At 36.1% G+C, this 144,179-nt stretch overlaps 1 protein-coding gene across 1 annotated transcript; it reads left to right on the top strand.

Annotated features, from left to right (window-relative positions):
* The first annotated feature begins 57,565 nt into the window (after positions 1-57,565).
* On the top strand, positions 57,566-137,630 carry SLC16A7 (solute carrier family 16 member 7). The gene is made up of 5 exons (XM_062016988.1): positions 57,566-57,786; positions 106,878-107,120; positions 127,627-127,770; positions 129,332-130,144; positions 132,700-137,630. Exons 2-5 carry the CDS (start codon positions 106,907-106,909, stop codon positions 132,969-132,971), a joined length of 1,443 nt encoding a protein of 480 aa, XP_061872972.1. The 5' UTR covers positions 57,566-57,786; positions 106,878-106,906; the 3' UTR covers positions 132,972-137,630.
* Positions 137,631-144,179: the final 6,549 nt, after the last annotated feature.

Here is a 144,179-nt window from a genome sequence, read left to right as displayed (position 1 = left end):
TTAAGTCCTTTTGTTGCCTCAGTCTCTGTCATGACTTCTGAGATTATGGCCAAAAGTTCAGAGCCTTCAGGCTGCTTTACTGTGTTTTAGTGCCAGAAAAGGGCAGTCTGATTCAGCAAAGGGCATAAGGGGAAAGAAGCAGCAAAAATTAATGCCAGGAGAAGAAAAGAGTGAAAGGAGGGAGTAAATCAGTGCCAAAATGTTGACAGTGTCAGCATACTATGAGGACAGGAATGGTAAAGGCTGCCCTTGGGCCAGGCAGGGTGGACTTCTAGAGCCAGGCCCAGTTGTATGAACTCTGGGCCTTCAGCCAGAGAGTTCCTGCTCTGCCTGCCCCCAGCCAGGAACATTGATCCTGAGATTATTTTGTAACATAGATATGACAAATTTTATTTAAAAAAAAAAAAAAAGAGAAAATCAGAAACACTCAGAAAGGACTTACTTGTGCATATTTAAAGAGATTGACAGTAAAAATAAGACTCATCTCAAAATTTCAGACTCTTAAAAAAGATTTAGAGTCAAATTTAAGGTCAGGTGTTTTCCCAGTGTAGTCCCTCATATGTGACAAGCACTTTGTAAAGTTACTTTACTGTTCCGCTTCATTATCCTATAACTAGAATTTCTCTTGACTATGAGAGGAAATTAAACAGCTCAGGTAGGCTCAGTTAGCTAAAGAGGTGTAAGATAATTTTCTTTTCTCAGAATAGGACTTGGCAGAAATGGGTCCATTCTTTTTGCAGTGGCTGGACTGTCTTGGCTCTGCTCTTCTCTCTTCTCTTCTAATCTGAAATATCTAGTTTATCAAAGAGATAAGTTAATGCTCTGTCACCCCAAGTGTTTTGCCTCTTTGCTTCACTGGTTAAAAGGATATCCTACCTGGAACATATTCTTCAATTAAATAACAAAAAAGTGTCAGAAACATAGGAATAAAGAGAAGTATGAGACCCTAAATCCCTTTCTGACATATGGAATTCTAATCAAGCCAAATTTTCAAAACAATTCTTTGAAACTATTAGGCATAATTTCACCACTTTAGCATGGCATAATTTATCGAGGGGACAAACAAAAAGAGGAAAAAAGTATAAATCATATTCAAAGGTAGAATTCCTAGAATTTAGAAATAAGCATAGCTCTTCAGTTATCATTTCTGCAATGAAATATCAAGTTTCATAACTATGTCTGCAACAAATAAGTCTTCTCTGTATACGCATAACCTTTAGACAGTTTATGAGAAATCTTAATTTAAAAGTCATAAGAATAGTTAAGAAGCATGAACATTTAAAAAATTATAAAATTTATAAGTCTTACTTACACAAGGTGGTAAATTTTGTTTTGCTCTAGAAAATAATCCAGAGATTATTTAAGTATGTGTGTACTTCCAGTGAATTCAATGGTATTCTTCAGGTTCCCAATGACATTATGAATGTGCAAATTTAAGAATATGCTTAAGTGTTCGGAGATGCCACAGTGCTCAGTATATTCCAGAAATGTAATTTGAAATGCAGTGAAGAGTATCTTTGTCTTCAAAATGTACAAAAGAGAAGCTTACTGTAGCTGAATTAATTAGATCATGCTTTCAGACAAACAAAACCTCATTGTTAGGCTAAGACAAGTTTAAATCACTTCCTGACCTCTTCCTATGTCTCTCACCACCTTATTCACTACATTCTTTAGAACATCAGTCCCACTATGAGATGTCTGAAGCATCACACAGGATGCATTCATGTGATTTCTTTCTATAGAGAAAAAATACATATGTGTTTAAATTATTTTGAGATGCAATAATGTCTCCAAGTGTGATCATAGGCACTTATGTTGATTTTACCTTCAGTACAAATTAGGAATATTAGTATAAGCAGCCCCATCTCACTTTGTCCAAAATGATGAAGCTGACATTTGCTGTTAAATAATTTATCAGTCAATAGGTGGCAGTGAAAGTATTTAACATTTATCTACATCTTCTCTTTTCTTTTAGGGGAATTCACATTTCTTTCAAGTAAATGGTGCATTATGCTCACAAATTAAAAGCCATGGCACATATTTAATTATGTCATTAAAAATATTACATACTTCTAAATAGAGAACTATTGAGCATGTAAACAATTTCCTGAAAATATGAATAGGTGCATCATACTACTTGTATTTTTGTTGAAACCAATTCTAAGGAAGAGTATCCTTTAGAGATTCTGGAATCAATGACATTCCAGGCAGTATCTTACTATGAGGATTAAACTGTAAATATCTGGGGAAAATAGAATTCCAGGAACTGGCTTATATTGCAGCTTTTGCATGCTTCATGTCAATTTGTAATTTTTTATTTCCAGCTGCTTTCATTTTCACAATCTTAAGAGGAAAGAAAGAAAATTTTGTAGCAAATATAATGTAATTTTTCATCACTAGTGTTCACCTGAATTTTATTAGGACAAACTTTACAAGCAACCTCTTCATTCTTTGTGGTAAACAAGCTCATAAACTATTTTACAGATAGAGTTAATGAGACATTTCAGATCAGATTTCCAAAGAAAGATACTGTAATGTACTCGTAAAGAGGTAAACATTCCATGTCAAGTTTTTGCTAATTTTAAATGTTCTTTGAGCAAAGGTGATTCAAAAGATATTAAGTATCAGTGTTTTGATTAACATTGAGTGTAACACAGATGTTCTCTGTGCACCGTGTTTCATGCCTGCACATACGCTTCCTCCAGGCTTTTTATTGAAAGATATGCCAAAATGCTGAATTTAGGAGTAACTTGTTCTGAAAAATACATCACTGTGATATGACACAGAACCTAACTATTCCATTTTCAGGCTGGAAAACATCATTTTTACCTTTATACAACAATCTGGTTTAAGGACAAATGCAGGCCACACAAGCCTCAGCTATATCAAATAAAAATGTGAGAGGGTTTACTGTACTATCATTGATTACAAAGTTACAGAGAACAAGAATTGAATAGCATTGAAACAAAAGTGTGTCCAAAAACCAGATGGTATGCAGAGATAAATAGTAATTTCTGTGGTGTTGTTTAGTCTTATCTTACTTGGTATCTGTAAATTTTGAAAAATGAATAAAAGGAGAGAAACCCATCACATCATGCGTCAAAACAGAAACTATATTTTGCTTACAGTCAGAGTCGTATTTGCAAGAGATTTTCATTTACTCCGCTGTACCAATGCACCTTAATTACAAGCAACTAGAAGATTTTCATACATTCCTACCTTTATCGTTCCCTACTAGCAGGAAAATTAAAGTGCCTTCAAACCACAGAGCAGTAGAACATGATAATTTAATGTTACAGCAGCAGACCTGGGCAAGGTATAAGGCTTTCCAGCTATACTTGAATTGCTTCTGAAGGCTTATGACACTGCTGTTGGTCATGAGAATGAATGCATTTTATCAGAGAGTATTTCAAGTTAAAACTCAAACCACCAATTTAAAGTTAGGCATTGTTTTCTCTGTTCCCAAAGCAAAGCAAGGAACTAAACTCAAACCAAAGAAGATTAAGCAAGGATATACTCTCCATTAATATCACCACTGAAAGTTTAATTCTTCTGAAGTTATTTGGAATATGAGTGGATACGAAAAAAAAGTATTCTAGCTATGAATGTTTGCCCAGGTTACTCATACAACTTCCACAACCTAATATTAAGGTTTACGGAAAAAAATAATTATGAGTGAACAAATTCATAAGTATCCTAGGAAAGAAACATATGGAATTTTACTGACATCTGTGTTTATGAGTATCTGCAAAACCACAACCTGATAACAAAAAATAAAATAAAGTTTAAAAATTGCATGTTTTGAAAATATCCTTTTTTCTTTGTTAAGAATTTGTGAGTAAATACGTTGTTAATTCTTTCCAGATACACATCCAAAGACTCTACAAACTCAATTACAGATGCTGAGCACCCTTCAGATAAATGATCTGCTATTGATTATTTTTATTATTTACAACAAGTTTGGGGATCAGATAATATAAGAACCTTATATGTTACTTTAACACCTGAGTACCCGTAAATAGATATTTGAATAGATCATTAAAAAATTAGAAAAAGCTAATCACACAATACTCCTCTCAACATTACAAAATAAGTGAGATGAAGTACTTCACAGGAGTATATTCGTGAGAATATCCAAAATATTGAGTCCTCCATGAAAATCCACATATCATGCTCTGTAATCTACACAAAATCATTTTCAGGAGACTATCATACTATCAGGAGATATCGGCTGTGACTGATACATCCACAGACAGTCACGAACACAAACCCAAGCATATCAATAAAAAGAAAGGAATGAGTTATTTTCCTTTATTTTTTTGTTAACACATATAGTGATATACAAGACAAGAGGACCACTGTTTTATTCCTAAATTTACCGTGTAACTTTATAATGTAGACTTAGTCACTGGAGTTATTTTGACTATTTTCAACAAAATAAATTTTAATTCCTTTATGCTGCTTCAACTCTCCCTATCCATCAATATTTCTGAAAGAATTTACTAATTTTTCTAGTTTTCTTGTGACATAAATGCATTTGCTGAAATGGTACTCACTGGAGCTTCTCCTAAAGTACAGTAGTGTGTCAGTTTTCCATAAGTAAATCTCAGTGGTAACAATCAGCAGTGTAATGCAGCTCAGGGTATTCCCTCTGACTATAAAACTTGCAACAACCTCCTAAACTGTCTTTGATCCTCTTTATGAACATCACAATAAGATCTCATAAAGTGTGGGTGATTCTTAGGAAATTGATGTGCAAAATTTCCCAGTTCCATATAAGCAATACTTACCAAATTCATTGCACTGTTTATTCTTTCCAGACATCCTCCTTTCCAGCTATCTGTAAGCACTTGAGCAACAAAGGAGCAGTATTCTGAACACATACTGAGATGTACTTGGAATGGTGGTCAGACACTGAGTGTATTTGTACAGCTGGTTGCACCAAAAGACATTCATCTTAGGCTATATAATTCATTCTGATGGGCCTTGTGGGTGCTTTCGACAGTAATTTTTTGTTTTCGTGGATTCTGTTGTTGAGGCAGTATGTCTGAGGCAGGTTGCAAACAGTGATTTCCTGAGGATGATAATGCATTCTTGAATTTATTTTATGTTTTTTAAATGTCAAATTAAAGTTTTTATGTCTCTATATTTGTTTATTTCTCCATAAAGAAGTTCTAAGCCCAGAGCTGATGCCCTATGCTTAACTTCAGCATCCTGGTCCAAAACCAATTTTTAGATTGTCCTCTAAAAATCATCTCCTATTGAGCATGTTATTTCCAGCTTATTCCATGCTCATATTTGTATAAAGCAGCAGTATATGAAACTATAAACCAGGGATCAGAACTCAGGATTTATAGGGCTTGTCTCATCATACCTTCAAAAAGCACAACAAGAAAACCTAAGGTGGGACAGCAACCATATTGTCATTTGTAAGGAGAAAGATGATGGTATTTTTTTCCACTTACAAGTAAGTTTTTTGTATGAAGTTCTTGTCAACATAAAAGGACTCTCAGTGTGTGCTTTCTTCACGTTTGCTACCCCAAGTAAATGATGTAACAACAGTAATTGGGCTTGGATGCTAGTTTAGAAAGTCTGAAGTCATTACCAGTTCTCAGATATTTGTACCACGAGTAGAAGTCTTTTAACTAATGAAGGAAATCAGATCTTGCTATAATGAGGAAACCAACAAGATGCTGTCTAATGGGGAGACTTGTTAAAACTCTCATTGAAAAGTTGCCTGCTGCTAAGTGAACAGGCTTAGCAGGCATGAATTAGAAACAGTAGCTATTGTAACCTGCCAGGGCTCTTTATGATGAGATGATCATGCTAATACAGAGAACGACTAGGAAGAACTATTGAGAGTCTCCAAGTAACTGGCAAAGATGAGATTTCCCCTTATACTGCAATGCATCCACTTTCTAATTAGTGATGGGAAAAATTCAAAGCAATTTAGGAATCAGCTGAAATGCAGATAAGTAACAAGCAACAAATCAGTCGTTTACACGAAGAAAGACAAGGTCAGCAAGTAGCAAGACCTATGCACCTTAAGTTAAGTCTTTGTTTTTACACACAGTCAACAATCATTAGGGAGATGAAGGTACTGACTAAGACTGCAGTATTTCATTGAGCCCAACACATCTGCCTTGGCTCTGTTCCAGTAGCTGCAGCCATACAGAGAAGGACAGTCTTTGGTCTACAACCTCATTTTCCTGTCTCTTCTCCCGCTTACCTTCTCTTCACTAGTCATCTCAATATTTTTCTGCAATGACACTGCTTAACATTGCAGAGCAGCAGCTGTGCCATTTCAATCAGAAGTGACTACTGCAAATGTTTTGAGGTAGAAAGTGTGAGAACAACCAATTCTGAATGAGACAAAAAAAATGGGAAAAAAGAGATCCCACATGATATCTAAAGCTAAATAGAAACAAAGTCAAAAGAAAAGAAAATCGGTATTTCTCTGCTTTTGAAAAAAAAAAACGGCAAAGAAAGGGGAAAAAAATCTGCTGCATAAAATGCAAATTATTATAAAAGTCTTCACTTAAGTATGTTTTACCGTTTCATTATAAACTTCCAAATTATTTCTCAGTTTCACAATGGTAATAGAATGCAACAGTTGCACAATTAAGCCCTGACAAGTTGGAAAATGCCAGTCAGTCTCCTACTGGGAGGCACATTATGATACAGACTCTTTCATGTAATGTCCCCACTCAAGACAAGAGCCCTCCGAAGGTGCAGTGCTCCATTCTTCAATGGATTGTTTTCTACTCTTGATTCAAAACAGACAATCAACTGGGCAGCCAGATAATGAGTCAGTCAAGACTTGATCTCAAGTTTATTTTCAGCAGTTCTGTCTGTGAAACTTCCAGGAAGCAACAGCAGTGCTTTGAAGATGTTGTAGATCTCTCTTGTTTGACCCTGGCTGGATGCCAGGTACCCACCACACCTCTCTATCATCCCCATCCTCAGCAAGTCAGGGAGGGGAGAAAATAAGATGGAAGCCTCGTTGGTTGAGATAAAAGCAGTTTAATAAAGAAACAGTAAAGCCACTTGGGTGAGAAGCAAAGCAAAACAAATAAAGATGTTACTCTCTACTTCCCATCAGCAGCAATGTGCGGCCATTTCCCAAGAAACAGGGCTTTGATACGCACAACAGCTGCCTTGGAAGGTAAAAACGAATTACACCTCCCACTTCCTACTCCTCTCCCTGAGTTGATATTGCTGAGCTGACGTCATATGGTATGGAATATCTCCTGGGTCAGCTGTCCTGGCATAGCTCCTCCCAGGACCCTGCCCACCCACAGCTACTGTTGAAGGTGGGGGTAGAAATGTTGGTGGGATGCTTGATGCTGCTTGAGCAGTAGCTGAAACATTTATGTGCTATCAATACATGTTTTTAGCTACCAACAGAAGACACAGCACTACAAGGGCTGATGTGGAAAATCACCACCATCCCAGACCTAATACACTGGGATTCAATGCAGTCTCAGAATTCTTCTTCATAAAGAGTTTGGATACTCCCAGTGATCACAACTAAAAAACTTGCATTCATTACTTACCAAAAATCGCATTAGAGCCAGCAGCACTAAATATTTTTCCTGTGTATTCACTACACATCTTCTAAGTTCACTATTAAATAAGACAAGATCAGTCTCCTATATGTTCTAGTTCTGAATCATCTTAATCATTCACATAGCTTACTAGGAACACCAAATGAAACTTTGCTGTCATGATGAAGAACGTGTTTTCTGTTTTAAAAACAAAACAAAAATCAAGGAAGCATTAGGCACACTCCTGATGTTCAAGGGCATGGAAGGAAGGACTGCCACGCATGGCGTAGTCTACTGCTGTTGAACATAAGAGTACACCTTGTATAAGGTATCACTGATTTTTCATCTATTATGTTGATCTATCCTACAGATTCAAGTTATGCCAGTAGGTTTCACAGATACTTGCTGGAAAATGACACTTTTAATGGGATGCCTGCTCTGGTGTACAATGTCAAGTCACCTGTTCCATATTGAGTTACTAAAGCCTCACAGTAAAACCACTGCAATGTTTTCACTTGATTTAACCTCAAAATATAAGGTCATTTTTTTCAGTCTTATTCTACAAAATGGCCATACAGTGTTTACTGGTAATTTCCGGAGAAATTCAGGATAAAGTAAATCTCTCAAATGAAAAATTTCACCCCAAATATTTAGAACTTGCCAAAGTTGTGAGAAATTGAAGGCAAGCAGTTGAAATACTCGTGAAACTGAACCTCATAAAATGTTTCCAGACTATTTTGTGTCCTAATAAAAACTTTTAGGCGCAAAAGTCACTCAGAACTAGCAGCTTCTCTTTTTGATTTGTTTTTTTTTTTTTCAGCAGGGGAATGTATTTTTCATGCACATCTGTAACAGACTTCAAAATTTCCACACTACCGTTGGTTAAGAGAAACATATAATCCACCTTCTAGCCAGTCTAAAAAGAAACTGGCACACAGTAACATCCATCATAAATAATGAATGAATCAATTTCAAAGTGTAATATTACATCAGTATTCACACTTTTTGAATATTGATGTAAATTGGTTTAAATTGACCAGATGCTCTGAAGATGGTATAGACAGGTGCAAATTATTTCTCTCCTGTCAACGAATCCCATTAGTCTTTAGAAGAGATGAACTATAAGGGAAAGCATCTGCTTGTTCCCTATGGAGACTGCATGGAAAGGCACCTCTAATGTCCCCTAGGAATTTCATCAGAGTGCTGAAAATGCAAAATAAACTTGGGATTAGATCTTTAACCAGCACCTTACCTTGACTGACTTTTTACTACTCATTTTTCAGTACAATGATCTTGTTGTAGGACTATCTATGCTCTGTCCCATTTCTGTGGCCTGTGATTATTATGTCTACAAAAGCAAGTGAAAGAGCTTGGGGCCATTTTCTAACCCTGAGGCCAGGTAATGCCCTAGTTCATATTCATCTGCTTCAACATTCTCCTTCTAAAAGGAGAGAAAAGCAAAACTGCCATTTTTCTGAAATAATTCTGTTTGATTAAAAATCTTCTCAAGTAGTCATTGGAGTTACAAATTATCTAAACATTCAGACCCTAGTGCTTGATTCCATTAGATAATTCTGGTTTATTTACTGATATGGGCAAAGCTTCTAAGCACAATGAAGACTTCCTCTTGAAGTCTGATTATTATCTTTTCTGCTTTGCATCTGCATATTCATCCCAAAGTCTCTTCATCCATTCTTTGTGAATCAATGACCGGCTTTCCAAAGCAGGCTTCTCTTCTTTCCTTGATTTTACAGGATCAGAGATGGCCTTACTTAGAAAGTAGTCTTCTTTCTAGGTGTACTTAAGTTTTAACCATAAACCCAGCATAAAATTAAGCTGTGCTATGAATAGACCTGTGGCTATGCTTTCAGGCTAACTGTGCAGTATTCTTATGCCATAGCAGGGATTGCTCTGTGCATATAAACAAATGGCCTTTAAAACAATTATATGTTAGATAATACAAGGGAAAGAACACAGTGGGGGGATTGCTGAAGCGATAAAAGGGTCAAATATAGTAACTAAACAAGATCAGAAAGGTATAGGAAAGGAGTGAAGCCATGTTTATAGGAAGAGACTATTCTACCCAGTACTGAAGGTCTGGTGCTAACAGGGAAAAATAAAGCTCTTCCTCCCCATTTTTTATTAATATTTTAATTTTTTGTACTATTTTACACCCTCCTCTCCACCTCAACGTGCACATAACAATTGTTTTACACTTAACGGATTATACAGATACCATTAATATAAATTGCTCCATTCTGAATCTGTAATTGAATACAGAACAACAAAATCCTTTTGGTTGGAAAAGACCTGTCAGATGATTGAGTCCAACCACTAAGCTAACACTGCCAAGCGCACCACTAAACCATATCCCTAAGTACCACGGTTGCACATCTTTTAAATACGTCCAGGGATGGTGATTCCCCTGAAGGGGTTGTGAAACACTTTTAACAGGCTGCCGAGGGAGATGGTGAAGATTTTTTTTCTTAATATCCAATCTAAACCTCTCTGTCACAGCTTGAAGCCTTTTCCCCCTAACAATTGTTATTTGGGAAAACAGACTGACACCCACCTTGCTACAATCTTCTTTCAGGTAGTTGTAGAGAGCAATAAGATCTCCACAGAGCCATCTTTTCTCCAGACTAAATGAACCCAGTTCCTATAGCTGCATAGTACACATTTTGAATATTAGTTTCTAGGTCAGTTTTAATCTTATTTTGTATGCAGGGTTTGTTCTTTTGATTCCCTTCTGAAAATCCATGAATACATCATACAGTAAATGATCAATTCATCTTTTCTTCTTTTTACCCCCAGTCGTGCCTGTTTGTAACAAAATTATTTCTTTACTTTCCCTCTGAAAACAAGTTGTCTTTAATCATTAAATGAATGCATAGTACTTGCTTTTGCTAATGGGTATATAGTCTGAAGGCACATATATAACATATACACATGGAAATCAGCTTTCAACAATGATCATACTATTTGCATCAGATTGCTAAGGCTTTTGAAGCTTTCCAATTTGCATAACTTAGTAAAAATAGGGCATAAATCAATTCTTCAAGTTTGTGTTGCTGATACTGTGTGTTATAAGAACAGCAGCTTCACTTCTGCATTCCATAGCAAAAATCAGCTCAGTAAATGAACCAGAATATACAGCTGTATTTGCAAATCATTGTAAATACACAGGGTAGATTCACCCTCACACCTTACTGAGCGTGACTCTTCTGTGTGACTGTCTGATATTCAGACAAAACCAAATGCAAACTACTATTGCCACAGTAGCCATTCATCTTCATAAACACTTTATTTACATGGCAGCATTGGCAAAGACATGATCCAGGCTTACAGGAGTTTTACAAAGCAACAGAACTGGCAGGGTAAATAGAAATAGCAGGACGGGCTAATGCTATGAGTATAAATGTTGGAAATGCTACTAGGGAACTGCATGGGAGCAACTAATTTTAAATTTTTTCTCCTCTGTAAGCATAAAAGCTTGGAGTCACCTGTCTCTAATGCACATAGCTTCAGGCTTACCATTCACTTGATACAGCTGCCACTGAAAAGGCATTGTGGAAGAAAACAGCTGATTTGAGAGCAGTTGTGTGAAACCAAAGTAAACAGTTTGAGATTTACATTTTTGGGAAGGTCAGATGTCAATGTAAGAATGTTAGTAACTGTCCTTCCCTCGGTAATCCAGTGAAGTTTGAAGTTCCAAATCTCTCTGAAACCTACTTTTACTATGATCCTCTGAGATTCTTCAGGGGAAGGGCTATTATCACATCCTTTCCTAGACTGTGTCATCTGTTGTACTAGGGCGATAAAACCATATGGAATTAACAGGGAGGGAGGAAGAATAATATGCTGTACGACATACTACCTGCCATGCTACAATACTGCAATAGCTTAAAGGGATGAAAGCACATTTGAGTTTCATACCCAACAGATTGCAAAGAACTGATGTAGCTATCATTGTATTGAAACACATTCAACTTTCCTGTCCCAAAAATCAAGTACTCTTTTGCAGCTGAATTTATCAATAGAATAAATGTGAAGTAGGGCTTAAACTCACAGTGGGAAGAAATCTTTGGAATCACTGGGATTTCGAAACATAATGGCTTATTGGGTTTCATATCATTGTAATAAGTAAAACTGATTTTAAAGAAAATATGTGTAAAGTAAGCAAAACAAAGATGTCCAACAATATTTGTAGCTTTCTTTCCCCTTCTCACACTTATAATGCTTTCACTCCCACAGAACCCAATGTAATTGTTCATAAGATGTCATTAGCTAAGGCACATCTTATTGCCTGAAAGTATTTCACTGAGATCTGCTAATACCACTTGCTCCTAACACACATAAGTTAGGCTTTGTACTGGGAGAGATCTCTATTGATGTTGCCTCCCACTCAAGACCCTTTCATACCAAGATGGAACTAGAGAGTGAAATTCACATATAAATACTGCAGGCTCAAACCAAGTTTAATTATAGAGAGAAAAAATCTGGAATGAGAAGTTATTCTTCAACAGCTGTTGCTATTTTTAAGTTTGAAAGGTTGGGAGAGAAAACCCCTTATTTTTAAAACTGTGAAAGAAGAATATCTCAAGCCAAAGGTGTTTTTAAGTAAGGGCCTTACTCACTAGATGACAACTAGAAGTTGAACACTGTCCTTGTATTTAAGGAGAAACTGATGACAAGTTCATAAGAAACTAATCCAACTAAATGATCAGACATGCAGTACAGTCATACTGTTGAAAAGAATAACTGATATAATTAGCAAACATAATAAACTGATGCCTAAATTAGAAGGATGCAAAAAAATCCTCTCTTTGAAAACTCATCATTTATAAACAATACAGTAATAGCCTCTTACCCAAAATACACAGGTAAAACACTGATCAAGTAGTAGAGCAAGATCACAAAAAACAGAAAGAGAGAGAAGCATGAAGAAATAATATTCTGTAACCAGAAGAAAAGCATCTTTAGATATTAACTTATCCAGCCTCTCAGACAATCCATAGTTGCTCAGTGTAATAGCTTTTGTACAAAACTATACTGTGCACATTCTTAAGCAAAGAGAGGTTCCTGTATCAGTATGCCATAAGTGCTCAGTTACAGGAACAGCATGAATGGAAGCACTTCAGCAATGACACTCAGGGACTGTGTTCGTATGCCAAGAAAAGCTACAGCTGAAGGCAAATTACAATTTGAAGGCATGCCCACCTACTCCCTCGGCTTCAGCTCCATGATCCAAGATGTGAGGGAGGAATAAAATTAAATAAAAGGCTCACAAGCCAAAGGTCCAAATGCTTCACTACTTTTTCAGACAATCCCAAAAGTAATGTATTAATCTCAAATGTATTATTCAAGAAAGGATCTTGAACTGGCTGTGGAATTAAGAACTGCAACCATAGGGATTTACTTTCAAAGCTTGCAATTATTATCCATACAAAGGAGTATATAAGCAAGACAGGACCCAAATATAACACTGGAATAATCATTGCACTAGGGGAAATAGTACAATATTATACAGAAATCTGTCATAAAGAGAAACACCTACCAGAGACATCTAGCACAAGGAGGAACTGATAAGCAGCCAACTCTTCCAAGGGATGGCATTTTCCCCACCTACAGTGTCTTCCATAAATAGCTTCCTCGTGATGTTAAAGCTGCCATGGAGCTTCACACTGTGAAATTCTGTGGAGAAAAGAACAACTGAAGAAAATTTCATACTCTGTTGGTATTATTGCTCTGTTTTAACTATGACATTTGATATAGGGGTTTTTTTTTTTAGTTTTTCTTTATCATTCAGATGGGTCAAAATGGCGTCAGGCCACAGAAAGGGATGGCTGCTTCCCCAGGGTTCAGGAGCTAGGAGTGATATTGGTTCTAATGGTAGCTACCCCATGGAGCCTGATCACATTGTACAGGGTTTCTAATGGGTGCTGTAGAAAGAGTGAGTGATGAATCACCACTGGGGTCTATAAAAGGGATCCAGCCAGGAGATGGGGCCAGAAGCAGATCTTAGCATAGGTATAATCACATCATAGCTAAACACAGGCCTGAGTTTAAATTAAGATCCTGGAGTAATGGCAGAGGCTGACAGGCCCCTCATGGCACTAACAGGCTTCAGCTGCCCTGGCCAGCCTTGCCTGGAGCCCTTCAGGTAGCTGAAACCCGTTAGTGCCATGAGGGGCCTGTCAGCTAACATCAGTATGAGCTTAATGAAAACGAGCCACAGGAACAAAGGTTCCTAGCACATGTGAGGTTCTCACAGCACCACCACCAGATCTGCAGGGTAGCTTACTGTGCTCAGTCCCCTCATACAGTCAGAGTACTTCTAGACCATATGTTCTTTCATAGCTTCTGCAGTAAATCATGGGCTAGCTAGTAGGGTTGTATAATCACAATGGAAACCAAAGCTATGGATTCACTATATGAAAAGTCAGACTCTTTGTTTAACAGTTTAGACAGTCAGGAAAGTAGGAGTGGGACTGCACAGATGCTAGAACTGGAGGGAAAAATGGAAAAAAAAAAAAGAAAAAGGAAAGGGAATCTGTCTATTTTTGGCTGTCTGTGGTACACCTTGCTTCTCCAGGCTGCAAGAAATAGGGAGGCAGAAGCCTAAGCACTGACCTAAAGAGGAGATAAGAACTAAATCTAAGACTCAGGAAAAAAAAAAGATGCGGGACCTTACAGAGAAGAAAACAGGATTGAAGAATATCCCAGGTGGGAAAGAACAAAATGAGAAAAGGACTGGCAGTTAGCAGGGCTTTAGGAGAACCAGACATCTCAGCAGAGCAGGAGCTGCGGTGGACACGGTAGCTTCCCATGGCTTCACAATTCAGGAACCAGCCCTGCAGTTGCAGTTATCCCACAGGTAATGAAATTTCTGTCGCTGGACTCATTCCTAAGGCAAACCTTTGCTATTTATCAAGCAAGCTGCAAATATTTTTCTAAGATCTGGAAAGGAGGTCTGTACCTGTCCTGTTATCCAAACTGGTTTTCCCTGTGTACAGATATCAAACCAGTTTTATGAGAACATTCCAGCCTTGTAACACAAAGTTACACATTACTTCTCCTTCAACAATCCTTTCCAAAGATACAATACACACTACTATATTTTTGCTCTGTGTTTTGTTGCTCAGTGCTTCCTCTGATCCTTTTGCACTCTACAGTTTGTTCTTTTTTTATAAGTTTTTTTACAATTGCTTTTGTTTAGCTACTACCTCTCCAGAATAAGGTAGAAGTTTTCAAAGACTTCTGTTTTCTTTGTCTATGTTCTTATATTTTATTTGGAAATTATAAAATAAACCCAGTCCCACGGTGATAACAACTTTGACTTATTGTGCCTATCTGTCTCTGTCCATCTAATTGCCCCTCCATATATACACTTATATACATACACACTCACATGTGCTTACCCCTAATCTCTTAAAGTTTTTACAACAGTATAAAATATGATTATTTTTTGCTAAATAGTTTAATGTTCTGATTTCACTGAAACAACACTGGAATAAGTGAAAGGATCAGATGCAGGTCCACCTAGATCAGGTCACACAGGAACATGTGCAGGTGGGTCTTGAAGACCTCCAAGGAAGGAGACTCCACACCGTCCTTGGGCAACCTGTGCCACTGCTCTGACACCCTCAAAGTAAAACAGTTTTTCCTGTGTTGAAAGGGAACTCTTTGTGTTCCAGCTTCATCTCATTACCCTTTGTGCTGTTGCTAGGTACAACAGAAAAAAAGGGATGCCCCAACCTCCTGACACCCACCCTTTAGGTATTTGTAAATATTAATAAGATCTCCCCTCAGTCTCCTCTTCTCTAGACTAAACATCCTCAGTTCCCACAGCCTTTCCTCATAAAGAAGATGTTCCATGCCCCTGATCATCCTGGTGGCCTTGCGCTGGCCTCTCTCCAGAAGATCCCTGTCCCTCTTGAGCTGAGGAGCCCAGAACTGGACACAGGACTCCAGATGAGGCCTCACCACGGCACAGTAGAGGGGGAGCAGAACCTCCCTTGACCTGCTGGCCACGCTGTTCTTGATGAATCCCAGGATGCCATTGGCCGCCTTGGCCATGAGGGCACATTGCTGGCTCAGGTTTAGTTTATTGTCAACCATGACTCCCAGATCTCTCTCTGCAGAGCTGCCCTCCAGCAGGTCAACCCCCAGCCTGTACTGATGCATGGGATTGTTCCTTCCCAGGTGCAGACCTCTGCCCTTGTCCTTGTTGAACCTCATGATGTTCTCTGTCCAACTCTCAATCTGGTGTCATATTTTGTGAAGCAATTTTTCTGAGCAGGCTCACCTTGTTCCAGTACCAGCCTTCTATGTTTTCCTACCTCACTTTTATCCCAAGCTGAAAACAAGTTTTCTGTTACCACATTGTCTTCTTCTCTTTCACCTGTGCTTATAAATCATACAACTGAAACAAAAAAAAGTTTCAGAAATCCAGAAGCTTTTCTAACTTCTTTCTTTTTAATCATCTTTCAAGAGTAATGACCTTTCTCTACCAAACCTGGTCTCCCTTGGGAAAAAAAAAAAAACAATAATATATTTCCTTCCTTGCATACAGCACAGCTAGAGTTCCTTTTTCTGCTTCTGCACATTGACACTCAGATGCAGTCCAAGCCTTGGAAGCATATGCTCTGAATCTCAAGAAGTCACCTTGGCTTTGTACAAATGTGCCCCCGAGGCCCTTTTTACACAAATCAGATGACAGATTTGTCTGGCACTTATTGTACTCAGTGTCAGGACTGGTGTCTTCTGTTTGAATTGTAAGAATTTCAAACTCCATGTTTTGATTGGTATCTCTTACCTGTTCTTCACTTTTACTAATTAAGAAAGGGCCTTAAGAAAGCAGCTGGACTAAGTAAAAACTTTCCCCAGATTTTTTGCACATAATTTTCTTTCTATAGGTCGAGTCACCTCTCAGTTCAGTTGTGATTTATTCATACCCCATAACAAGTTACTTCTAGCTCCATATTTTCTTTAGCCTTAGAGTTGTTATTGTGTTTTAAATTTGCAACATGAAGCATTTTAAAAGCTTATCCAAATATCTGGTTATGGTCTGCCACTGTTCATCTTATGTAAGACTGTTCTGGGGCCAGTCTTGTTCACCATCTTCATCAATGATCTGGATGAGGGGACAGAGTGTACCCACAGCTAGTTCGCCGATGACCACAAACTGGGAGGACTGGCTGATTCCTCAGAAGGCTGTGCTGCCATTCAGTGGGATCTCAACCAGCCTGAGAGTTGGGTAGAGAGGAAACTCATGAGGTTCAACAAGCACAAGTGCAGAGTCCTGAATGTGGGAAGGATCAACCCCAAGAAGGCCAATGGCATCCTGGCATACAGCAAGAAGAGTATAGCCAGGAGGTCGAGGGAGATTCTACTGCTCCTCTACTCATCTGGAGTGCTGTGTCCAGTTCTGAACAACCCAGGTCAAGAGGGACAGAGAACTTCTGGAGAGAGGCCAGAGCAGGGCTGTCAAGATAATCAAGGAACTGGGACATCTTCCTTATGAGAAAAGGTTGTGGGAATTGGGGCTGTTTAAGTCTAGAGAAGAGGAGACTGAGGGGGGATCTTTGTAATATTTACAAATATCTAAAGGGTGGGTGTCAGGAAGTTGAGGCATACTTTTTTTTCTGTTATATCTAGCAACAGCACAAAGGGTAATGGGATGAAGCTGGAACACAAAAAGTTCCCTTTAAATACAGAAAAAAACTGTTTTACTTTGAGGGTATCAGAGTAGTGGAACAGGCTGCCCAAGGAGGGTGTGGAGTCTCCTTCCTTGGAGATCTTCAAGACCCACCTGCACGAGTTCCTGTGTGACCTGATCTAGGTGGACCTGCATCTGCCAGGGGGATTGGACTAGATGATCTCTAAAGATCCCTTCCAACTCCTACCATTCTATGATTCTATGATGACCTCTTCCACTGAGGATATCATGGGAAGATATTTTATATCTTGAAGAATTTCTGCCTTGCAGTACACAGTCTCTTATTTTTTTTATTTAAAAAAAAAAAGCACATCTAATCTGTTGGCCTTGGTATTTTTTCCCCCTTAAACATTTATGATATCTGTCTTATTAAGATTTGATTTATTTTTGCATCTAGCTAAAATGCCCCGAAGTACAAAGAATTCCTTATGATTCCAGTCTGAATATTTGCATTTCACACAAGACTTGGCATGTTCCTTACAGTTTCTCCAGACCGAGCAATAGGTTCCTTTACATTGTCCATGTATGCTCAATGTAACAATTGGTTTTGGAGATGTAGTTCTCTTGAACAGTCTCCATCAATATATTTGCTACATTTTCTCCTGCTGCTACTCTTTCTGTCCAGAAAAGTTATGTTTCATTACCTTGCAGACACACAATGTGTTCCACTAAAACTTAGATACCTCTCAGCTGTCACTCCAGTTTCCTATTATGCCTGCGAGGCAGAACTAGAACCACCTCTCTCACTCACAGATGAGAGCCTTGATAATCCAGTACAGTCAGACTTCCTCTTCTTTTTTCTTTTTTCATGTCTACAGGTATAACAAGAATTGCTCAATTTGAAGAGAAGGGATGAAGAGTCTATTCACCCAGGAGATCTTAGAATTTGCTATGAAAGTGATACATCCTGCTTTCAGTCCATATGACTATCAGTAATTATTTCCTTGGGTAGATGAAATCTCAAGGGAATAAAAGCACTTGATATTCCTTAGTATTTCCTGATATCATTTCCTATTTTTTCACTACTCCTTAAAAGAGGAGGGAGACATCTAGCTTAAAACTGGACTGTCCTCTGAAAAGGTTAAATTTTCTGTATTTGGTAGAGAAAAAAAGAAAGTAAAATGTGAGGTGTGAATAAACTGATCTCATAGCTTAAAGTACGAAACTCCTAATTTTGCTGCATACCTTCTGCCAACTCTGCACTTTTTGGGGCCCTATAATGTGCCTATTTGATACAAAAATAGCAGGAATACGATGTTCTAGGCCACAAAAAAAAAACGATGAAAAGTTTTCGCACACTTTAATTCCATTAATTATTTGGGTTAAAAAACCAAGCAAGCAAACAGACAAAAAAGCAAATAAGGTAGCACCATATGGAGATGGCATACAAGTCAAGAAGCAGGAGACTGATCACCAGACCTTCAATATTAGACCCAAACTTCCATAAACTAGACCATTTTTGAAAATGTGGTTCTCTCTCACTTTATTTCAGATGAGATTTAAATTACTACTTTATCACTTTATCAGTTTTTACACAACCTGCTGTTTTTACTGGGAAGAAAGAAAATTGAATAGAAACATTATCATTAAAGACTATCTCAAAATCCACATACAATCTAAATTAGGTTATACAGACTGACATTCACCAGTCTTTGAGCAACCAGCTTTACAGGGTCTTTTCAGTAATTGTCAATCAGTACTAAATGCATAAACAATACATGTCTGAAATCTCTCAAGGTATTTGTAGGAAGATGACTCAATAAAATATAAAATTGATAAAATGCTTGTGAGTTGTCTTAAATAAATAGTGAATGTTTAGAATATCTGTCACTTTTTTCATTTAGTTAGAAATAATAATATCTTGAAGAGCAATGCAGAAAAAGAAGCCTCTTTTGATATATTCCTTGGAGTAGAGAGAGATTCTAAATCTAAAAGTTTTAAATTTTTTTCATGGTTTCATAAAGCCATTTCTGATAATGGGGAAGGGGCTGTAAAGATGGTTCCTGTAAGAAGTTGCTTGAAACTCTCCCCAGCTCTGAGTCAGTCCCATTTCTGTAGGAAATTCTGTAGGTACCTCTACTATCACTTTTTAAGAAGAATAAGCCAGAGGAGGAGGGTTCTTCCTATTACTTCTTGTTCTATACTTCTTTCTTTTCTGGCTAGTGGTGGTGCAAGGAGTTGGGAGAGAGAGAGAAGCAACCATGCAGACCCCAAGGTCAGTGAGGGAAGAGAGATGTGCTGGAGCAGAGACTTCCCTGTATCCTGTGGAGGGGATTGGTGTAGCAGAGATTTGTTTGCACTTTGTTAAAGAGTCTGTGCCTTTGGCACAGGAAGAGTTTCGAGCAGCTTCTTACAAGAGCCGTCTTTACAGCTCTTTCCCCATCATCAGAAATGGCTTCATACCAAACCATGACAGTCCAACCCTCACCTTCACAAATCACTTTTTAAGGAGTGTTGAAATCCACCCCTCATCCCTTCACCACAGCTAGAACCACAGAAATACCCATCGCTCAGCAGCACAGTTCATGTTTTGCCCATTACCTCTCCCAATTAGTATGTTTATCTCAATCCAGTGCTCCAAGTCCCACAGACTTGAGCCCCACGTTGGGCACCAATTAATGGCATTTTGTCCAGCCAGCAGTGAAGCACCACGACAATCGCTTGCTCACTGTCTCCCATCCACCCCTGCCCTTGTTAGGACGGTGGAGGCCCCAGTGAGATTGGAGGAAAAAAGATAACCAAGGACATTGTGGTTCAAGACAAGGGCAGGGAGGGCTCACTGTCAATTACAGTTCCAGGCAAAACAGACTCCACTACTTAACTTAGATAGGAAAGTAGGAAAGTTTATTCTACTACCTACAATTAACAGAATAGAACAAAAAGCAAAAAAGAAAGCAGGATGATGAGAAAAATACACCAGCACTTTAAGATTTCCTTCCCCCATCCCTCCTTTCTTCCCAGGCCTAGCTCAATAGCTCAGCGGGGTAGGGAATGGGGGATGTGGTCAGTCTCTCACAGATGGTCTCTGCCACTTCTCTCTTCTCAGAGATGATGGCTCTTTGCATTCTTCCACTGCTCCAATATGGGGTCTCTTCCATGGGACACAGTCCATAGCTAACTTCTCTGGCATGGGTTCTTCCCAGCAGCTACTGCTTCTGTGAATATGGAGTCCCTCACACAGGACATCACCTCCTCTGGGCATAGTCACTGCCTCTGACAAGGTGCACCCCATACTCACAGAAACTGTAGCTTTTGGGAAGAACCCATGCCAAAGAAGTTTATTAAGACTGTGACCAGATGAGGCTGTGTCCCGTGGGCTGGGCTACAGTCTGTGTATGCAGGCTTGGTTTCAGAGTAGTGTAGCATGTTTTGCTTAAGTGTTTGAACTAATGTAGACAAGTATTATACACAGATCTCTAACACTGTCAAATCCTTCAATTTCCTGAAAGGGATTTTCAGTATAAAGCCTTCATTGTTCAAAATAGGTGAACGAGATTTGCCAGATGGGCTGGGCCAAGGATTTCTTTCTGTCCAGCTCTTTAATGCACTCTTGGTTACATTTTGATTACTTGAACCATATCACACATATACAATCAGGGCAAATGGATCACCTGAAGTTTGATTACTGATACAAGTAACTCCTACACTATACATGCAAAAGCTAATTCAAAGAAACAACTCTAAAGATCCAAAATCTTTACAGTCTTGCACTTTCTCTCAGCATTCACTCTTTCGCTGGATGTGCCAGCAATGAGTTTCAGTTAGGTAAGATTAACACTTTTCAAAGTACTCCTGGTTATTTACAAACCTCTATACAGCCATTATCCATTTTATTTTAGCAACTATTATCAAGCTAATGTCTATGATGATTTCTAGTCTCTGGGTCATTGTGAAAAGTAATCTGAGCTCAGTGAGTGGCTGGATTTTAGTTTCTGTTTTTTCTTCCATGATTTTGGATCTTTAGAGTTGTTTCTTTCTTTGTCATGAACCATAAACAGAACTTATCATTAAAGGATTTTTCAACACCAACCAATAAACATTATTTTTGCTAGACAATGTAGTAAAGTGTGTTATTTCAGAGTTTAAGAATAATCACTAGTTTTATTACTGAGTTCTTATTCCTTAGATGTCATTATATATATATGAAATGTAAAAAAAAAACAAAAAACACACTGAAAGGAAATAACTGCATGTTTTTAATCTGCTAGTTACATAATTTAGAATCTAAGAAATGTGGGAAGTCAAAATCACTTCCTTCTCATACTTGTTAATGGTTAGGAAAATTAAATATGCTCTTATTTATTGTTGACTTTGGTAAGTCATATCTGCTATATACTTTAATGAAACTTAAGAACTGGATAAAATTTCTTAATGGAACAATAACCAAATATAGTATAAGCGATATGGACTCAAAGACTCTTTATTTCTATATGAAACTTCGAATTTGTTCGTGTTATGTAAAAATTGATAAAACACATTTTTCTTTCTTAACACTGAAAAGTACCATTAAGGAGTTATCTCAGATTGAAAGAATGTAAAGAACAATTAAAACTATGATTTCAACATATAACAAACAGTACCACACAACGTATCTACATTAGTAAATGATAGTAAATCCACAGTTAGTCAATTGTAAACTCAGAGGTTCATAATTTTAGGTTATGCGTGTTTTGTCTTTGCTTCACTCAGAATTTATGAGAGATGTTAGAAATTAAAAAAAAAATTTAAAAAATTCACTTTTTGGGTGAGCTGCCTGATTGTTGGTCAATAGCTGGCTGAATATGAGTCAGCAGTGTGTCCAGATGGCCAAGAAGGCCAATGGCATCCTGGCTTGTATCAGAAATAATGTGGTCAACAGAACCAAGAAAGTGATTGTCCTCCTGTACTCAGCTCTGGTGAGGCCACACCTTGTATACTGTGTTCAGTTTTGGGCCTCTCACTACAAGAAAGAAGACATTAAGATGCTGGAGCATGTCCAGAGATGGACAATGAAGCTGTTGAAAAGTCTGGAGCACAGGTCTTATGAGGAGCAGCTGAGGGAACTGGAGTTGTTTAGCCTGAAGAAGAAGAGGCTGAGATGAACATGGTCACTCTGTACAAGAACCTGAAAATAGATTTTAGGGAGGTGAGAGTCAGTCTCTTCTCCCAAGTAACAAGTGACGAGACAAAAGGAAACAGCCTCCAATTGTGCCAGGGACATTTAGATTGGACATTGGGGAAAAAAATCTTCACTGAAAGGGTTGTCAAACAGTGGAAAAGGCTACCCAGAAAAATGGTTGTCATCAACCCTGAAGGTAATTAAAAGGTGTGTAGATGTGTACTTACAGACATAGTTTAAATGTTGGACTTGGCAGTGCTAGTTTAATGGCTAGACATAATGATCTTAAAGGTCTTTTCCAACCAATACTATGCAATGATTCTGTGATGAGTAGCTACTCTTGAAGATGAAGAATGTTTCAATATTAGGGTTAATTTCCTCTTTTTATTGCAAAGTAGGAAGATATTTAAATATTGATATTGATAATGTCCTACTAAGTAAGGAAAATATAATGGAAATTATATTTTAAGTGAGAAAAAATAAATATATAGACCATGTTATGAAAATTGCATTCCAAAGACATAAGATGCTGAGGATCCAAACTTTGTGAGCTCATCTAGGACAGTGGACTACACATTATGGTGCACTGTTATCCGGATCTGAAAAAACAGCATTATTTGGAAATCCTAGATATTCCCAGAAGCTTAGAACTGGTAATATTTTTTCTGTGTAGCACTGCCATTCTAATCACAGAGTTTTCTGTTGATAACACCAACATAGCTCTACATTCAGGTCCTTAACAATAGCTTCTACAAGTATTGCATTCTCATGCAACCTCTGTGTTACAGTAATAAACGCAATACTGAAAAATCCTATACTGGAACATTTTTATTACTTTTTCAGATTCACACTATTATCCACCTTGCACTTATAAAACTGTATTGGCATTAAATATTATTTAAAGGGTTGTTGGGTAGAACTAGAAATTCAAGGCCTATGTACACAGACAAGTTAATGTCTAAATTTTTTGGTTGCTCTTTTGCTTTCTCTCATTTTTTCTTCTCCTCATAGCCAAAATTTTTGGCAGAGTTATTATCTTAATTACTGTTGTGCAATTGTAGTTCCTGCAGGTAGGGACTGCAGATGTATTTGTAATTATCTTGCAGCATGTAAATACCTACCTTGTATGTTATTATAGAGACTGTATGGAAATCTGGCATTTCATTTTCATAATGTTATAAACTTTTACAACTTCAATAAAGTCTTTTGTTGTTGTTTTCACTATGTAGTCTCTTTCCAATGTGAAAATTGGAGAATTAATTTTGTTAACAGATGAGAATTAAGTACTTCTTTGATTCCATACTCAGTGCTTTTCCTAAAGGAAGCCATGAACAACAGTTTGAAAACTAAAATGTTTCTAAGGATTCTCATTTTTTGATGAATTATGTGTTTGTGACCTTCTTTAGGTATCTTTATTCATGGCTCACTACTGTCTTTTATCACCTCATCAGTAATTATCTCTTGTACAAAGTCATTGCATCAACACAGCCACACCAGAGATGAATGATGTATTTTCTCTAACATTTATTCTATTTTTGCTTCCACAGGCCCTATCAAATCTTTGATCAGTTATCACAATCTCTTTTCATGTTTTACTGGGTGACTGGTGATTTGGCAACGTCTCCCTCTTGAGTCTCAAGCTTCTCTCTCAGGAAAACCAGTGAGCAAAATTGTTCCCTTTCCCCATTGAAAACAATGTCACAGACATTCCAAAGTTCAAAAGAAGTCCATAAAACTGTATTGTACTTTTTGCTCTAAACTATGCTGAAATTCTTGCAGATTCTCTTCTTGATCTCATCCCCTCTGGTATTCACAGTGTTTCTGTTTTTTACTACTTAGTCTCAGAACAATTCTGCCAGTAGCATTACAGAGAAACCCTTTGTGTCTGATATATACTTCAGGTCCCAATCCCACAGCTTTAAATTATGAAAACATCTTCTGACTTTACCTTTTTTTTACTGTATCCCATACATTATTATCACTCTTCTCTATTCCACAAACTTTTTGCATGTTTCAAGGTATGTACAGAAGCTTCAAGCAGTCACATAATCCCTCTTCCTGTTTCCCAACACTGAGTAAAATGCTTCTTGGCAACTTACCTTGGCACGTAGCAAAATCGTGTTTGGATGGGAAAAGTGTTGTACATAATAAATGCCTGACAAATATGTCTTTTATCTTAAAATATCAGTGCAGTCATATTCCTTTGCAGAATGTTTAATCCAGTGACTTTCAGATATCTGAAAACCAGGAAGCAAGGACTTGTGGATAGAACTTAAACTTGTATCAAGAAAAATATCAGTGAAGTATCAAGTCTACTCTTCCTCCTCAGCTGACAGAAATCCACATGCATTTCAGTTGTTCACTAAGTGCAGTGATACTGAATGAAGAGATTAGTTGGAGCAGTTTGGCATTATGAGGAGATCTGGCCCTGAGCCAATACTGGGTGTATTCAAGAAGAGAGAAATGTGTGTGTGTCTTAATCCAGTTTCAGTGCAAAGAAATTTAAATCTTTTCTTGTAATGGATTTTTCAGTGTTGTGATAGTATAAATATTGCAGGAAGATAAACTTCACTTCTTCAAGTATGTAAAGGGATTATAAAACATCGTGTGTTTGGGGTCACTTCCTAGCTATAAGAGTTTCAGCTCATTGCAGTTCACTTAGCCACACCTTTAACACTTAATGTGTTTTTTAAAAAAGGTGTTAGGTATTGTCCTAAAGTTATCAAGGACTCTATTCCCACTGAAATAGTACCTTGTTGGTAAAGACTAAGGTGAATCTGTATATTGTGAACTTTTAAGGGTATTGCTCAAAGACAACAATTTCTTGCCAGAATTCAATATAATTTTCTGGTGTTAAAAGTTTAAATTCCACTGACTCTAATCTTTAGGTAGGGCACAAACCCATAGGCAGCCTTACCTCAGCATTAATGTAACATTTTCTTTTGTCAGATAATGTCTGTAGTGAATCGAAAGAGCAATGTGTTTTTTAAAAGACAAATGTGAACCTATTACAAAATAGTTGCAAAACAATTGCATATAAGTGCATCTGCAACACAGATGTGGTTAGGTAACTGTTGTAATTCTTTCCATCATTCAGATAAAACTTTGCATCAGGAAATTTCAGCAGAACTTTACAATGGAGAGAAATTGTTTTAACTTCATGAAGTTAAAACATGAAGAAACAATGACAATAAATTGGCAAGTTAAAACATGAAGAAAGGAAGATGGGACAGAGTGCTGTAAAAACTATCAACAGAAATGTGGATAGATTCCATACCCCTAATCATTGCCCAATATGGTTAATCATAAATTTCATAATGATTTATATTCATTGATATACAGGAACTGCAAATGATTAACAATGTGCAGATAATGCAAGATTTAAGCAATAGGTAAGTTTCATGCTGTCAATAGTTCTGATCTAACCAAACCCCAAAACTTCTCTAACTCTTGCTACCCAAATTGACATGTAGTCTGTATTCAATCTCTCTTATCTTATCAGCCTAGATTTTTTGCCCTATATTGGTCCAGAATGATCAGTTCTGAAGTAAATTTCTAAAATTATTTCAATATATCTACTATTTTAAAACACGTACCTGCTCTAGCAGGCAACACTTCATTGCCCATCAAAGGGGAAGTATCATTAGATTTCCTTTCTTCTTATCCAAAACCCTATCTCTACAATAAATATCAAAAGTCTTGTTACAGAGCATGGAAGTAATGGAAGCATCACTGAAAACTAAAAAAAGAGCCACAGAAATCTTTGACTACAGTAAACTTAACAGTCTAAAGAAGTTTCCTTTCTTTATGAAGACAGCTTGTAAATTTCCAGCCTAAATAGATAAATGGTAAATTTTAAATAATTTGATCATATGCCAACACTATCCTTTAAGGTTAATACTTTTTCATAGCTTTTATTCTTTTGATATATTTATAAATAAGAAAAATACTATTTCAAAGATATCCTTTAGTTCTTGCAATAACTCCTGGTGGCACTGACCCTTATTGTCTGCTCATTTACCTTTCTGCAGTTTACCTGTCTTGATAATCAAAGGCAACAGCATAATGATTAACACAATACTTCACCAGTATCTTTAATACTCTCTACTTCTACCAAAACCATTTCTGATTTCTTCTGTTAATTATTTTTTTCACAAAGTCCAGTTTGTTGACTTGATGACTGATTAACATACTCATTCCTTTTACTGATGTGCCTTATCATATAACATAAATTGCATTATATGTCTCAAGATGCATCAATCCACAGGAACACTTTGAATTTTTTTCAGTAACAACTGTATTATTTTGTTTCCAAAGCCTTGGGCCAAAAGTAATCTCACATTTGTAATTCCAAAATTCATCTTGGACCAAGTCACAGATGGAGAATGCTGTAAACTGTGCTCATGCAACCTGACCACTGCAACAACTTTCATGTTTTCTTTGGACAATTAACCATAGTTTTCCCTGTGTGCACAAAAAACTCTCTGTATGAGTGGCCCCAAGCATCCTGCAACATGATGTAATGCTTTCAAATGCAAAAAATGTAAAATTAGCTTTTTGGTGTTTTTTTTTTTTCCTTTCATAAGTGTACTGAAAGTAAAATAATTAAATGTTAATTCAAAACTGTCAGGTCATAAACTTTAATATGATTCCCCTCCGCTTTATAATGCTGAAAGATACATCAGAGATGCCATACAAATTTCATTACTATGAAGTTCTACCACACAAGGTCAAGAAACATGTACAGTTTGTTTATTCCGGTTGGAACTACTGGGTTTAAAAGATCAAAAAAGTTGGTCATCTCCTGCAGTTGTTGTGATTCTCTAAATCCTAGGCCTATAGTCTTGTTTTGCTTGTTTTGTAAGGCTGTTGGTTGTAAATGTTGGTTCATGAATGACTTACAATCATACCTTGAGTTGCTTGAGGGAATTTGTTAATTAAAAAAAGAAAAATAGAGGAAAAGTTACATAAAACCATTCCTCTATGTACCCTGTGATTCTGATAATCCTGATGGCCTACTAAAGGCTCATGGAATAACTCAAATGTTTCCCTGTTGTGCTATTTCTCTAGATACTATCTATAAACAAGCTTGTTTTTCTGCACATACGGTATCTAATGAAGTCCCTGTAGTCTTCAGTACTGTCAACAAGAGACCCACACTTTACCTCACAGACATCCTTGAACTTCTTAGCTGAAACACAGATAAGCATGTGACTGAATCTGGTTACTCAGTTTGGAATCTAAATAAGATCATATATCAAAATATGTTACACTGTGGTATCTACATGGAAAGGTTTCATGGAGCCTTTCTGAGTCCTAAGATCTTTCTCATACTTTAAAAGGAGAAGGAAACAAGGAAGGAAGGAAGGATTCTATGTAAAACCATTGATTTAATTCTGAATTTTAAAATATTTCAATTAAAAAATGTATAGAATACACAATGGTATGGATTACTTTGCTACTTTAAAGACTCTTCTGTCTTCAGTTACAAGAGAGAATAATAATAGTAAAATAACATAAATTATTTCAACAATAAAATTCCCTATGTATTTGTCTTCCATATCTTCTATGCAATCCAGTGGTATAATCAACAGTTCAGGTTGGTTTTAATGGAAAGAGAATTTTGGGGGACCCTGGTAAGTACTGGCTGTGAATGCTGTCTATGTTAATTCCCTCTTGGTCTCTGGAACGTCAAGATGGAAACACATACTTTGATAACACTTTATCATCTGTTGCCTGTGTATAAATCTTCATTACTGTTAGAGTTTACTTTTTGATTTTTAAGGTATTTCTGTGAGAAAAAAACAAAACAAAACAAAGTGAAACCACAAAACAATTGCTCTTACTTCATATTCTAAAAGATGAATCTCTGCAGGCATTGGTACATACTTTGTACTTACACTATTAGTACAGTATATGGAATTCTGTCAAAGAATACAACTTGATCAGCAATAAACTGACACTATTACAACCTCTTGTACTCACTACAGACAGAAAATGCTACCCATGTATGAGTAAATCCAGCCTTTGTATTTATATTTTTCAAAACTTCTCAGTTCTGATGATGTGCTGCTGTCTTCCCACTTTTTGTCAGGAAATTTCATTTTAATAATATTTTTCATTAATGGCATCTTGCTGTATTGTTTTCTAGAGGGAGGAAATATTCTGCCATGTCCTTATCTCCAAAGAGCAAAACAAAGTATTACCAACTTCTGCTTCCCTTCTTTTACTGTGAAGGGTATGGAGTCCAGGCACAGGCTGCCCAGGGGGGCTGTGGAGTCTCCTTCGCTGTAGGATTTCAAAACTCACCTGGATGTGTTCCTGTGTGACCTGATGTAGATGGACCTGGTTTGGCAGAGGAGTTGGTCTAGATGGTCTTTTGAAGTTTCTTCCAACCCCTACCATTCTATGAATCTATGATTCTGTTACTTATCACTTTGCTTTGAATCTTTAGTCCCCCAGAAAACTTCTCAGATTTACTCACTCAAATCCAATTGACAGTCCAGGAATAAAGTTCTTAACCTTCACTGTTAAACGCCACCTCTCCACAACCTACCAATAGTGCAAAGAAGTTTTCAAAACTATGTTTCAAGAAACAAGTTAAAAGATCTTCTCAGTTATAGAGACGTTAATGATGAATCAACCTCTTTTTTATCCATGTTACTTTAGTAGTTAACTTGGTCAGAATAGGAAATAAAAGCTTTCCTTTGTCACCCAGGAAAATGTTCTTAGAAGAAATTATTGCCTCTCACAAGCTTTTAGTGCTGAGGTGATGAGGAATTTTGGTGACATAGTGTGGTTGCTCTAAAAGAAATAATATATAGCTGTAAAGATTTTCAAAACAGTTAAAATGCTAAAACATATATTAGGCTTTATGTTTTTCTTCTGCATTATTGTGGTGGTTTAGCCAGATGCCCACCAAGTCATAATATCACTCCCTCTCCTAAACTGGACAGGAGAGAGAGAGAAATATAACAAATGACTTGTGAGTTGAGATAAGGAAGTGGAGATCACTTGGCAATTAGCATCACGGGCAAAACAGACTCAACTCAGGGAGAAAAAGGTTTGATTTATTAAAGGAACAATAAGTGCAGGGAGATGACAAATAAAACTGAATCTTAAAAACACCTCTCCCTACCCCTCCCTCTTCCTGGGACTCCCCTTCCTTCCACCCTAGCGGCACAAGGGATGGCGGACAGGAGTTATGGTCAGTTCATTTCAGATGGACTTTGCTTCTCAGAGGAAGGTCTCATCACACTTCCCACTGCTACACTGTGTGGTCCCTCCCACAGGAGACAGTCCCTCACAAATTGCTCCAGCAGGGGGCCTTCCATGGCAGCAGCTCCTCACATCCTGCCCCAACGTGCATCATCCACCAGGAGTACAGGCCTTCAAGTATCAATTGCTCCAGCCAGAGTCCCTCACAGGATCACAAGTCCTGACAGCAAACTAGAGGGGGCTTCTCTCTCACCACAAACTCCCAGGTCCTGCCAGGAACTTGCTCCAGGGTGAACTTTCCACAGAGTCACAGCCTCCTTCAGATATTCACCCACTCCGTTGTGGGGTCCTTCATGGGCTGTTAGTGGGTCTCTGCTTCCCGGTGGTCCTCCATGGACTGCAGGGGGACAACCTGCTTCACTATGGTCCTCATCACATATCACAGGTGAATATTTCTTCCAGGGTGCTTCTGCACTGAGCTTGGTGTCTGCAGAGATGTTTTCACATTCTCACAGCCTGTTGCTGCTGCAGTTTTGCAACTGCACAACTACTTCTCCTTCTCAAATATATTCTTCACAGAGGCCTTACCTCAATCATTAATTGGCCAGGCCTGGGTCAGGTGCAGAGTCCAGCTTAGAATGGACTAGCCCTAACCCTATGAGCTACAGGGGAAGCTTCTGGTAACTCTTTGTTTAAAGAAGCCACTACTATAGCCTTCCACCAAAAAACCTGGCCCAGGCAAAATCACTGCAATCATATATATTCCATTAATTTAACTCAATAGTGATTTCAAAAGAGCAGCAGGACAGTTTTGACCATCTACAGTTAGTCACAAAAATATCATGTAGGTAACTAACACAAACACTTTTTTTTTTTCTGAAAAGCATTTTTTAATGCCTCTAATCTAGGAATCTTAAGGATATGTTTGATTTTGAAGATTGACTATCTCATTTGACATTGACAATAACTCCTTACATGGGTACTGGGAACTAGATCTGTTTCAAAATATTTGTTAAAACGAGGTTAATGGGGAAATGTTGATTCTTTATAGATTTGCAGATTCCTCATGTAGGCAGGAATATTTAGCCAGGGACCAGTTTCTTAAAGACAGGAAAAAAAGTGAGGTGTAAAACTGGATAAGTGTAATAGTTCAAGGACTAAAATCACAGCATTATGTTAAAGTTACTGTATTCTAGATCTACTTACAGAAACAAGCTCAGAAAAAAAAATTACAAAAATTGTAAAAATTACAGAAATCCTGGAAGTCCAGAGGTTTTGAGATTTCTGTGTAAGTTCTGTTTGTCATAACTGTTCATTCATCAGGCACACTCCTTCAGTGCCTACAGTGCATATTACCTTAATATAAGATAAATTTAAAACTAGTTAGAGAAACTTGAAATGAAATAGTACAAGTTTGTGTTCATTTCTAAAAATCTGAACAGTCAACCTATCAAATCCATCTCCAATTTAAGAGAATGATGTTGAGGGGGACCGTATCAAAGGTCTTACAAAAGCCCAGACAGACGACATCCATAGCTCTTCTCTTGTCCACTGATGTAGTCATTCCATCACGAAAGCCACTAGGCTGATCTGGTAGAACTTGTCCTTGGTGAAGCTGTTCTGTCTTGAATCACCTCCTGTCCTCCTTGTGCCTTAGCATAGCTTCTAGGAGAATCTGTTCCATGACCTTCCTAGGCACAGAGGTAAGGCTGATGGGTCAGTAGTTCCAAGTACTCTTTCCTTTTCTAAAATGGGTGTCATGTTTTGCTTTTTCCAATTATCAGGGTCTTTACCTTACTGCCATGACTTTTCAAATATCATGGAGAGTGGCTTAGCAACTATATCAGCCAATTCTCTCGGGACACTGGGATGCATCTCATCAGGTCCCCCAGTTACGTATGTTCGGTTTCCTCAGGTAGTCGCAAACTTGATTTTCCTTTACAGTGAGAGGTACTTGGCTCCCTCAGTCCCCATCTTGCAGTCCATGCACCTGAGAGATGTGGTAAGAGAGATTGGCAGTGAAGACAGACAAAAAAATTGTTGAGTACCTCAGCCTTCTCTTTGTCTGTTGTTACCAGTTTGCCAGTTGTGTTTATCAGGGGAGATATGCTTTCTTTAACCTTCCTTTTCTGACATTTATACCTGTAGAAGCCCACAGAGCAGTGGCTCCAAATATATTTTTTATTTGTTATTAGAGGTACCTTGCATACAAAAATTCAGGAAATCTTGAGTGATTCTTGTATAATTGGATATTTCTCTCTTTTTTTTTTTTTTCAGTAAGATGAACTATCTTTTCTCCAAATTGTCATGTTTTCATACAATCTGTTTCTAATCAGACACAAATCTTGAAAAGTTTGCCTTGGAACAGAGAAGAGAATACCAAACAGTTATCATATGCTTAGTTAGCAACTTGAATATTAAAATATTAGCTGGTAACCCAAAGTATTATGAAGTTATCTGTCCTTTGAAAGAAAATGGAAAATCCCCATGATTAGCTTTCATTTTTTTTGTAGAAAGCACTTCAAGGAGAGACATGACATAATTAGCAATGACAACAAAATCGGACTGATTCCAAATCCAGTTGCAATTTGGTATGTACTTTGTTTTGCAGATATTTAAACTTCAGAGATGTTCTCTATTACCAAAACAGCACGTCTTTTATTAATGTCTTTTTCTGAAATCTCTACATGGAAATGTGTTTTATCAAAATGCTTTTTTTTGTACTTGAACTTTCTAAGTATATTTTGCCTCCTGCTTGCTTCACAGACTTGTTTCTCTGATTTAGAAAGTTGGGATATATGCCATGGCTCCTGCTTTGGCCACACTTTCAGGTTTTCTTTTATGCTAACTAGGTCACATTACAAATATTCAGTTGTGTCCAAAGGCCCAGACTGGTGTTCCCAGATTTCATGTTTAGGCATAGCTGCAGGCAGCCATTAATTGTTTCCTCAAACTAAAACTTAATTTCATTTTATGTACCACAGTGACCAAGAAAACCTACAAACGTAAGTTTAGTTTCAGTAAATGTATCTTCCAGTTATGCTAGAATATCTCAATGGAAAATGGATTAATGCTTTGCCTGTAAAATATTTTTTCAACTGTGCAAATGTGTAATGTTTATCTTGTCACATACAATGTTTTTCCGGGGAGGAAAAAAAAAAAAAGAAAGAAAGAAAAAAAGCCACTAAACTTTTTTAGTTTCGTACTTAATGTACATATTCTTCTGTAAAACATATTCACACAAAAAATAGCTGCTTTGAAATTTTGCAATGACATGTAATCTCTATGACAGTATGGCATTCAGTATCTGGAAAGGGAAGACAGAAGGATGTACCTATATGATGACAGACTAAATATTCTATGAGGCACAGTTTATCCTCTGAGATAATACCTGGAAGCTTAAACTGGTTCATTGACTTTTCATTTCACAGAATTTCTCTTCATCTGCAGGAATTTTTCTAAAATAACATTAAATAATCTAATCATTGCAGCTATATTTTCTTAGTCTTTGAAACGTATGCTCTCTAGAGTCTCATATGTGGAAGCAGCATTAGGATTTCCTTTTTCTTGAACTTCTATAGCTCTCTTTTTATCTGTTTCTGAGCTCTAAACTCCAGGGTTACATAAAAACATATGGCAATCATTTCTGTGACGGCATCTTCACATAACAATGGGATTCTAAAAGACTTAAATTTTATTATAATCATACTTTGTGTACAGAGTCTTTTTTTGATGCAACAAGAGTTGCTTGCTCTGTTTGCAGTAGTTATATTGTTTCATAATTCAAATTGGCAGATGCAAAACTGTATAAAAATATACATGAATATATGCATGCCTATATATGTGAGAATGTGTATATGACTATCTAAGAAAAAAAAAGTGACACAAAACTAGGTAATACTTGTAAATCACATTCTAGTTGAATATTTCTAGTGAAAAATGGAAAAGCATTACTTGGAATGGAAACAGATTTCTTTATAATATGAACTATTTATTCATAGAAATGTCATAATAGTCGTAACAGTAATAGCAGCATGCTAAGAGCAAATTATATTTAGGAGTAAGGCTGACCTTATTTGTCACAGACTTATTTTTCATTTTCAATTTTGCTAATAATAGTTTTTCAGGAAAAAAAAAACAGTAGAAAAAATGTTAAATTGGTATTGTAGTATTGTAGCTTATTAAAAGCTAGGGAACTGAACATCGGTAAGATGGCTATCACTTCATATTGAGACTACTTGTGTGTCCAATTTAGGACATGTGAAACAGAAGCAAAGATTTTTGAAGCAGGTGCTTCTTTTAGGACACATACACATAAAAAGATGATGGTCAGAGCTCTGTGCTTCCTGTCCCTCAGCAGAAATGATTGTTTTCCTTCAGACTAGAGCTGTAAACTCCATTCTGAAGAGGTACATGGCAAATTCTTCTTCATCCTTTCCTTTGGAAGAGGAAGATAGCATCTATGAAGGAACTTTTGTTCAAAGTCATGCTTGTGAAGCATGTGTATTTATGTTGCAGAGCTGAAGCAATCTTTCAAGGAGAGAAGGAAATGATTAGAATTCGATTTGCAATTTGCTAATTGCATGTGTAGGACTTGGACTTTTTTTTTTTTTTTTAATAGCCAATTAGAATAATTTGCATTTGACATAAAGATTTCTGATAAGGTTTCAGCATCCTGAACCTATTAAGTCAAGAAACAGTGTAAGCTATGCATCCCTTCATTTTATGTTCAATACAAGTGTCCTCTCTTTGATCTTAGTTGACCAAATCTCGTGAGAACTTATAAAACTTTCCGAATAAGTCATGTGGCAACTCTCAGTTAATTGTACATCTAAACGGAGCTAAACTACCTTCTCCTCAAACAGACTTAAACTATTATCTCCTTCTCAAGCATTTCCCACATTTTTCAGTATCTATTAACGTGTACATTGCTATATAGGTAACTTTTCCATGGTTTCAGCATGACTTTGGTTATATCCAGTCATGTTACAGCCTCTTGATAAAGTATCATAATTCAGGAAATTATAGATCAGTCTCAAAAGGGATTGGATAGGTTTTGAGAATTCCTTGTACTCGCTTGTCCTTTGTATATGCCAGGTGATTACCTTAAACATTAATATCTCTATGCAGTTGCTTCTTTTCATATAAATAATTAAATATTCTTGTTTGAGAGAGGGAAACTGAGAAACTATTCTGAAACTAGAATTCAGTCCTGTGAAGGACCATGACAGGACTGAAATATCTTCTTCAGGTAATATTTATATATATGAAAATTAAATACAACAGAGGATATGGAGATAGACTTTTTCTGATTGTCCATCTGTCTCATGCATTGGGTATTAATTTGAGAAAAGTACCAGTGAGTTTAAAAAAAATATTGGTACATGGAAGATGGACAGGTCTCATTTTGGAAAGGAAAAACAATTTCTTCAGGGAAATAATTGAATTTATGCTGTTTTGAATTATTTCTGATTTATTGGAACTTTGTAATAAACTTCCCTCAGAAGGATTCTTTTCTGTTCCATTTACTGTCCAGAAATTTAGATCTGAATTCATGAGACTACTAACTCCTTGAAAGAGAAAAGCATTTTTACTTTTTTTTCCTCTAACTTCAATATTGCCATGCCATACAAATACTGACACCATAATAATAATATTTAAAAATATTCTAAAAATACTTATAGCATTCTGTACTAACTTGATCATAGAGAAGTCTAGAAAGGGACTATGGTATACAGGGCAGACTTCTGCCAACAAAATTTACAACTGAATTTGCTGTGCAAGGCATTTTTTTCTCATTAGCAAGCAAAAGAGCAAGGCATTTGTTAAGATGAAAGATAATCTGTCTTACTTAATAAATAAAAAATGTAACAGTTGCCATAACAAAACAGACGCTCCAAGAATGAAATTACCACATATTTCATACTTCTGATTCTAGTACAAAAAAACTTATCTTTTTTTTTTTTCTATACTATAAATCACTGTACATTTTCCCCAGTTCTTGGTATTAAAAAAAATAAATAAATTACTTGCAGTAAAATAACCTTTATAGTCATTGCTTAGGAATAAAAAATATAATGTTAATTAATCTTACTGAACAGTCTTCAATATCTAAATCTGCACTGCTGATACTTTTGTTATCCTCCTTTAACGTAAGACTATGCTTTCACTGGACTTGATCACACATTTGTAGTTTTAAGCTGGACTTTTCCTACTGAGCATGAAAGGTTCAGGTTGGCCACATTACCGTGTTTTGCATAAATATACAATAAAAGGCATATTTACACACTTTACATCAGCTTCACAAATTCAGTTTAAGATACATGTTAATGCTAAGTTAAGAAAGACAAGAAGCAAAGACGTGATAAGAGAATATGGGGGGAAAAAATGCCTTTCTGTACAAAAAATTTAAGGTGATAGTCGTGACTGGTAAATAGCTAACAGAAAAATACCTCACATTTTTTCCATTAGGAGTATGCAAATGGCTAATAAAAAAACATTTCAGACAATTAAGCATCCTAAAGTCAACAATAATTTTATTAAATCTTTTAAAATATGACAGGACATCTAAGCAGTGTCTGAAAACCAAATCATAGGTACTTACAGTGGGTTATAATGCAAAAACTGTGATGGAAACTGATTTCTCAGGTAACAAGAAAAATGGAAATACTACAGCCTAAAAAAACATGAAGCAAAAACTTACCTGCACACATGATATGATATCTTGGGTACAGCTGGCTCTTACTAAAACTGCATTTGGACTTTAACTACAACTTTTTCAACCAAGTCTTTGTTCTCAGATTTTAATATCCCGATTTTTTCAAAAGTATGGAAAAAAACACTACAGTTTGCAAGGAAAACATGTTTTCTGCTGTGATGAGTAACATGTCTTGAAACAGTAGAATCTTCTTTGAAATAAAGAGACGTCATACAGAGCTGAGGCATAGACACAACATGCAGACTGTCCTCTCTCAGTTTCTATTGCAAATGAATGCAAGAAATAATTTTACATCCCAGCTGAAACTTTTTTCTAGATTTTTTCTGTATAAACTATCTAGATGATTCCTCTTCCATCAGAGCTTTGTACATTAAAGTCACAAATTAGCCATCACAGAAGTGAAAACCGATCCAACTTTCCTCTTTATAGAGGATTTCTATTGGACAATGTTGGAGACTGAACTGTCATCTCTATGTGTACAAAAAACCTAAAAAAGTCCTTAAGCTCTTTTATGTAAATTTTATATAAATGTATGTAGATGTTATATGGATATAGATACCGCACATACAGCAAATAAGCAGAGGAACATATACGTGGCAGAAACATCAGTAAGACATTACTGTAGCTGAAGTAGTTGGAAATTAGTGGATGGAAATAGACCTCAAGGGCAATTAATTAGTGTTATATTGGATTGCTATGTTAAGGTGAGATGAAACTGTTCTGTAGTGCCTATTTCCACCTACTGATTAGACAGTGTAGATAAAGTGAATAGCTAAGACGTGGGTGTCTGATTTTAAAACACTTAACTTAGAAAAAAACCCACGTATAATCGTAAAGGACATCATGGAATATACTAAATTATTTATCATTTCAATCAAGAAACATGACAAGCATGTACTCTGGAAATTATGATTATGAAGGAAAAGCAATCTAAATTTGAAAACCCCAAAGTCTTTATTTGCTTTTTCACTTATCCTAAGCAATTTCTTACTTCTTATCACACCATACACCCTTCTACATGCTTTTTAGAGTTTTGGAGGCTTTTATGTGTTTGCATTTCCAGCAACTAATTAAATATTTTCAATTTGCAAGTACCACTTTTATACATTGGTTTAATTATGTTTCCTGCTTTGTTCGACATTCCTTTGTTAATAATTCATATCACTGTGATTGGCTTAGGACCATTCCTGAGCACCAAGCTCAGATGGTGAAAAAAATAACCAAAAAGCTGTCACAATCTGTTTCCAAGTGGAAACAGTTACACTGATGCATGTCATTGTATCCATAGCTAGGATTACTCCTCTTTCTGTGTGCATTTCTGCCCAATTACTGGTGTTGCATCTCCTCTGCAGTTTTTAATAATGATTTACCTTGATATTTCTGTACCTGCTCAGAATTGGCTTCAGATACATTTTGGTACAATGCTTATAAGTACACCCACACATTTATCCTTTTTTATATATGATTTGAGGTTTTGATGTGCAGAAATAATTTACAAACAGAAAGAAAAAAAATGGTTAAAGAATTGTTTGTTCAAATTCATTGCCATGTAAGCAATTACTTCATAGATTTGTCTATCCAAATACTTGCCCCTTGTTTTTTTTATTGCTTTTATTACTCATCTGGTATAATGCTGTTTTTACTATTACCAAGCTCCATTACCATATTAGAAAAGTTATGGGTAAAAAAATGTGTCATAAAATACACTGATGTTTAATATGAAGTTTCGCAATCACAGCTTTTACAACATACTAATACTGTGCTTATATAACATATAGTGATTGAAATTCAATCCTTAGGAATAGGAATTACCAAGATGTTAACCAGAAAATTCAGCCTTCTCTTGGTCATAAATTATGATTTCTGTAGTTTTCACAATTTACTAAATAAATGTGTGTTCAACTGTTATTGATCCTAATCAATTTTTCCTTAAATATGAAATTCAAATTCAAATCACAAAATAAGGAAGTTCTACAAAAATGATGGTTGATTTATTATCCATGAGAATAAGGTCAAAGCTATTTGTAGAACGCAGTCATCTTACACAGGAAACAAACAAAAGTTCTGCTTTATATTTGTGGTGTCAAGAGGGCCATGCCTTTGTTTACTGAGAGACATCCATTGAAATGCTTTGCTATGGTATGGCCATAACCTACTAAAAAACTATGATGTGTTATGCTTCAGTTGATTTATTAACTAGCAAAAGAATGTTGTGGCCATACAGCCACATAAGCAGGAAAAATGCCAGTAAGTTTACAACTACTGGCAAATAAAGTATTAGACATTTAAGTCATCAACGAAAATATGTGCAGTCAAATATCCATTCCTAATTCTTTGAAAATATCAGTTATTCAACTAAAATTCTGGGATAAATTCATCTGTAACATAACTAGGCTTACTTACACAATTGACACGTAACAATAACTTCTGCTCATCAGAGCTTCTCAAAATGAGATTTCTCCTCTTAATGGCAGAATGAGACCAGCGTTTGAATTTCTGCTCTGAATCACATGGAGCAGGAGGTTGAATATAGCTCTCTACCTCTCAGATAAACACCTCTCTGCTGTTGATCTGTCCCTTTGCTTTGTTGTTAATTTTCTTTTCTCTCTCCTCCCCAAAATGATTCTCACTTGTCCTGACAAGGGATTCACAGAGTCTCCCAAACACCTTGAGTCAAGACATCTGTTGTGTGAAGTTCACTCTTTCCTTGATAAAGAGAATTAATACAAAGGACATTTCATCAAGTCACACAGCAACTCCCTCCTGTCCTAGTCAGTGCATTTTGTCCTCCTCACTTCATCCACAATGATATTTGCACATTTCATCTGAGCATGTTCCCTGCCTTTTAAGACACAGAACAGAGAATGATTTTCCTGGTTTCAGTGTCAAGTAACACCACCTGTGAAGAGTGCCTGATTACAATACAAACCAGACTCTCTTGCTATCTGCAAATACCCTGTCAGTGGCAGTAAGTTGTTTCTTTCCAAGACGGATGTACTTTTTTATGACAATGAAACAGATGATTTTATAGTGATGGATAATATTTGCCTCTGTTGATTGAAGTGAAGAACTGCACATAGGTGAGGAAATTTATTTATGTTTCCTCACAATTTAGGGTGTCCATGGCAGCAACTCATGAAACAGTAGCAAGCAGAATCTGGTCAAAGCCAGGATCTTAACAAATTAACTCCATATCTAAGACTGAACATCATCTTACCTATGCAGATCAGAGATCTTCTTAAACAAAATGTATAAAAGACTTTTCATACAGTATACACACACTATACTTAAGCAAAGTTTATTGATTTTTGTGCTAGTAACCTGCCATTGTAAGTAGCAAACCTGGACTTCTGAAGTTTGTCAGTACCTGGACTACAGTCTAAACCAAAGGTTTTTACAGTAAAAAGCCCTTATGATAGATGTCTTCTCAGATCTTCATCTTTATTTATTAAGGTAAGACCTAGAGTTGCCACTCCAGTTTTTCCTATTGTCATTTTTACTAGTAAATAATGTACTCAATTCAGTACCTTTGTAGTTTTATACAGCTGGCAACTCACTAAAAAATAACAGGCTAGTGCCATTGCCAGAAGTAGATAGAGTTATAGTGCAGGCATAGTCAAAGGAATTAAATGTATTAAAGTTATATCTTACCCCTCCCCCTCAACTTGGATTCTTGATTTCTCATCAAACATTTCTCAGAGATTATACATCCTCTTGAAAAATAAGAAAAAATATTTATCAGAGTCAGACTATAAAGCCATGTCCATAGGACTCTAAAAACAGCAGGCTGATGATTTACTTTGTAATGCCAAAAGGCTTCATCAGCACTTCTTCACTTCAGACCATTATTCTGTGAAGTACCTCTCACAGTAACTCTCAGTAATCATGATGGAACTGAAAGGCAAAAGCACTTTCATGGAGAGCGATCTGCTAGTTCAGTCCCTTGCAGAGACACATTTCTACTGCAGACAATGAGCATGGCTGGGGGTGTAGTCTTAGCATTAAATTCATCTTATTGAAATAAATAGTATAAGCATGTAATTGATATTTTACCCATAATACCTAAAAGAGTAATTTAACATTCATTTAGATAAATACAGCACAAAACAATAGCATGGAGTGTTATGAGGAAAATGACATGACAAGAGATATTTTCAAGAGGCAACAATGATCTGCATTTTAAAAACACTATTATAGCTGAATTTTAATATAATTACAATTATTTTACTTCTCTTTAGGTATTACATTTTACAATATATATTGTTACTTAGTTTTGTAAACCTGCCAATTCTAAAGCCTCTTGTCATTCCGGTTACCATCAGTGAATTGCTTACAATCATTTTTAACTAAAGCTACACAAGTAAGAGTAAGAGTAATTTGATAATCTATAAAATCATCATGTAGAACACAGAGATAATGTACAAATTCATAAACTCGGTAAGATAAATTGCCATATTTCCTTGTTTATATTCTGACTGGATCTCAACAGTTATTTTATTGTACTTTACAGACATTGTCTCACGACCTTTCAGAGAAATACAATGACAGTTATTTTCATAATTTTTTAGACAAACAGATTTGGACACCAGGTTGATCTAAGATGTATCAGTTCATTGTTTAAAATCAAGACATTTTTCTGTTTTACTGACATATCTCTAGACTCATATATTACTTAGATTTTCTATAAAAAACAAACAACTGAATAAAATGCAGTATCATGACAACATCAATAGTCCTTCCTAAAGATATATTGTAGGACTAGGATGAAGATGTCACTTCAATCTTTATTGTATTTATGAGAGTCTTATTTAAGATTCTTCACCCATTTCTGTAGTTCTGGCTTTATAACATGTTCATAATAATTTCTTTGCACCTCTGTGATCAGTTTTCTTGTTTTATTTTCTATTTCTGCTCTGATATCCCCATAGTGTTCCCGTTCTAATAAAATCCACTAAACGTGAATGTGTAGCATGGTGTAAAATCATAGTTTACTTCAGCTGGGAATTGGAAAAACAAATATTTTCTGCTACCTTTGTTTGGCCCTTGTTATTGAGACCAGTCTGACGTTATCTACTTCTGTCTCCTTATCTAGTCATGTTTGAACATTTTTTTGGATTAGGGAAAAATGAGCCCAGCAATAAAACCTTATCTCAACTGGCTATGTCTACAGTGCTAACTATATTAGGACTAAAGAGTAAGCTTAAACCCTGAACCTATACAATCATACTACTTAATAATTAACACACCCTTGGTTGCGGTTTTCACCTATACTATCTAACCGTCTCCTAGAAAATGCTTGGGATTGCAAGAGCCAAGAGACAATCCCACATCCAGAGCATTTTACATCCTGCTATCCCCTGCTTAATTACTGCCCACCTCTCCTACCTCCAGCAATATTTCAGCAAGTCTTACACCTTGAATACAACCAAAAGTCCCATCTATGACACCTCAGAACCTATAAGACACCCTTCAGTAACATATTCTGGAAAAAAACATTTCTGGGCTGCAGTCTTCTTTCATTAGTTCAAACACAGTAACTGAAAAACAAAGAAAACTCAGAGTCATTATTATATCTATGAATACAAGGATATTGTCCAAAACATAGGCCCAAGGCAAAAGAATATTGTGTGAACATGGTCAGTTTATGTTAATCAGTCTTAAAGGTGAAGGGTGCTCCCTGGTTCTTTACAAACACAGATATCACCAGTTGTTGCCAGAGTGAGAATGCAGATCAGTGCTACTGGTGACACAGAAAGTCATGGAACTTGGCAAGGTTTAGTCATTCATGGGTCAGATATTCTCAGTATGGAGGTCTGGAGGAGTCTAGAGAGACCTGGATGCTAACACTTTTCCTTAGGCTAAATACATAATCAATCAAGCAGGGCTCACTTTTTTTAAAACATTGCTACCTGCCCTTTGAATGTAGTCCATTTTACAAATATATTGCAAAGATTTATTTCCCTCCAAATCCAACAAGCTTTCATATCTCAAGCAAATGCCTTCACAACAGGTTATAGCTTAGCTTGGGGCTGACAGTGATATCCAAAGCTCCCAGTTAGGAAGGTTAGTTTGTTGTTACTATTATTACTATTTTGTTTTAATCCCAAACTGAATTGAAAGTGAATAAATAATCTAGACAGCAATGATTAATATCTATGTATTTTGCCATCCACTAGCTTCTAAACTGTGTGCCAAGTGCATGCACCGGTCATGCAGTCTCTTTTCCTAGTCATAGTTTCTGAAGTAAGTAGTTTTGGCTTGGCATAGGTTGAACTCTCTGTTGCCAGTTCACGAGACTGTCTTACATACAGTTACTAGATGGGATCCTTTGGGTAACACTCTTTAGGTTTCTAAATCATAACAGAGTTCAAATGTAGAGAAGGCAATGCTGCTCAAGACAAAGTAATTCTACAATCATATACATATATACAAAGCTTTAGATTGAAAGAGGTGTTAACTGAACACAGATATCTCCAGAGTCAGAAGTAACACAAGAGGATATGCTTTTTGATATTTATATATCTTTATCTGTTTCAGGCATGGAAAGTAGGGAATCCAAAATTAAATCTAAGAACATCATGGAAAATCACTCCTAAAAGTCTTAGCAAAACACATTGCTCCATCAAAATAATATAAAGGCTGCTATCCTAATTAGAATATCTGCAGGGAAGAGGGAACTCAATACTGAAGGAGATCAGAATGATAGTCTTGGCTTGCATGAGAAGTTGAAGGGGGAAACTGCTGAGAGGGATTCCACCTAGCCTCTGCAAACGCAGTAAAGCATTAATAACTTTGGAGGGAATAGCTACTTGGTTTTTGGCATAATTTTTATGCTGTGCTTCAAAAATTGTTTTGTGTATGGGTCACCCCTAGACTATTATTGGGATGGTTGACTACTGTGAATGGCTTCAATCAAGAACCAGTCTGAACTTCATAAATTAATGAAGATTCTTGTATTAGTACACTTCTTAATAGACAGGTTGATCTAATTACATAGTATAGTGATAGAAAATATTTCACTCTCAAGTTTACATCCTGAATTCGTTGAATGAATACGTTTTATCCTTTCTTCAATCAATAATAAGCTATCAATTACAGGGAGCACCTTGCAGATTAAAAACCAGAAGGCATATCTTCAAAAAGGTAAATTAGAGGTTAATTTTAAAAGAATATGGTAAAAATAAAGATAAATATGTGAATAAGGAGAGAGAGAACAGAAACCTTAGATGTTGATATTCTACCCTGTTTTAGTATAAAGAGATATGACACTTACCAGAGAGAAGTTCTGAAATACATCCATCTGAAGTGAGGAACTGTGGGAATAAATATTGAAGAACTCTGGGAAGAAAAGTTTATTTTAATCTAGATTTTTAAATCTTAAAAAATATTGTAACAATGCAGCAATACCAGGGGATCGACCTTGATTGACAACGATATCCTTTGAAATCCTGTTTCTGAGATCCATAAAAAACAAACCTCTGATGGTTCTGTATATGCACATTTCCTCTCAATAAAACTCATAAACCATCAGGTTATCCAACACCACCTAGTCTTAATTTTCTGTATGTATGTATTTATAGGTAGGCCAGAGAGGAAAGAGAGTTTTGCATTAAGCAGGTACTAATGTGGCAGTAATTAAGATCTGTTGTAATTCTGACTGACTTCCCTTTGCTCAGTCTGAGATACACTGAGACACATGGAAAAGAAAACAAAGTCTGAAAAAAAATAGTCAGAAAACTCATCAAACCCCATGAACAGAGGACTAGACAGAGTCACTGTCGTGTTGCCAGATTGCCCTCGTTCATGTAGTCACATTACAAATTGGCAATGTATCAGCATCTTAATTTTTTTTTCTGAATCTGTATTTATGCATTTTAACTTTTTAAGTAAAACAATTTAATTCCGTAACTCCAACACTTGATGAATTTGATAAACTAGAAATAGTTTTTCTCACCTCTCCTGTATTTGCAAAAACTTGGTAGCATGATGAAAAACGAAATCAACTCGGTATCAAACATGCATATTGGACCAAGTGTTCCCAATGGTATCCTCTAATTCTGCTTCATCCTAATGTGGTGAAGAACTGTGGTTAAGGCTGTTGTCAGATGAGCAGATATGAGTAGAGATGATAGTAATGTTAATGATAGTTTGACAAAGTATAAATTCCTCAAAAAATGCATTTTCTGTCACTTCAAAATTATATGAGTGCAAGCCAAACGTGCTCATTACCAGAATTTTGAAAATTTCATTACACGCAAATGTAGAACTATCATTATGCCTGCCTAATGTAATGCTCCTGACATTCATCAATAATTTGGCAGTCCCTACTTAAATTCCCAAGTTTCTCCAGATCCTAGGTTAGCAACCTAACTTCAAAGCGGAAATGAGAGATATGAAATGAGGTTTTCTGAATCCAACACTATGAAGCTGTCACTCTCCGACTCAATGATGATGTCTTACGCGAAATGGACTATGTCCAACATACAGATACCCTATCCATAAATTCCCCAGCCTTCCCATGCTCCACATCCCACGTGATATGGTGCTTGTCTGAACTCAGGTCTCTTTCTTATTGAGGGTAGGAATTTTAAATACTTTGTCATATAAATACCTTCTCCCAATGCTATATATATTCTGAGGGTAATGCAGAGAAGAGAAAAGACAAGACCTCTGTAACTTCTGCTAGAATTGTTCTCTTTACATAACCATTTGCAGCTTGGTAGCTAGAATTAGAAGAATTTAAGATTTAATTCCCCTAAGGTGAACTGAAAACTAAATCTAGGCTCCACATTGCAAGTGGATGTTAAAACACTACAATGGAAAGAAATCTGTGGCTTTATCCAGCAGCTTTGTTTAGATCTGGTCTATCTTCTGCTTTGCTTTTTCTTACCTGTATTACAAGAAAATAGTTTGCACAATAAATACTTAGATCTCAAACTAACTGATTTTTTTTTTCATCGGACTGTGACCTAAAGTAGAAAAGAAAAAGGAAACATAAACCACTGGCTTCTCAGAATAAAAATTATTTCTATTGCTTAATTCAGAAACTAAATTGAAAAATCAATTCTTTGCACAGCCTTAAAACATAATCAGTGTCATTGACATAAATGTACTGAAGTATGTAAGTGAATTGAAAACTATATTCCTCTATTATTGCTGAGATCTGTCACAAGTAATTTTAGAATCACATATTGATCTTTCATTATTGAGATTTTGAAAAGGACTTATTTGCTTATCTGGTAACTTTTGACTTTATTTGCAATACAAATATTACCATAGCACTTCTAAAATGTAACACTCAGACAAATACCAATAAACTGCTCCAAATATTACCCCAATACACAGAGCTTTTTTCTTTTGGGGTGGGATTTTTGGTTTGGTTTTGGGGTTTTTTTTTTTGGTATGGGGGCTTGGTCATGAGGGGTATATTTTCTAAGTCCCTTTATCATTATCCCTTTTTTTTCAGGATGTTTACAGGAATATATGACAAAGAACCGAAAAAACAGAGTTCTCCAAGATGGAAAATTAATTATAAAATCATACATGCATAAGAATCCACAAGTGTTAGTTTATAAAACACAAATCAGTCTCATTGTGCATGCTCAAAACAAATGTCTGTAATTTTTCCTTCTTTCTGTCCTTTGAAAATTCTCACTGAGAAATAGATGGGAATGTAATTCATTATATATACATCCAATTTGCTCCTCTTTGAAAATCATACCTTATTTTATTTGATAATTCTAAATTTCCTATCAAAACAGAAAATTGCTGAGCATCAAACATTTCTCCTGTGCCAAGTCTTGAATACACTTGGCAAAGAGATGTTGCATACAGGAGAAAAATATTTTCTCCATGAATATCACAGATCAGCTGTCAGCTATGGGCAAATCCATGGTAGCTACATTGCTGGCCTGGGTGCATTAGCTGCAGCTTTGGACTTGTCAATGCATAAACCACTCCTACTCCTGCATAGCTTTACAGGAGTTCAAGCCATCTGTAAGCAGATTCTTTATACTTTACACAAAACATCATTGCAGCAGAATTATGTCATTTATTTGCTTCTGTTGGATATTACATCCACATTGCAGGACGTATTCAAAGCATACCTTTTGAGTGATAGTCTGTGTGGAGTGCATAAAAGCAGTATCCTTCAGCTAAGGTGTAAGGAACTGACCAACAAACTTTTAAGTCTTTATGTTTAGAGGCATACATTGATGGGCAGGTAGAATCAGGATGAAATTTCTCCTACTACTTCTAAAGTAAAATCAGGAAAGACAACACAATCTGTGTCTTCTCCATCCCTGTCATGGTTAAATGTTGGAGAGTGTAGGAGAAAGCCTATCACTCAGAAAATTCATAAGTTCTCATGCATAACTTATTAGCTTTTTGTTTTCATTTTCTTTAGCTAAACTAATAATCTACTTACGTTGTGCAGAACTATCCAGGTAAAATTGAAAGCCTGTGATAAGTCACTGTACTATAGGATGCAAAGAGTGGATATAATGAAATATTGAACAGTCAAAAATCAGCTAAAGGCAGTATGATAAATCTGTTTTGAGTCTACTGATGATTTTTTCTCTGAAAAACAATGGCAATATGCAAACAAGGGAAAAGTTAGGATAGAAGTCATTTCACTTTTGATTTTTAAACTGCAGATGTTTACACCTGTATTAACACCCCAGGTTGTCCTTGTAATCAATAGAGACAAATGGACAGTTCCAAACCACAATTCCGCTGACTCACTTTAGAATTGTTGATGAAATGAATTGTGTCCTTCAGATGTCTGCTTCTAACCACTGAGATCAAGGGTAGCCTTGATGCTTAGCTCCAATGTAGCTGCTATACCGGGAAAGTTCCATTTGGTCATATGAATCTCACATAAAGTAAATGAAATTCAAAATATGCCTGGGCAGAGGCTCCCCTTCTGCAACTAAACTATTTAATGTGCAGTGTTTAGGCCCTGATGACCTTTCCTAAGGCTTTCCTGCACACACGAAACACTACAAGCCCTCTGGAAGGGACTGCTGGATCTCATTGTTATCTGTCATCACAACTGATCCCTATATGAAAGATAAAGTATAAGAACAGTGGGTTGCAATCATAGATCACAGATCACCTTACCCATTCTTTTGTCCTCAGCCAGGATCAGGTTTAGTTTCTATCAGATATATCAGAATATATTTTTAAATGGATGTTTTATGAATTTGTTACCGAGCAATAAATAACTATACAAGGAAACTTAATTCTGAGATGTTCAGCTACCTCAGATTTGTGAATAGGTAGGCTCTTCAGAATAAAAATCCTGACAAAGCTGTATTCAAAGGCTTTGGCCATTCAAACTGCAGTAATTGTAAAATGTTCCTACATTCCATTTTATGGCCATGCTCATTTTATATAAAGCCTATATCCATTGTTCCAGTGATTTGTATGGGATAGAAATATCTGTAGATCTATCTGGTTAATGTGCAGGCTAATGCAAGCTACAGGATAATAGTCTGCCCTTAATTCACTGGCTTTTTTTAAAGATCTAGCTCTCTATGCAGCCTATTAATCTACTAATGAGTCAAACCGTTTCTGAATCATACAGTCACCACCTCCAGACTTGCTAGAATTTGTTTGCATCTCCCTGGTTTTCTTCAATGTCTAAGTGCTATCCATAGCATCAAGCTATTCTATTTTAAGTACTTTGAAAAAGGATGCCCTTATTGGGAAAGGTTTCTGGATTTCATAGAAAAAAAAAAACCCACAAGCATAGTATATAGCACATTTAACTTAAAATTTAATGAAAAATAATTCTATTACCATTAAAAAGAAGTATGTAAGAGGTTGTTTCATATCTGGTACCACAGTTCTATAGCATATTTTCATAACTGAAAATTGAAAAGGTTAGAGGACTGCTTCTGACATCATCTGTATCTTCGGCCAATCCAAACTCCTTGAGTAGATCCTACACAGAATAGTGGGAAGGGTCACAGACAGCTACAAGTTCTCTGCAGAGATCTTTGTACTGCATTTCTTCTTCTTTTTGAGCTGTGGAATTGTCTGGTTTTCAATTGCCAGGCCTTTGTATCAGAGTCTGCAACTATTTTTTTAAAGTATTAATCTACTTTATAAATAAGATAGGAAAAGTAACCTTTTCAGCAAGTAAAGATGTAGACAGTTTATAGAATATGTCTAAAAATGTACCTTAAGAGAGAAATAGGGCTTTCATAAATAGTTTTTACTTGTTCAAAGAACAACTAAAGTACACAAGACACAGAATACCATCATGAAGAGTGGGCTGGTTGGAAAACCAATAACAATATACCTGGGCTCACTGATCCTAATTCCCAGCCAAAGGATAACTAGGATGATTTTGCATAAACTGAAATGTATCCATGAAGTTATGGCCGTTCTTTAATGACTTAGTATATGGTATATGATGTGTTTGACAGTAAAAATTGTTTGTGATGTACCTAATATATACAATATTTAGAATTGAACATGACTCAAAAGTTGTTAATATTTTAAAATACTTTGGTTATGAGAATTTCTCTTTGTAGTTTCACAAGAAGCTTCAAGGACTTTGCTTCCAACTAGCTGTTGAAATTCTTGTCACAGTATGTAAGATTCTTATATAGGTTGTTCATTCTCTACTAAAGCGGCTAATATCTAAGTCCTCCTCCTTTTGGCTCCATCTTCATCAGTTCAGGAACTCTGGCTGGCTGCCAGTGCTCTGCAGCTGTCTGGGCTTTGTTTCCGTAGCTGTCCTGGGCTGAGAGCCACCCTGTGTAACTTTAGTCCAACCATAACTTAGACTTTGTCCTTTGTTATTGTTCTCCATTTTTACTTGATGGTGGGATACAAACCTGTTCTCTGGAATATTAGCTGCTGATCTTCAGATTAACCCAATGCTCTAAACCAAAACAGGTTGTTGGTGTTGTAAGAAGTAAAAACCTTTAGGGTAAAGGACAAATAACTTCTCTTTCCAATATAAACAGTCACCACAAAGGGAACAAAAAATTGTGCTTACAAGAAAGTGTTTTATTCACATGGAACATGTAAGACAGACACTGAATTCTGAGTAATCTTCTGCATCAACCAATGCAGTCTTCCATTACTACAGCCTACCAACTCAGATATTGCTGTTAATATCTCAAAAGTATCAAATAAGCCCACAAGATTCAAGAAACAATATCATTACATTGATATACATTTTCAGAATAAAGGCACATGAAAACACATGAATGCTTTTACTTGGTCAACTATGTGCTACCAGTTTACAGATGTGCAAAAACCACACCAAATGAAAAATGTCCTGGGTTTGGCTGGATCAGGGTTAATTTACATAAGAACCTGAGAGAGTGCACAGTCAGGACAACTGATCCAGGCTGTCCAACCAGACATTTGATACCATATCAATGTCATCCTCAGAATTTACCTCAGGGAACTGGCTGGGGAGGGGAGTCACTGGAACCCAGATTTGCATCTGACCAGGTTCTGGGTGATGAGCAATGACATCATGCATCACTTACTTTGTGTATTCCTTAATTGGTATTATTGTTATCACTGTTTCTTCTCCCCTTTTGTTATCCTATTATATTGTTCTTATCCCAGCCCACGAGATTTTATCTTTTTCTTCTGATTTTCCTCCCAATCCTACTAGGAGGGGGAGGAGTGAACAAGCAGCCATGTGGTTCTTTGTTTCTGGCTGGGCTTAAACCATGGCAAAAAGAAAAGATTTGATAGTTTCACGTAATCCAAATTGATTTTGGGTGAAAAACTCAATAAAGTTCTTGTTACTTTTTTTTTGTTGTTTTTGTTGGGAATTTAATGGTTACAATAGAGTACTTTTCCAGTTTCCGGGAGATGCATCCTTTAGAGAATTGCAAGACACATAAACTGACAGTACATTTTACAAGATGCCATACTTTTTCTCCATGTTCACATAGAGTCTAGAGAACAACCCAGGTCACACTGAAACATATGCAAAGCAGTTAATCACCTGAAAAGGCATTGAATAGGCTTCATGGATTGTATTGACTCTGTTGTCCAGAACACAAGTTTACACACATATTACACTTAAGCACTTCCACACAGAAGACAACTTAATCTCCACTGAAGTCTCTACACTAGAACAAACTGCTTCAGAATTCAAGCCGTTTGACCGGAAATGGGTATTTCAATAGAAGACATTATAGTTGTGTGTCCAAAGATGTTACTGGCAATGAGACGACGTCTGACAATAAAATCGAAACATGAAGAAAGATATTTTTATTACTGATTTTGTGCAATAATCAAACCAGAATAGTGTGTTCCTAGAGCACTAGTAGAAGCTTCAGCAGGACTGTTATCAAATAAGAGTCACCACAAAGAAGAGCAAGCACATATGTGAACACCTGCAAATGAATAGCTGCTATGCCATCTACCTGTTGGGGAAAATAGGGTTTGGATTAGAGGTCTGAGGCTTTCTCCAAAAGGAGAGTTAGCTTCTGCTTCCTCATACTTCCCTGTAGAACCATACACATAGGTATTGCGTGTTTTCTTTGTCAAAAGTCTTCTGGTGTCAATTTGTTTGTTGGGAGAAAGATGTGTAGCCCTCAAAACTTAAACATATTGCTATATCTGAAATTTTTTACAAAAGCTTTACCTTGCAAAACTACATTTTTGACCTAATCAGTAAAGAATGCAATGATATACTGAGAATTTTTACAGCTTTGAAGCATGCAAAGCACTAATAATCCAAATCTGCTTCTCTTTCTTAGGTTTTACACACTTAAGAAAAATGTGACTATCCCAGAGGTGATTAGCAAAGTAAAGCATGATTTTAATAAGAAGATATAAAGGCAAGATGTAAAAGCTCTTCATGTATGATTTTGATCATATAGTCTAGTTCTTTCAGCACAATAACTAAAGTACTGAAGATTTTTATTGCACATTCAATATACTCACAATATTCAAGATGCTCATGATATTCTGTAAACCAAGTCAGAAGCTGTGTTTTCACAGTACTTTGAGTGCAGAATGGGATCTCATCAGAGTATATTCATTGATGATTGATGGCAATGTTTTTACAAATCAATTTATTCTTAAGGGCCTTATTTAGACTATTGTAGTTGCAGAATGATTCAGATGTAGTTCCTCATGAATCCCAGGAAACTTGACCAGAAAGAAATGCTAAGACTTCCTTCTGTTCAGACCTTCTATAGCAGTACCTGAATCTGAGTTACATAGCCTGAGCTGATCTATTTATTCTCCACGTTTCTTGTTGAATCTAGGTCACTGCACAGAAAAAGACCAAAATATTCAAAGGATTTAAGAGAGAGAAAAAAAAGAAAAAAAGATCCATCTCTATTCTAATTATAGGGAGGCTTCTCTGGGAGTGATGCTTTCTTACTTCTGGCTCCACGTTTACTTTTAGTATTATTTGGACTGTTTAAGTCAACATGTCGACATCTTGTAAGCTGATAATTACTGATATACTGGACTCTTATGTAACAAACACTTATTCACATTCTAGAAGTCTATCTAATAAGCTTTTTTTTGGATCATTTATCTTTCATCTTTTTTAAAAAACAAATAAAAATACACAAGTCAGAAAGAAAATTCTCCTGCTATCTAAGGAGTTTTGTAATCTAATGAATTTAGGTGTACCTTATAACATAGTGGTACAATTGTACAGTTGTATAACATCTAAACTGAGAAACTGGCATAAAAAAATTGGATCCAGACTTGCCTAGAGTCTATCACTAGGATTATACTGGAACAATGGAAAGATGAATCAGGTCTCAAAATAGCAAATGTCCATTTTAAAATGTTGAGGTACATAAGCTTTAAAATTCTGACCCTTCCCTTGTTTTAGCAGTCACAGAACGAGATATGAAAGACACCCTCAGCAATCACTAGAGGCAGAATTTAGAAGCACATAAACAATTCATGTCCAGTGTAACAGTAAAAAAAAAAAATAAAAGAACACAGAAAAATAAAACCACGTAATCAGTTACTTTTTAAAAATTGCAGAGACTGTTCAAAGGGCACACATTATTTATGCACATATAATTTATTATGTATTTCCTGTGGTCCATCTGAGTGGTTTAATAAAATAAAGCCAGATGTCAGCAAGTAATTTGAACATTTCTTTGGTGGAAGGATGCCCCTGACAGACTTCTCTGTGCCCACTCTCACAAAAATATCTTCTGATGTTATCTTCCTACCACCAATATAGTCCTACAAGATCTCAGAACCCAACATGAAGAGTTATCAAATTGTATCGGTTTTCTTGCATGTTCAAGTAAGGTTTCACACTTTCCATGCATGGGAATTTGAGAATTATAAAAATTACTTAGGAAAAAAAAACATTTTGTAGGACTGGTTTAAATATACAGCTCCTAAGAACAACACATTGTTTTACTATAGACGTGAGCCTTTCCATCTCTTCTCTGTGCTCGTGGCAGGGACAATAGAACGGTTGTTTATAAACAAGTAGAAATCATATATATAAAAAAAAAAAAAACACATGCCCCACTGAGAACCACAATCAATATGGCAGGAATACTTATGCAATGGTTGTGCTGGCAGTATAGACATAGCAGCATGCACGGTAAGAAGAGGATGTAACTGGTTTTCTATTCTGGTAACTGTAATTTAATAGAGGGTCATGATATTCCTGGAATTTTGGTCACCTGTCTTTCAGCAGCATGATCTTCTTCACTCTGCTGCAATAGTGATTTCTATAACTGAATGTGTCAAACTGCATTTCCAACAACATCTTGAATACTACTTCAGAGCTGACAGGCATGAACTGCTACTGTATTTTCAGCAGTATTAGACACAGCACTAATCTAGGAGTTGAGTGACCTACCTGAGTTGTTACCTCCTCTCTAGAAGAGAGGTTTATTATCTCTCACAGGTTTCCAGATTGCTTTTCTATTATCTATTTATCTCCCACACTTCTACTGACTACCTGCTTCAGCTGATAACTGCCAGGTGCCTCAAATTCTCTGTGATGCCTGATAGAGATCTCTCTCACTTGAGACTATTGCTGTAGTTACAATGATGTGCTGTGTTCTGTGTCCACGGGAGCTGTAAAATAAAAGAATTTTATTGGGCGTGGAATAGACATGGTTGATGCTTACAGAGAAAACAGATCTCAATCGAAAGGCTATAATTGGCTATATTTTATCATTATAACTCAAGTCTTATTCCTATTTATATGATTTTATCACAAATAAAGAAGTATATATCTCCCTTTCACTAACAGAACTAGAATTAAAGTGTTATTCTAGTGATAGAGCTATCTGTGTGTATGAATGGAGGTGGAAGCTGACAATCATTAGTTGCTGATATAAAACTTACAGAAGGTGGCCTAGGTGATCTACCAATAAAATTTTAATGATAACACCCTGTGTTTTTGCTGGAGATGAGGAACATGCACACCACACCGGCCTGCATATGGACATCAGAGAAGGCTGAGTTGCATATTTATGGAACAGAAATCAGTCCAGAAAAACACCACATAAATAAGAATGTAGTCTTATGCAGGCCAGAACAACACACAGACATGAATATGCACACTTCAGATCCAGACTCTGCAACTAGAAGACATATCCTGTGATATAGCAGAGGAATCTAAGGTTAGAAGAGAAATCGTAAAATTTTGAGTTCAAATGAAACCATGTAACAAGTGCCATGGAGGTGAAATGGACTTTTCCAGCAGAAGACTTACCCAAACAGTGAATAGACTCACAGTAAATACTATCAGGTATTCAATATTTGCAGTATTTTCTTTTCCTCTGGTGAAAAAAAAAAACCCTTTCTCTGTTATTATAACTAAAAAGACTTCAAGCTGATATCAATCAAAACATAGCAACAGTGCATAACATGCAATCTCCCGGAAGTCTATTTCACTATTAAACCAGATGTACGCCTTCTTTTCCTGCACATACTAGATAGATGAGTTTGTTGAATTTCTTCCTCACAATTAGATCACTGCAAAATACAGAATGCCACCCTCCATACACAGATACACACATGTGCTCATACAGGTCTGAGTCTTTCCTAGCTTCTTGAAATTCACAGGGAAATTAATAATTGCTCTCACTAATACATTTTTAATTCTTACCCTTAGAAGGTAGCTATGATCATTTTCACTTTGAATAATGGGCTTCCTACATTGAAGGTGCTCGAATACTGAAAAGATGTAGAATGACAACAGGTTTGGTTTTTTTTAAATCTGCAACAAAGAACTGGATCACTTCAGAGCCTTCTCCTGCAGTACTTGGAGAAGAGTGCATTCACTTTAAAATCCTGACATCACTGCAATCAAGGTCAGCATAAAACCCAAAATCATGCATCATAGTAATTTCTATGACTTTAAGCATGGTGCAGATACTAACCTGTGTAAGAAATTGTGCAGACTGTAGGCCAGAATCACACACTGCTATAACTGCAGACATCTTATGTTCAGACTCTGCCTCAGATTGGAAAATGCAAGATGCAATGATGCACACAGCAACAGTACACGCATACACCTTTCCTAGAGAGGGATGCTCTGAAAAGAGCTATAGAAAGAAACCGAATGAGGCATATATGTCTATACAGGAAATTTATATGTCTATGTAATGGATAGCATAGGTTAAAATAATCTACTATTTACATATAGATATGTAATGATATAAGTGCAAATTTATTGTATATAAGCACAGAATAGATTCATTTGTCCTGTATGTAGCAGTATTATAAACAGTGTGCATTATGTACTATGTAGCACAGCAAATAACAGTGAGATACCTTATCATATACATCAATGTGTAACATTTATTGTCGATAACATATACAATAAATATATAGCGCATTATAATCTGTACTATCTATCATATACAATATACATTTATTTTTTTTTTTTTAAATCTATATTTCTACCTATATAACTATATACTTATTCTGGTTGAAGTGCATCTATGGAAGAACTAGAACTGTGCAATGAAAAACAGTTACCATTTCTATCTTTGTGTATTTATTTCTCAGCTCTCTGAAAAATCACTTTCCTAACATGTTACAAAATATCATGTAAACTGTAATATTTCACTGTAAAAGACAATGTAGCCATGTGCTGCATTTTACAGGAACTCTCTGAAGTGCTATATGGCCTATGATTTTCTTCAGGGCATACAAAATGTTTGAATAGGAAAAGAGCTTAATGCCACTGTAAAGCCAAGTACACAACTTTGATTTCAGCACTAGCAGTGTATCTCATTATGAAAGATTTTACATCAGATTTCATTACAATGTACACATTTTTAATCCTGCAATTGTGAGCCTGCCTGGAAGTGACAGTGAGTTTGATCATGGGCATCTTGTACTCCAAAACTCCTTTGCTTATATGCCAATGAGTAGCTGCTTAGTGTTTGCTCTTCCCTTTTCTTGGCTTAAAGGAACTCTCTTGAGTGGGACCCTCTTGTAGGTCTTCCAAAACCTGTCACACAACCTGCGGCCTGGACAGACAGTGTGCCCATGGGGTTCCTTTCACACACTTGCACAGTAGATGACTGACACTGATACCTAAAATAATGTAACGGTGACTTCCCTGAGCTGCTCCAGCAGTCACCATGGATGTTTGCTCCTAAAAAACTTCCCCAGACTCATGTGTGTAGCTCAAAATTAATTAGCTTATGGGATATCCCTAAACGACTTCAAAATGCTCAAACTCTTTCATGGATAAAAGCGTTTGCTGTCTCTACCAGTGAACTATCTACCGTTCCTTATGATGACAGTGCCAGAATCCACCCAAAGTGACCCTTCCTGAACCTGAAGAACTCGCACTGGAAGCAGATGATACATACATTACAACAATAATATCATAAGAAAAAAAGTAATGATAAAATGTCACATTACTGGGATTTCTGGGTCTGCATCTTCTGGTTTAATGACTCTAGTTTAAAATATAGGATAATTTCTTATAGTTTTCACAAAAAAGCAAAAAATATTTGTATGGAAAGGTGCCAAAGAAATCTGATTTCTATGAATTTGTGCTTCATGATGGGCAGTCCTCTGTGGATGGTATTGCCACTCATGCGGCAGCTTTTTTGAGGGGGGTCATGCTTCTTTCCAAATTATTTTTAAAAAAATTTTGTTCATGGTGGTTGATGCAAGCTAAAGGATTCAAATGTTATTACTGTAAAATAGACAACAGTATCGATCCCTTTCCTCCTCCACTAGTGGCTCAGCACAATGGAATATTCCCAACTACAACCCAAGTTCTCTCTCCTCCTGTCCATATACTAGCAGTCTCAGTTCCTAACATATCTGTAAAGATCTTACTTGTAAAGTTCTAAACAAAGTACATGTAATAAAGTCTGGAAAAAAAAAACCCAAAAACCAATCACATGATACCCACATTAACTTTTGTACAGGTTTCTCAACATACTATCAACAGCTGGGGCCTCCCCACACTACTTTAAATGTTGCACACAACATTTAGCAATGAGAATAGGCATTACGGTAAAGACTTTAATGATGCAATGACATGATTATGTTGTACCTCTTTCCCTACAGGATTTAAGCCTTAAGGACTGAATTTCTGCAGAATTTAGACGACATTTTCATAAATACGTTCATGATATATACAAAATAATTCTTGTAACTTCTTGGTTTGCTATGGGAGAACAAAAGGAGGTCCACGATTTTAATCAACAACTCATTGCTGACTGGCCCAATTTCAGTTCCTGCTTCAGAAGACTAAGTTCATTCGTTTAGTACAAAAATAACTCTTCTATTTATTCTTTTTCCTAACATGAGCAAGTGGTTGCGCCTTTTGGTAACCTTTCCGTGGTAGAGCGAGGGTAATCAGCCTTATTATGTGAAATACTTGGCATCCTCAGGCCTGAAAAAAAGGCGAACGGGGTGGGACCGGGGGCGGGCACGCCTTGAGCTGCCAGAAGCGAGGCGAACACTGCGATCAGCAGCCGGTGGTGCTCTGCTTGCCCTCGCGTTTCCCGTCGAGCGCACCCTGCCCTGGCCGCGCCTCCGAGCGGGCAGGTAGGCGGGGAGGCCGCCGGCGGAGGGGGGCTGCCGCCTAGTCCCGGCGGGCACAGTGCCGGCTGCCGCCCGCTCTCCCCATCCCGGCGAGGGCGCGGCGCGTCCCCGGTCCCGCGCTGGCTCATTCCTCCCGGGCCGAGCCGGGCTGGGCGCCGCGCCCTCGCCGGCCCCGCGGAGCCGGGTTGGGCAGCCTGGGAGGCGTCTCCTGCGCAGCCCCCGCCCCCCCGCGCCGGTGCTGAAGCGCCTCGGCCGCTCCCCGGCAGCACCCCCGGGATAGCGGCGCCCCGTCGGCCCCGCAGCAGCACCCGGGCCTCCCTCCCTGCCGCCTGGCCCGGGCTCCCCCATTGCTGCCCCGCTGCCGAGGACACTTCATGGGAAATAAATAAAGTAATTACCCCACTCACCCGCGCGGCAGGGAGAGGAGCCGGCGGCGGCCGCGGGATTAGACCCAGCCCGAGCTAGAGACCAGGTAACGTAACCTACCCGCCAGGAGGGAGGAGGAGGAGGAGCAGCAGCGAGGCCGCTGAGGTCGCCCCCGCCGGGGAGGGCTCCGGGGAACGGAGAAGGGGCTGCCGCAGCCGGGTCGCGCCGGCGTGGCCCCCGGCTGTGGGCGTGAGGGCGGCTGCCCCCGCACCGTGTGTGCCACAGTCAGTCGCACTCTCACACACACACACGAGCCGCCGCCCATGCAAGGACGGACGAACGGACGGACGCCGCGTGGGGCGCAGCCGACGCCCCTCGCAGGCGCTTCCCTCGGTGCTGGAGCAGCGGCGCCCGCCCGGCGCTGACAGCGGGGCAGGGAGGCGGGCGACGGGGCCGGGCCGAGGCCGCAGCTGTGGGGGGGGGCGCGGCGCGATCCCGCCCCCGCGCCGCTGCTCGCATCCCGTAGGGCCGCCTCTCTCCGCGTCCCCGGGCGCTGCGGCACCGCCCGCCCAGAGTGGAGCCGGGGTCTGGGGCGCTGGAACCACGGGGGCAGCTCCACTGGGAAGTGTGGGCGGGGAGCGGCGGCAAAGCAAGGGCCATGGTGCTGCGCTTGCCGTCTTTGGAAACAGGCCTACAAGGAGCGCTGATGTCATCTCTCTGTGATCGAGATGACCTTGGGGAAGCTGGGTCTGAATGGACCCTGTGCAGCACCACGCGAGCTGCAGCACTGGTTACCCTGCTCCGGGCTGCTCTGAGCCCGACAATGTTGGCGTTGTTATCTCCGAACATTGCTGGCTTTAGTTAGTGGTTGTGTGCTGAGCTTCTGGGGTAACTGGTACCAGAGCAGAGGAAATACTTCTCTTTGCTTGACCTCTGATAGCACACAGTGGACTCAAGGACATTGAAGGGAACAGTATGAAGAGTCTCCCTGGTGAGGGGCAGTTGTCCCAAGAGAATAGTAGACCTCTTTGTTTTCAGTTTGTGGTTGTTGAAGTGGCCCCTACAAGACACTGAAGCAATCTTGGAAAAGACAAGTTGCCATATTCACATTTCAGAGACCTAGTGTCCTGTGGTACTCCCGGGAGGGCATGTTACATGTCAGTCTTTCACAGATGCAGAACTGGCACAGGTTCTCCACTGCTTTTCCAGTCTGGTGGATAGGAAAACAAACCAAAACTGAAGAACATTTAGAGGTAGCTGGTATTTCAGATGCTAGCCCGAGCTTTCAGTAGTCTTCTTGAAATTATTATTGAAAGCTATTTTGAGAAAAAGAAAGAAACTGAAGGAAGCTGTCTCCTCATGGAGACATCCGTTCTTGTTTCATTGGTCTCTATAATAATCACTCATGTTTCCATAGTGACATCCATCTGTGACTCTCAAGTTACTTATCAAATAGTAATGAAATAGGTGCTTCCAGCTTCCATTGCAGGAATGGGGCCATAAACTTAACAGCACTCCAGTCAAGCCAACAAAATATTGCCTCAGCTCTGTCTAAATGAATCATGATATGAAAGTTAGTCTTTAAGACATAAGGATGAAGACTGGTGTTTAAAGGAAGCAGAAAACTGACAAACAGTTCAATAAAATGGTAAATGCTTTTATGTACAAGCATTAAATCTGAGAATAATGTATAAGTGATTCCCTTATTTTTAAAGATGGTGCTCTCTTCCATTATTGTCTGCTAACTTTGAATATCATGTTTGAGAACAAGTGATGAATGAATGAATCCTTCCACGTGATGGAATAAATTCAGAGATTATACACCAGTTGTTTCTTTTATTTATGCCATTTATTATATAACTGTAACTCCATAGGTCTGTAAGGGCGCAGCTAGCTTAGTTTGCAATGTAGTGTTGACAATGAAAGTGGCTTCAGAGCAAAACAGCTTCTTATTTTGAACAGGCAGGCGGTGGCTGGAGGTTATGACTTTTCTTTTATGGCAGCAGTAAGAAATTTTGGTTAATGAAGTCAGCCTTATTTACGTGATGGAAATGTGGAATATGCTAAATATCAACTGTAGTCTCCACGGATGACAGAAACACATTTAATGGATAGGAAATCTCTTTGGGTTATGTAGTGAAACAACTGATCTGAACAGATATTTCACCTGTAAAGGAGGAGACTTTGAAATATCACCAAGGGAAATATCGAGGAAACATTGTGCCTCTGCAGCTGCAGTGAAGATAGGTAGAATTCTGTTGCAGCCATTTTCATTGTAAATTAATGCATCATTAATAGTATATAAAAAAGCATTCCAGCTCTTTAACCTAATTCCATCTGTCACTTCTCTGGAGTATATATTGGATTTGATCTCACTCAGCTCTTACTATGGCAAAATCCTCATTCAAGAATCTGAGTTTTAAGGAGACAAGTGATCCTGTGGGCAGCCTTAAAGGAGATGCTATTATTTACAGAAGGCAAGTCAAGTGAGAGAAAAGAGCACTGCTCCTTGAATCACAAGCTCATGTTTTTTAAAGTGTTTTTCTTCCGTTACTCTTCTTTCTTGAATTTGGTTCACTAAATCATACTTCTTGTCTATTTCTTTTATATATATATATATATATATACACACACACATACATACATATATATATATTTCTGGTACCCATTGTTCATTTTTTTTCTTTATTTTAGAAAAAAGTTCTCTCTGATATCCTTTGTTTCTTAAGTAAATTATTTTGTACTCTTTTATGATGAGCAAATGGTTTTGCTTCCAGTAACTCTGGTTATTACTGGGATCCTTCCACTTCAAGAAAAAAGGTTACATCTCACCTGTTTTAGTTTTCCTATTGGGATATCACAGAGTGCTTTTGAAGACCTGCATTTTTCTTGAAGAGATGTTTGCTTTAGCAAAGATGAGATCTGAATATAATTCTCAATTAATTGTATCCCTTACACCATTTGCCAGAGTTACAGCTATCCATTTTCTTATGCAAGGATCAAAAAAAGAAGAATGTTCTTGGGTTATGCTAATAATCTGTGCTGTGAAATGAATTTTATATTTCAAGGTCAGTATGATTCTGAAAATGTAATTCTCTTGATTTTCATTAAAAAAGGGTTAGGACATAGCTGTTAATTATTGATAGAGAGCATTACCGGTTTCTGACTGTTCGTTTAGTACATATGGCCTAATGTTTGCACAGCACCAAGGAGGAGGTTAGATAGGAAAACAGGACCCCATAGATAAGCTGTTTTATGTGTCAAATGAAAGGCTATGTCCCACATAGGTATCTCAGTCCAAACCTGCATTCCTTGACTTGCATGTTTTTGTGAGCTCTTGTGCCAGCTTTCATATTTTTGTTGTGAATCTCGGGACATTTGAAAAAAAGTTTGTAGTGTTCAAACAGAAGTAATTGGGATATAGGAGAACTGAGACAATACTCTGTGACTTGAGGAATACAGGATGTTAGACTGGAGAGCTCTGTTTGACTTTCCAATCTATCACATATTTCCAGTATTTCTTACAGCTTTTGGTCTTACAGTTGAGCAATCCATATAATGTTAAGCTTTCATTGAAGAAGAAATGTCTAGCTAACCAGGTCTTTGTGGCTGACAAACCAGAAATAGTCTCAGTTTGGGGTTTTTTTTTCCTTGCAGTCTCAAGATTCTTAATTAATAATGTTTGTGTCTGGGATGAGATTCATCATCATAATTTCTATTTTTGTTGGTTATATTTTAAATTTTTGTTTATGCAGTGTCATTAAGAAGTTCCTGTATTTGTTATTTTAAAGATCAAGCCTGCAGTTACATGCTAATATTTTTTATTTTCAGGACATGGTGCTTTCCTGTCTGGTGTCACTGGCAGTAATATGTAATCAGAGATGTGCATTAAGAGCATTTGCTGATAAAAATGGAATAAGCATTTCCAAAGGGATGTTAACATAACTAGGGCAATTAAAATGTTTCCAAAAAATGAAGGAAGATAATTAATGGAAAAGCATGGAAGCTTAGCATATTATACTTTTTTCCTTTGTGGTTGTAAGACTTAAGATGTTAAAAAATGCAAGCAATTGTAATTCAGAACATCAGGAAGCACTGGAAAACAAACTTAAGCCTGATTAAAAACAAATAAATATTAGCTGTTGATGCATTTTCTTGTAACTTAGTGTCATGATTATTGAAACAGTGAATGTATTTCAGGTCTACCCAACAAAAAAGCAGTGCTCTGAATAAAAAAGTAAATCATAAAGAATTGGCTAATAACTTTAGGCTGTAGGAAATATGTACTTTTAAGTCAGTTATTCATGAATTATAGAATGGTAGGAGTTGGAAGGGACCTCTAAAAATCATCTAGTCCATCCACTCTGCTCAAGCAGGTCAATCTAGTTTAGGTCACTTGGGAACATGTCCAGGTGAGTTTTGAAAACCTCTAGAGAAGGAGACTCCACAACCTCCCTGGGCAGCCTGTGCCAGGGCTCCCTCACCCTTACAGTAAAGAAGTTTTTCGTTATGTTTAAATGGAACTTTTTGTGTTCCAGCTTTTGTCCATTACCACTTGTCCTATCACTGGACACTACAGAAAAAAATGTTGCCCTATGGCATTGTCATACACCTTTTAAATACTTACTATTATTAATGAGGTCCCCCCTACAGTTTCCTCCAGGCTGAACAGTCCCAGGTCTTACAGCTTTTCCTCATGAGAAGGATGTTCCAGTCCCCTGGTCATCTCAGTGGCCCTGTACTGTACTCTCTCTTGAGCTGAGGAGCCCAGAACTGGACACAGGACTCCAGATGAGGCCTCACCAGGGCACAGTAGAGGGAGACGAGAACCTCCCTTGACCTGCTGGCTACACTGTTCTTGATGCATCCCAGGATGCCATTGGCCTTCTTGGCCACAACGGCACATTGCTGGCTCACAGTTAGTTTATTATCAATCTGGACTCCCAGGTCTCTCTTTGTAGAGCTGTTCTCCAGCAGGTCAGTTCCCAGCCTGTAGTGGTGCATGGGTTTTTCCCTTCCCAGATGCAGGACTCTGCACTTGCCCTTGTTAAATCTCATGAGGTTCCTCTCTGCCCAACTGTCAAGCTGGTTGAGATCCTGCTGAATGGCAGCACAGCCTTCTGGGAAATTAGCCAGTCCTCTCAGTTCGGTGTCATCAGTGAACTTGCAGAGAGTATACTCTATCCCCTAATCCAGGTCATTAGTGAAGATGTTGAACAAGACTGGTCCCAGAACCGATCCCTGTGGAACTCTGCTATTAAACTGCAGAAGGCCCAAATAGTGTACAAGTTGGAATATTTCAGAATACATTGGCATTCTTTCCAGTGATTACTATAAAAGGTAATGACAGCACCTTATTTTAATGGACAAAGCATAAAATTCTGCAATCTGGAGTTGCCCAAACGTGTAGGACTGTTTAAGCAGTGTTTACTTTCTTCCAGACTGAACATTTGTATGCCCCAGAAGAACACTTTCCAGTTGTTTTGACAGTAAGCTTGGTGGTTATTTCACTTTTATCTCTCTTTAAGGTTTTCCAGTGGAGAATTCTGTGGTAAGTGATGATCAAGGTGCTGTGGGAACATTCAGAAAGCACGTTGCGTGGAAGAAAGCTCATAACACCTCCTGTATTTCATGGCTTTTCTTATCTTTATGTGTTCTTAAAAGTTCTGTTCCTTTAGAATAGCTCATCTTCCCATACCTCCTACCAGACTCCTGATGGAGCTTCAGGAATGACTATTGTGTAGTGCCCTTCCATGGTACGGCCTCGGTGATAGCAAACTGTTGGCAGCACTCCCATGTTTGACACTTAGGGACAGCATGTGTGACGGAGAATTGTAATGGTGTTCAGAGTGTGTTTTGCATCAAAGAACTTTAGCCATTTGCTGTCACTACAGTGGTGGTAATGACAGTGCAACTATGTATGTACCTTTTGCATGTGTTCTGTGCAATAGAAATTGGTAAAGTCAGTCACAAAACAGTACTACGTCATCCCAAAAGACAGAAACTATTTTCTTTTCTCATAGAAATAGATTAATTAAGGTTTTAGCATTCATGCTCGCCACTCATCACTTAGACACTCTTACAGCCTGCAGTACAAATAAAAAGGAGACAGGTGAAATTTGAGTTTGTCCCTTGTATGAGTTTCAAATTCATAGTGTCAACTTCAGACTCATACTTCTCAGTGCTTGTTTTCTGAATTCAATACTGAAAACAGATATGTATGTTATAGTGCTGAAAAACATGAAGAAATAAATCAAAAAGAATTTACCATTTCTATGCTGACAAAAAACATACAATATGCCAAATATATATTTGAATTTTAAACCACAATCAGTTCTTACTGTAATGTGTTTGATTAGTATTGCAGATTGAGAAATATGCTCATTTCAAGCATATGCTTTTGAAATCAATTGTATTAGGAGTGGGTTTTTTTTTAAGATTAGAAATGAAGTGGCATTTTTTTCAAATCTCTGGGTTAATGATATAAATTTTTGGTGGTAAAGGTTAGAATTTTTGAAGTGGCGCAGGACTATTTTCAAACTATCAACCGTAATAACTTGGCGTCTAAGAGACATAGTTACTTTTCTTTACCAATCTTACTGAGATATGGAAATTGGAAACCTTAAAATGTAGGATGTCTCAATAGTTTGCCATGCTATTGAATTAACATGCTATAGGAGTTCAAATTACTAAATTTTGCTCCTATAGTTTTTATTCTATCCCTCAGGGCAGGTTCAAAAAAGGAAGAAAAAATCCGCAGCTTAGTGATGCAAATAAGCATGAGAAGTTGGTGTCTGATTTCTTAACAATTGGAATTTTATATGTTAAATTCCTTGACAATTCTGCCTTTGGTGAGTATGCTCTTCACTGAAGAAATATTTTTTAAAAGTTAACTTCTTTTGCATGCTATACCAGAGATGGATTTGAGTCTGGAACTGGATACTGGACCCTGTGTTCTCTGTAATGCCTCCTGCTGATGTTAGAAATGGAAACTGATGAGCTACAGACTCCGAACTGGAACTGAAAACTGGTTTCAGAGGCAGAAAGAACGTGCCTAGGATAGAGACTCAAGCTTGCTGAGCAAGAGGGTTGCATCTGGGAGCAGATGGAGAGAAGAGAATAGACTATGGAGGGAAATTGGTGCCGGAAGCTGAAGAAGGCAATGGGCCTATCATCCCATTACTAAACCCTTTTTAAGATGTACATCTTTATAGTCATTTGCATGTAGTGTTAAACTAAAAGCATCCTTTCTGCCCTGAAGAATTTATAAGATCTCTTCATTGTGTCCCACGGAAGTTCTAACTCTGTTTTCCATTAGACAGCCTCTTTCCTTTCTCACCAACACTACAGAAAACAAATCAGGGGACTCAATAGCCCATGTTTAGAAGCAACAACATCAGATTTTATCAAGGAGCGAAAAAACCTTGCCTGTTTTGAGACCTCTGGGTTGTACATTTAACAAAAATAGGTAGAAAAGGATATGCTGTAATAGCCTGTATTTACAAAGCATGAAGTATGCACCATATTTGGGAAAATAAGAAAAAAGGGGATCCTGTTTTCTTGTTTTTGTGCAGATGCAATTATGTTGGCTAAAGGCATAAGGTAGTTTTTGTTCTCATATTTTTCTGATGTAGTTATCCAAAGAGGTATTTTGATGTAGTTATGCTGGATATGAGGGTGCTTTGTTTCAATTTAGCTTATTTCCTCATTCATACATAACAACACTAGAGCATTATGAGAGTTGTGCATAGCCTGACTCAGTTTTAGCTATATTATAGTAGTGAAAGAAGTTTATGAGCAAAGCGAATGAATACAAGGACCAAACTCAAATGAGGCACAGAAATCTACTAAAGACATTTAAAACTGAGGCTTAAAAACATTGTGGTATTTTCTCTCAGTCAAAGAATATCTCAGTGTTGCTTGATTGGCATTTCCTCTGTTTCTTTGACCTCAGGTCTAAACTTGGTTTCCTTTCCTCTTGCACAGTTCCACTGAGTTAAAAGGGGTTACTCAAGGTTTACACCCAGTAATAGCTGAAGAGACTCTTTTGACTACTTCTCAAGACTCAGACTTTTAGGTCACTTGCTTTCATTTGCCTGATTAGTTTAAATGGAAATTATTTACCATAATTATCAAAATAATGTCTTTGTTTCCAAACAAGTGTTTTCTTGTGTACACCTTCTCTGTCCTTCTCATGCCCTGCTTCTTTCTGTGACAACATTTTCCTTTTCTCTATTAGAATTTAAAAAATCAAGGTAAAAGTTCAAGTTACTATTCTGCTCTGCTCATCCTACTGGCATATTGGATTTTCCACACTAGAACTGGAAACTGTCAGAGACGTGCTCCATTGTAGGACAGCTTTTTTATGATATAGGTGCTCCTTCTCCACATTAACTAGTATTTATGGATTTTTAATGCTATTTTTATCTTTAGAGGTACAAATGCTTACATTGTTTACCCTTCTGTTTTTTAATTCTGCCTTTCAGATGTTATGATTAGGCTAAAGGAAAAATACAGCCATAGAAAAATGCCAAAAGTAGAAGATGAAAACAGAGTAGAAGGGAAAGAGATGTTAACCTGAGGAAATATATTTTTTTTTTAGAAATTTCACAGAGATAAATATCTTCAAGCTACAAGAAGTGGAATAATGTGTCATCGTATTTTCAGTCAGAGTGGCTTTTATTTGTCTTCAGATTTTTAATTTTTTTTTAATTTTATTTTTGAGAAAGGAGTAGAGAGAATGTTGACCTTTGCTTTTATTCTTTCTATATGCTAATTGCAGGCCATGGAAGGTTTTTGTTGTTGTTGATGTCTGGTCAACAAATGAGTGCGCTTATGGCAGTGCTGTCGTGTAAACCAATATATCTGTCAAACAAGATGTCAATAAAAAAACTAATATGAAATATGATATGAGAAAAAAACCCATAAAATTGAGCAAAGCAATTATCAAATATTAATATTGCAACTGCAAAAATAAAAAATGTGAGCTGTGTTTTGTAGTTATTATTTAGCCTGGAGGTTGGGAATATCTTTGAATTCCAGAAGTACTTTGCAAAAAACCTAAAACACAGTCAAGACCCTTACATTTAACACCATAAGATTAAATAAAGGCTAGAAATATTTAGATTTACTTGAGTAATGATGGCCTGTGACCTCAGTGAGAGCCAGTGTGGAGTCTACAGTACAGATTTTCTCAGGTGGTTTAGCGGTGAGTGGGCAAAAAGAGGATTGTTCCTGACTTAGGGTTCCTAGAGCACTGGGCAGCCCCATGCCAGCCTGCAATCTGCTCATGCTGTGCGGCTTTGTTAAGTTAATCTGCGTGTCCATGTGTGCCATGAAAAAGGAACTCTGAAATGTGAGTATAATGTATATGGCTCTGTCCACTAGCACCCACATGCATAAGTGATTGTTGATCCAGGTGATGGTTTCCAGCTCAAATTTATTTGGGGCTAAAAAAGCTGATTGTTTTATGCAGTTTGGAAAATACAGTCATATTGTATTTGTAAATGTAATAGAATATAAAAGCCTGTCCTTTCCATGATTAAAATAGGTTCTTCTTCTGAATATGATAATATAGAGAAGTGTTAGTGTGACAAGATGTTCTTGCTTAATTAGGTAATCAGCTTGCATTTCGGGTACACTTTAGAATTGTTGAAATATTATATATGTAAAATGATTGCTTAAATCTTATTGTTCTCAATGCAAATGCATTTTAGTTATGAGGCTATGATTTTTTTTCCTGAAAAAATCAGCAAAGTTATAGTAGTTACCATGTCCAAGCTTACTCTTATATTATTATACTTAACTTGCTAGTTTAATGGAACAGGTTTCTTACAGAATTTTGAATTATGTTTTGTTGAGAATCCAGAGTATTTTTAAACTTAATAAGGTAGTTACATTTTTTTTTTTTTAATTTTCCCTCATTTACCAGTTTTATCTCAGGTGTATAAATATAACAGTTTCTGTATGCAGCATAGTAGTCTTGTAAAACCTAAATTAGACAGCTAAATTAGGATCTTTAATTTCAGTGTTACTGGATCATGGGTAAGTAGGTTGTTATCTTTTAATAACTGAAGCTTAAATCCTACCTTTAAATCAATCCTTTCTTCTAACTAATACTCGGACAGGATGTAAAGAGAAGCTCTAACTATATGCTGAACAGCCTTTGAACAGCAGATACAGTTGTTTCATAAACAGAGAATCTTGCTTTCTGGTTTAGTCTCAAAGAAGCATCTACATGCCTGTCATTATGGCAACTGAACATATGTAAGTGAGGAGAGAGTTTTTCTAATAGAAATAATTGTATGTATATATACAAACACAGAAGATACAAAGAACAGGAAGAAAAATGCAACATGCTGCATACTCAGAGATGAAGTGAGGAAACGAAGAAAACACTAAGAAGTGTAAATAGATTGGTTGGATGTTTCAGGAGGTTCTATTGTTGCAGAGTGATACTTGCAGCCTATATTGATCTGCCATTAGAACCATAATTACATGTGTATGTATTTTCCATGCCTCTGACTCCTTTGGAACAGTTCTGTGACCAGGTGTGTAGAAGAAATAATGGATACTGCTGAATAAATACGTGTTTCATATAAGGAGCACTGTGTGAAAGAAGACATGGATTTGAAGGAGAGGAACTTGCATGTTAGATGTACATGAGTGTGAGGAGATGTGGATTCTGGACTGTGTAAGGGGATCAAATGCTTACAGAAGACATTTCACTGCCATTGTTTTGACTTAGCACATGAACTGTCAGCCTGAACAGGTGACTGTTTAGTCAGAATTTAATAGTAAATTTAGCTCCAAAAAGAACGAAGGACTCCTGTAATCAAGGAAGGTTTTATTCCTCCAATGAAAGCAGGGCAGATTGTGTTTTCTGGAGCCAAGTGGCTAAGGTTGTTTGCTTCATAGCTATTCTCACTGCTCCAAAGGGGAGTTTGAACTGTTTGGTCAATCCCTGCTGGGTTCATTAACTTTGTGTGTTTGTTTCTGTTATCCCATTGAGAAGGGAATGGTTTGAATTTGTGTTCTTAAAAGATTGGACCTGAATTATTTAACCAAACCCCACTGAGCATGGAACTTTTTATGTTTGGTTGAACTCGTGCTCCCGGGGTCATTTTCATCTGCTCCTCTGACCTTGCCAGGGGGAATCCCTGTTTATTTCTTCATTTGGTAGAACTGTTTACGTGGGCCCTGCTGAGGACAGAAATGGGCTGCTCACTCTCTGCTGCAAACTGGAACCACAAGAGACTATTGCTTGTTGTAGAGAGAGAGGAGCTTGTATAAGACAGTTTTTAATTTTTTTTTTCCTTTGGATAACGGGTAATGTTTTGTCTTGGAGGGTGTTGCAGTGGTTCTTCAAACAGGAGTAGGAAGGCTGGTGACATCTGTGAGGAGACAAAGGTGCACGATATACATTGTCAGGCTGCTGGGCTTTATTCTCAGGCAGTCCAACAACACATTGGCCTGTTTTTGGCCCTGCTTTCGAGGAAAGCCATAGAAGCATGAGCTACCTAAAAAAACCTTTGTGCCTCAGAGTAGAGGCAATGTACAGTGCTGTCAGAGCACTGGCATTAGTTTCAATCCTAAATTGCAGCAACATAATTATTAGAGCAGATTGAGCAGTTCTGATTGTGGGCCATGGGCTAACTTTTAAGAGGCGATTTGTGTTACTGCTAGGGTTACCATCTATAAAAAAACCCTACCCATGCACAAAACAGGTGCTGTAGAGCTACAGTGAGCCTGTACATTGATTTGAGTCTTTTACCTGTGGTAGTTAGAAATGTTGCATTTATCTCAAATGGACATACTTAGGTATGAAAGAAGCTGATCAGTGCAGATAGCAAAAAAGAAAAGTAAGCTGTAAGGGAAAGGTGCTGGTGTTGCAGTATTCAGACCAGCTGGGAGTTGCATAAAATTTGTCTGTCTCCTGAGGACCCTCAGTTGGCAGGATTTGTGTGGATTTCTGCCCATAAAAATAAACCTGCTTTACCATGGTAGAAGTTACAGCCAAGAGTTGATCCCTCAGGGGTGAAAGCTTCTGCCAGCACAGCTGCCCCTCTAGGCAAAGTAGAAAGACATTATAGTACACCCTTTAATCACCGTGGGTTGTATCTCCTTGTCTTTAGACAAAATTACTTCATCAGTTGCTGAATATTTTTATCACTATGTTTATATGTTAAAGAAATATATACCCAAGTACAACCATCGTGTTCTGCCTATAATGTATACCAACATTTATTCCTTCCTTGTTTTAAATGCCTCCTATAATCATGGTCCAAATCTGGGTGGAAAGTTGAGTATATCTCCAACAAATATAACAAATATTCAGCAATTTATATATCTATATGTAAATCATAAACTTTCAAGCTGGAGACTGTCTTGCATTTTCTTACAGGCCAGAAAGAAATATTTTTTGCTTAACCATTATGCAACCACAAAGATTTGGTAAGTTAAAGCTAAAAGCTGCAGAGTTTCCCAGGATGGATACCATTACAAATTAAGATGCCTGTAAAGGCAGTATTACCATTGCAGTCAAGCTCATTTTCCTTTTCACTTACGTTTTGCAATGCGTTCACAACATCCTCTCCCCTCTGAAGTACATACTTGATTTTCTAATACTCAGTAAGTCCCATGTACATACTCAGTTTCACTGAATTAGGCTCACATATATTGTGTAATCTGAATAGAAAAAGGGGTTTTTCTCCACTATAAAAATATACTTGCCCACAAATAATTTATGAAAGACAAAGGAAGGGATTTGGTATAAGAATCTGAACTGATCTGAGCAAGACAGAAAAATTGCAAACACATATTCGTGATTGGAGCATATTTTGTTTCCATGAGCTACTATTGTTTTAAAAAAGTAAGAAAGTTAGTGGCCAAGTTTCTATACTTCTTTATTTAAGGCATTAGGATATTCAAATAATCATGGCTTAACTCTGCTTCAATAGAAAAGCCTTAAAATTATTTTGAAGGTATTGTGTTCTTTTATTTTGTGTACAATTACCTATATATTAATATGGAAACATTTAGATACAAGATAGTGAGGATGAGTGGAGGGAAATCTAGGCACTAGGGGAAATGTGAAATGTCTGTCTTGTGTTGAACAAGCTTTAAGTCGGTTATGGAGTGGTTTTTCCTTACCTTGGACTTTGTATGCTGGTAAGTTTTTCAGTTACTAGGGCTATCAGAAAGCAGTGAACTGAGTTACTAGAGCTATAAGTGTGTCAGCTTTTGAGGTTGGGGGATTAAGGAAGAAAGAAGAATGGAGGGTGGACAGAGAGTGCTTCCGTGGAGCAGGATGAAGCAGCAGTTGCCCTTGAGGAGGGCTGGCAGACTAAGGAACTGATGGGAAACATATGTGTTCACCAGAGTGCCATTGTGATGAGCACTGAAGTACAAGTGGTGAAAAGGGAACTGCTCATAGTCTCTTCAGCCTGTGTGTTTGCAGCTTATGAACAGCCATACACAACCCTCTGTGTGCTGCAGTTTTTGATCCGTCAATGTGTCTCACTTATTTTGAAAGGTACAAGAGGAGAGAGTGATTGCCATTTTGGAAACAGATGAGAAAACCTCTGTATTGTTACCCAGGTACAGCAACATTGTCTAATCCTGCTGTTTTACATTCATGCTTGCTTATGGCCTTTTCCATTCCCTCCTTACTGTCCATTGATGCTAACCTATGCAAAGGAGCACTTATAGGAGAGTCGGGCAGGAACCAGCTCAAAAGGCTGCATGTTCACACAGTGCTGGGCAATGTGATGTGTAACATACCTTTCAGATTTGCATTTTCTTCATACTTAACGCACTCGACCTTGTACACTGTCACACCCTATGGCATATCACATATTATTCAAGCTCTTCTGTATCTGCACTTATTTAAGACAACAAAACTTCAGACCTGAGTGGTAACACTTTAAAAATAATTTACAGAGAATGTTTTACATTAATATAGTCTTTCCCCCCACACCCGCTGAAAGTAGATCTACTATGGAATTCTTGAATTTATTCAAAAATTCTTGGCAGGATGTCTGGCAACAGTTACTGTTTTTCTAGTCAACTGTGAGCAATCCCTGATGCCTATTCAATATCTGAATTTTTTTGTTGCCCTGAGTAAAATATATTCTGCTGCTTCTACTACAATATTTGTAAGAAATCATCTTTAATACCAGACATTTTGATACAATTTTAAAATGCCACAAATTCAGCTATTACAAAATATGGTCTCACAAAATTCCAGGAAAATATGAGGCAAAGTATTTTTACATTATAAAAATTAATGTCTCATTAGAAATTTAATCAGTGCAGTCAAAAATTGGCTCTAAAAATGCTGCCTCTCCGATTCTGTGGCTCTGGGCAACTGTCCAGTCTTTACATAAGGTAAGCTCTGTGTTGTTCTGTAAGTCATTGAACATTGCTCCAGGTTTTAATTGGATGTTTTTTACAGTGACTTAGTTGAGTAAATTGTAAATTAAAATTGCAGATATGATTTTTTCACTTTTTTATTTGTCTAACAAGACAGAGGATATACTTTTGCTATGTAGGACCTGAAGGTTTACTTTCAAAAAGGGCAGTATTGGTTGTCAATGGCATGCACATAAAGCATGAGACAGTTTATCTGCCTCTTCCATAAATTTTCCTCTGTGCAGCTGTGATACTCACAAAAATACTTGTAATGCAACATTCCTGAGTTGCACATTCTACAAACAGAACAACAGAATATGGACATTGCAGCACATGCTTTTCAGAGACTCATTACTCAGCCAAGCAAAATATATTTTTCTCAGCAATACAGAAAAGATTGCAAAATTTCAGATTTCAACACTATACTGTTAAGCTGTGGATCTCTCAAAGAAGACAGGAAGAAAGAATCCCAAACATTTTTTTTTTCACTTTCTTATTTCATAAGAGTTAAAGAAACAAACAAGAAAACCCTCCTCTTACTCACCCCAGAACACTTAAGATTTAAAAACACTGGACTGGAAGAAGAATCTGAGTCATTATTTTCAGTCCCCTGCAATACCAAGAAACTCAATTATAAACATACAGGGCTGAGTTCATTCAAATGCAGAGTTCAGTAGCACAGGTATTTGTAATTGTGCAACTTATCTAGACTCACTTTGTATAATGGAAGGTATAGGCACTGGAAGGCTATGTATCGTTTCATTTTAGTTTAAATGTCTAAAACAGATCACTGAGATATGGCCCAGACGTTCATTTCTGCCCATTGACTGGAACCTAGATATCCAGATCACATGGAGATGTCAGCACTGTTGATGTGTATGTATGACTTTGATGAATCCCTCCTTTAAATCAGAAAAAGTCACAATCGTGTGTAAGCCAAAGAATATCTTGCAGATCTTTATTATAAACTTAAATGTTCCCTAAAATGTGGAAAGCTAGAAGTATGTACTACTAGGAGAAACAGAAGAAATAGAGATTAAAGGTCTTGCAGGAAATTAGAGAAAAGAAAAAAAAAAACTCATACCAACAGAAAGCAGTTTGTGACCAGACCTGTTATTAGAACAAACTGCTATATAGCTTTAAGTAGTGTTCCCAGTGCTATTGCAAAGCATTCTTTCAAGAAAACAAACATCCTCGGATTGTGACTGAAGGAAAAACCAGAGTAATATTAATGATAACACTTGACTGTGTGCAAAAAATATTATTTTTTTTAAGTGCCTATTAATAAACAGACGCTGTACCGAAACAGATGTTTGTGAGTTACAAACCTGAGCTGAAGTTCAGATTGGCAACCAGACTAAATTATTATGGTAAGCTTATTTCAATTTTAACAGTTTAAACTCATGATCCTGGAAGAAAACCTCAATCTCTTTCCGGTGTGTGTCTCTCTTCCAGGAAGGAATAGTTACATTTAATAAGTATATGCCTATGTGTGAGTGGGCATCAAGGTGCATTAAAGCAACTACATCCATGCACCTGTCTCTGAGTAGCTCAAGAGTAGTTGATTTGTATTATATTTGTATATAACCACATTGCCATTATTATTCACAAAATACACTGCCAAATTAGTCTCATACGGTGATCTGAGTAATAGCCCTCTTGGTATCTATGTGTTTTTTGTAGACAGTGGTCCAAGACAGTACTGACTTTTACTTTTGTCAAATTCAAACTGATGGTGAACGTCAGGCCAACTGCCTGCCACTGGCATGTCCTGTGCCAGTTAGCTCTGTCACTCAGAAGCACACTTTAGCATTAGCCCTGACCTTCTACCTCATGCTCCGTTCCCTGAATTTAGGAGATCGGCCTTGGCACAGACAAAGATTTAAGCCCTTCTGTTTGGTCTCTGAAGTGGATGGAGAAAAGAAAGCTGTGGTCCGCCACCGTGATGCCAAGTTGGTGCTGTGCTGTGCTTGTTTGTCCTGGACAAGCAGTCAGTGTCCCTAGAGGACAGCTGTGGGGTCACCTTCTAGGGACATAGCAAATTCCTCTTTCTGTGGCTGCTTTTCACAGATGCAGAAATTTTGAGGCCAGAGATGATTTTCTCTTCTCCTGCCCAGATTGGGACAGGGATCCTGTGGAAGGAAGGGCCTGTCACTGAGGGGCACAACGGGGGGCAGTGATTTTGCTGACATAGCTGAGAAGCAGTACCTGGGACTAAACATAAATTTTCAAAATCTAACAGAGGATGTCTAGCACAAACAATGCCTCGCTTCCTTTTTCTCTCCAATAATAGGAAACATGGTTTTGTTGTCACCACAGCGTCTCCATTAGAGATCAGCAACCCATGTTTGCTTCCTTTTTTCTCCTGTTCTTATGTGCTTGTGTCAGCAAACATGTTCCCTTCCTGCTGTTGTCTTCAATGCTGATGCTAACATCACTTGCAAATAGTTCTCCTCACAGCATTAGAAGCTTACCTATCATTGATGTGTATTATCTCCAGTATGTTTCAACCTTCCCAAAGGAACCATTTCAGATAAAATGTAGATAGTACAGAGATCAATGAAATGGCAATATTTTCTCATGATTGAGCTGTTCTATTTCTTTAAACAGCTCTTGTATTGGATGTGCTTCTAGTAGTTCACGTGAGATTGCCACAGGTCTCAGAAATGCAGATTATCATTAATGCCATAATTTTCAGATAAATTAAGAAATTCCTTGAGAGAATTGCTTTTTTCTTTGTGAATATTCAGAGTGATGGGCAGTGAAAGTAACAGCAGTCTGCTGGTAAAAATCTGTCCCAGAGACTGCCTAAAATTCCCAAACAAAGCACTTGCAAGAGCTTTGAGGCTTTGATATCAGTTGTACAATGAAGATCTAGGACAAGAAAAAGTTTATTTTTTTTTAAACTGAGTCATCAAAATGTTTTCCTGTGTTGTTTAGCCATGCCATTTCATCCTTTCTGGCATTTATTGGATCAAGGCAAGAAGAATAGTTTGGTAATTTTTATAATGAAAAAGGAAAGGCTTTTGACATGAGCTTGTACAAACATTTTACTCAGAATCCCTGAGTAAAGTTTTGATCTAGTCTAAGGCAAAAATCACCTTTTATACATGCATTTATTTTATCATCAATATTGCAGATGATTAATTTTTTCCTATACAAAAATTATGATTTTTTGTAAAAGTCAAGAAATACAGCAAAGTAATTTTTTGAGCTGTGAAGCAAAATCTGTTTTATCTCCAACAAAATATAAAAATAATGTAGCAGCTAGCATTGCTTATTAATATACGGACATTTCTAATTACTCTGTAAAGCCTAATGTGGTATTTTACTATGCCTGTTAATGGAGTACTAAAAAAAAGTCTTATGTTAATTGCATATTTATGTTAATTACTGGACAATTTTGTTGAAATGAGAAAAAAATTAGATTTTTGCAACATGCTAGCTGCATAAAGTGCCTCCAGTTTTGCTTTTAATCTGTGCTGATGATTATTAGAGCATTTTTATTACATTTTTAATTTGTTGAAAAAGATCATATCAATGCTGATCTTAACTTAGTATATGTTTTAAAAGACAGGTTCACACCCAGCATCTCACTACTTGCTGAACTCTTGTAGCATTAGGCACAAACTATATTCAGGTGTGCCTAGATATTAGCACTCACTTTAAAAGCTATAGCATCTAAGTACACTTTTGAATGTGCACAGGGCATGATAAGGAAAAATCCTGTATGTCAAAGAAACCCTTAACATGTTTCATAACATGGTTTATAAACCAAGGATGTCCTTCTGTGGGATCGTGTTCTTAATATTGAGCTTCACCATAGTCTCTTGTGACTCAGTGATTTGAGATGCTTGTTGGTTTGGCAATTGGTCACACAAAATAAACTGTCCAAACATCATGTGTGGTAATCAGCCAATCAGGTCTCCAAAGAGTCTTTAAATGTTCAAACTGAACAAAGCCTCTGTATCTATTAAGTTGAGATTATTGTCTTGGACAGCAGCTCACTGACAGGTAATGTGCTGTTTTTCTGTTTCCTTTTAGCTTTACTTAGTAGCAATAAGTAGTTTCAGATTACAGTGGTAATCCATGCAAAACTAATTGACTAATTAAATGCAAGACAAGTCAATGCACCAGCACACTTTGGACCATATTTGCTATTGGCTTTTTAATGATTATCTAGCATGTATTGACGAAGGAATGTGAAGCACTTTAAAGAAGAAATATTCTTACTGTCTACTCCTAAAAAGTTAAAACAAGGATTAATGACTGAATCATGCCACTCCCCAGTGTTGTCAGGCTTTATAGATTTGATTGCCTTTTTTTGTTTATATATTTTGCCAATATTTCTGAGAAAATAAAGAATTCAAAGAGAAACTCTAAAGAAAGGGAAGCACCAGTGGAGCTCGGGTCAGATTTCAGTACTGAGGGATGTGTAAGTCAGAATTAGAGTGAAGGGTGTTCTGGAAGTGGTTCTATGGCTATGTCACTTGGATTGAATTAGAGGGATGATGAGAGAGTGATAAGGAGTGCAAGCAAGGTGTTTGGCATAAACACAACTCTGTAGAAGCTCTAAAACTCACAGCTAATATGGAAAAAGATGAATAAGGGCAGGAGACCTTTTGAAGACAAGTTGGATGTAGCTGAGTCAACAGGCAAGGTAGGTAATTACTGTGGCAGCATGTGTGGGAATGAAGACTAGAACCTGGGCTGACAGGGCGAATTAATCCCATATATTCTTAAGTAACATAATCCCCCTGTGTGAAACCAAGTGATGGAACAAAGGCTATGTGGCCTTGCTAAGCACTTAAACAGTTGATTCTTAGGCAGTGCCAGAAATTTCTGTAGTGAGGAATGAGAGGTTACTTTGACTAGTGTTGGTGTATGTTTCAGGAACACAAGTAACTCTGTTTCAGTCTTTTGCAACCTCAGAACTCAGTGTTCTGTGCCCAGTTTTAGCTTTAGGTGTGTAAAAATTATTTGATTTCATTGACTGAAGTGAGTGAAAAACTAGTTTCTAATTCTATTTTTCATGCATAACAACCCCTCTAAAACCTCCAGCCAACTTAAACAATTGTTAATCCACTAGCAGTTTTACAAGTTTACTTGAGTATATTTCATGGAGATAACCTGGTGATTTTTAGTGTTGTTTTTGTCATTCCTGTTATCAAAGTTTAAAGCCTCAGGGTCTGATTCTTTGCTTACTGAACTCAAAACTGAATGCAAAGTTGTCTTTGATTTTACTTGAGGAGACTGGTGGCTTAGAGGCCAGAATTCTGGCTATCATTTTCACAGGTCTTCTGGTGTAAAAAACAGTGTAATTGTCTGCTACATAGTAAGGCTATGGGCTTAAATGGGTCAAAGTGCACAAGAAAAAATGACAGAACAGGTCAATGATAATAGTTTTCATGCTTACTTCCAATGGGTATTTTTATTCCTTTCTTCACATTTTTCCCCATTTTTATTTGCTCATTTTATGACTCTCAAGAAATGTACGTGAGATATTATTAATAAATTATTTTTGAAAAAATAAAATATTGGAGAGATAAAAAAAGAGTAAAGTTTTGTTTTTCACCAGTGCCTGGGACCCCAGTGTATATTCACATAGTCCCACTCCCATGTAGAACTGATGCATTGTAACTCTCCAACAGTAAAATAGTCACTTGCCTGTTAGTAAAACTAAAAGGAGGTAACAGAAGAGTATTCCTATAGGGTAGTGTTAGAGATGTTCACTAATCCTCACATAAATGAGTCATGTTTGAACAAGTGATTTTTTTTGTGATGCTGCATTCAACCTTACTGAAGTTTCCATATGAGGAAAATTGCTTTTATCTTAACTTGCCTCCTAAAACACTGGCTCAGATTGTCACACAAAATTGATTTAACAGTACAACTCTCTATCCTGTTAAATTTAGAAGATGGAAAGAAACTGATGGGAAAAAAACCTCAAATCAACCTGTCTCTTTTCCCCAAAGTCACAGAGGAACAAAATGCTGTACTTGACCCACAGAACGGAAGAAAGCAGGGGAGTGAAAGATTTGCATGCACTGAAGTTACAGACATAAAACAATCACCGCATGATATTTAAACACTGCTTTATGGTGTTTCCAGTGAGATATTCCATTAGTATGTGATGATAATGAATCATCATTGTACTTCACTGTGAGCTCTTGCCATGACTGCATACTTTTCTGATTTTTTTTTTTCTTTCTGTGGATTGCCCATGGAAACAAGGGAGAGAAATTGTTTGAAGAACATAACCATAATAGAAGCAGAAAAACTCGAATGATACTTAGAATTGGATATACTTTTCAAAACGATTTTATTTAATTTTGTCCATGTTATTTTGTTCAAATTAGAAATGTAGCTTTAAATATAGTCTTGTGGGAAATGTGAAGGAATGTCTTTAAAAAAAGTCCCTGGGCAGTGCATATGTGTTGACAAAAATGGGAGGGGATTTTGTTCTTTTTTTTTCCACTTCTGTAGAGGTAACTTGTCTACAGCAACTAATCTGAGAAAGAATATTTACAGCTAAAAAGAGAGATTGAAACAAGTCCTATTTTACTGGAAAAGTACTCAACATTTATCTAGCATCTCAGTTCAGCTGGCAATGTTTCTCTCAAATCTAACTCCTACACACTCAGATGGCAAGTCTTTATAACAGGGAAAAATGCCATCTGGTGATGCAAAACAATACAAAACTGATAGAATGAACTTCTTGTAGGTGACAAATGGAACTGGTCATCAATCTCAAATAAAACTGCCATATGTGATATTTGGTCCTGAAGTTCCTGAAAACTGATGAAACACCCAACTATCTCCGTCATCAGATTTCCATTTAAAATTCTATTATTTTATTATACTGCAGCAAATTGATATCATATGTTTAGCAGCAGCAAATCACAATTCATGCATTTCTGTAATCATAAAAATGTCAGTGTATATGATGTATGCTGACACAAAAGCTATATGCCATATATATACCTCCTGTATGTTATGAAAATTCTAAATGTATACTTGAATTTGTCCTTTTACATTAGATTTTTAACTCCGATATAGAGACTGTGATTTATGTAGATATTATATAGCACACATTATGTATAAACCAGTGATAATAGTGTCTGAAGTATGAAGAACCTAGAGAAACAATAATAGGTTAGAATAATAGTTCTATTTTAATAATAAGTTTAAAAAAAATTATAGGTCATATGGTGATGATGCACCTTTAACTGTAGGCCTCAAATTTAGCAACAGAAAGACGATGAAAAACGACAGGCTGTGACTTTGCAGGGAAAGAGAAGACATAAAAATGGCAATATTTTAGCTTCCTTTTCTGGGTATAACGGTATCTGATTTATGTTCTGATTTGTGTTGAGAGTGAATTGGTAGCTAAGAGAGTAAGGTAAACTCAATTTTAGCTCACTGATTTTATTTTAAATGATTGGTCTGAATATTAATTTTATTTATATGAGTACTCTGGATACTGTCTCTTTTAATTGAGCACATTATGCAAAGTGATGGTGGTTTTTTTTCATCCAGACTCCCTTTAAGAGGTGCATCAGAGTGAAGCTTCATGCTGTAAGTTTTATTAAGAATATACACAAGTACTAAAATGCTGTGTGTAAGCACTGACATGAATTGCTCCTGTGGTTCTAATCCTGAAATACTTGTTGATAATGAGGAAGAAGCTGCAAAACACACATTCCTGTTCTTAAAATTTCTATGAAATCAGTAGACATTTCAAAAAGGTCAGACTGTATATATATTTCTGTCAACTGATCTTTCAGTTTTTAAAAAAATAGAAATATATAATACAAAAGTTGTATTTAAGGACTATTAGACCACATCCATCTTTTAATTAATAACTTGTGTATTTAAAGAGGATTCACTACAGATGATTCACTACATTCTATTTATACATCCCTGGTAACATAGATCTCTTTTACTTAAAAGCCATTTTAAAAGGGAAAAATAACATAAAGAAAAAATATCCTAATGAACACTTATGGCTCTGGATGTCATTGTACAGGTGTCTCTTGCATAAAAATTCTAATTGTCTGCCAAGTATGAGCTCAAGGGTTCTTGTCATGCCCTGTGAAGTTCTAATACTTTTTGTACACAGTGACAGACAATGCAAAGAAGCAGTATTTCTGAGCCAGATCCTATTTTGTAATTTCCTTTAACTTGCTTGTTACATTTTGTGTATTCAGATATTGGTTTAACTTTTCCATTGGTTTCTATTAGTGCCTTGTAACTTAAACCTTGGTACGAATCTAGCACTATAAATTAATACCATCCTCTAATATTCTATGTATGACATGGTATAGATAGCCTTATTCATAGTAGACAGTATCTCCATTTTAAGGTGATCAGATGGGATGACAGTTCTTTATATTGACACACAATGACTTGTTGGGTCAAGGTGAGTTTACACAGTGGAATGAGCTCCTTACAATTGCATCCAGTCACCTTGATAATGAGAAATGGCATAAATGTTTAATTTATTCATTTCTTTCCACTTGGATGGTCAAAATGAACTAGTATCTTCATTTCTGTTTCCATAAGTTTTCAAATGAGTTTTACTTTTTCATTTCCAAGCAGTATTTAATTTGAAATATCAAAAGAACAAAATTAAACTCTAGGTGCTATCCAAAGTTAAGAGAACGAATAAAAGATAAATTCAGTTCATTGTAAATTTCAATAACAACAGTCTAATTTAAATGCAGCTTAACTATTTTAGAAGTCGATGGCCAAAGTCAATTTTACTGTAAAACAGGGTGAGTGAAAGCAATCATTCTTGGGATGAAGGGGACTGATGATGACGTTTTTGCATTTATCAAGTGATTAGAAGAGCAAAGAGTTTTCTACATCAAGGATAAAAAAAAATCTTAAGTTATTAACAGGTATAACAAGTTCTGTTCACAAATCTGGAGAATGTTACAGCGTGCTTTTACCTTACCTTAACAAAAAAGATTTTAAAGAGCAGACTAGTTAATTTCCAGTGCAAACAACTGACTGGATTGTTTAAGGAGCAGAGAAGATAATTTAGGAAGTTCTTGGAATCCTAGGATATCACTGTGGCTTAAAGCCAACCCTCCTTTGGAAGACTGGTGCTGCATTAGAGTAAGAATTCCTTTTGGACAGCATACACTGCAACAGGAGCTCTACTAACCTGTGAGATGAAACAGCATATACCCATCTGTTGATGGCCAACTGTCCTGTACATTGCCCTCCTTTTCATGAGATCAGCCCGACAGCAGTAGTTATGCCCTCAAGCCATCATACAGCTGATCTGCAAACGTGATTCAAAAGGGGAAGGTGCTTCTTCATAGTCATTTGCTTGTCCAGAGTTCAGTCTCTGGATGTGCTGGGCTTTCTATCTCCAATCCACAAAAAAATACTTAGCATGTGTTTGTACCACTGAATCATGCAGGAGTCTTTCCCCAGTCTTTGTTAGGACTGATAATGAGAATGTTATAGGCATATTGTTGGAGTGTTTTCCTGCTAACTGCTGGTTTACAATGCTTAGTAGTTTTTTGCCATTTGCCATTGCCTTGTGTAAAGAGGATTGTCGTCGCTGTCCCTAAAGACTAACTCTCATATTTGGGAATAATAATTACTTTCCTTTTTTCAAAAAAGTTAATTTTGTAATATATTAAGGAAATACTCTAACAGTGGCTGCAAAATGTGTTAGTCCACAATGTGTTTTGAAATCTAGAGCTGTGAGTGAAGGATGAAATACCAAGAAAACACCTCTTTAATGTTTGTTCTGAGAGAGGGATGGTGATAAGGCTGTTAGGATTATTTGAGGAGTGGGATTTCTAAGGGAACAGTAGTGATTTTTTGTTTGGGTTTTTTGTTTGTTTGTTTTCTTTTTTTTTCTCCATAGATACCGGGCAAGGTTCAAAGTTTATATAGGGAAATAAAATTGAATCTACTCAATTCACTCAATGTCTGCCTTAAAAACATGCATAATTAAAGAATCTACCTGATTATTTCTTTGAGTAGCTCCTCATCCATGTTGCAAGAAATAGCAAGTAGTTGCTAGCTACTGCATTGAGTTTTTACAGGATCACAGATGTAGAGTAGCAAGAATAAGAATATGTAACTGATGTCATTACAACATCTTTATATTGAGTGGGAAGAGGCTTCTCATGTATTCCACTTAGGAATAAGCGGCTATCACTGGTTGATGTGTGAAGTGTTAAATCATTTTTCCATTTTCCCTCATTGCTATCAGATTCATTAAAGCTTACCCTGGGTGACAATAAACCTCAGGTATTTGTGAAGTAAAAGTATGATAGGAGTAGATATTGCAAAAAAAAGAAGTACTCAGTAGCTAACATAATGTGAACCTTTCTGGCATGTTCTTTGTGTTTGTTTTGCAGCCTGCACTTCCTTGGGAATGCAGATACGGAGATATGCTGGTGTAGCCTGGGTACCCAGGTTTCTGGTGGAAGGGAAGCCCCTGGCAGGCTATACACGGCAGCCAGTGCTCCCAGGAGAAGTTAGGAGGTAACTCACACACATGCCTACGCTGCTGGCTAGGCCTTGCTTGAAGACATCTGAATTAGGACACTGGAAGCAGAAAAAACTTAATCTATGTCGTAAATGGCAGGTTGATGTGATTTCTACCTGAAGTCACTATGACTTTTTTGATGGCCTTGTGGTGTTGCATAGCTCAAGCAGTATGCACTAGTAGTGCGCTAAGTTGAAAGAAGGAAGTAAAAAAGCAAAACTGTAATTGTTGATCTGTGGGAAGGAAAGTCTTTTTGAACCCCTTAGATTTTTTCTGTTTGCACAAGGGGAATGATAACAGACATGAAGTTAGATGAGACCCCCAAAACATGAAGTAAAAATTCAAAAAAGACTGAGAAGGTATCTAGAGAATATGGTATACATGACCATACAAAATGAAGAAGGCTCCATGAGCGGCATCCAAAAAACTTTTCCTTTTGGTGTTTTCTGGATCAGGATGATTGGAATGGGGCTACAGGATGGAGAATAGTCTAGTTTTGCATGGTTATTTGAGCTTAGCTTCTAAAATGCAGAAATCTTTAAGCTATGAGAGCGAAAGACGTCCTTCTTCCCAGATAGTTTCACTCAAAAGCAGAAATAAATATTTGAAATATCTGTTTGAATGAGGGCAAAATTGCACCTTCTGCATATCAGAAGACTTAAGTGAAGTGTGAGGAAGAAGCAATTTTTCATTTTATACCTCTTTACCGCCATAAAAAAGGCACTGAAACTAAAGATATTGAATAGTGAAATAAAGAAAAATGGAAAAAGAGCAAGTCCCACCTAATGACAAATTAGGAATCTTTAAAAAGTATTTTAACCAAGTCTGGCATTACAGACACTTTAAATCCCTAACTGTAAGTAGGTCATCATTGTAGTAAAATACCTGTATAATGTAACAACCATTTAAGTACTGTTGGATGTCTATTTCTGTTTTTAACTGTCTCAAATTAATTCTTTATTTTTTTGTAAGACTTTTCAGAGAGTATAGATTGAGTTTTAGTATCACTGCAATACTTAAAATTACTGATACATTCTCAATTTTAAATTCCAAATTAATAATTTTTAAATTGGAAATAAGAAAAATACAAGGTGAACAGCAATGTACTTCAAAAGAATAAGAATTTTTGCCTTTGTAATGGACTCTTTTCACATATTATTAGGAAACTAGTTTGTATCAATCAGTATGAAATACACCATTGGAACAAACTTTAACTTTTTTTCTCAATAATTCATCTCTGACTTATGAGGAAAACTTTCTATAGTGTATGAAAATATTAAAGAGTTAATTACAGTCCATAAAAAAGCCTTGTGGATGCATTGCATCCTTCATATAAGAAACATTGTTTTCTGTTTCTCAGTAAGTACTTTTATTTGTTCAAAGTGATCCCATGATATTAATTTTTGTCTTGGCAAGAATGGTATAGATCAACAGTATGTACTAACATCTGGCTGAATAGTGCAGCTGAATTACTCAAGCGATAGCATTAAGAGCAAAAAATGGCATGCTAATATGCATAATTTTAGGCTCAAGGGCCCAGTCTTCTTGTGCAATGCTGGTTAAACAGACTGACAAAGTAAAAACAGTTTGAGATGTGTTAATATCGAAAAATGTAATTAGTTCCAAAATAAAAGTTACTGTAATTCAAGCATTAGATATAAACTGAGGAAAATAGTGCTAGCCCTGTGTGTAATCAAATCATTCTCCGAGGCTGATGATTTGATGGGTATTGTAGAGTTGAAATAGAAGATTTGAAGAAAAAATGCAGAAGCAAATCCTTCAGAAGTAGAAGTGTTTATCACAGTGAAATATATCAATGACAGAAATACAGCATCATTAGTTACTGCAACTGTCTTATTGCTTTTAAAGACATGGGTAACACTTGATATCTATTCTTGAGGAGCATTTAATTTCTAACAGAAAAGTCTCTGAAGGACAGTTAAACTTTAAGTTCATAGAAAAATAGATATGCAGTAATTTTTTAGTCTCTAGAGAAATGTAGCTCTTTAGCTAAAAGTAAATTCCTCATCTCTTCTTCCCTGTTAACCATAATAGTGAAGAAGTTGAAGCCACTTTTTCTTTTCTTGCCAATACTCGGTGAAAAACTGCATGTTTTCTTTCCCTCTCCCTTTTTTATCTATTCCTTAATCTAAATGCACACATTGACGTTGTCCTTATCCAACCAAGATAATACAACAAAACAGTGTTTCCAGATTCCATATAGCTTAATATGTGGGTACCTTGTAATAGAAGTCAGCATCATAAAGACATTGATGTATTGGCTTTTTATATGACATATGAAATATCCACATAAAGTACAGACTGTCCATATGTCTGTGATCTGGTGGCTACATGCACTGGCCATCAGACAAAAACACATTGCTGATGAATCTAGAGGTAATTTTAAACTGGTGAGACAGGTCTTGGCCTCTGAGGTGTCTAAAAATAGCAGATAAGAGAGAGATGCGCTTCCACCTTTTCCTCATTTATTATGAGGACATCATCTGAACTTCCTTTCAGAGCATTTCTTGTTCATTTATTCATGGTGAGTATTACATATGCTGAAATATGTTGATTCTGTAATGAAATAGAAAGAGGATTTTTCTGAACCTGTACCATGAGTCATAAGTGCCTAGCCGTGGAAATTTAGCCACTTGATCTTTTGTTGCACTGTATGAAAAGTACCAATGTGATTCTGCTTACTCAGAACTGAAAAAAAATATCCAACATTAGAAGTGCTAGATTTCCAGAAGATGCTCATATCTTCATAGACAGTTTCTGGCAGGAGATGTCAGGGAAAAATTGGACAGCATTACAAGTTGTAAAAGTGAATTTTAATTACATCAAATTGGCCCAAAAGTTACCTTTTGTATATAAATACATTTCATCTAATGTGCTGAATTTCATCTTTTAAATTCCTGTTTGAGATTTTTTTTATTTGGTTTTATTTGATTTTTTTAACCTTGATTTGGCTTTCTTCCATCAAATTCACTCATCTATATACTAATAGTGGAAGTGTTTTTATCACAGATATTATGATAAAATGCAGGTGTTGTTTCATGGAAATCTCAAGGACACATCCTTGATCATCCTAACATCTTTATGAATAAAACCCGAACTTTATTTCTTTCCTATGCCCTATAAGTGAGGATGAAGTCCATTAAAGATAATATCTTGATGCTATCTTGGTATAGCAATCAAATTTCAATACATTCTTTTAGCCTAAAGAATGGTTTACAGAATTCTCATTTCAGTGTCTAATATCATATGCATACCTGTAATACTATAAAATTACTTTATTGTGGAGTTAGTATAATGTACAGACTAAAAACAGTCATGGAAATACTTAAAAGATAATAGTTTGGCCCAGGTTTAGGGAAGCAATTATTTATTGTGACTCTTCTTTTAACTTTTGACATGTGTGATTTTGACAAGGTTTCTTTTATTACTCTGTGCAGTTGCCATAAATACAGCATGTCTGTTGTTGGAAACCTCAGTCTGTATTTCTCACAGGCGTACCATGCAAGTAGGAAAAATTGTACTTAAGCCGTGACATAGTGTGGCATGACTTGGTTTATTTATCTGGTATCAGCCAGATGAGGGTAGTTCAGCACATTACTCAGTATAAAATGTACTTCCTTGTTATTTTCAGTGGATCATTAATTGCCCCTATCAGATAATAGTGAATGGTTAGCTTAAGTCCTGTGGTCCTGCATCAAGTTTAGTAAAACGTGGGGTTATTTCTGAGGTGCGGTATATACAATAAAACTAAAATAAGGCTAGTTTTAGTTTGCTTTGGTTTGATGATATTCCTTTCAACATGATTTCCAATGTTTGTCACTGTACTTTAGTGACCTTGTTGCTCAAGTTTCATAAAACATTACAACAAAAGGAGGGCTAAGGAGAATCTTTATCCTTTCATGGATACAAGGGGAAGCATAGTGACCAAGGATGAGGAAAAGACTGAGATACTTAATGCCTTCTTTGACTTCAATAATAAACCTAGTTGTTCTCTAGGTATCTGGCCCACTAAGCAGCAAGACGGGGATGGCGAGCGGAATGAAACCCCCTTACTCCATGGGGAAATGGTGTGTGATGTGCTGCTCCACCTTGACATACACAAGTTTATGGGGCTGGATGGGATCTATCCAAGGATGGCTGAGGGCTAGAGGAAGTATTCGCCAAGCTACTTTCCATCATCTACCTGTAGTCCTGGTTCACCAAGGAGTTTCCAGTGGATTATAGGTTGGAAAATGTAACGCCCATCTACAAAGAGGACTGGAAAGAGGATCCTGAGAACTACAGGCCTGTCAGCCTGACCTTGGTACTGGGGAAAGTTATCAAACAGATCAACTTGAGCACTATCATGAGGCACATATAACAACCAAGGGTTCAGGCTCAGTCAGCATGGCTTTATGAAAGGCAAGTCCTATTCAATCAACCTGATCTCCTTGTAGGACAAGGAGACCCACTTAGTGGATGAGGGAAAGGATGTGAATGTGGTCTTTCTGGACTTCAGTAAGGCCTTTGACACAATCTCCCACAGCATCCTTCTGGAGAAACTGGCTAGCCATGGCTTGGAAGGAAATATTCTTCACTGGGTAGAAAACTGTCTGGATGGCCAGGTCCAGAGAGTCATAGTTGAATGGAGTTAAATCCAGTCAACAGCTTGTCACCAATGGTGTTCCCCAGACTCAGTGTTGCGGCCTGTTCTGTTTAACATCTTTATCAGTGATTTAGATGAGAGGATTGAGTGCACCCTAGCTATGTTTGCAGATGATAAAAAGCTGGGTGGGAGTATAGATCTCCTTGAGGGAAGGACGCTTCTTAAAAGACCTCTTCAGAGTCCTCTTCCAGGGACCTGGATAGGCTGGATCAATGAATTGAGGCCAATTGTATGGGGTTCAATGAGGCCAAGTGCTGGGTTCTGCACTTGGGCCACAACAACCACATGCAATACTAGTCTTGGGATAGAGTGGGTAGAAAGCTGTCTGGCAGAAAGGGAGCTGTGAATGTTAATCAACAGCCGTCTGAATATGAGCCAGCAATGTATCCAGATGGCCAAGAAGGCCAATGGCCTTCTGGCTTGTGTTAGAAATAGTGTGGCCAGCAGGACCAGGGATGTGAATGTCCTCCTGTACTCACTGCTGGTTAGGCCACAGTTTGAAAACTGTGTTCAGTTTTGGTCCCCTCACTACAAGAAGGACATTGAGATGCTGGAGTGTGTCCAGAGATAGACAACAAAGCTGGTGAAGGATCTGGAGCACAAGTCTTCAGAGGAGCGGCTGAGGGACTGGGATTGTTTAATCTGGGGAAAAGGAAGCCGAGGCAAGGCTGTCTACAACTACCTGAAAGGAGGTACAGATTGGTCTCTTCTCCCAAGTAGTAAGTGATAGCAGAAGAGGAAATGTCCTCAAATTGCTCCAGGGGAGCTCTCAGATTGGAGATTAGGAAGAACTTCTTCACTGAGAGGATTATTAAACCCTGGAAGAGGCTGCCCAGGGAGGTGGTGGAGTCACCATCCATGGACATATTTAAAAGATGTGTGGATGAGGTGCTGAGGGCCATGGTTTAGTGGTGGGCTTGGCAGTGTTAGACTAGTAGTTGGACTCGATAGTCTTAAAAGTCTTTTCCAACCAGAATGATTCTGTGATTCTAAATCATATGTGACATGCTTGAATTGATTTTGCTACATATAAATCAATGTCTTGGATATGAAATACTCTGATCCTATTCTTCATTTGCATTATCAAAGTGAAGTTTTATATATTTACTTAGAAAGAAAATTTCAGTTTTGAAATTGGAAAGTGGACAGTATTGTTCCTTGATGAATTCTGTATGAATACATCATTCTAAAATAAATTTCCTTTGACTCATCATAAAAGAAACCATAAATAATTCGAACACATAAGTGCAAAAATAATTATTTCTAAATGCTATTTAATTTTTATATGACAAAGGGATGAAGAAAGGATGAATGATAGGAAATGGGTTTTCCAAAAGCAAATTATAACACAGATGATAATATGAAACATAAAAGTATTATCCAAACTATTAGAATAAACAGAGGAAGATTCATCCATGTATTTCTTTTTAATTGGGCTATGACTTAGTTCAGTAGGTCTAGCAGATATTTGTACCCTAATGTGGAAATCCTTGTTTCTCTTCTGGAAATCTTTAAAAGTTAGTATTTTAGAACTGTTGGCCATTATCCAGAAATCCCAGACATGTCTGTTGTTGATGCACAGTGCTCTCCTGCTGCTCAATACCTGAGACTTATTACTTCTTTGTCATGTAAAATAACTGCTTTAATTTCTGCACAGGCAATCTCAGGCAGAAATATGCCAGGCCTAGGCAGCATTAATCTGAATTCTGGATATTCAGCCCATAACAATCAAAAGTCACCTTAAAAGTTCAAAGTTCCTATAATGTTTGTGAGGATATGACATTGGGAGCTATATAGACACACATGTGTTTGCTCTCAAAATACATTTAGTTTTATTAATTTCCTTATGAGAAACTTGGACAATGCACAGGATCAGATTCCTATTGCCTTACACCCTAACCATATTACTTTGCACACTGTACTTTCTTCAGTTTCTGAAAATTTTTTTTTTTTTTTGACATGACATGAGTTGATTGCTCAAAAATTGAGATTTGTTAAATAAATAGTCAATTAAAAAAAACCTGTCTGTTCTGAGTCATCATTTGACTTTTAAAAGCAATCTTCATGCTGTAGCAGCGGTTTTATTTGCATGCACAGGTGAGAGAGATACGCTTCGAATAGAGCATGAGTCTGGAGAATTAATTCCTAGGATTTTAGAATCATATTAATTTTGTTTCTTGGCCTATTTTAATCCGTCTATCTGTTTTAATCAATATCTTCTTCAATTAATTTGGCATCAAAATTAACCATTTTGTATTACTTCTGTCTCAGGGACACGTTGTGGGGAAAACAAACCCAAAACCCCAGTTTCATATAGATTTAATTGTTGAAAACTCCTGTTAAAAGAATCTGTGAAAAGTTTTACATAATTTTGTGCCAATGATAAAGATTGGTTGGGTTTTCTCCTGTCTTCTTTCACACCTCCCATAAGATATTACTGTCCTCTTTGCCTAGTTATAAATTCCTCTGTCTTTCCTCGTTAATTTGGTTCAGAATCTGATTGTTCTGAAATAAAAATAAATGTTACTGTTGTATTTTTCTCAGTGTAGCTGATATTTGCTGTACTTATGCTACTCTGTTGGCCACTAATATTTCAGAAAAGGGGATCAAGCCCATGCATCTGAATTTCTTGCAGGAAATAATGAATGTTATCATTTAAAGGAAACTGATTGTGTGCTGGCTGCCAGAGAAGAAGCTAAAGAGTAAGAAAACATTTACAGAAAATAGAAATTATTTTATGTTTGCTCCTAAAGCTAGTGTTTAGCCAGGGCATTTGATGAAAAATGTGTAAACTGCTACATTTCTGTGAAATTCTGTTTTGATAAATTCTATCAAATAAACTGCAGCAATTTGGCCCAGACTTACATAGTTTCCTAAATCTGTTGAATGATTTAACAGTTGAAAGCTGTTTGGCATGGCAGTTACTCTCCAGAAATACTGTGACATTCTGCGCTGGTCAGCTGAGGCAAGAACAGCCATCGGAAAAAGTGCTGCAGGGTGATAGCATGCCACAGGTAGTGTTTTTAAAATACCTGCCACTGTGCTATGCTGTACATAAGAAAGCACCTTAATTATTTGTATGAAAGCACAAATGGCTTGACCAGAGACAAAGAGGCCAGAGAGAGAAGCAAATGCCACTGGGAGGGGAAAGCCAAGTGCTGCTGTTCTAAGAGGTGTATGTGGTTATGAATATTACTGAGCCTGCCCATATTTTCTTTCGTAATGCTTCCCACCTCCTCGCATGACTTAACTCAGATTATAGTACAGGCAAGGTCAATGAGGGTGAACCCAAACCTTTAGTCATGAGGCTAAAAGGTGACCTTGTTTTGCTGCGATGCCAAATATTTAATCTGAAATCTCAGCTAAGTCCTCTCGTGGTATCCTTGAGTGTGAGTACAGCTATTAATATATTGGAGAAATAACAGACAGTTTAAATAAGATAAATGTGATGATACAGAAGCCAGATGGAATGACAAATACAATCGATGTTTCGAAAAATATTATGCAGCTATGCTAACTCCCTAGAATGATTTCCTTTTTTGTTTTTGCCAACATTTTTTTTCTTTTGTGAGTAAATTCTATTTTGGCACAGAAAATATGCAAGTCTTCTTTCTGTGTCTTCTACAAGCACTGGCTCATACTACAATACACAAACAGACAATAGTTTGGCTAGTGCTGAATATATGAACTTTGCATATATCATTTCAGCTAAATGACATATAACACCAACATTAATTTTAATTTGTCCAGGAAATCCTCACATTTTGGGATGAATACTGGGTCTTCTATGGATTGCTTCTTTCATTTGCAATAAGTAAAAGGAAGGGATTGTTCATATATCACAATTTCAAATTTTCAAAGTCAAGATGTCATATTTTTCCAGTAGAAGAGCTTGGACATTGAATTTCCACTTGGCCCTCTGAAGATGAAATATGTTGAATTCGAGATAATAAAAGAGATACATTTCTTTGACTAGGAGAGAGAAATAATGTGGGATGAACTGTGGAGCAACTGTATCATGTAATCAACAAATTAACACTGCTACTAGGCTTCGTGCACTCTCAAAAATGGGAACGGCATTGAAATTGCCAAATTTGTACTGAAGACAAAGGGAAACATTTTTGCAAAGTCTGAAATATTGGCTTTAATCTTTTATGGTTCTTCATAGGAGTGAAAATTTTCCTCTTCTGAAATGTTGTCTTTAATGCTTTTTGTCTCTTTTTCAGCTAAAAGAAGACTTGTTATTCACTCTGTAAAATATATGCATCTATAAATCTTGAATGGTGTGTTGGACCAAATAAGATAGTTACATTTAAAAATCTGAGTTTTGTAGGTGTTTTCATTTTGAAAGATACAGTGAGAGAGAATGTTTCTGAAACAACCTTTTTTTTTTCTATTGAGAAAAAAGGATTATCCATTATTTACACACATAAACCCTGGATGCTTTTCCATGAGTATGGAAAAATAATAAAATAAAGAAATAATATTTTAAAATTACTTTGAAATTTGGGATTCCTCACTACCACTCTCATTTCAGAAAGTTTTGTGCTGAGCCTAATGTTTTTGTGTCTCACTTGATTTTTCCAGAGAAACTTAATAGTATCAGAGCACTCAGAACACGTAGATTCTACTGCCTACCTGCAGTAACCTGCCTGTTGTGTTTTAATCTTAGTACACCACTCTGGGTGCTGCACCACAGCGATAAATGCCTTAAAAATGCAGATGGATTATATCCAGGTTTTGAAATTGGCCTATGAAAAAGGCAATTTTAAAGGGCAAAAATAATACAATATGAAGGACTTTTCCATTGAGAAGCATACATGTTCTCTCACACTGAAAATTGAAAGAAGTCAATATATAATATATTCTGCAACCATCCCACTCATCACTGAGTTTCTTTAATGAACAAAATAAACAAAATTGATCATTGCTCCAGGATGAACAAGCTAATGTACAGCTTGAAAAACTTAATACATGTCTCTGCTTCATGTTTCATGTCCTTGGTACACCGACCTATTTGTAAAATAAACACCATACTTCAGAAAAACTGTATATTTTTCACATTCAGCTACTCAGTATTGACATGCAAAAGAAACAAAAATCTCCAGTTGTATTTACATTTATCTGTATGTTGCATTATGCTGTAAAATTTAATATCCTGGAATGCACATAACAATACTGCTTTGGATAGTGGTTTGTTGATAAAATATATCTTTCTTTATAATTGATAAGGATAAAGACTCCATCTCAGATTGTATATAAGTAGGCATTTTATGTCAGTCCCATGATGCAAATAAGCCCTAGAGCCCTTTGCTTTGCTTAAATAAGCATTTTATTTCAAGTACTTTATTGTCAATTAACAATGATTTTGTAGTTACTTGACAGCTAACGGAGTAATATTATATTTCGTATCAGAGCAGATATGTGATGTATTAGAGCAAATGAACCAGTGCTTTGCTTTGTTAACAGACAAATCGTTTTCCATACGTAAGGTGTAGCTATGCATATCCTCATCATAATGACTTGTAGATGTATAGTATGTGTAATATGTAACTGAGATTTTTTTCCTTGTGTAATTATGGAGAAAGCACAAATGTAACCTTATTGTCTAGCTGATGTCAACATCATTACTATTTCTAAGTGGTTTTCACTTTTTTTTATTTGTTTTTTGGCACACGATACAATTAGTATTCACAAAGCATATTGTCCTATTTAACTTTCTTAGGTTGTAGAGAGAAATACTGTTAGTAAAATTTTTCTTTTGAACTGTGCTAATTTCTCAATAACTATGCTTTTATTATGACTTCTTAAAAAAGCCTAAATACTTCTAGTGTAGTTATATTACGATATTTGTCTAATGAATCTTAGAGTTGTTTGTCATGCAGAAGCCAAAATACAGTGAATTTCAGTGAGTGATATAAAAGCTTTAAAGACAATGGATGTGACCGATTCAGGTCTTAGGTAATGGTCAGAGTACCCTTTAGCCAAACTTAGGAGCAACCCCGAATAATGAAATATGCAGATATAATACATTCTTTAGATATAATACATTCTCTAAGAAATGAGAATAAACAGGGGTGTTTATAAAAGCACAATATGTTAGGTGATCCAGCCACTGGCCTGAAATTCGTGTGCTAGGCATTAAGTAACGAGTAATCAGTCTTATCCTTGAGCATACCGAAGTGTTGCTTTATTATCTGTTTGACATGTAATTTTATCCTTCATGCCTCAAAGGCGTTGAGTGCTTTGTTCTATATTCTTTTATCTGGATTATAAAAGGCATGCAACTTTATATGACAGGGCTGCTGATTTGTTTGCTTATTTATGTTTTCTCACAGTGCTTCTGGTCACAATTTTTCTCAAATTCTCTTATTAAGAACTATGTTATATCTCTATGGCTGCTCTAATAGTATAAATTTAGTATAACCAAACAAGTATTCTGAGTGCAGAACTTCAGTCTGTTTATTTCATATCTAAGAACATTTCAATAATTACAGTACTCATTCTACTTAAAAGAGGTTTAGTCTTTTATTTTTGTGGGACTGATTTTTTCTGCCAACTTTGCAACTCAGAAATAATTATTTATTTTTTAAAAAAAACTTCAATGAGTACTCATTCTTAAATTTGCAAGAGAGAAATACATTAAAATTTACTTGTTAGAAACCACCACCTACATGTTCAAATGTGGGGTATGAGAAGTGTTGAAAGTACATAAAAGTTTGTTGTCATTCAATAATCAATCTTTTGTTTTATATTTTTTTTTACTACCTTTTTTGAGTCGGTGGATTGTAATGTATGGAATCCCCACTCTGACTCTTGCAGAAATATGACTGTATTGTACGTTGGAAAATGTTTTCTTCATTTACATACAGAATTTATAGTATTTGCATTACTGTGTTGTTTTCATTTAAATATTTTTTTAAATCTATGAACTAGCATGTATTATTATTATTAGTATTATTATTAGTATTATTTAGATTTTTCTGTGATGGAAAATTCACAGAATCACACAGAATCAACAGTACTTTGTGTTCATTTGTCATTTCAAATATGCACAGCTATCATAGTTATTAATACCTGCTTTGTAATGTATATATACTTTAAATGCATGCATGACTATAGAATGCAGCTAGCCCTAAAAGGCAAGTTTAAGTCTGATGCACAACAGATAGAAGATAGAGCCAATTGGAAAACACATAAATAGCCAGAGCTAGATGGCAAGTCATGCAGTCCTCAGAGTCCTATTTTGTTTTGCAAAGTTGAGTCATAGCTTGGAGATGAAAACAACAGTATTTGCTTTATCCTTTTGCACTCTAGTATTTGCTCAGGAAACTTGAAAAGGTATATTTTTTTACTGTCCTTTTTTACTTCCTAAAAATTCAAGGTTTATCAATGCTGCAAGTTTTAACAGTTGTCTTTATCCCGCAGGGGCCAATCACACATTTCCCCACAAAGGGCAAATGAAAAATTACGTGCTTGCAAATTTAGTTTCATAGGTATTACCACTTACATGTATTGTACCATTTTCTGAGATGCATAGGCACAAATCTGCAACTTAGGTATGTTTTTTCATTATATATTTCTTTTATCAGGTTAACAGTGCGATAAATGTATCTGGTGTTTTACAGACATAGTTTTTGAATCAGTAACTTATGCTATACTAGAAGAAAAGGAACAAACAACCCATGCACATGAAAGCTAGATTTATTTGGACTTAATTAGGGCAGAGTTCAATTTACTCAAACTATGTCTCTTAGTACAAATATTTTGTTGACTGAAGAGATGAATCTTACCTTACAAAAACATGTAGGGTGGGGGAGGAGTGAAAGAAGAAACCTCAAATTCAGTGTTTAATATTAAAAATAGAATGAAAAGAGAGTAATAATACTAAGGTTGAACAGAACACAGATTTTGAGTTTGAGTCAAACAGATTAAACCAACTACAGCTTCCCCTCAGGAACACCCGGCAGTACATCCAGTAACATTTTGAGAGATAAGTGAAAAATTGAAAAGTGTGTTTGGAGAAGAATCTGTAAAGAAAAAAAAACAGCTTACTTAAATCCAGTCATCCTAGAAGGTAGTTGTTTCATCTGCAGCTATTGACTGAGTAAAGGTCTAGCTAAATGACAATTAGAAATACGGATTTGTAGGTCAAATCCATCTAAGCCCCTTTGAAGTCAGTTGGGCTAAATGTAAAGTCTATCTATAGAAAGTCTATGCATAGTCTATGCATAAGTAGGATAATAGTTTAATGTTGCAGTAAAAATTAGTCAAGGAAGTGTCTAAATGTTTTGGAAAGATGTATAAATTCCAGAGTTGAGTGTTTTGTATACATTGAAGAGTAGTATTTATTGTCTTGAAGACTGAAAAAGTAATCTTCAGTGCCCTATAATGCTCTTAGGCTATGAATCCCATCACTGTATTGCTTTCTCAAGGAAAAACTGCTGTTGTTTCCTTGTCTTGTAATCGAGATAAAATTAATAGATATGTGGAATATACTGGACATATTTTCACACACTCTGGGCAATTTTACATGTACAAGTTTGTCTAGGCTCTTCTTTTTTTGTATAAGTTGTCCTTCAGTAGAAATCATAACAACTAAATGTGTGTATCTGCTTTCCACGAGGAAAAGCACAACTCAATTTTTTGCCTCTGAATTGATTAAACTTCTGTCCTGAACAGGACAACATAGTAATTGCTTAAATTGATGCGCTCATTGCTCCACGTTCAGTGTGACTTGCTCTTGATTTATTAAGTTTCTAGGAAAGTATGATTTAACTAGTCTGTTCTGTGAATATTTTCACTGCACCCTTTTGCTAATTGGAAGCATGCAAATATCACAGAGACCTTAGATTTCTTATCTACTCTCTCGAGATGTGTCATAATTTTTAAATATCTTTAAAATAAAAAAATCTAATAAAAAAATTTTGAGGATTTCAATTATTTTGATCTAGATTTTCAATAATGACAATAGTGAGTGTTACGTTAGTTAATGGAAGAACAGTGTGAAGTCTAAAGCTTTTCTTGTGATGATACAGAATGTAAAAGCTAATGCTTGTGAGTCTGTTTACTTTGGTGTTGTTTTGGCAAAGAAAGGTTATATAGAGCAAAACACTTCGGTACACAGGAGAAATTTTACAGTTGGAGTCCAGCATGTATCAACAAAAGTGCATCTTGTGGGTTTATAAAGTTGCTTTGGAGTAATGAAGCAATGCTTGGTCATATTCTCCGTCAAAAATGAGTAATTTACCAGCTTTAACAGAACTCTTGCAATAGCAAGTTAGTATTGTGTAATTAGCATGCTGTTGCACCTCAGGACTTCAGATGTGCGTTTTGGGTCTGCAACCCAGAGAGTGGCCTATTTGGATCACTCATTTATAGTGAGAAAAGTATTTCTGTCTTAATGTTCAAAAGGAGCACTTCTGTAACAGACTGATATAGCCAATAAATATATAGTGCTGGGATTAAATGGAAAAGCTATAATGGGAGAGTCAAATGTGGAAAATGTGAAAAGGTGTGGAAAAAAAATGGATTTCCAGGTTTTTCAGAAATTCCTGATGTCAGCATGAAGAGTTTTGGAATTATGTAGCACTTCTCTTGCATCGTTCAGTGCTTGGTTGTTTCTTTCAGTGTATTGACAAGCACTAAACAACTTTTTTTCAGTGCTACTGTACCAGAGCAGAACCTAAAGCCTGTTGCAGATTAGTTGAAGATTGTTTTAGCTGTAGCATTGTACAGCAACTACTCTCTGAGACATGTAAGAGTATGTTGTACTCTGAGTGTTGTGTACTGTGTTAGGAAAATGTGTCCTCCATAACACAGAAGAGAGGTTTTTTGATCTCCCCATGTCCAATTTCTCACAGTGGGTGGAGGACTACATATCAGAATTTGATTAAACTGTCTTGATCTTTAAAGTTGTTTTGTATATATATCAGCAGGTTACCTCATTAACATTTGGACAAAGTACATAGTAAGTTTGTAATTAAACATCCTCTTCCTTCCCATGGAAATCAAATACAATCGTAACTTCTTCCTTCCCTATGTTTGTTCATGCTAAAATATCGCCATGGCTTAAATTATATTAGCTTTGGTACGTACTTCAAATGAATTTTTTATCATCATGTTCCAGACTGGACAAATAATCATCATGCATGGACTTATTTTTTGTAAGAAAATGCCACGATACCTGAGTAGAACAAAATTGTCTTGGTGGGATACTGAGCTACCATAGCTATTTTGCTCCTAGTTGCCATGTTTAGCCATCAAGAGACAGCATGAGTATCTGTGTAGAACTACACTCTCATGTAAATACATCACTATTTGTTTAGCTGTCTACTCAAAATTGTAGGATATTAAGTAAGAATTGACTTTCTTTTACAATCTTTTGCCAGCATAAATATCAACATAAGATAAGCTGAAAGTTGAGTGTCCTGGATGTAGCTAGCTGTCTACTTTAATGCAAGGGAATTAGAGATGTCCTGAACACATCTCAAGGTGCTATTAGAATCTGATTTCTGTACTTAAGAAATGGAAAATGCATTTTCAAGGATGACTCCTGCATGGCTCCAAACACAAGCACCATGTAAGCATATGTGCATGATTATCTACCTACCTGGAACTGGAGAAAGTTGGAGTGAGGAACATATCTTGCTGTCACGTTTTGCTTTTTCAGAGCCATGCATATCACTGATCATGAGATTAATACAATGGAAATTAATGTCTCCAGCTTAAGAAAACTCTCAGGTAATCTATATCTGTAAGAAAAATATTAATGTTTTTAGAGTTCTTCGCCTTTGTTTTATGAAGCCATGAAGATTCAGTTCTAAAAAATGGTTTTTTTAATAGCATAAAGAGTTTTAATCTGTGCTAAATTCTGTTAAGCCAGATGAAGTCCATCCTTCCTTCCTTCTTTCCTTCCTTCTTCCCTTCCTTCCTTCCTTCCTTCCTTCCTTCCTTCCTTCCTTCCTTCCTTCCTTCTTTCCTTCCTTCCTTCCTTCCTTCCTTCCTTCCTTCCTTCCTTTCTTTCTTTCTTTCTTTCTTTCTTTCTTTCTTTCTTTCTTTCTTTCTTTCTTTCTTTTTCTTTCTTTCTTTCTTTCTTTCTTTCTTTCTTTCTTTCTTTCTTTCTTTCTTTCTTTCTTTCTCTCTTTCTCTCTTTCTTTCTTTCTTTCTCTCTTTCTCTCTTTTCTCTTTTTATTACTTTCTTTCTTTCTTTCTTTCTTTTCTCTCTGCTTCTTTCCTTCTATATTTCTTTTTCCTCTCTTCCTTCTCTGTTGTCCTAGCATCTCCCCCCCTCTTTCCACTGAACAAATATGATTTAGTATTTCTGGAAGGACCTCTGTATTAATTTGTCTTTTAGCTATACTGTACTTGGAATCAGGGGCTCACATTTTAACTTTCATTGGCAGAAAGAGCTCGCACATCATGCCTATATGAACACAGCTATATAAATTGGATATTTCTGTTTTAATTATCTTTATGATTTTAATTTCATTTGCTACAAATACATGGCTTACTTTCTCTAGTCTCACACAGCTTTTAAAATCTACATTAACTGAATGGCTTCTTACTTATGACCTAAGTCCTGAGATTTTTAGACTGGATACATACAAGAAAGGGAGCTTTTCCAAGATAGAGTGGTTCCCAAGTAATTTCTTTTAAAAACTATTTTCCTCATTTTGTTGGTTCTGCCTGTTTCCTTTTTGCCTTATGTATGTAATTTTCTATATAATACAAAATGAACTGTAGCTTTGCTAACAGATAATTAAGAATTTCTTAAATTTCCCAGACTAAAAATCTCTATGTCACCAGAAGTATTCCTAACTTTTTCCATTTTTTTAATAATATATAAAATATTCCTTAAGCTTGTAACAATTTCCAAACTGTCAGGAATAAATGAAATGTGAACCTTGTATAAGCTTTTGCAGTCTGAAGCTATTTTCCAGCCTTGGCCTGTTACATCTTTCCAGTCACATGCTCTTAGGAAAAGAATCCAGATCGGTTTACTTCCTATTACATAATCTAAGTAGTTGTCACTGAAACTTAACCATTACTATTTCCACCCATGGGAGTCCTGTGCTGCATGAGTATAGAAAAAAAATATTTTGCCAGTATGTGAGAGGTTCTGCTTCCAGGCCAGGATTTAGGCGAGTAGTAAGACAAATACAGAAAGTACACTGGGCCATTATACTGAAGTAGAGAAGACATCCAGGGACTGCATTCTAATCTGAAAAGCACAGAGTTACTTTCATAAAGTGTAAAAAAATTAATGTCAACAGAATTTGGATTGGAATCTATTGAATCTTCATAATGGCAAATAAAAAGTTAGTAGATGGATGTGAATATTGTCTTCAGCAATAAATGAATTGAATATTGTCACTTCCAACATATATGTTTATGTTAAAAGATATTAATTTGGATTTTGAGAACCTTAACTAATAACACAGCCTAAGAACAGTCTAGCTTTTTCCATCATTGATATTTTTTTCTGTAGCTTAGTATTGAGAGAATTATATTAAAATGAATATCTGTTATTATTGATAATGGAAAATCTGCTGCTCTGGTAAGATTATACTATTTATTTTTCAAGCAATGTGTAGCAGCTGTGCAGACAATTCTGTTAACACTGACTTGAAACTCGACTTCTTCCATTTATAAAGCATTACAAAAGAAGGAAATGAAAATGTAACTCCCCATCTTCCAAACACCAGAACTCTTAAAAATATATATCAAACATACAGCTCTAGATTCACATGATGTCTATTATTCTGAGTATTCTTCTCTTTTAAAACATGTACACAATGTGAATTTTAAAGGAAATAAGTATGCTGATGTACTGAAAAGGCTTATGTTACCCAAAATGGTTCAAAATAGATCTGTATAGAGTTAAAATAATAAGCTTATACAACATGTTGTAAAGCTGCTAACTACCATAGTTAAATACAAAGCAATAGTATTAGAATTTAAAAAGTGGTACGAGTAGTTAAAAATTTATAAGTGGATGAGTAATTTGACAGTGCTGGTAACCAACATTTTGAGTTATAAAGGATGTGTTTAGCTGAATTTATTAAAACTAGTTATTTAATGACAAAAAAAAAAGTTTTGGTTTGGGTTATTTTGAAAGGTGAATTAGTTTGATGGATTATTTTTTCCAGGTATGCAGAATTTTCCATCAATGTGCATCAACTTATTGTTAAAACTGATTAATTCTTCAGACTGGATCACTGGCATTTTCAATTTAGCCATCAACGTTTCATTTCAGTGCACTTCAATTTGTGTGGAGTGTCAGCCTCTTTAGTCTAGATATTCTACTGACTGTTCTTTTGAAGTAATTAAAACAGAATTGCAATCACTTTGGTCAGATTTCGTTCCACTTGACTTTAGTCATCTTGGCATGTAGTCATCCAGAGTAAGCCAGTCATGTTCTTTTCCCATAAAGTCAATGAAAAAAAGGTAGTAACAGAAAACACGATCAATTGAAGTCTAACCCATCAGTGTGATTGCAAATACAGATTATGGTTTTCCAGGAGAGTGTGTTATTTGAATATATGAGTTAAAAAACAGAAAAACAAAAAAAACCCAAGACCTCCCCCAACAAAACTCCAATGAATTATAAATATTGCATAAATATTGGTTTTGAAACCTTGTTAGTCATCTTGCTACTGGCTCAGCAGTGCTCAAAAACCTGAGTTCTATAATGTAATAATTCCAGTGTAATTATAATAACATTTTTTCAAGTGGAGGTTCCAGTTCTGTAAAAATCTGCCTGTAGTGACTCTCTTAGTAATAGCTTTAGGCCTCAGCTTCTGTTTAAACTATGACAAAATAGGGCCTTAGTGCAAATGTGATTTGAATTACATTCTCACAGCATAGTTTAAACAATTTGCTTTTTAAAGAGCAGTATCTTACAGGACTCACTTCTGTCTCAATAATTCTGTTTTGAGTCCTCAACAGGAAGACGGAATTACATGACATATGCCTTTATTCTGCCCTTCATTAGACCTTGCCTTATTCCCACCAACGTCAGGAAGTCACATTTGCAGCCATTCTTGTTTAACTCAGCAAACAATTTTTGCTTTTTTTATCCCATTATCTACTCAACTGATGCTGCTACTAAGTATCAGCCCTTTGCAATGCCAGACCCTAAGAGGAAAGAATATTGTTCGGATTGATAATTTATTTTTATCTTACAGCATGTACCTTTCCCTCTCTTCTACTTTCCTCCATGGAGCCTGCCTCTGCCAACTTCCTAGACACTTGGAGGAACAATATTGATATGCCTGCTTTGGATATGTGAGGGTCTGTTAGCTTCCCATACTGTCTTCAAGCACATACTTCTCTTGTTACTGATTCAGTAGGATGACAAGTATGCTACAATATTGATTCTGAACTGTGAATTTTGGATGAATTGATTAACTGTGTTTGTTTCATAGATGTGACTATTTAGAATTAGTTCCTTCATCTTCCCTTCAAGAAAAAAAGTTATTTTTTTTTTCTCATGAAGATATAGCTATACACCTAAAGACTCTCTAGTAATATATTTTAATATTATCAGATATTTTGCTATTAAAGAATGAAGTTAAATAGTCTTTAAAATTAAGTAAGGCTGCTGATTTTCTTTTAAAGATTTGCTTAGACATAAACCCTATAAACACAATTCAATATATATCTAATTTATTGTCAAATAAAAGTCTGGAAAGCATTCACAGACAGGGTCCTTTGATTCAAGCCTGTTGGAAAAACTTTAGAAAAAACAGTAGCTTTCTCAAATGCTAGGTAGCCTGGCCACATTTTCACAGGTTTGTTCTCACATAGGGTGTATTTGTCTTGCAGGTGAGACCCTAGTGATAAAAAGGTGATCAAGTCAGATTCTGAGTGTTATCATTCATTTACCTGGGTTTCATTTATTGCATACCCCTCAGTCTCTGAATACATAGGTTCAGATAAAATGGAGACTATTTTTGTCTTTCAGGATGATCAGCCAGTTCTTTAAGGCTACCAGAGCTCTTTAGGAGTTGCTTTACTTCCAGAACTGAGTAGTTAGAGCTAAAAGCTCTTTTGATCCCTTCATAGTCTTTCCGCACGGTCTTCAGAGTCTTTCTCCACAAAAAACATCCTAAGTCAAAGCAAAACCTTCTCACAAAAATAGCAAGGTATTTTTTTTTCTTCAAATACAGAGTATTACTCACAAGAAAATGGCAATAGCTTGTAGAAGTTGGTGAGGCAATAGCAATTGATGAGATGATACCTGCTCTCCTGCCACCTTGCTTGAAACTCCCTAAAGAGATGTTAGTAAAAGCAAGAAAATTGAAATTTTTACAGCTTTAAAGCAAGGATCTTTTACAAAAGTATAAAAGTATAGCTCATTATTTGCTAATGCTATCACAAAGTCATTTATTTCAAATACAGCAATGTAATTAAAATTTGTGGGGGCAAGTTGGAGAGGTGGACTATTCAAACCTACAAAGGAAACATTGTAGCCCACCTGTGCTCCTAGCTCAAATATTAAGCAGTGCAATTAATCTGCATTTGCTACTTAATGGGCTTTTAAAACACATATGCTTAAAAATCTCAGTTGTAACTCACGGCTTGCTTGGACGTTAGTCCACATCCTGTCTCTGCCACTTAGTTGGGACAACACATCAGTTATTTAGCCTGTTGTACTTGTTTCTCGTGTCAGAAAGTGGATCATACCTCTCTGTCATCCCACGGGGATGTTGTAAGAGTGAAATTGCTCAAGTTTTCAAGGCTTTTTGTGGTCCTTGACTTACTGTGTTGAAAAAGAATGCAGTACACACATGCCAAATATTCCTGCTATCCTACAACAACTGGGGACAGATTTTTCACATGCTATCTCTTTCACTCTGGCGCAAATGTCTGCTGAGTCAAGTGGTGATGGGGGACATTGAGAATAAGGCAGACAAAATGCAGGTAGAAAAGCAGTTACTCTAATGTTGCAGAAAAGCAAAACCAAAACTCCCAGTAAAATCAGACTCTGTAAAAAAGAGACCAGCATAACCCCTTCTCTGAAGAGTCTTTGACAAGCTGTCAGAGTGATAGTTGATTGTGGTGGTTGGCAACCGCAGAATATTAATGAGGCATTGGTACAACAGCAGTCTGAACAGGTTGATTATGACTAACTGAAGTCTATAGTGCATGATATCAAGATACATTTGTCTGTTGCATTTGCTCTTAGTTTGACCTTGTTGCTAGCTTGCTCCTTTTTCACTCTTTTTCCCCTTCCTTTCTCTTCCTTCCTCCCTCCCCTTCTCCTTCCCTCTCTTTCTCTCTTATTGACTAGTTTGCATTTTCTTAAGTTCAAGTGTGCTGAGAACTATATAATTAAAAATATTGCATATCACATTTTAAAAGTGGGGTTTTTTGCCTTGTTTCTCCTATTATTTGTTAGTAAACACACACAGCTCTTAGTACAGTAAACTATATTCTTGTTCACTGCTTATATCAATGGGATCTATATTGGGAAACTAGAAGGAGCTTGGGAGAAAATCCTTGTGCACAGTCTTACTAAGGGTAAGGAAAGGCTGAGCAACCTTTCTGTATCTGACAGAGAGAAGGGAGATTGATGGCTTCCTCAGGGTGTGCTTCAGTCACTTCTGACTATAAAAGCATAGGCTTGCTGGCTTTAAACTCATGATAGAATTCATATGACTGACTAAAAACACTGGTGGTGACCTTTATTTTTTCAAGTGCTACGTTTTTTTAGTCCAGTACCGTGTCCTTCACATGAACATCATCATGCGTGCCTGGTTTTATGCTTTCTACCATATTTCTTTTTATTCTTCACAGCCCGTAATAAGCTCTGAGATGTCTGAAAAGGCATTTTGTCACTGCATCATTCCTTCTTTACTAATTAGACTTAGAGCTAGGTATCTTATATTAAGATTTTACAGGAGAAAGCTGCTTTAGTTCCTTAGCAAGTATGGGGAAAGGTTTGATTGATGTTTCTGACAAAATGAATACTTTTTTCCTCTTGCTGCAAACATGTGTTTGTTTTTGTTTTTTTTTTCTTTTCATAACTGGAGCTAAAATTGGCTATCATGATCATAAAGGAACATCAGGGAAGCTATTATTAACTCTGCTCTGTGGGATAAACAGGAGGTGTGAGATACAATGATCCAGGCTCTTCTTTCTGACAGTGTAATGTCTCATGTAGTTTAGCAGACAGCTTTTTGCTGCAGTAGAACTACAAATGGCCAGGCAGTGAGCTTTGCAGCAGTTTGCCTCTAGGCTGAGGTGCAGAGGCAGCCAAAGTCCCTTTGCTCTTCTCGTTCATGACCCTTTAGTTTACTGTGAAGCTTTTAGAGTGAGGAAAGCACTGCACTTCAGAGCTGCTACCTTAAAGAAGTGGATGTAACAGGATCTTTCCGAAGCACCAATGCCTTAATGACATTCAACATTCTTCTGACTAATGCAGTGGCAGTGATTTTTCAAAGTAGTTGTGCATTATTTTTAGGAAAAGGAGTGTTTACTAAATAAATTGATAATCCCTTTCCATTTTATGGAGAGTAATGTCTTGATGTTGTGTAGCATTGCTTAAGTTTATAATAGAGATAGAAGTGTTGTCATATGAATATGAAACATGAAAACAAATATACTCAAACCTTTGAATTGTAAGAATACAATAGTTAACCTTTTTTGGGGCAGGAAAATTACCAAAAGTTTTCTCAGATGAGCAGAACAACAGCTTTCTGGGGCATATAGCAAACTGGTATTTACCGTCACTCAATTCACAGAAGCAGAGTTCTGCTTTTCATGCCAATTTGAGGTGTTGTGCTTTTGAAGGCAATTGATCATTACTACGTGTGTTACAGTGGGCTTTTTGAGATACTCTTCCTTCTGATAGGTCCTGATTCAGCAAAACCAATCTGGTATTTAACTGCTTTGCCAAAGTTAAGGCTTAGCAAGCAGAGTTGTATCTGCTTGTCCAACTTTTTCTAGTGGCAGGCTCAAGATTTCCTCACTGATATACACCAATAGACTAATACTAAGCAGAGACTATGAAAACTGGAAACAAAGTACATACCAGAGGCTCTTTCTGGACATGTGTATGAAAAGATTGATATGGTCTGTGTACAGATTAATACGTAGCTATTGCTATCAGCAACAAGTCTGTATGATGTGATGCAGCAGCCAAACTACCTGGGCTTTTGCATAGAAGACAGGTGTTTTAGTGGTTGATTTATCTTCCTCCTGGAGGTCTGCCATTATCAGTGTGATATTTGCAATCAACTTCAGTAGAGTGGAGAATCAAAAGTACAGTGGGTTTCTATCACAGAGCTAGCCTAGTGATAGATAGTCCTAAAAGGAACACTTTGCTAGTTATGCGGCATATATTGCATGCGGTCCTACATGGTGTTTACCCTGAAAGTACTCCAGGGACTATTCCAAGACATTAATAGAAGCTGACACAGTTCATTTTTTAGTTTTTGTTAAGGTAATCATATCACTCCCACTGCTAATGCAGTTTGCTGTGAGAAATTGGAATATACTGTAAGTGGCATGAAAGAAATCATGTAGATACTTGCTGGTAATCATAACAGCAACCTACACACTGTTATCATCTACAGCTTTTGATACCGGATGTGGCAGGAGACCAATCAAGAGTAATAAATTGCTTAAATGCCAAAAAAAAGAAACAGAGAGATTGGAGGAATTTTCAGCTCATGCTGTGTAGGCTGGATTACACAGAAGAAAACACAGTGGACTCCAGCTCTGTGTTTAATAATAAAGGGATTTGATAGTGCAAAAATCTCAGATTTACAAAATTAATCCTTACTACTACATGTTTTATATACGGAGTGTAGAAAGGTTAAGTTTTTAGGTATTAGGATAATAATAACAGTATGATATTTGTTTCAGGATTTAGGAGTTTTGTATGGATTACTTATGATTTCTTGATCTACTTGAATGGGTTAGTTACATCTCTCAGAACCTCTGTATGATATCATTCTGATAGAATCTGTTATGGTAACTGTGCAAAGTTTGTGAGGTTATTAGTGAAAGACTTCTGATGTCTTCTGATTTGTGGAAACAGAACAAAAATAGTACCATCAAGCTCCACTTTGTTCCGGCAAGTAATGTCAGCCTCAACTAATATGAACATCAAAATGTTAAAAATAAGAGTACAATATGGAATTGTAATATTGTGTATTTATTTTATGGATATACAGGGAATTTTGACTATTTAAAACCTGCTTTTTAGATGTTCTTGGGAGAAAAGCAAGAGATATTGACAGTGGTAAAAAGCTGAATAATGACAACGTGATAAAAAAAAGGTGTAATGAACCTATATTTTACTCTCGTTGCTGATAGTTTTGCTGAGGTACCAGTCAACAATTTGTAACTGTTGCCACATACTGAATAGGGTATTGCAAATATTCTTGCAAAAAGTTTTTACACAGAACAGATTTTACTTCTAAAAACAGTTACTTGCATTTCATGGTCCTATGAAAGCTGGAAATTATTCTCTGCTCTGAGGATTCTTTATAATCCTTGCAGATGATTGATTGATTGATCGATTGATTGATAAAGAAAGAAATAAGAAAAACTATTTGAAACCTTATTTCTTCTTTTCCTTTTTCAGCCTAGTTGGAGAAGAGGAACAGACCAAAAATGCCACCAGCAATAGGAGCACCACAGTACCCACCTCCAGATGGAGGTTGGGGATGGGTTGTGGTCTTTGGGGCTTTTATCTCCATTGGATTTTCCTATGCATTCCCCAAAGCCATCACAGTATTCTTCAAAGAAATCCAAGAAATCTTCCACACATCATATAGTGAGATAGCTTGGATATCATCAATAATGTTGGCTGTCATGTATGCAGGAGGTAAGACATCTCTTAAACTTGCAAATATAGATTTTCTGATTTTATTGTGTTTTTTCCTATGTTGTTAAAACATTTAAAGTGAATTACTACCTGAAGAATACCAAAATACATGCTTCTTTTTGTATCATACTTTGTCAGAAAATACCAGTAGCCATATCATTAAGGCACTATTTGCTTTCTCTTTTAAAGTATTTTATATTCTCTTCTCTTTTTTTGTTTTCTCCTTAAGGTCTTTTCTTTTCTCCTCTACGTAATTCTATGTTGCAATTTTGTCCTAAATTCACAGCTTTGGAGAGTCATATTTCCCAACAATGCAATGCTCAAATATCTTCTCCTGAGGCTGGAGGTACATTTGTTGTTTCCACTGCCTCAGTGAGCTCTCACAATAGATAAGATGATGGAGCTTAAACACAGAAAATTTTTATAGCAATGAGGGTTTGTTAGTCAGGCACAGGTACAGGGATTTTATATTTTGTCCCTAATTATTGTATAATAAAAGTCTACTTTCCATTTAGGACAAGAGCCATGTTTCATACATGCCATCTGTATGATAGCTAAGATGCACACAATCTTATTCTTGGGACTGAAATGAACAGTGAACCTAAGTTCTTTGATATCTTTTTTTCTTGTGAGCAGGCACTAAAGAACAAGACAGATAAAAAGGGATTTTAAAGTATAAAGCCATGCTTAAGTACTGTCAAACCTGCCTTGACAGGTTTTGTGTCTGTTGACCTCAAAGACTGTTAAATTCTATTTGATTTTTGGGAATTTTTAAGAAATGATGAGAGCTAGCAACTACTTAGGCAAAACACTTTATCAGGTAGTGCATAGGAAACCAAATAAGAGGTTATTTCAATAGATCTGACATTGTCCTTTCCTTGGATACTATGAGATAACCACTTAAAACATCTCAGACTATTTCAAATGACAGAGCAATTAACCACATACATTTATGTATGTATGTAGCTATGCAGCTCAAGAGGGAAAGGAAACTTCTGAAGGGAGTCCAGCGCAGGGCCATCAAGACGATCAGGGGACTGAGGGGGGATCTCATTAATATTTATAAGTATATAAATGATGGATGTCAGGAGGTTGGGGCATCCCTTTTTTCAATGATATCTAGCAACAGGGCAAGGGGTAATGGTATGAAGCTGGAACACAAAAAGTTCCACTTAAATATAGGAAAAAACTATTTCACTGTGAGGGTGAGGGAGCAGTGACACAGGCTGCCCAGAGGGATTGTGGAGTCTCCTTCCTTGGAGGTCTTCAAGACCCAGCTGGATGTGTTCCTGTGCAACTTGATCTTGGTGGACCTGCTTCTGCAGGGGAGTTGGACTAGAGGATCTCTAAAGGTCCCTTTCAACCCCTATCGTTCTATGGTTCTATGATTCTATGTATATGTACATATGTAAAAATGTATATGCACTAAAACTAAAAATGTTGCGGCAGTAGTACATTGAGATTCAGTATCTTTAATCACTGAAGCATATAATTCCAATATTTTTTAGAAGTAATATCTATGTAATAGTAAAGTACAGCATTGAAAGAAGGGTAAAGTCTCATTTTAGCTTGTTATTTTTTATGTCTGATTTCAGCCTACCTAAGTTTTGACACATGAATGACCCTGGCTCCTTTATCCATCAGGAAAGAGTGTTAGGTGCTTACAGAGAGGAATTCAGGCTACCTAAGTTGTTCCTTCTAACTACCTGGTTTTCTTCTCTGACCATAGAAGTGAACCTGCTGCCAGCATAGTATTAGCCTAAGGACCTCAGGTAATTTTTTTTTTTCAGTTAATAGGTCCTTTTTTCAAATGCTGGCAGAGACAGACACCTTAGAAAGACATCTTGTCAAGTGATGTCAGGATCAACTAAAGCTTGCTGTTCAGATATTTTGATCCAATTTTTATTCATATGCTAGTAGAGAATCATAAAGAATTTTATAAGACCAGCAACAATAACCAAGCGATTCAGCAAAATTCACCGGGTGAACAAGTAACCTAAACTACTGCAATCTGGAGTTGAGTAAAAAAGCAGGTATGTTTTATCACATTCAGATCCCCTATAACCTAGTTGCTTCTTGAGGATGTGTCAGCACTGGCACTGTGGAGTGTACATATGCAACTGTGGAGGCTCCTGAACAAGTGCTGGACATATATGGAACAAGGGAAGAGCATGGATGTTGAAAAGCTGGAGTTTGTTTCTGCTTCTCTTATGCTGTGACTTTTGACCTGAATTCTTCTTCACCAAGTTTTCCAAGCTAAATATTCAAAGACCAGATTTACGTTATAGCTCAGGTGCTATTCTTTTGGTTTTATCTTTGAATAACATTCAATTTATGCTGTTTCTGTCATCTCAAAGTTCAACCAAGTTTTATTAATGGTACAGATGCAAATCACAGGACATTTAGCTGTCGTCATTTTTATCTGTGCACTTCAATGAGAACAACTTTTCACGTGAAATACAAAGCATTCAGTACTTCTGCCTTTTCATGAATAATTTACTGTTCTGAGTATACTGTATCTGCTATATATACCAAATAGCATGTTAACTTCACCTGTACATTGACATTAAAAATTACAAAATGGTTTGTTATTCATTCTGCTAACACCTACCCCAGTCACTGTGAAGATTATCAGCACAGGAACAGTATACAAAGTTGTTTGGATATCTTGTTAGAGACTTGTGGTTTTAAAATACTGAGAATGACAATCCTGCCTGATGTAAACACTCTTTGAAGCCATAGCTTCTCTAGAACCACTTCCTAAAAAATACGCCATTCAGACAATCACTGGCAGAATATGAAATAGCAATCAGGAAAAACATTTCTGAAGGAAATCTTTCCATTGTTTTTACTGTCTGAAGGTGGCTTGATTCCTTAGCATTTGATGTACCGAAATGTGAAATACACATTCAGACTGTGAGTACAAGGCGTATTGTTTACTACAAAGTGCAATACGTACGTCTGTGATGAGCACGCTGTTCATCATACTGCTAATTAAGGTAACCTGAAAACATCTAAGATGTCTTATGCTCATTAGATCTTAGCATTCAACCTATTAATCATGACAGTGGGGTCAGTGAATAAGTTAGAGTCTGTGCAGACACTCTGCTTTGGAGGCTGCAGCCTCTTGCAGTAATTAGCTGGCATCTGTGTTTCAGTAACAAGGTATTAACTTACCTTTTAATGTCTGAGGAAAAAAAAGGAAACTAATAAAAGGCATCCAGTAAGGGGCTGAAAGAATGTTAATTATGTTTATCACTTACTTCATAGTTAGAATAAATGGCATTAAATTATAGCAGACCATCTGGCAATCCATATGGTCTCCTACAGTCCTGGTTAATTCCAGCAAATAGGTCAAGCACAGCATTCACCCCGTTAGGAAAGCACTAAGCAGAGGTGACAAATCTGATAACTCAAATCAATGTGAAACACTTTTCCCCCTCTCAATCTGGCATAATATGCACTTTCATACTGGGATTTTTTGTTGTCTTTTATATTTTTTGTTTGTACATTTTCCACCCCATCCCCCCTCCCCCCATATCCTGGGTGTTTGTTAGAGTTTACTAAAAAGCCATCCCAAAAAGCAAGATCCTGTGATGTGATCAAGGTTACAGGTATTGCTCAGCCTCTACCATTCAGCCCATGCTTGAAAAAAGCATCCTCTGGAGAAGAGCAATAGTTTGGTTTCCATGGCAACTCCTTCTTTTGCTTCTTTTGACCACAGACTGTCAACTGTATTAAATTAAGGGTGATTGTTTTGTGATGGACTCCTATACCCAAGGGACTATGATTGAGACCACCAAACTTTTGCTCCTGGAGGACAGAAGCTGGGATAAAATGGACTTAGTTGAGTTACCCTGACAGGTTAAGTTGTGATTCTATTTGTGTGTAAACACATACAGATATAAAATGTGTGTTCATGTCTCTATTCTTATATACATAACGTATAAATGTATTCACACACACACACACACACACACACACATTAAGAAATTCAAGAAAAAGAGGAAATACATTTGACCTCAGGTTCTGTCATTTCATTCTTCTTTTTCAAAACTTCACCTCTGACTGCCCAGCGTTAACAGCCAAAGGTGATTAGAGAGCTTCTTATCAGTGCTTGATCTGTTTCCAGTAAAAATGTTTTCATTGCTTTCAGTGTACATTTGATAGGAGCCTTAGTGGCAGCTATGAAAGCCATGTGACAGGTCTGGTGATTTCAGCTGACCTTGAGTTAGATTTCCTTAGGGAAAAAGCAGTTGGTTTTCTCGCCTTGTCTTTAACTCCTTTTCTGTCATTTTCCAAGGACAATTGCAATGTGGGTTTTTTACTTGGTTTGTTTGATTTTCTTTCTTTTTTTTCCAAAGTAATTTTTTGTGTGTAACGCTGAGTTACAGAGATTAGCTTCAGAATTGATAAATCCTTCAAGCCATACGCAGCTGTGGAATGTGGGATAGTTTTGTTGATCTGAAGTTTAAAATAAGAAAGTTCTGTTTAAATTCTAGATGATATTTATAAGTATATAATTTAAGCACCACCTCTGGACCCCTTTTGAAGAAAGATGTGGTGTAAGTGTAAGTAGTAACCATTACCATTTTTCAAAACACACTTATAATTAAAAAATGCAGCATTTAATAGGTTGCCATCTCTTCTGTATTTCTTAAGTTATTCAAGTTTGAGGTTAACTATTTCCAAACAGTAGCAAACACTTAGAGGATTTTTCATATGACAACAAAACGTGACAACAAAAAGCAACAAGTTGTTATTTTGACTTTGTCAAATATTAATTTGAATAATAAATATTTTTGATTTTATCTCCGTGGGTGTTTTGGTGATATTGCTGTGAAGATGAAATGGCCTGCACAGTGGAAATGACAGTTGTGAAATCCATGCGAAATCCATGTAACACAAACAACAGATGGTTATGGATTTTTACTTTTGGACAGGACCTGGGCATCTACACTTTTCTTCCTCCCTGTTAACACTTTCTTATTTTGGTTTTACAAATACTGGCACAAGGAATTCAGTGGCTGTGCACAGGGAGATCGAGGAGCTTTCCTAAAGTGACCTATGTTGTGTTCCTTTGTTGTGAGGGACAAATGTTTTTCTCCATCAGAATATGCGAAGTGTTGAATTTTAATAACCTCATTTAGAGTGTCCTTGAAAGCAGAACTTATCAACTTTCTGAATGCCTCATAGACATGAGGGAATACTTCACATTTAGGCTAAAATATATGTAAAACATCTATGTCAAGTTAATTTGAGACTCGCAGATAAAGGAAAAGAAGCCATAATGAGGTGACACAAGAACAGAGGATTTTCAATCTCGCTAGCAAATGGAGATAAGTACAAAAAAGGGATATCAAGAATAACAAAAATAAGTGTAGGGTGGTTCAGTTTTTTTTAAAAAAGACCTGAATGCCAAGGAAGCCTAATAAGACCTCTGAAGGGTAATATAACCTCTTATGGTTTTTGGAAGGCTTTAAATTTTTCTGAGGATTTTTGTGTACCTTCTAGGGAAGTGTTCTACAGTAGCAATGGCTGTTTAAAATGGAGGCCTTTCCTAATGTGAAAACACTCTTTAAAACAACCATGGGAAGAAAGAAAAAAAAAAAACAACCCAGATCTGTTGTAGATAGTTTTATACACTTTTTTCAAATGGATTTGTTGTCTTATCTACAGGAGCAAGCTGGCTTATTACCCTGTAACTTGTTATGTTTGGCTGAACAGATAACATCTAGTTGTTAAATATTCAATGTCTTTTGGGGATCCAATTTTGTCAAGTTTTCATGAAACATAATTTTTACTGAGGTCTACTAAGCCACACTCAGTAAGCCAGTCTCAAAGTTAAGGACAGGCTGCCACTGAGAGAAATAAGATTTTTTGTCTTTTATTATACACTTATGTTAATTTTGATTGAATATGTGACAAAGAATTCCCACTGTGCTTCTACCAAGTTCTTTCAGTATCCAAACCTTAGGTTATTAGTAATGATTTGATGCATATCATATAAATATTTGTGATAACTTAAATTTAATTAACTCAGCCCTTTACTAAAACAATTCTCATTTGCATATAAGTAGGCAACTTAGATTACATAATGAACATTAGTGTAAGTGTTCTTTTCCTATTTAAGGCTTTGTATTTGTCTTCATTTGATTTTATAGTTAAGTGTTTGTATAAGTAAAGTATTCAATATTGGCACTTTTACCTGCAAGGAAGATTCTTTTTTCTCCTACTTAATTTCAAGTAATGGGTCAAAGTCAAATAATAACTAAATCACATACACCATAAAATACATTTTCTAGGGGGCTAAAACTTTGGGTTCCTTAGAGAAAGATATCAAGGTATAAACTTAGGCCTTTGATTTGTTCGTTGAGCTTGTAAATCTTTGATGAAAGAATGCTTATTTTGTGTGTACTAATAACATTGGATTAGTTCCCATATAGTTTTTCATATCGCTGGATCATACAATGGTTGTATTTGTGATGTGTGTCGGGTAATTCAAAGGTAATGAAACAATGGTTTAGCACAACTGGGAATCATGAGGTATTTAAGCAAATACCAGAAAAGTACTGTGGGGAAGGAAAAGTCTGCGTATACCATTGTAGTCACATCATCACTTCAAATGAAATAATAAACCCAGCACTTTACAAAGAACTTATCATAGAATTTTACTGATCCTTTGTTTTGGAATGTCTAAGAAGTATTCGACTGTTTATTTTGAAGGGTATATTCAAGGGAAACAGAGTTGTGTTGATATGTTTAGAAGACACTCTAAGCCAATATCAAATGACAACAGCTGAGACTTTTACTTTATGATATTCATAAAGATATGAAGGTCTATAGTAATTAACAGAGGTAAGTGGACCAGGGACTTAGTATCAGGTTTATATTGATGCCAGAGGAACTACAGAAATAAAAAAAATGAGGTGGTTTTAAATTGTTTTTAATGATTAAACACTCTTTTAATCAATGAACTGGTTTTGAATATTTTTTCAGATATTAAATATGACACACATAGATAAACATATATACCATGTGAAGTTTTTGATCAGTCAGAACCTTTTTGTTTAACAGTGATATTCTAATTAAGGTTAGATATGTCAAAGAACACAAACACGTGCAGTTTTAGTAAGTAAGGTATGTTTTGTTGGTGCATACAAACAAAAGAAAAGCTCATTTGCTTTTCTATACATTTTGGCAGAGATTTTTTAAGTTGTAAAAAAGAAGCATTTTCACTGCAGTGTATCTGACTTTGGGTATATACTATGACTAGACAACCAAATGAAAAAATGTGATTAAAATAAGAGACTATATTGTGAAATAAGATGTTGATTTCCTCATCTAGTTGAAACACTTCTTGCAACACTTTCCCACTGATGATGGAAACATGTGCCTCATGGATTTCTACGTGTACTGCTTTGAAAAATTCAATGTTAAGTGCTTTGGCTCTTAGAAAACTTTGAAGGACGTAGTCTACTCTTTTTAACAGTAGTAACTAAAGACTATATGGACAGAACTCGTCTGTAATCTTCCTCAGCAAAGGCACCTACATCTGATCCAGTTGTCTAGACATCTTCTTTGTCAGTCAAAAAAGCCAAGAATTTCTGTTTCTTCTTTTCCTCCCTGGAGACCTTGAAATCTAAGGATGTTCCTGTTAGAGATATGCACTCATGGTTAGTGGTTTTGAACCTGTTGGGGTCCAGGTTTACTTCTTTAATTTACCTCTTGTATGTTGCATGGTTGTAATTCTCCCACATTTCTGTGACACTGACTCAGTTGCACTAGTTTTGATACTATTAAAAATACCTGGTAATTTTAAGATTTCCTTTTAGCTTGTAAATCCTCTCTAATTATTCAATGTCTTTCCTCATACTCCTTATTTTCCTTCTTCCATCACCAAAAATTTAGGTCACATGCTACATATAGTAAATCTTCAGGTCTGCTTTGAATTTATAGCTGAGCATTCTAGAGTCACAGTTTGGCTAGTGACACTGGGAAAAAATAAAAGGTGATGGTAGGAAAACTTATAACAGATCCATTAATATACATAGTGATGAATTACAGTTTTTACTGATGATGTTATGCTCTTATCAGAGATGTACAATAACTGCCTGGGATATTCCAAGTATGGGCACCATAGTGCTAAACCTGCAATGTGTTCTTAACTTTAAATATCTGAGTGATCTCATGAAATTCAATAAATTTCTCACCTACTTAGAGTCAACATATAAACATGTTTATATATTTATGCAAATATATTTGTCCCTAGGTGTTTGTAACATCAAAATCTCTTGACGGTGTACCTTCATTGACTTAAGTACTCCCATAGGCACTCATTTATATCAACCTCAAAAAGACATTACCCATAAATGATTCATGTATTTTCCCCAGAAGAAAATATAAGTAAAACACAGAATATTAGCTTGGGGGATTTGCAGCATGTGAGCAAAACTGGCGGTATTCACTTTATTAAAATAATAATTTGATTAAATCTTTGACTTATTTTTCAGTAAGTTTATCTCTGCTCGATAAATTTAAAAAAAAATTGAAGGACACAGTACAATTTGCTAGGGTCTCCTACCTTCAATTTTAATTTATTGGATTCACAGAGTTCCAGTGCTGCAAAGTGCACTGAAGAGTGGAGAATTGGTCACCCCGACTGTAGGGATTGTTCTGATTACTCATTGAGGCAACAAACTGTGTAGCAAAATGCATTCACTAATGACCTGAAATTATGTGATTCTCACGTGAGAAAAGAATGTAGTCAGCATCAAAGAGGGCTGTAAGGGACTGGTGGCTAAATAATAATTTTTGTTTAACATGTCTTTATTGTCATAGAAATTTACAGAAAACCTGAAAAAAAGTTTGACCAAAAAACCCACAAACCTCTCTCATGTGGGCTGGACTTGCAGAAGGACTATACTTCCTAGAATATGGTGGAGTAATTAATCTCAGAGCAAGATCTAATGTATGCTATGTCACTGCAGATACAATAATGAACAACACAATGCAGCAATTGGGTTTATACTAAATTAATATTCTACAGTGTTGCAGTATTTTTACAGGCACTTTGGCAATGCAGTGCAATATAGTACTGAGTGATGTGAAAGAAAAGGTTTTCAATTATTTTGAAAAGTTAAGAGAAAGTATTATATCATGGAATGCCAGATAGTTACAACTCTAATTTGTTTATTTGGACAACAGAAGACATTTGAGATACTTTAAAGCAACTTATTTGAAGAGCTTTAATTCAACTGAAAATTCTGAGACTTGAAATTTTAATTTCAGATGGGAAATGAAATGGATGTTAAAGCATAAGAGTGTTTCATGCAGTGCTAGTTCTAATTTTATGTATTGTTCCTTAAAAATCAAAAAGCATGTCTCAAAGGTAGTACATATGGCAGTGATTCTCTTGCCTTTCACCGAGTGCCATAGTTTAAACCTGTGCAAAGAGCGTGCAAGGTTATATAAACCATTGCCATTGTGATTTAGAAGCTTTTCATATTTACTTACTCAAATGTAAACAGTAACATAAGTGCAAAGCACTTGACCCTATGCTCAGAGAAACAGAGCTGAAGTGGCATATGGGATTAAGACAAGAACAATTTTGTATCGTAGAATTTTTTCTGGATCATTTCTCCGAATGTTATAAAGAATTTGCCTGACAAGGTGTTCAGATATAAATATTGCCTAGTCACTTTCTAACTGACTGCTTTTTGGTAAGATGTATTAAAACTTACTAGAGAAGCATAGTTCCTCCAGTGGGAAGAAAATAATTCTTTCATTAGTAAACCTAAGTAATATTCTCCTCACAGGCACTCATGTTAAATCCTTGCAGAAGTGAATATATTTTATTGGATTATTTTAATATGTTCTGGCTGAAGAATATCAACATAACTCCTTAGATAAATGGTGGCTCCAGGAACGCATGATGTTTAGACAGTGTCTGTAATACAAATCATGAGAAGCCTATACTTTAATGGATAACAATTTATCTTGAATTTATGATGTATCACAATCATTAGAAGTAAGCTGCTTGACATTACTCAGTGGAGAATAAGGTTTCCACTTGCGGTGAGTCATTTTATTTCTTCACACTAGGTAAGAAAATATTACTGGTTTAAAAGCCACACAAATACTGTCTTCAAGTGCCACTTCATGTTGCTTTTTGCAGCAGAGCTCAAATACTCCCTGTTCATGTCAGCAGACTCGATCTAGACTTCCTCCACCCCACTGCCCCCCTATCTTTGCAGAAGACCTTATCTATGGAGATGTATCCTCTGCTGCTAAAAGGGAAAGGACTATGTAGAGAATTTTATATACGTTGCTTCATCTCAAGGCAAAACACAAATTCCAGAAACACCTTTGCCCAACTTCCTCATAGTCACAGGCTTCTTATACCAATTTTTTATGATTCTTTCACTCATTACTTGGTCATATTTTATGAAATGTTTTCATAGGAGAAAGCATACTTTCTCTTTCATTAAAGGAAGCCATGTTTTGGTTGATTAAAGTCTGTAGAAACAGTATTTTTGTGGATTCAGTTTGCAAAAGAAACGTTACATGACTATACATAGGAAACAACTGAAAATTTGAAAAACACATTGAGTAAAGCTTTTTCCATTGTAGATGGAAATCTAAAAGTGAAAACTTGATGACAAATTCAACTCCAATGACAAAAAGTATGCAATATGGGTATTGGAATATGGAAAGATAAGCTGACATCCGCTCAGATAATGTAGAGATTAAAAACATATCTCTGATTAAAAAAATGTATCTGATTTCTCTTTCAGTTCTGTTGGTTCAAGTGTTATTCAGACATGTATTTGCTAGTAAAAGGCTAGAAGAGATTAGAACTCATTCTTAAGTTACTGAATATTCAGTAAATATTTTCCTGAAGATTACTATTTTTATAAACCAGTTAAATATATGTTATGTAAAGTTTAAGTAAATTGGAAAATATTGTGATCTGAATCTGTGAGACACTTAGAGAATTCTAGACTTGTTTACTAAGTTGTGTCCAAAGGTTTTGTTTCCTCTAGAGTGTAATAAAGGCTACTGATTCAGGCATAGCTGAAATTAGAAAGTGTATTGAAAGATGTAAAACAACACATAAATCTAGTTGCTATTGTTGATGAAGAATATAATCTTTTGATAACTTTTAATTATTCTAGTTTTAACTTTTTTCTTCATATTTCTAACCGTCTAACAGTTTGTAGTCTTTTTGACCTGGAACACAAAATGTTCAGTGTTACCTTTACATATGATTCTCTCTATAATTAAACAAATTTATTCAATCTACTTACATGTTATTTTTCACTTGTTTGAAAACAACTGAGAACACCACAAATGAACCCCCTTAAAGATTCTACACTGTAAAGGAATTTAGCAAATTATCACCCTTAAGCTTCCAATTGTTACCACTATATGCATTTTACTGTAAAAATACAACTATTATTAAAATAATGATAATGTTTTAGAAAGATTTTTATATAAAATATGTTTAAGCTTAATGATACATGTTTTAAAAAGCAAATGCATTTGGAAAACATCTTAAAATGACATTGATGCTATTGATGATATTAATGATTTTGAACAGCCTAAATATGAGGACTTTTCAGGACACTTCAAAGTTATAAATACATTCTGATTTATTCTTCTCATTAAATATATTCTGAATAGGTAGATGAGATTTAATGATCCACTCATGATCCATAATTCACAGTAAGTGGGCCACAGAAACATCATAGGTACTAGACTGAGTATTTTCAATTTGAAGCTTAATTATACAGTGCAAAATTGAGACCAGAGAGTAATACAATAAAGGAGCAACTAGGAAGAATCATACGTCTTGTGCTTTCTCTGAAATTACATATTATTGTGTGTAACAATATATAAGGGATCATTTCCAAGTTGAGTTAGCTATAATATTATTCTGGAAGAAAACAAATAAACCATAGGATGATGTGCAGAGTCAAAATGGGATATTATGTGAACATTATTATGATGGGAAGTTTGCAGAAGACAGAGAAATCCAAATGACAATATTAATTTTAACTGAAGTTGGCTGAATTTTTCACAGTCAATACATTGTCTGAAAAGTGTAATGATTTGAGTTGCAAATAATGTACCCTACATTCATAAGAACTACTAAATAGCCTGTGCAAGGTCTTCTGAAAGTGTTTGCTATGACATTTTACTCTCTGTGATGTCTGATAGGCTTCCACATGACAAAGTATTGATCAGCTTCTAGAAAAGTAGCCAGAGATTTTTAAAAAGGTGCATAAAAATCATGAATAATAGGGTGTAATAAGTAAGATGTGGTGAGTAATGAACATTTATGAATATTGCGTTCACATTTGAATCCACAGGTTTGTAGAAAAGATAGTCTTTCCTAAAAGAGGAAAATGTGGTTTAGTGTTTTTTCTTTCCCTAGAAGTGGTTTAGAAAAATGTCTGTGAAGAAGCGAAATAAGTATTTTCAAGCACTGTTTGTTTTGTTTTTATTTTTCTTCCCAACAATTATTTCTGAGATTAACAGCATATTTCTTATTTTCATGTTGCTATAATTGTAGTTGTGACACTTGTATACTGTAACTCTGTCTTTCTGTTCAGTTTTTATGATCTGCAACAGTACAAAAAATCATCCTCCCCTTGTAACAGTAGAATATATGGAACTTATTTGGCAATCTGGTTCATACAGCACAATGTAAAGACAAGTTTTACAGCTAAAAACTGCAATGTGCTTTGGCAAAACACAAAGTACCAAGTTTTCTCCGGTTAGTTACAAATTTTCAAGTTCTTTGAACTTGAAAGAGTGAGTTCAGAGGCTTCCAGGTGAAAAGTACTTATAAATAGGATGAGCACTTTTGTTATTCCAAAAATCATTTATATCCTTAGGAGTCCAACAATCAGATGAGGAAACATGTTAGGATTCTGGAGATTTTCTCTGTGTGTGTTTGTGTGAATATGTAATCTCTATATCTGGACATAGCAGTTTTCAGTCAGATTATTTTTGAGACTGAGAAACTAGTGGAAATACTGGATAACTATGAAAGACTGTGAAGTTACACATTAATTTTCCTGTGTTCTCTGGAAGCAGACGTATTAGATGGGATTTATTTTAATATCTTCAAGATTTGTGATGCTTCTTTCAGTATAAGTGCTCAAACACAGATATTACCAAATTGAATTAAATATTTTACTTTCAATCATTCACAGAGAAAGAGGAGGCAGCCACTGAGATGAACAGCTAACACTTAAGGATGAGACTTCTAAAGAAAAAGCACTAAATATTTTAACTGGAGCATTTTTATACTGGAGTTATATCTCCTGAAACTCCTGATGAAACCCTGAAAAGGATATAAATGTAGTGAAGTTTATTATTAATACCTTTATATTGACTTCTGCTACAGAGGATTGTATTTACTAATATTTATGTATTAATATCATAGAATCATAGAACCATAGAATGGTAGGGATTAGAAGGGACCTTTAGACAACATCTAGTCCAATTGCCCTGCAGAAGCAGATTCACCTAGATCAGGTTGAACAGGAATGCGTCCAGGTAGGTCTTGAAGACCTCCAAGGAAGGAGACTCCACACCCTCCCTGAGCAGCCTGTGCCAGACTCCTGTGGGTTACCACACACACCATTACTGTATTTCTTATAAAAGTCCTAAGGACTATCTGAAGGTCAAATTAATCCTCATTAGTAAACAAAAGATAGAAACTTAATAGAATTCAAGTATCCTTCAGGACACAAGCGAGAATGTGTGCATTCAAGGTAATAACACTGAGGAAACGTAGTTAGAGGAGAGGAAGTGGTGAGCAAACTGTGATGGATGGTTGAACGACTGACTGTTCACTCCCCAGCATGCTGTGCTTTCAGCTGCTTGAGCTATCTTAACTCATAGTTTAGCAACCTTAACTCAGTGTTAGCCATTTCTTTTTGGTGTTATTTATTGCAACAGCATTGTTTTCCTCTTTGCTTTCTGTCAAGGCTACCATATTTTCTAGGTTTATAGAATCAGTGCAGCCAGTTGTAAATGTTACATGAAATGGAAAAAAATGCTGCCAAATGTGTTCCCAAGGAACTAGAGAGAAAGCTTTCCAATGATTCTTGAACTATGTTACCTTCATTGCTGTTACACAAACGTATAGGATGTCAGAAACACAGGTTACCATTCAAAGAAACATGATAAAGACACAAAAATTCTAATATTTTCAAATTTATTGATATTTTTGGCTGATTTTTTTCTGCCTGTCTTCTTTCAATGTCTGTTGAAAAGTACTAAAAATATTTAGGTTTTTGAACAAGAGGTAAAACCATCACAGAATGCTCAGTATTTTGACTCAGTCCTGCTTGAGAAAAGCAGAATATTTTTAATGCAATTTCCAACTTCATGAACATGTTTGAAACATTATCAGAATCAATTTCGAGTTGTTTTTCCTCCAAATACCAGAAATGACATTCCAATAGCAGTAACTAAGTACTTACATAAAGCATTTATGGTTGAAAGTGTTGTTTTACAGCAAAATATTGTGAATTCTTTGTCCAAGATCCAAGCAATATTAGCAAGTAGTTTCTCCTAATATTACTTTTTTGTACGAAACAGAAATAAAGAATAAAGCTGGTCTGGAAAGATCTCTGCATTAACTCTACAGAGCAGATGGCTGAAAATGTGCTTGTCTTTAAATCATTTGACTTGACAGAATGCAATCTACAGCATTGCATTAGTGCAACTTGAAATATTATTGCATTTATTTTCAACTTCTTTCAGCAATTCACTTTATTTAAATGAATGTATTGTTCAGACTGAGTCATTTCAGGTTGCTGTGAATCAATGACACTAGGAACACTGTATGACATTTTCAATATAAGTTTAAAAAATTATCTTAATATCATGATGATTCATCTGTAATTCCAGCCTAAAAATAATGCAGATAGAAAAATTAAAAGCATAAATGTAGTGGCTGTATGTGAAACAAATTACAGGTTTGAATGTTCTTTGATTACATCACTGTATTATAGCAGTGGGAAATCAAACCAGGACAAATACACTAAATACTGAAACCTAGGTTATATACTTTTAAAAGAAACTTTAATTCCTACAGTGAATATAGAGGACAGGCACAAGGATGACCTCACTATGACAATTATGACAGCTTGATAATGCTGCAAACAAATTCCTGCTGTTGTAACCATTCTGACTGGTTATACATGTAAGTTTCAGAACATTTTTTCATCCTGCACAGAAAGTGATGTCTGTTTATGAGAGAAATGTCTAAACTAAGTATATTTTATTTCAACATATTTTTAGTGAGAAAAAAAAATGATGGAAAGAGAAAATGCAGCAAGAATGCTAGTGTCCTGAATTCTCTTCCTCCTATAAATTAATGGAGTATACCTAATACATTTGGACTTATAAATGTTATTCTACCTGAGAGCTGAGTAAGTTATAGATTTTTTGCCAAATAAATCTTCTTTACTGTATTTCATGGCCTTAAAACTGATCTGTCTGTACTATTACCTCAAGGTATTATGAAATAGAAATATTGTTACCTTGTTTGCATTCTTTAAGCTTTTGGAGATACTAGATACAAAGTTTTTGCATTATCTCCAGATCATTTTTTGAAGTGTATATTTTCTTAGGACTGAGAAAAGCAAATAAATACATATATGTTTGTATATGAATGTGTGTGTATCTATGAGAATATAATTATATGAGAAAGAATATTAAGTTTTTATTCTTTTACACAAAAATAGCAAGCATTACATCTCTTTAAAATGTAAAATTGTAAAAAAAAATGTTCAAGTTGTGTTTAAACCCTATTAGCATAATAAGCATCTTTTAAGGGGAAAAAGTGTTTATTTCCTCAAACATCTGCTTTTTAAATCTATTTATTGTTCAGTTATGTAGTCTTTTTTTTATTGCTTTTAATTTCCAACAGTATGGCTTAACAGAGGAAGGAGCATTTAACTGATGACAGAAAGTTAAACTTGGAAGTGAGAGGAAAATATGGATTATTGCTAACTTTTATTATAAGAGTGAATTCATCTAGTTTGTAAGCAATCTTTCTTTTCTGAGAGGTCTTGATATTCACTGAAGACCAGTGAAAGCAACTTTGTCCTCATATTTTGCACAATTCAAATGTGTAAGTGAATGTTCTTCTGAGCCATCAGAATGTAGGTATCACATTGTTATAGGCTTTGTATAAAACATCCTAAACAGTTCCCTAATGAGTGTGCCAGTCACTGCTCATGTAACTTAAAATAATTTCACCATCTTTCCCATTACATATGATGAAGATTGCAAAAATCTACTATTTTTTCTTTTCATCTAAAGCATTTATGTTCTGCCACACAATCCTTTCTGAAAATGTTCTTCAGTGGCACCACTTACAGTTGCTGCCTTATATCCTCTAAACAATCTGATCATTTGCCTCAAACAGAAAGATATAAAACACAAATGCAGCCAGGAGACTGTTAGCATATTATGATAATGATCTTAAATTTGGTTTAGGGAGTGTATAGTCTTTTGTGTCTGATGGTTTGTAGGTGCTAAGGGAGACATCAGAGTAGACATTCTTGTGGGCTTCCTGACTTAACAACTGTTATGTAGTTACTTGAGAAAGTATACTCAGAGATCTATCAGTCCTTTAATGCATTAATGTATAGCCTGATTTTGGCAATGTTAACAGTACTTAATCCTCCTTCTGATAAAAAGTAAAAAATATGCAAGGACTATAGATATATGTTGGCATGTGAATATTGCTTAAATAATTTAAGGAGCTGTTAGACGTGAAGTGAAATTTGTGCATGGCTATAAAATATATGATGGCAGGTAAACAACTGGAATTTATGTAGATTCATATACATTAAGGTATGAATATGCATTATTTTATGACACTCCAAAACCAAGTATACACACAGATGTCAGAAGAAAATATTTAACCTGCTCATCAAATTGGAAGGGTTAAGAGTTAACTTTATCAAATATTGAACACTTGATATTTCCCACATGCACACAATTTAAATCAAAATACTAGAATATGCTAAAAGAAAACTAAAATTAAATGGAATTGTGGTGGTAAATATGCATCATTAATGTAAAGTAAATAAAAAGAACATTATGTGTAAAGGAATTTTAAATTCATAATACATTCTGGCTTTGGGTCATTTGAAAGTAAGGATCTCAAACTCATCAATTTTGTCTTTCCTCTGGTGTCTTCATTCACTACCTACCTAAGTTTTTATATCTGTATTTGACTTCAGCTAACAGGTCTTATGGTGAAGCTAACGTTGCATGCTTTCTTCTGGAGAGCTGTAACTTACAGTCTGGCCTAACTGGCACAGTTCAGATCTGCAGAAATGCAGTTTTCTTTTTCTTGATAAGAGACTGAAACATGATTTCCCTTGAAGGAAAAAGAAACTTGCTATTTCTGTATAACCTCCAAAACCCACAACAAACCAAAACCAAACCTCTCCACCAAAGCATCAAACAAACAAGAATGTTGCTCATTTTCCTGTCCTACAAGAGAAGGAAAGAAGGATTGATGGAACAGTATTAAAGAGTATTAATATTATAGTCAGTATGCTTTTGGGGTTAATATTGCAGCAGGTCCTTGGTCATGGTTGAAAAACTTTGTCAATCCTGCGCAATGCTGTGATTTTGATCCATAATTTATTTTAAATCGTAACAATACTGCAAGATTCCACAACAATCTTTTTTCATGCCATTCCTCTCTCTCCAGCACTTGATGTGTGGATTTACCTTGTGGTTTTTTATTTGGTCTCACACCTATCCTTCTGACTTTTCACGCTGTCTTTATTTAAGGAGAAAAGAAACAGATTGCTAAGAGGACTATCTACCTCATACATATTTATGTAAAAGTACAATTCAAGGTGCTGCCTGTAGTGAATAAATCTGTAAATTGCATGGTCAAATGTTTACTAGCTATGATGCCTCTTTCCTACATTTTTTTCTATGGATCAGCAAGGGAACATTTTAAGGGAGTATTTTAAGTAATATTTATTACAGCAGTAAGTTGGGGGATGTCAGAATGTTAACACTAAACAAATTATTCAATTTTGTAAAAATTTCCATCTCATCACAGAAGAAAGAATTAGAAAACCATTTTTTAAATAATTCTTTTATATCTTTGAAGTGAAACACTCTTACTGTGTTATTAATGATAACAAATCTCTTTTTTTTTTCAGAAAATTGCCTTAGATTTAAAACACTTAAAAAAATATAAATATTACTTGATACTGGGATGAAACTTTTTGCTTTGAGTTAAACAAAGAATTCCAGTTAAAAGGATTTGTTTTTTTTTTTTTTTAACCCAGAGAAAATACTTGCATTTTTAACGTATTTCAAAAGGGCCGGTTTTCTAATTCAAATGTTAGAAAAACTACTGATTTTCCAAACATAACTCAAAACAATTGTGATTGAAGTTATGCTTCAGCATAGTTAGGAGAAATAATCATGTTGTATTTGTGAAGTGCTTGGAGTATAATTTGTCCGTCCTTAATGTTTCACTGCTTTCACCATATGGCCTCAAAGGAGAAGGTCATCTCATCACTGTTCTTAGTGTTTACCTCCAAGTGGAAATAAAAAAGTGTTAGGTATGTCATATGCTGTAAGTGAAATGGTTTAGTGTTTTATATGAGATTTAAAGTCTTTTAATAATCTCTGGGCTGTTGTCTATTTGGACAGGAATTCCATGCTGTTTAGGTCTGTTGGTTTCAATATATGGTTATGCTTAAGCTGCAGTTCAGTGAGAAGCAGAGCCTGATACCCTATGCCTAAAGGTCTCTAAGATGATTCCTAATGCCTTCAGTTTGCACATCCTTTACCTTCTCAGTAAAATATCCAACCTGTTTATTCTCTAGTCCCCCACCTACGTTGATACAGCATGATACATCTGTCTGAGCAAGAAAATAGATCACTTTAACTGGTCAAAAGCTGAGTGTATTGACTAGTGTCTGTGCTGCCAAGATAGATAGCATGTAGGAGCTTCCCTAGATTACATGGGACCCAAGCTATTTAGCGAATGCACAAGCCAGAAGATCTAAACATCAATCAAATCTTTCATTTTAAGTCAAGTTAATTTCAAACTGACCTCTGGATTCACAAGCTATCAGAAAAGATGGGCAGGCGCAAGGCAGCACTATTGTAGCATCTTATTTCCATAAGAAAGCAAGCTAAAATTTGATCTTTTGAAATATGCTTAAGACTTTTGTACTTGATATGCAACTAATTATTAATACTTACAGTACATCCATAATAATACTTTACATATTTAAGGTAATGCAAATAGTGGAATTTAAAATAACACTGTACTTATGAAAATACATTTTAAAATTTGATCGGATTTGGCTTTTTCACATCATGACATTTCTGGCAGTTATTCCTTTAGATACTTATAAAAAGACTTAAAATTGTTACTAGCAGAGTGAATGATTTGCAGTGAAATCAAATTCAGAGCTTGGCATTCCAATTATGCCAGCTGCCTGCTATATCTTGAGTTTGAAATTTATTGCTTTTTATTATGAGTTTTTTTGGTTGGTGTTGGTTTTGAATTGGCTAAGTTCACTTATTGCAAACGCAAGACTGTTCATAATGGTTTGGGCCAAAAATAGTACAGTCAGATGGTCCACAGGTTTACCTAAAGAGCTTTGACAACCTCTTAATCTTGATATGTAGCACACCATCTATTCTAGCCATGGTCGTTTAAAAAACATATAATGCATGTCATGCTAAATTGCACACTAGCTGTTTGTTTAGTATAGATGTAATTACACCATAAACTGAATTGCAGTTGAAACTGGAAAATGGACCTGTAGCAATATTTTCAAAGTTTATAGGTCTTTTAAGCTAAACCACATCTTAGATTTTCCCAGACAATCTATAGTCATCTTACTGCCCATTAACACTCCTTTCTGGATGAACTAAGGGAAAATGAGCCTCAGGGGCCAGACATTTACATTCTGAATTTACAATAGTTTTAAGTCTGTGTGTAGTTTTAAGTAGGGGTCCAGGACAGTATTAAGGTCAGTATTAATGTGTTAAGGTAATTATTAATACTGCAGTATTAAAGTCAGTTATTAGTTTGCTTGCCTGGAGATTCCTCCTGCTCCTCGAGCTTAGATATCTGTCTCGTGCTTGAAATTCTTCAGTCCTTGCACTTTCAAAACTTCCACTGATCTCAGTATTGATTGCCTGTGAACTGTAACAATCCTTCTTACTTGTCTGATATCTTTAACCTTTTTATCCATCTCCATGACTAATCAATATTTATATTGTCATGGAGGCAATATATCCACATCCACGCTCATGTGTCTGCAAACTCAAGAGTGTGTTTATAGGAAAAATTATTACAGAAACAGCTCACATTTTCTGGGATGGAAGAGGAAAGCATTCCAATATATCCTAAACACAATGACATGTATAGTGGATTTACCTGTTACCTGTTAATGTATTTTCTTTCTACCAACAGGTCCCATAAGCAGCATTTTGGTGAACAAGTATGGTAGCCGGCCTGTCATGATAGCAGGAGGTATCCTGTGTTCATTTGGAATGATTGCCTCCTCATTCTGCAATAGCGTCTTGGAACTTTATCTCTGTATAGGTGTTGTTGGAGGTGAGAGTCCTTTTTAAAATTTATTACTATACTATAGTATTGTGTGGTATTTCTCTTGCTCTCCTACCAATGAATCTTACTGATCAAGAACCCACAATTCAAGGCATTGTTACAAGAAAGTAGCAAAATCAGTTGATTTCAGCTACGTGAACTATCTAATCCTTTAAATTAGCTGATATGATGTTAAATTATTTATCAGGATATTTCAGGAACAACTGATGATTTTATTCAGTAAATGCTGTATGTATGCACTGTTCCACACTGTACCATAATTATGGTATAAAAGTCGATTGGCTCATGACAGCACTTATTACAGTCATTTGTGTAGAACTTCACATTCATTGTTTTAGCTTTCAATCATGTTGCACTTCCAATAGGATGGCAGAGGCTAGCAGAATTCTAGTAAAAATGTGAAAGATAGTACCAGCTTTCTGTACATTTGTACATACACTCTCACAGAAACGTATAACAACTTTCAGTTCAGTACCTTTCTGTTAAAAATCCACCAGGGTCAATCGCTAAATAAAATTGTTCATATATCATCAAAGGCCTGGATATTGCTTAAGACAATGAACTAAAATGATCATAAAGCCAGTAAATGGAGTAATCTCCTTATTAAAAGTTATGCATGTTTTTTTCAAACTACCTCCTCAGAATAAGGCAGACAAATGACTTGAAATATTGGCAGGTAATAAATGAATGAGACAACGTATCTTCCTACATTCAAGCTCATCTTTATGTTGGGACTAAAGGAGTCCTTCTTTCTTCAGTAATTATTTCTTAAAGCACTTTTTTTTTTACATCCTAAACTTGAGGCTTACTGAAACAATAAACTCAAGGTCCAGGAATGGAGAAGAAAACTTCTTCAGAGAAGAAAACTTCTCTCCTGTGCCATCCAGCAGAGACATAGCTACTTAGACCTTATTGCCCAGATGTCTTAATACAGCGAGAAGGCTTAGAGGTTCAGCTTACACACTCAGCTGATGTTTATGGATGATCCTCTACAACTCTTCCACTTTTAGTACTGACTTCCATACCTGGCGAAACGGAGTTGAATCTACTCCAAAATAGTCATTTTAGACTCTACTTTTGTACACAAATTTGATCTTAAGCAGGCTTGGAAACAAGAAATGAGAAGGTTTATGCATAAATACACCCTGCATTCATTGTAGCTGAGGTGTCATTTAATGACTTTTATGAAATGAGCCAACAGACAATTACATTATAGCTTAGTAAATACAAAAATGGTGAGTCAAGGCTCTAATACCATCATTCCTCTGTGATTCCTCTGTCTCTGTCATTGCTGGAACACAACAAGGAGTTTTGGCTTTTAATGCAGTACTGCAGGGGGAAATGGCAGAATGCCACTATGACACAGTGTTGGCATTATCATACATAGACAGCAATGATGCTGGATTTAATTCACTGGTATTAGTTGGTTTCTGTCTTCACTGGGAATCACTGAATTAGATACTGGTCATTTTAAAAATAACTTGAAAGAGATGGGATATGTTTTTCAGATCATGACCTGCAATAATACTGTCTTTTATGTATTGTTTAGGTCTGGGTTTAGCATTCAACTTACAGCCTGCCTTGACCATGATTGGAAAGTATTTCTATAAGAAGCGTCCCATTGCTAATGGACTGGCCATGGCTGGAAGTCCAGTGTTTCTGAGCACATTGGCACCTCTCAATCAATTCCTCTTTAATGCCTTTGGCTGGAAAGGAAGCTTTCTCATTCTAGGAGGACTTCTCTTGAACTGCTGCGTGGCTGGGTCACTTATGAGGCCCATTGGACCAAAAACAGTTGCTCCTGTGAAAAAAGATGTTGAAAAAGGCACCGGAGATTCTACCTTGCACAAAAACAACAAGAAGTCTTTTTGGCAAACTATAAATAAATATCTAGATCTATCCCTCTTCAAACACAGAGGGTTTCTGATCTATTTGTCTGGAAATGTCATTATGTTTGTTGGTTTCTTTGCCCCAATAGTATTCTTGGCTCCTTATGCTAAGCACAAGGGAATTGATGAATATTCAGCCGCTTTTTTACTGTCCATCTTAGCCTTCGTAGACATGTTTGCTAGGCCTTCAATGGGACTTGTAGCAAACTCCAAGTTTATCCGGCCAAAGATTCAGTATTTTTTTAGTTTTGCTGTCTTGTACAATGGCATCTGTCATATCTTGTGCCCTCTGGCATCAAATTACACTGGCTTGGTCATATATGCTGTATTTTTTGGATTTGCTTTTGGAATGGTTAGCAGTGTTCTTTTTGAGACATTGATGGACCTCGTTGGGGCTGCCAGATTTTCCAGTGCGGTTGGACTTGTCACCATTGTGGAATGTTGCCCTGTGCTCATAGGCCCTCCTCTAGGAGGTAGGAATCTCTTTTATTCATTTTTTTTTTCCAGATATTACAGTGTAATTTAGCACCGAGTCTTGCAATTTAGGGCTGAATTAATACAAACGTTGTTCTTAATGTTATTTAAAGTTCTCATTGTGACTAGGAATGTACTGTGGTAGCAGTGCACTGCACTGATCATCTTTTGACTGCAGAGCTGCAGATCTACAAGCATACATCGTATGCATGTGCAATAGATAGTTTAAGAGCCTATGTCTACAGTCCCATAAATCCTGGTGATAAATGTATGTTTTCCTGATAGCACGTAGTGCAAACTTTGAAAGCTTGATTTACCTGTATTCAGCTCTGATACAGTTCTTACTGTCTGGAATTGGTTGAATATACTAGTCAGTTTTTATGAAAGTCTCACAGAGCAGATTAGAGTTTCTCTAACCTTAGTGTCAGCTAGAGGAGCATTCACTTAAATTTAAAATAACAGCTTTAGTTTGTATAAATGGACAAGATTAACATTTCCAGAGAGAAGAAACCAGCAAGGAGGTGCAAGAAAGGACAAGGGCATGCTCAGCAACCTAGGCAGGGTGCACACCTGGTGGGCTTCCAACATGGTGCTGTGAAGTGTTGTGCCCTGGCACGATTTCGCACCACAGCCCTCCTTGCAACCAGTCCTTTAGCTTTTTTCTATAGCCGACAGATAAGTGTAAGGCAATTTGAAGTGTAAACTGACTGAAAGATGGTAACATTGCCAACTTCACTCTTTTAAGAGGGGCTTGAAGAGACCGTAGATGTAGAGCTTGGACTATATCCAAAACTTCAAAACTTTTTGGGCTTCTAGCGACAAAAATAATGAAGTGTTATCTAAAGTATTTTTTGTTTACTAGCTTTTTAGTCAGTACTTAGTAATGCTGTTAGCAAGTTTTGTGTTCTTAAGGTTTTTGGTGACAGAGAAAAAAAAATAGATGCTCAAATCTTATTGAAAAATAATGGTTACATACGTGTATGTTGCACTGTAAGCCCAATAATATGAAAATATAGTGAGATTGACAGCCGTATGAACGTACATTCTACTAACATGAGCAGTGCTACAGGAGTGAGCAACATTATGTCTGCCTAAACCCATTTATACATATTGAAGTATTTTAAGGATTACTGTCAGTGTTTCTATGAAAACAGCATTGTTGAGTGAAATTTTAACTATGCCAAAACAATTCCACTCACGTCATGGAATAATACTTATACAAGGAAATGTTTATAGTCCTTAAGATATTCCGTATTTCCCTCATCTTTTAACATCCAAATTCATTTTGGTAACGGCAGGACAAAAGACTCTTTTCACACAGACTCTTCCTCTGCCACCTAGTGGGGGGCCTGTGGCTGCTGGACTGCAGCCTTTTCCATCAGGTCCTGACATCAGTATCAGTATTAACTCTAAAGATAGTAAATCTAATATTAGTGGAACAATGGCATATGCAACTATTTATTTTTCAGTAAATCAGCTTCACTGGAGTTTTGAAAAGCATGTGTTTGTTCTATAACTGTATGAATAATTGATTTATCTTGTTACATGAAGACAGCAAAGGAGATGAGCACAGGGAGAAGCTGAATTCCAGTTTTTACTCTTTAATATCTTTTTAGATACTATGCTGAAGATATTTTAGTGCAGAATTTCATTTATAAATCTATTCATTGATAAAAAACAATCAATTGTATTTTTTACACTAATATGTGAATTATATACTTGCAAAGCTACTTGACTTTTTCCTAATACTTAACTTGTGAAATAAAGAAAAGACTAAAATAATTGGATGGCTTGTAAACTTGTATTGGGTGAATAGGCTAGAATTATGTCTCCAACCTAGTAAAAACATCAAATACATACTAAATTCAAGTGCCCAGGTTATTCTTTGGATTTCACCCATAGTGTAGCAGAGTTTAGAGCTAAATACTTGGATATGTACAAATGTTGATTTGGGACTTGGAAAAATTTAGAAAGAATGGCTCACAAAGTGGAAGAACAGTTGTATTTTATTTTCCTTGTCATGAACAAATTAATCCCAGAAGTGTGGAAGTAATTTTTCAGGTACAGGCTTCATAGTTTAAAACTCAGTTAAGCACTATAGCTGAAGGGACAAGCTTTTGTGTGTCTTTGAGCAGTCATAGGAAAGTAAAAATGAAAAGCAGGCAGTTGATGTACGCTGACAGCAGCCTAAAAAAGTGTCAGATAGTAAGATAATCACTTCAAAACAGTAGGAAACCAAATTAGGAAGTGAATAAAATAATACGGCAATGAAAGAATGAAAATGAAAGATCTAAAAATCTCTGCCATTATTTGTTAAGCTTTACTTCATTCTTCAATATTTTTTCAGTGGTTCCAATGACAATTGCTACTTTGAGTAATACAGATTTTCTTAGAGTTCCACTATATATGTTAGATACTTTGAACACGTTGAAAATGCTTTTTTCCTCCAACTTCAAACACAAGAAATACATATATATTTCTCCTAGGGAAAGATCTGGACTGTATTTGGTATCCAAATACTAAAGAGTTTTCTCTTCTTTTCTTTTTATTTCAGGTTGGTTAGTGGATGTTACTGGTGAATATCAGTACATGTATTTTGTCTGCGGAGTGATTGTGATTGTCGCCAGTATCTGGTTGTTCATTGGCAATGCCATTAACTACAGGCTTTTGGCAAAAGAAAAGAAGTTAGAAGATGAGAAGCAGAATGCCCAGAAGAATGCTGACTCAAAGGAAGCAGAACCATTAACAAACAATGAAAATGAGGATGCTGCCTACAGAGCTGATAAAGCTCTTGAAGATCCTTCAGAAAGAGAAACTAATATTTAATCTACAATATAGCTCAGAAGGCAAAATGTATGACTTCCACAAGAAATATGTCTTCAAGGCACAAGCCAGGTTTTGTGGTAATAATGATCAGTCACAAAATGGGATGGGAACAGATATTTACCCCGTGGCAAGACTCTAAATTAAATTACTATCCACGGTTTATTTATTTCAGTGATGCAAAATTGAGATTACAGAGGTAGTGACTCCATACAAATGAGTGCATCAGACTATGACTCTGAACAACCAAGAATCAGGTAAAACAGACTGTAAAGCCTTCCAATGAGTTTTGTTTCAAAACTACATCTAATGCAAAGTTATCTTCTACTCCTGCTTAGGAAGATACTTTGTGTTCGTCTTTAGAATATTGTTCTGTTGAAATAATCTGCCCAAACTGTACTTACAACTAATATTAACAAGAATATAAGCTCAAAGATTTGTTTCTAAAGAGACAGAGCACCTGAATGAAGCACGCTGAAACTTCTTTCTCTTTTGTATGCCCACTAGGTAAAAAAGATACATTATGTCTATATAAATAAATATAATTTGGATGTAAAAGTTAAGACTAGAAGACAAACAATTGGTGGGCACCATTTCCAAAATATAATAATCAGCAAAATTGCAATATATTCCAGAAGTGGTATCCTCCTGTGATAGCTGACTACATTGTACTTCGACGTGTACATTTGAACACAAATTATATTCAGACCTCACTAATTCAAACTAAGCTAAAATTTGCCTGTATATAAAAATATTTGAAACCAAGATTCATGTTGCTAATGAAAGCGGCAATTTGTTTGTTTGATTATGTATTCCTGTATGGCTGAAGGTTCTGATTTGACTGTGAAGTCTTCTTCCTAAAGGGAATAGATTCAGAACCTGCTGATGTTAAAAAGATACTAACCTTTGGCTTTTGTAGCCTGAATCAGTTTCATGGCAATGACTTCAAAGTAGATGCTTGGTTTTATTAGAAAGGCGTTAGTTGCTTGATGTTTACCTGAGAGGAGATTTAAGGTTTAACTTCCAATCTTTGCAGACAAGAAACTTCATAGTAGTTCTCACATCTCTTTTCCATGTATTTGGTGAAAAGTTACTTCTTTTTTTGTAATGCCTGTTCAAACAAAAAATGCTGCAAGGAACACTGACAGTGCCAGTCTGGAAGCTTTGTATTGACATGTCATTTTTGTGCAGAATATTTGGTTTTGTGTCTGCAGTTTCACACAGGCACTCATGGCAATGAAAATGTACACAATTGTTCCTCTTCCTTTAGGCAAAAGAAAACGTAAGTCTACAATTTTGCTTTGCAGAAATCATTTAGCACTGCACTTGAAAGCTAAAAGTGCAAAGCTTCTGAAGGTATTAAGTGAAAACATTCTGTTCTATTTGTAGGTGAGGAAAGGTGCTATTCATTCTGGAGAGATGCATATAAATGCCTGAGAAATTGTGAAAATGAAGGGTCTGATTCATTAAACATTTATGTGCTGTTTATGGCAGGATATACACATGCACTCTATTCCAGGAAAAGAATGTAATTTTCACCCTCTTTTAGCCCTCTTTTAGCTCTCAAAATATTGAAAATATATTGGACAGACAGCAAGCTGTGTTAAACAGACTGTGAAGCACCAATAACGAAAGGATGAAAAAAAGCAAACAAAACGAGTAAATGTTTCCTATCTAACAAATAGGGGAGCACTTTTAAGAAAGCCATTTCTTCATATGTATTCAGTATTACTATTTCCATTCTACTTCTAAAATTTTTGGTAGTGCTGGCTTCTGTTTTGCTGGGTTATCATCTTATATACTGTGAAGTTCCACAGTAATGCATGTAATGAATCTAGTTGCAGTGTGGTACAGAAATTAATACCGACTTTTTACATTATTACATTCAGGAAAACCAAACATCTTTTACAAGCCCTACAATTTGATAGGCACATCACCAACAAAATATGTGCATTTCAGAGTTTTGGGAGAAAATGCTAGACTAGAAAAGTGAACTGTGTAAAGGAGAATGAGTTAGTTTTAATAAATTTACAGTTCCTCTCCCAGCCTCCAGCTTCAGAGAATGAATAAATACATTGCACCTCCTTTCAAACCCTAGCCCTGCCAGCACCCCATGAGATAAATGCATTGCTCTCATTTTGGCTTTACAAACACACAGATTCCAGAATCTGTGAAGGCTCTACATGCCTGAAGCCAAGAAGTGATGAAGATTGTCATAGACACTAAGCTTTCATACAGTGAGGAATATCAGTTGTAAATACTAGATTGTGAAAGATGAAATGAAATTTTAGCTAAAGAGTAGTCATCAGGAACATCACTCTGCACTTGACAGCGAGTGATGGAAAGGTGATGAAAAATGATGAATGCAGAGGCTGAGCCAAAATGAATGAGGCAAAATTCTATGTGCGTTATTACCTCTTTGCTAAAACCAACATGAAGAACATGAGGTTGAAGACAACAAGAGTCAGCTTTTGACTTAAGTTTGTTAAAAGCTCCTGCTGAGTAAATAAAGGACTCAGGAAAAAAAAAATTAAAAAAGGCTCTCAGGAAACATGAAGGCAACCTACCTATTCTATGCAGGATCTCATAACGTGATGCAACATGGCATAGGAAATAAGGGAAGAACAAGGTTCCTCAATGCACAGACACATCTGACTATCAGTAACAAAAATTATGTTACTATAGCAGGAAAAGTAAAAAATTTATAAAACCATCACCCTTGGCAGAGTTAGTGATCTTTCCTCTCTGGTCAATCATGTTAGAAAATAATAGGAATAAAAGAGCTGCTTTACCAACACTCACTAATGTGCAACTTTTTATCCCATAAAGTAAATTGATGTAGCAGACAACTGGAGCAATATGTAGAACTAATTCAACTGAAACATTTCCTTGTACATCTTTCATTACTTTTCCTCTTAATACCAGCAACAGAATAAAACCCATCAGAATACTCTTGATATTATTAAATATTAAAGATGTTAAAATCCAGAGATGAATGAAGAAAATTGGAACCCATATCTATGCAAAAACTACCTGGAATTAAAAAACTGTGTCTTCCAAATAACAGATCCTAAAGGGATAATTACCTTCTATAGGTAGCTTTTATTTCTAAAAGTAATAATAATAATACATTGCCTTGAATCAACTCTGTACTGAGCAGCAAAGTAGCAAAATGAGTATAACTTGCCTTCAAACCCCTGAATATCACATTTACTTACTCTGAGCTGTAATTTGTACTGCAAATCATTTCATCGTTACATTTCTGCTTTCAGGGTGAGACTTAGGTATTTACCATCTTTCTAAATTCTGCTGGTTTAACTACCTTGCCCCCAATCTGGGCTGCTGCAGGGTGAAGACTAAAAGATGCCTCTCCCCTGCAATGAAGAAAGGTACTCTCAAATTTCAAGACATACCATGCATCTGTTATGCACTGTGGAGTCTGTAGTGTCTGTCAGTGCAAGCAAATCCTTGACTGATCTTAATCTCATTTATACTTACGTATACTTCATGCTTTTCATTTCTCTGCCATAATATCGCTATGCCTAATTATTATCTTGCTCTTAATTGATCAATCAAGAAAAATAATGCTAAAATTTTTAAGTCAGTAGGAAAGGGGATAAGATAAATAATATTTTTCTGATTTAACATCAAGTATAATTTCAAATAGTTTCAATGCACGCATCCACATACTTCTATCTCTTTAGGGTTTTTTTGACATCATACTCCCTAGTAGCTGGAGGATTTTTCTGTATTGCCCTTTCCAATTCAAGAGAAAGACTTCTCACCAATAATTCCCAGTAGCTTTTCAAGAATATATCAAGTGTTCATCCCTCCCACCTCTCCCCATTGAACTGTGATTGTTACCAGTTCTGTATTTCTATTAAGTTCACAGAAGCATCTTTTTATGTGAAATCCTGTAGTGTAAGTAGTAAGTCGACAATGCTTTTATTTCAAGAATATGATTTGTGAATAGTTTTGACAGAGTTAGGGAAAGTCTTATCTTCAAATTATTATTTTTTAAAACATATGTTCTCCTTATAAAATGAAGTTCAGCTTTACTTACTACTGAAGTGAATAGCAGCTATTTCAACAACATCATGATTCAAAATTCACTTGAATTTTAATGGTCTTTTTGCATAGCAGTATCCAGTGTGCTTAAAAAAACCCCCCACATTTGGCAGTGTGTACATAATTGTTTCTCCCAGAGAACTCTCATTTCTCTTGAAAGTTCCCCAACCCACCCCCCACCACATTCCTCATTTTGATGTAACATGAAGAATTTGGACCTGGAATGTAATGACTTTTGCTAAATGCTTTCTTGTTATTTGCTGTCTTCAAATGCCTAAGCAACATTTTTGACTTGGTACTTTAAGGTCTGTATGGTTGCAAGTATTAGTGGGGAGGTATTATTCAGATACATAATAAGCTACAGATGGAGCAGCCATCAGGATTTCACTAAACAAAGCCCATGACTATTTTTATAGATGGGCATGCTATAACTGATACTGACAATTTTGTCTGTAACACAGTCAAATCTAGGCAACTTTTGTTAGTTTCTCTATAGATGGCTATTTTTGTACTCACAGAGAGAAATATAATTTTAAAATAATTATTTTCAGAGATGATTATGAATTTTAACAAGGCTGTCTGGATTTTTTTGGGGGGTGAGTGCTTTTCTGATATTTCTGCATATAAATATTGAAAGTTTTCATGTTTTATCACCTTTCTGATTACAATTTACATGAGCATTGCTATGTAATTTCAACATAATTTGTGTGTTGTTTGGCATTTCAAATTTTTCTTATCATCTACCTCTCAATTGAAATGTGGAGACTTGTATAACGTTGGAAGAATACAATTAACAAAGTGCATAATGATAAAACCTTTATAGACTATTAGAAAGTCTCTCAAATATTTGAAGATACTTACAGTTGTTTTTACAGCAGTGCATATTTGTGACCAAATTCTTTGTATCAGTTGGCATAGCTTTATTAAGTCTAAAGACTTAACCCAAAATGGTGTAAGTTTCTATGTGACTGAACTGATATAAAACCTAAACACGTCACTTAGATATCCAAAGTCTATTGCTCTTTCTGTTAGATGTTGACTCTTCTTTTATGTTTGTTCTGGTTTTAGTCTCCATTTCTACATGGAATTAAATGGAAGCATTACATAGTTAAGACATCCAAATAGTTAAAAAAAAATTACAGAACACCTTGCATTTTGCGTCCCTGGGGGGAAAAAAAAAGTTTCTTTGTTTTAGAAATAATGCAGAATTTTAGTATGCTTTCCCTTTTGTGGGGAAGTTGAGGGAGAGAGTCACAAAATGTTGGATTTGGGGCAAGAATTCTTCATGTGCTCTTTACAAAATCATAGATAAATGTTTCTTTAAGATAATCTTCTTTTTAGTCTGCAAACCATCCTTGCCTTCTAGAAACTAGTACAAACTCCACTGAAGCCAACATTAAAAACCATATCAAAGGTTTTTATCAGAAATTGGAGATGATGTGGCTTTGGTGGAGGCTTCAGCCTTATTTTCTCCATAGCAAGCCTCAGGAGTATCAGATATTACATAGCAAATGCAGGATTTGTTGCAACTGGCAAATTTAGCTGTGCCTGCATAATATTCCTAGTCCTTCAGTCTCTGAATTAACGCACAATATGTATGATTTTAATAGTCAATGTAAATAACAAAAACTCCCACACCATGAACTCTGAATGTAGTTTATAAAATATAGACGATAACTTTAAATAAATATCCAAACAAATCTGTTTAACCTCAAAGGAAATTATATATTTCCTTTCAAGCCTTCCTTCAACAGTTTATAATCTTCGTTTTTCTTATTCCCAGAGAAAATGGTGTATGTCATTTGAGAATGTATATATAAATATATATAAGGGAATATATATACATATGTGTGTATGTGTGTATATATGTATTCCTCTATATATAAAACTCTAATTTATTATATATATTTATATACATAATAAATATATATAATGTTTTAGAGTAAATTGCATACTGTGCCTGATAAAACATATTTGTAAGCAAATAAAAGACTTCATCAAATGACAGAAAAATTCAAAGGTTTTCTGTTAGAGTATACTTTATTATCATTCAGTTTCTGCTGGTTTTATTTATAGTAGAAATTCATTCAGAAAATTGCAATATTACATAACATTTGTATTTCAGTCATGATTCAGTTCAAAGTGGCCTAAGATCATGGAAAAAAAATATTATTGTTATACTGTAAAACCTACATTATTAGTGATGGAGTTGATTGGATGTTTTTACTGTGAAAGTATTAACTAGATGATCTCTGAACAGACTGCAACACATGGACTGGTTTTCATCTATTGTAGCATATATGACAAGAACATACAAAGTATTGATGGACAGGATTTTCTTCTCAGAAGTGGGAAAATGGGAATACTCAAAGCCCTTCAAACAATATTCCTGCTGAATTATTATGGGAAACTCCAGAAAACTAGGCTCTAAAAACACTGATGGTTTTTCATACATTTTCAGATATTGGGGTTTTTATTCTGTCTGAAAGTATGTAAGCCCATTAAAAGTCTACATTTGTCTCTGACTCTTTCAAAGTTGTTACTGAGAGATTTATTTCCAGAGTGGTACATGAAGCACTCACTTAAATTCTTCCTGAAGTGTGACATAGGTGCATTTTCCACCTATAGCCTACTTGGAAAATACACCGTATATGCAGTCTACCAACAGAACTTGGTATTGCTATGCAATAATTGAACATGCAGTAGCCATTTTTTTCTTCTTTTTTGTATTTTGCAATACTGTACTGTTTTTACTTGAATATATTGGCTAGATTTTGGGGTTATTTTGACAATCACTTATTAGCTAGAGGTGCTATTTATGTTCCACAGAGATCTGGGTGAATGATAACATCCTCTTTCTAGATGCCAAATCCTTTTTTTGACCTGACAGAATTAATTGTTCATAATGTATATTAACCTTGTAAAATGCTTATGCACTGCATTAGAATGTATTTAAATGCTTTTTTGATCATTAACTTCTATTTCAGGCTTGTAATAGTGTCTAATATGTCAAATTTTCCGTATATATTTATGGAAAATTACAATGAAAAATGTGTATAATAAATAATTGGGAAAAAGAAACAAGAAAATAAAATTTCCATGTAAAGTTTCTGGAAGCATGCAAATGCTGGATTTTTAGACTCTTTAATAGTAAGTAACTTACACTTTTCAAGTGTGGAAGTATCCATAGATGAATTATTTGATTTGCTATTAAAATGTAGCTAAGATCTCAAAATCACTTTTCCTTGCATACAGAAGAGAACTGGCAGATCTCCTGTGTAAGAAACACTGCCACCATCAGAACATGCTACCAGCACCATGCTCCTTCTATATCTACTATAATTATGATCTATTATCAGACAATGCTCAAATACCTTCTGAACACCCAGGATTTTTCCCCCATTACTTGGTTTGGTATGTTTTTCTATATTCCATGTAGATGCAATGTAATTCATTTATCACTAATACTCATTTTCATACAGAAGAGGAATTTATCCCTGTGCCTTGAAATTGTGGATCTAGATAACTGTTTGAGCTCATCTTTCTAAGCATTCCCAGATCCCCTATATTTGTCAATTGAATTAAAAGTTATTCTTACTTGCCCTAGTTAAATTGGTGTTTATTTATAAATTGTGATTGGATATTTAAAATTAGAGATATTAGACTATTAATATTAGACCTAGTAACATCCTTTGCATGTTGTCTACAAACCTTTTACACAGAAGCACAATAATTTACTAGGAAATAAAGCTAAAAGATGAACTGTTGGATAAAAAAAAATTCCATATAAGCAAATGGTCTTAAATGTTATGTTTATAATAACTGTAAAATCTATTTTCAAACAGTGTTATCTATAATCCTTTTGATGCGGTAGTGATGATTCAGCTACCAGAGTATATTTCAATTTTGTTTAGATTCTAGGCTCTTGTAATATTTGCATATTTGAGTATTGGTAATATTCATAAATAATACATTTTCAGACATTGACTGAGCAAAAAACAAAAATAAAATTAAAAATACATCACGGTAAAATTGTCCCTTTGGCATAATGAACCAGGTGTGATATTTATCCCTGTTCAGACATTGATGATATCACCTACATGCCTAAAGATATGTTGCCTCACTGAATCTGATGGCATGACTAAATATTATTGCTGAGGAGTAGACACTGAATTCAGAAATATCATACCCAATCCTGATGTTTTTTATTTTCATAGTTCAGTGGTGAGATCTGTAGTTGGTCTCTAAGGTCAGTTACTATATTTTCCCACAAGTGGTACTTGTAATGAGCCCTTTTAACTCCACTGGTTATCCCAAGTTGAGTTATGTTTACCACTGCAGCTCAGCAGTAATCACTCCCACAGTTTTACTCCTCTGATATTTATTCCTTTCAAATATTTCCACTCAATATAGTTCCTAATCCATAGCATACATATACTATAATACATATAATGATGTCCCTAGTAATATGTATGTGAATATTTACTTTTCCTTTAGCCTCCTCTTCATATGCTCTGATATGCATGCATTTGCCGTGGCTCTTTATGCTTCAGTTCATCTTCTTAAATTGAGATAAGACAATACTCTAAAGATCAGAGTTATCAAATTTATTATTTAAATATAAAATAAGAATCACAAGCCAAACAAAAAATAAATTATGTATATATAGTGCATTAACAAGAGATGCGTTATTGATTGACATTCACTGATTGAGTAAGTATCTAAATTTTCATTAAATGACTTCTAATTTCCAGTGCCTAGTGACACCAAACTGTAAGTATATTCCATGAGGTAACAAATATTTAGTTCCACCCCTTAAAGACACTGTTTTTCTCATAGAAACTTCCTACAGGATCCTATTCTATAATGTAATGATGTTTTCACCTGAAATCTGAAATATAAAGACCTGATTCTGTTGTTTCTTTGACTATAATCAGATCTCAGTCTACCAATCTTTTTTGTACAAAGGAACTCTTGAACTAATCTACGCTTCCAGTTTTTCTCATAAGATGTAGAAAACGATTATTTATTTGGAGAAAATCCAGAAACATTCATACAGTATGATATTTTAATGACACTAATCTCACTTTTTGTCTGTCAGCAGAGGTGAATGTTAAAATATCTGGAACTGTACTTCAGTTTGAAATTTTTTAATTGCAAGTTTGAAGTAATTTTGGAAAATTAATATTTCATAGTAGTAATATATCTGAAAGAAAAGTAGGTTGTGAGAACTAACATTCATCGTATTTTCCTTTTAGTGTTTTGTCAAAATTTAGAGTAAATGGCCCTGGAAAGTAATTAATTTACTTTTCCTCTTTCATGTGCTGTTCTCCTAACTTTTTCACTCACACTGACCATGCTGACAAAAATATCCATCAACTAAAGTAATGTATTTTAGCTGTTAGACAAAGATCTTCTTTTTAACAAAATACACCTAAACAACCACAGTAAGTACAAAAAAAATTGGAAAAATTAGTTACTTTCCAGCCATTTTGAAAAAAAACATTCTCACATTTTATGTGATGGTTTTCATCACATTAAAAAAAAAAGAAAATCACATATTTGATAAATTCTTTGGAAATGGTCAAGTCTCCATAAAGAAAAAACTGAAAAAAATGTGTGACTGGAGGAGAACCTATTAAACATTGCCCTAAAATCTTGCACGTTATTTCAATTAAATTAGATGCTAACATCTGGAAATTGACAGTTTTGAGTGTTTTTAAGTTGTAGTATCTATGAAAGGCTTTCTTTTATTACAAAAGCTATGATTTTTTTTTCTTTTAATATTTTTTTTTCTGAGTTTAATTATATTTTTCCTCCTGGAAACTGTTTCTCTGTATTCAATCAAGCTATATATATTTTCTGTAGGAAACTGTTGCGGATTTATTATAACAATGGAAGAGAATTGCTGCATCCTATACCAAGTATGTACAATTCCAGTTAAGTCTTAGATCTCTTCCTTCTTCTCCTGCATATAATTTTTCATAAGCTGAAAGTGCACAAAATCAGTTTGAACCCTTTAATGTCTATGACATTGCAATGAGAAATTTGCCAATGCCACTTTGTGGTGTTTTAGCCCAGTGTCCACCAAGTCTCCCCCCCCAAACTGGACAGGAGAGAGAGAAAAATATAACAAATGGCTTGTGAGTTAAGGATGGAGAGATCACTCAGTAATTAGTGTCACAGGCAAAACAGACTCAGGGAGAAAAAGGTTTGATTTATTAAAAGAACAATAAGAACAGGGAGGTTAGAAATAAAATTGTCTTTAAAACACCTCCCCTCATCCCTCCTCTTCCCAGGACTCTCCTTCCTTCCCGCCCCATGACACAGGGGATGGGGGATGAGGGTTGTAGTCAGTTTGTTACAGATGGACAGGCCTCATCACACTTCCCACTGGAACAGTGTGGGATCCCTCCCACAGGAGACAGTCCCTCATGAATCATGAACTTCTCCAGTGTGGGTCCTTCCCATGGGCTATAGTTCTTCACAAACTGCTCCAGCATGGGGCCTCCCACATGGGCAGCCTCCTCACACCCTGCCCCAATGTGGGTTATCCACCAGGAGAACAGTCCTTCAGGTACCAACTGCTCCAGCCTGAGTCCCCCACAGGATTACAAGTCCTGACAGCAAACCTGCTCTGGCGTAGGCTCCTCTCTCCCCATGAAGTTCCAGGTCCTACCAGGAACTTGCTCCAGGGTGGACTTTGCATGGAGTCACAGCCTCCTTCAGGCATCCACCCGCTGCATTGTGAGGTCCTCCATGAGCTGTGAGTGGATCTCTGCTTCCCAGTGGCCTCAATGGACTGCAGGGGGACAACCTGCTTCACCATGGTCCTCATCATGTATCACAGGGGAGCATTTTCGATGCCTAAGCACCCTCGTCCCCTTCCTCCACTGACCTTTGTGTCTTCAGAGCTGTTTTCACATTCTCACTCCCTGTTGCTGCTGCAGTTTTGCAATTGCACAACAACTTCTTCTCAAATACGTTATTCACAGAGGCATTACCTACATCACTAATTGGCCAGGCCTGGGTCAGGTGTGGGGTCCATCTTAGACTTGACTGGCATTAGCCCTGTCAGCTACAGGGGAAGCTCCTTGCAGACCGATGTTTAAAGCCACCCCTGTAGTCCCCCGCTACCAAAAA

The sequence above is a fragment of the Colius striatus genome, chromosome 1 (assembly GCF_028858725.1).
Source record: "Colius striatus isolate bColStr4 chromosome 1, bColStr4.1.hap1, whole genome shotgun sequence".
Lineage (NCBI taxonomy): Eukaryota > Metazoa > Chordata > Aves > Coliiformes > Coliidae > Colius > Colius striatus.
Note: the sequence above shows the minus strand (reverse complement) of the source record. Positions and strands in the feature narration are given on the sequence as shown.

Coding starts and splice junctions, on each gene's coding strand:
- SLC16A7 (XM_062016988.1), top strand. CDS start 106,907: ATGCCACCAGCAATAGGAGCACCACAGTACCCACCTCCAGATGGAGGT. Junction 107,121..127,626: donor GGCTGTCATGTATGCAGGAG/GTAAGACATCTC, acceptor TTCTACCAACAG/GTCCCATAAGCAGCATTTTG. Junction 130,145..132,699: donor CATAGGCCCTCCTCTAGGAG/GTAGGAATCTCT, acceptor TTTTTATTTCAG/GTTGGTTAGTGGATGTTACT.